The sequence below is a fragment of the Capricornis sumatraensis genome, unplaced genomic scaffold (assembly GCF_032405125.1).
Source record: "Capricornis sumatraensis isolate serow.1 unplaced genomic scaffold, serow.2 scaffold15, whole genome shotgun sequence".
Lineage (NCBI taxonomy): Eukaryota > Metazoa > Chordata > Mammalia > Artiodactyla > Bovidae > Capricornis > Capricornis sumatraensis.
The window spans coordinates 961,560-1,105,738 of record NW_027184626.1 but is presented as its reverse complement, the minus strand read 5'-3'; the positions used below and the strand labels follow the sequence as shown (position 1 = coordinate 1,105,738).

Here is a 144,179-nt window from a genome sequence, read left to right as displayed (position 1 = left end):
TAACCCATCAGCAGCTCCCTAAAACACGTAGCTAAATAATAAATAAGTATGGATTTGATCTTGGTGCTATCCATAGCATGGATAGCCTGTTGTAAACACTGACACTCATTTGTAGCAATGTTGAGCATAGGCATGGTGTCACTGCATTTGTGTGATTTAGAAAATATGGTGCAGCAGAGACTGACATGCTGGAGATGGGTCGGGAAAGGCTTTAGACAGGTAGCTAAGATGAAGACAGCATTCTCTCCTCCAGTGAATTCAGAAAGGAGCTAAAGGTAAGCTTCCATTGGGTGTAAGTGCCATAGCCTGAGGAGGTGAGAGCGTGCACTCGAGGAGTAGAGGTAGAAGGGAGCAGTGGGAGCTTAGCACCGTGCCAAGCCGAGAACAAGAGAGGAGCAGCGCTAGTCACTGGCAGTAAAGTTCAGGTCAGTAGTGTGACTGAAGTGAAAATCTGGTTGTGTTGGTGAGTTGGACTGAAATGCTTCTCCCTCATGAATATGTTTATCAAATGTATTGAGGTCACCTGGTGGTCAGGGAATCCGGCTGGCATGTATACTGCCTCCTATATTATGCAAATTTCAGAATAGCCAATAGGAGCTGCTTCAGACATTGTAAGAAAATTTGCCATCAAGATGAAGATGAGTTATTTTACCAGCTAGCTTGGATATGGCCATAGTGCTATCAAGCCTGAATAAGTGTGGGTGGCAGCATGGTCACAGTATAGCCCAATAGTTTTTGCATTGACATGTGAGGTCTGTACAATGGACTATAGTATCCCAGGTCCAAACTGTCACCTAAAGTGATAGCCAGGCTGTGAAAAGCCAAAAGACCAATCATTTATGCAGTGTGAGTGCTGTAGTTTGAGGAACCAAAGAGTTGCTGACAGATAGGGACATAACATGGAACACTTGGTGTTTCCATTCTGAATCCTGATGTGGAGAGGAAGCCTGAATCTCTCCAAAGTAGCTTTAGCAGAGACCAACTTTAGTATTTGGGCTTCCCAGGTGGCACAGTGTTAAGGAATCTGCCTGCCATTGTAGGAGATGAAAGAGACATAGGTTCTATCCCTGGGTTGGGAAGATCCCCTAGAGTAGAAAGTGGCAACCCACTCCAGTATTCTTGCCTGGAAAATCCCATGGACAGAGGAGCCTGGTGGACTATAGTCCATGGCGTTGCAGAGAGTCAGACATGACTGAGCAACTGAGCACACACATAACTTTAATTTTTCTTAGCCTCACTCAACAATACACATGGTAGTAGTTGTGGGTGATAAAGCTATAGTCTTTACTTCCAGAATAAGCTCCTCATTGGCATTAATTAAATCTTTTATTGCTTGGAAATTTTGTTGAAGCTTGTGACTTAGGCAAATTGTTAGTTCAGTGCAAACATAATTATGGTTTCGGACTGTGAATTTTAAATCATTGTAAGTAGTCTCACACACATCTTTATTAATCAAAATGGGAACCATTACAATCAATACATTTTTGCCAGTGAGAAATAAGTTTGTTTATTGCTATAGCATAAAAATTCACGCTTTGGGATTTGACAGACTCTTGGAAAGCATTTTCTGCCTCCTGCTGGTTGTGGAAGCATTTTCCCTGCAAAAAGTTGTCCCGATGCTTGAAGAAGTGGTAGTTGGTTGGTGAGAGGTTAGGTGAATGTGGTGGATGAGGAAAAACTTCATAGTCTAAACTGTTCAACTTTTGAAGTGTTGGTTGTGCAACATGCGACTGAATGTTGTCTTGGAGAAGAATTGGGCCCTTTCTGTTGATCAGCACTGGCTGTAGGCCTTGCAGTTTTCCATGCAGCTCATCGATTTGCTGAGCATATTTCTCGGATGTAATGGCTTCACTGGGACTAAGAAAGCTGTAGCAGATCAGGCCACCAAATGGTGACCGTGACCATTTTTTGGTGCAAGTTTTGCTTTGGGAATTGCTCTTGAGCTTATTCTCTGTTCAAACACTGAGCTGGTTGTTACTGGTTATCGTATAAAATCCACTTATCGTCGCACATTACAATCTAATTGAGAAATGGTTCATTGTTGCTGCATAAAATAAGAGAAGGTGACACTTCAAAATGATGATCTTTTCAATTTGCAGTCAGCTCATGAGGCACCCACTTATCAAGCTTTTTCACCTTTTCAGTTTGCTTCAAATGTCAAATGACTGTAGAATGGTTGATGTTGAGTTCTTGGGCAACTTCTTATAAGAGAATCAGCTTTGATGATCCTTTCAGTTGGTCATTGTTAATTTCTTTTTTTTCAGATTTTATTTTATTTTATTATTATTTTTTTACTTTACAATATTATATTGGTTCATTGTTAACTTCTGATGGCAAGCCACTTTGCTCCTCATCTTAAGACTGATCTCTTTTGCAGAACTTCTTGAACCACCACTGCACTGTCTGTTCATTAGCAGTTCCTGGGCCAAATGCATTGTTGATGCTGTGAGTTGTCTCTGCTGCTTTTTGACCCAGTTTGAACCCAAATAAGAAAGTCATTCAAATTTGCTTTTTGTCTAACATCATTTCCATGTGTTATTCGGTTGCCCAATAATGTTTGACTCTTTGCAAAGCCATGGACTGTAGCACACCAGGCTTCCCTGCCCCTCACCATCTCCCAAAGTTTGCTCAAGTTCATATCCATTGCATCGGTGATGCCATCCAGCCATCTCAGCCTCTGATGCCTTCTTCTCCTTCCGCCCTCAGTCTTTCCCAGCATGAGGGACTTTTCCAGTGAATCAGCCGTTTGCATCAGATGAACAAAATACTAGAGTTTCAGCTTCAGCATCAGTCCTTTCAATGAGCATTTAGGATTGATTTCTCTTAAGATTGACTGGTTTGATCTCCTTGCTGTCCAAGGGACTCTCAGGAGTTTTCTCCAGCACCACAGTTTGAAGGCATCAATTTTTCAGTGCTCTGCCTTATTTATGATGTAGTTCTCAGAACCATATGTGACCGCTGGGAAGACCATAGCCTTGAGTATATGGACATATGTCAGCTGAGTAATGTTTCTGCTTTTCAACATACTATCTAGGTTTGTTATTGCTTTCCTTCGAAGAAATGGTTGTCTTCTGATTTCATGGCCACAGTCACCATCCGCAGTGATTTTAGAGCCCAGGAAGAGGAAATCTGTCACTACTTCCACCTTTTCCCTTTCTATGTGCCATGCAGTATTGGGACTGGATACCATGATCTTAGGTTTTTTTTTTTTTTTTTTATTTAGTTTTAAGTTGGCTCTTTCACTCTTCTCCTTCACTGTCATCAAGAGGCTCTTTAGTTCCTCTTTGCTTTCTGCCATTAGAGTGGTATCATCTGCATATATGAAGTTGTTGATGTTTCTCCTGCCTATCTGGATTCCAACTTGTAACTTATCCAGCCTGGCATTTCTCATGATGTGCTCAGCATATTGGTTAAACAGACAGGGTGACAACAGACAGCTCTGTCATACTCCTTTGTCAATCTTGAACCAATCAGTTTTTCCATACAGGGTTCTACTGTAGCTTCTTAACCCACATATAGGTTTCTCAGGAGAGAGGTAAGATGATCTGGTATTCCCATCTCTTTCAGAGCTTTCCATAGTCTAAATTAAATATAAAATAAGTAGTATGTAGTAGTAAGTCATTAGCAAAAAAAATAGTGATAAATGCACATTAAAATGATGTATAACATAACCACATTTATTTAGAATGTATTCCAATACCAATGGCAAATTTCAACAATGCAAAACCATTTGCACAAACCTATCCCCTTATTGCCAAATTCAGACTTAAATTGAAGAAAGTAGGGAAACCCACAACCCCATTCAGGTATGACCTAAATCAAGTCCCTTATGATTATACAGTGGAAGTAAGAAATAGATTTAAGGGACTAGATCTGATAGATAGAGTGCCTGATGAACTATGGATGGAGGTTTGTGACCCTGTACCAGAGACAGGGATCAAGACTATCCCCATGGAAAAGAAATGCAAAAAAGCAAAATGGCTGTCTAAGGAGGCCTTGCAAATAGCTGTGAAAAGAAGAGAAGCAAAAAGCAAAGGAGAAAAGGAAAGATATAAACTTTTGAATGTAGAGTTCCAAAGAATAGGAAGGAGAGATAAGAAAGCCTTCCTCAGTGATGAATGCAAAAAAAGAGAGGAAAACAACAGAATGGGAAAGACTAGAGATCTCTTCAAGAAACTTGGAAATACCAAGGGAACATTTCATGCAAAGATGGGCTTGATAAAGGACAGAAATGGTATGGACTTAACAGAAGCAGAAGATATTAAGAAGAGGTGGAAGGAATAAACAGAACTGTACCAAAAAAGATCTTCATGACCCAGATAATCGCGATGGTGTGATCACTCACCTAGAGCCAGACATCCTGGAATGTGAAGTCAAGTGGACCTTAGAAAGCATCACTATGATCAAAGCTAGTGGAGGTGATGGAATTCCAGTTGAGCTATTTCAAATCCTGAAAGATGATGCTGTGGAAGTGCTTCACTCCATATGCCAGCAAATTTGGAAATCTCAGCAGTGGCCACAGGACTGGAAACGGTCAGTTTTCATTCCAATCCCAAAGAAAGGCAATGCCAAAGAATACTCAAACTACTGCACAATTGCACTCATCTCACACGCTAGTAAAGTAATGCTCAATTTTCTCCAAGCCAGGCTTCTGCAATACGTGAACTGTGTACTTCCAGATGTTCAAGCTGGTTTTAGAAAAGGCAGAGGAACCAGAGATCAAATGGCCACCATCTGCTGGCTCAGGGAAAAAGCAGGAGAGTTCCAGAAAAATAACTATTTCTGCTTTATTGACTATGCCAAAGCCTTGACTGTGTGGATCACAATAAACTGTGGAAAATTCTAAAAGAAATGGAAATAACAGACCACCTGACCTGCCTCGTGAGAAACCTATATGCAGGTCAGGAAGCAACAGTTAGAACTGGACATGGAACAACTGACTGGTTCCAAATAGGAAAAGGAGTACATCAAGGCTGTATATTGTCACCCTGCTTATTTAACTTCTATGCAGAGTACATCATGAGAAACACTGGGCTGGAAGAAGCACAAGCTGGAATCAAGATTGCCAGGAGAAATATCAACAATCTCAGACATGCAGATGACACCACTCTTATGGCAGAAAGTGAAGAGGAACTAAAAAGCCTCTTGATGAAAGTGAAGGAGGAGACTGAAAATGTTGGGTTAAAGCTCAACATGCAGAAAACGAAGATCATGGCATCTGGTCCATCACTTCATGGGAAATAGATGGGGCAACAGTGGAAACAGTGTCAGACCTCATTATTTTGGGCTCCAAAATCGCTGCAAATGGTGATTGCAGCCATGAAATTAAAAGATGCTTACTCCTTGGAAGGAGAGTTATAACCAACCTAGATAGCATATTAAAAAGCAGAGACATAACTTTGCCAACAAAGGTCCATCTAGTCAAGGTTATGGTTCTTGCAGTGGTCATTTATGGATGTGAGAGTTGGACTGTGAAGAAGGCTGAGCGCCGAAGAATTGATGCTTTTGAATTGTGGTGTTGGAGAAGACTCTTGAGAGTCCCTTGGTCTGCAAGGAGATCCAACCAGTCCATTCTAAAGGAAATCAGTCCTGGGTGTTCATCGGAAGGACTGATGCTAAAGCTGAAACTCCAACACTTTGGCTACCTCATGCGAAGAGTTGACTCACTGGAAAAGTCTCTGATACTGGGAGGGATTGGGGGCAAGAGGAGAAGGGGATGACAGAGGATGAGATGGCTGGATGGCATCACCGACTCAACGGACATGAGTTTGAGTGAACTCCGGGAGCTGGTAATGGACAGGGAGGCCTGGCATGCTGCAATTCATGGGGTCGCAGAGTCGGACATGACTGAGAGACTGAACTGAACTGAATATTAGTATCATCATCAAGGTACTATCAGAGACCTAGCAGATAGCCAAATAGACATTCATTGGTGAATGAATCACAATATAAACTTTGTATGGTGTCAGTTATGTTACGTTCACTGAGGTGTATTTTATGGTCTAGAATATGGTCTCTTGGTGAATGTCCACTGGAAAAGAATGTGTGTTATATACTATTGTTATGTGAAGTTTTGTATAAATGCATTTAAGCCAAATTGGTGATATATTATTCAGATCCTCTGCATCCTTGTTGATTTTCTGTGTATTTGTTTCATTGATTACTAAGAAGAGTGTTGAAGTCTTTAACAATAATTGTGGCTTTCTCTTCCCTTTTTATAATTTAGAAATTTTTTTTCTCTGCATTTTAAAGTTCTGGTATTAGGCGTTTATACATTTAGAACTGTGCACTTTCTTCTTGGTGAGTTGAACTTTTTACCATAATGTAATATTTCTTGTTCTTAAGTCTACTTTGTCTGATATTATAATGGGGCATGTGTGTGTGAGTGTTTGTACATTGGTAATTATTTTCCTTGGTGTTTTCTGAGATCTGGGAATTATGGTTATTATCTTGATAATTTTGGAAAATTCTCAATTATACTATTATCCCTTCAAGTCTTTCTTCTCCATTATCTCTGTTTTCTTTTACAATTTTGGTATTTCCCACAGCTCTTGGATGCTCTTTTTTTTTCTAATGTTTTATTCTTTGTTTCTGTGTGGATAATTTCTATTGATGTATCTTGGAGGTAATTATTTCCTTAGCTTTGTGAAACCTACTGATGAGTCTATTGATGTGATTCTTCATCTTTGTTAGTATATGTTTCTTTTGGATTATTTGTCTTTCATTCTCTCATATATTTCATCTTTCTGCTGAAATTCTCCACTTGTTCATGTATGTTGCCCATTTTTCAGCTAGATCTTTTAACATATTAATCATTGCTATTTTTAATTCTTTGTCTGATACTCAAATATTGGGATCATATCTCTGAGTCTAGTGTGTGTAATCCTTTATCACTTGACATGATGTTGTTTTTGATTGGTCTGACTTCTTTGCATATCTTATATTTGGTGAACATTTGTTGTAAGACAGTAGAGACTGAGGTAATTAGTATTACCTCATACTAATGGCATATCTTCTTTTTTTTTTTTTTTGGTCAGACCTTCATTATATACATTTAGTTAATCTTGTCAGGAGTTGAGTTAGTTTTGGATTTTGTTGTTATAGTTATCGTAGTACATCCTAGTTTTAAAATTACTGTAGTAAAGTGTTACATGTAAGATGTGGGCTGGTTTGTCAGAAGTTTTGTTTTCAATGTTTCCCCCTCAACTTTAGGTTTTCCCTTGTCTCTTAGAGAGGGTCTCTCTTCCTGCTCATTTCTCCTCTGGCAGTACCTCCTGTGGGATCCAATATCTGACATCCATCCCAGCCAAACAATTACCCACTTCTCATCTTACCATGCAGACTCCTGTCTTCCCTTGAGTTTCGCTTGTTTGGTTGCCTTACAAGCCCAGTTTTCTCATGGTTTCAGTAGGAGTTATAATTTTTCAGATTATTAAACTTTTTGTTCTAAGAGGGCAAATGTTTCTCTTTGACATTTTAAGAGGGAAGCAGAAATCAAAAATATTTTACAAATCAAATATATTTCCTAAATCTCTGGTTAAAAAATATGTATATCTGACATACAAAGAGAATAGTATCAAGACCCTCTAAATAATATGCCATGAATTTGGAATTTATATCATGACTCTAGGTAACACAACTCGATGAGAAAGTATTCTTAATGACTCTTTTTTTCTGAATTTCCTTGGTCCCTTGCTGAGAGAAGACCATGAATGTCTCACCAGAATTTCATTTCAGTTTAGCACATAGACTGTATTCTGTGAATGGCTCTGTCTAGTTGAGAGTTCTGGTAAGGAGCTCTGATATTTAACTATTTTCTAGCATAATAGAGACTTAAACTGTAAAGGTATTTATTTTCCTATCTACATAGATAAAGCTAGACCAGAAGAAGTGACTTGTCAAAGAATTTATGCTATCATGTAAATAATCTGGTTAGATGAACTTTAGTGAGAAGACTGGTATTTTCAAGTTGGAGTAAATACATGGGATCTCCCCCAACCATATCTTTTCATAACAACCCTTTCAGTGTCAAACTCACATGATACACAGTGGAGGGACCTTGACTCCATGTGCACGCTGGACAAAAGCATTCCTCTAGTCCAAGCTGGAACTGGCGCCTGGACCATTGTCTCAGTCCCTGAACTGGATTGCTTGGATTCGCCTCAGTTGATACTGTGGCTTTGGAAGTTGGAGCACATGTTTTATATTTCTTGGAAGAAATCAGTATGACAGGTTATTAACAGACAGTATTGTTTTCCTCAAGTTCATATAAAAGGAAATTTTCATATACTTTTAGAAACAAGAGAGGCTGTTTTACTATATTTGTTAACATCCTCAGTCGTAGCAGTCTGAGATTATGAATCAGTACTGGAACAATAAACTATGTGCCAATGTATGTGAAAAGAAAAATAAATGGATTTTAACTGATGAAATCCTAAGAGGTTATTAAAAATGAGAGAGATAAAAATGGGGGGAAATCCTTTAAAAGAAAATGTATGGAATTTAGAAAGATGGCAATGACGACCCTGTATGCAAGACAGGAAAAAAGACACAGCTGTGTATAACGGACTTTTGGACTCAGAGGGAGAGGGAGAGGGTGGGATGATTTTGGAGAATGGCATTCTATCATGTATCCTATCGTGTAAGAATTGAATCGCCAGTCCATGTCTGACGCAGGATACAGCTTGCTTGGGGTTGGTGCATGGGGTGACCCACTGAGATGTTATGGGGAGGGAGGGGAGGGGGGTTCATGTTTGGGAACACATGTAAGAATTGAAGATTTTAAAATTTAAAAAAAAATAAAAAATTTTTTTTTAAAATAAATAAAAGAAAATGTAATAGATAATACACAGAGCTATTATTGTCCCACTTCTATTTGTCTAGGCTTCCTAAACCTCTTGATGGTCTCTTCTACTCTTAAGACTCTCTGGGAAAAGCACTGAGATTTTTTCTGTTCTTACTCTATTCACCTCTTCACATTTTGAAGGCTGTAACAATTGGTCTTGATTGAAATCTTTCCAGACTACACGAACAATAACCAAATACAATAAGAGTGTACATAATGGGCATAAAAGAAACATCATTGTTAAGTTTTCATGTGATTTAAGTTGAGATGTTAGTACTAATCATCTGTTTTGATAAAAGGTTTGTTTGACTCTTTTCTGTTTTATTTCCAGTGAATGTTATTTTCTTTTCATTATTATGCATGTTTTATGAGTTAGGATTTATTTGTGTGTGTGTTGGATTTGATTTATTTCTGTGGGACTCTGCTGTTTCCACAGTAAACTGTGGAAAATTCTGAAAGAGATGGGCATGCCACACCTGACCTGCCTCTTGAGAAACCTATATGCAGGTCAGGAAGCAACAGTTAGAACTGGACATTGAACAACAGACTGGTTCCAAATAGGAAAAGGAGTCCGTCAAGGATGTATTTTGTCACCCTGCTTATTTAAGTTCTATGCAGAGTACATCATGAGAAACACTGGGCTGGAGGAAGTACAAGCTGGAATCAAGATTGCCGGAAGAAATATAAATAACCTCAGATATGCAGATGACACCACCCTTATGGCAGAAAGTGAAGAAGAACTAAAGAGCCTCTTGATGAAAGTGAAAGAGGAGAGTGAAAAAGCTGGCTTAAAGCTCAACATTCCGAAAACGAAGATCATGGCATTTGGTCCCATCACTTAATAGCAAATAGATGGGGAAACTGGAAACAGCGGCTGACTTTATTTTTCTGGGCTCCAAAATCACTGCAGATGGTGACTGCAGCCATGAAATTAAAAGACGTTTACTCCTTGGAAGGAAAGTTATGACCAACCTAGATAGCATATTAAAAAGCAGAGACATTACTTTCTCAACAATGGTCCATCTAGCAAGGCTATGGTTTTTCCAGTAGTCATGTATGGATGTGAGAGTTCTTTATAGTCATAAAGAAAGCTGAGCACAGAAGAATTGATGCTTTTGAACTGTGGTGTTGGAGAAGACTCTTGAGAGTCCCTTGGACTGCAAGGAGATCCAACCAGTCCATCCTAAAGGAGATCAGTCCTAGGTGTTCATTGGTAGGACTGATGGTGAAGCTGAAACTCCAATACTTTGGCCACCTAATGTGAAGACCTGACTCATTTGAAAAGACCCTGAAGCTGGGAATGATTGAGGGCAGGAGGACAAGGGGATGGTGAAGGATGAGATGGTTGGATGGCATCACTGACTCAATGGACACGGGTTTGGGTAGACTCTAGGAGTTGGTGATAGGCAGGGAAGTGTGCTGCAGTTCATAGGGTCACAAAGAGTCAGACACGACTCAGTGACTGAACCAGGCTGAATGAAAATATACTGTAGCAAAAGCTGTGGGCTGCACATAAAGCTGTGGTCACATAGATGCTTCAGCATTAGAATTATATATGTAATCATATATATATATATATGTATATATATATATATGTATGTGTGTATGTGTGTGTAAATGATAAAAGAATAAAGCTTCCAAAAGATACCCTATTACCTTGAGGTAGACAACTACTGAACGATACCTAATGGTGGAGGCAGGGCATACTTAAGAACTTCAGGAGACCAGCAGAAGGCATCATTTGGAAACATGAGTAGCTTCCAAATGAGGCTGTTTGAGAGCACAGTGAAGGCCAATGTCAGAAGCAGTCTTCGGGAAAGAGCATTTAATATATAAAGCGGTGGAGAAACTAAAATATATTTAAGATTTGACACTCTAATTCCTTTTAAGAATGATTTATGTTGCTAGGGAAAAAATAAGAAGTACTTGATGTAGAAGGCGAATAAGTTTATAATTTCCAGGAGAATCTTGGTACCAGGACTACAGAATGAAGAACTTGGGAGTCCCCTGGCTAATCTAGCAGAGAGAAAATGGAAACAGAGATGAGAGAGAGAAACAGAAGGAAATCTTTGTGCAATTTGGTGCTGCGTCACACCAACGCCTAGGTATGCCCTCCAAATCGTAAATAAATGCCACTATGTTCAGAGCTAACTCTGAGGCAGTGATTAATATCCAAGAGATTAACTAGGGACAACTCTTGGAATCAACAATGGATGGAAGAAAAAGGACATCAGATTGGGCAAAGGTAGAAGTAAAGCTGTGTTGCAGCCTCAAGAAACCTCAGGTGACCCTTTGGGGGAGAGTTCTTAAAATGAGATGACCCCTTCAGGAGGATGTCCCATGCAGGAGGATGTCCCCCTTCAGGAGGATGTCTTAACCTTTATATTCTTACATCTGTCATTGGATGCAGGGCGTTGTAGGAAAGGGTGATGCGACCCTGGGCTAAGTGGCTCCCTCTAGCTGAGACTGGCTGCCTGCAGCATTTCCAGGGCTGGGGTAAAAGCGTCAGAATTTGAAAATAGATCAAGTTTCCCTGTCTGGCGTGCCAAAGTACCAAATACAGGCAGGGTATATTACAAATATTTCTTTAGCCTAGAGAAGAGGTCTTGAAGCAGTGAGCCACTCACTGGGAACCAGCAGGACATGAAGGAGTCTTGAACAGGTCTGAAGCTACTGGAAGGCCTTTCAGGAGCTCAATCCCATAATAAACATTGTACCTTCAGTGTAACTTTGCCCTCTCTGCCAGTCTTCCTCAGTTCCCATGCGGGCCCTTTTGGACTTGGAGTTCCCAGAGATTGAGTTGGAGACTTCCATGAAGTTTGCTTTCCATCTACTGGCTTTGGTTTCTTGCTCTCTCTGCTCCAAGCTGGTCTCTTCAAACTGCCTTTTCCATTTCTGCCAATAATAGCCCTCTCAAGACCTAACTAACACTCTTCTGGGGCAAAAGGAAGAGAATTAGTAAGGATAACTTTTATTTCTAGGAGGGAAGTTACCATATTCCTTCATAGTGTTCATCTCTTTGATTATTTAACTTTTATTCTAGATTACTCATGGGTATTTCTGCTCCCCTACCTTCAACCCAAGGAGGTTTTAGAACATTGTCCTATCTCAGCATCAAGTCTCTCTCCAACCTCCCTGTCTCTCTTTCCTTACCCACCTTTATCCACAGACTCGCAGGCTTTCTGGACCTCTGAGGAGGATAAGCACTTCACAGAATCTCTGCTACACAACCAAACATATTGAAATAACTTTTGATGAAGATATTGAAGCAACAGAAAGGAATACATGAGGATTGTTTCTCCTGAGGGTTCAATTATTTAGAGGGCCTTTATCAAACTTTGATTGATAAATCTAACCTTTCCTTTCTTGACAACAGTTGATCACACTGTGATGAAAACAAGTTAGAAAATGGAAAAATAATATTTGGATTTCAATGAAATAATAAAAATGCAGGGACTATCTTTGACTTTTGCAAAGTGAGAAAAGAGTTCACATTTCGACTATGTGGTGGCAGGAGTCCCTTTTAAAACAGGACCAGTCTGCACGATGCATTTAAAAATCAACCTTTTCAAATATAGCCGTAACACCCACAAGATTTTTCATTTCTTGGGGTCAGATAAACCATACTTCAGAGTGGTGCCTTGTATATTAAACTGCTAAACATAATCTGGAAGCACAGCAATGGCTAAAAATATGGAGCTGGCAGCTTTTCATTAAAATTGAAATATTTTTCTGTTTTTAATTCACTGTATAAAATTTTAAATGTCCAAATTCAGTCAGGTAGGTCTTCCTAATGATCATGAGCTTCAATCCTGCTAACAACTAAGCCTGCACTATTAAACTCTACTTTATCTGTTCCAGAAACTTGCTGGGTTTCTTTAATGCCTCTGTTACTACTTCCTTTGTGTCATTCATTCTGTGTGTTTCTTTAAAAACATAGCTGTGTGACCTCTGGAAGTTTTATTACTTCCTTGAGACTTGGTTGCCTCCTCTGTGAATATCTGGGTATGTATTTAGTATTGCTCAACAGAATTTTCTACGATAATGAAAATGTTTTCTATCTGTATTATCCAATGCAGTATTCACTAGCCACATGTAGCTAAAAAACATCTTTGAAATATGGCAAATCCAACGGAGAAACTGCATTTTTAATTTTAAAATTTGTTTAAATATAAATAATCTCATGTGTTAGCCTCTACTGACAGTATAAATCGATGTAATATTTTAAGGATATTCTCCACTCTAAAACTCTACCACTCATTAGCTCAACCTAAATATTTTTGCCCTTTGACAAGCAGAAAATAATTTATGCTTCCCTTGAAATTATTTTTCAAGACCTTTGTCAGTTTGGGGACATTATATTCTTAAAATTGACTTTGCTTTATGAAACTTTAATAATGTTGAAGTTTCCTGCCCTTGGAAGCACCTTTGTTATTATGGGAAATACTGAGGATGAACAAGGACCATTTCAAGAGATCATGGAGAAAAAACTCCTTCTGGACTTAATTTCATTATGAGGATGCTCAAAATGTCAAAATGCTAAATTGCTTATAGTAAGAACCATGCCTTTTTTACACTATTTTCTGCATGGAGCTGGAAAATATATAAAATATTTTAAAATAACTGCATATCTATTTTTGAAGCTGATTTGGCTGTTCATAGCTTGCTAGCACTTTATCCATCTCACTATTTCACTCAGTAAACCAATGCAGTTGTTACATATGTGTCTGTGTTCCCTTCTAGATTATGTGTTTATGAAGTCAGAAACTGTATTTATGTCACAGCCCCTATGTATAGCACAATATTCATTGCTAATTCAGATCATGTTTTAAGATGAGACAAAATTTAACATTTTTATTGTAGTCATAAACATCTAGCAAACCAACCAGAAAATAAAAAGAATTTTGGTAACTGGCCAAGAACAAAAAAAAAAGAAATACTTACTGCAAAACCATATCTCTAATAACTACCACTGGAATTAGAACACACACAGCCTAAAATTATTTTAAAATATCTCATCAAAGACTTTGAGGTGGTACCTAAAAAGATTACATCAGAAGTGAACATAATCATGTTGTCTGACCAGCATGGATCACGCATTCAAAGTAAGTGTATATTATATATAAAATAAGCAATCAGAACCCACTGTATAGCACAAGAGAACTTACTCAATACCTTGTAATAAACTGTAATGGAAAAGAATACATACACACACACACATAACTGAATTACTTACCTGTACACCTGACACCCAACATTGTAAATGACTACACTTCAATTTTTTTTAAGTGTAAAAGGTAGTATAGCTTCATAAATTTACCTCTGATATCCAATGAACTAACTGAAACAACAGAAGCTACAACTTTCTTGAGACAGGAAATGGACAGCAAACTGGGCTGTCACATTCAGTAATAGTCATACCTGTCCAAAAATATACAGACTCACTAATACATAGGAATTTTTCATTTTTCTGGCATTATTAGGCAATGAGGTATGCATATTAGAATTTTTTAAAGTGACAAATTTAAGAAGAGTATTTTAACCTTTACTCATTATTTTTTTCTAAAATTAACAAATGTATTCATCAGTGTATTTAATGTTTTCTTGATAACTTGGGGTCATCAGTTTAATCAACGTTTCCATGAATAATACAAATGGAAGCAAGACAAGCACTCATACTGAAATTGAAGATGACATAATATTATATCAACTGGAATAACTGATGAAGGAGTAAGGAAAAAAAAAACAAAAACGAAAACAAACCGTGATCAAGAAACAGTCAAGTTCTGACTTCTATTTAGTTTCCAAAAGTGAATTGAAAGTGTTCAGTTGTGTCCAACTCTTTATGACACCATGGACTGTAGCCCACCAGGCTCCTCTGTTCATGGAATTCTCCAGGCCAGAATACTGGAGTGGGTACCTGTTCCCTTCTCCAGGGGATCTTTCCAACCCAGGGATAGAACCCAGGTCTTCCGCATTGCAGGTGGATTCTTTACTGCCTGAACCCCCAGGGAAGCCATTTCAAAAAGAGAAATCACAAATCCCAGTGGTATCTCCAACATTATTAGCTGTCTTTATCCTGTGTTTCCATTTTCCTTTCCTTTTTCTTCTACCCTAGAGGGGTTCCAGGAAATGTTTACAGCTGCTCTCAAGACAAATTCTAATTCTCAAAACTTCACAATATGTCCAGGAGATTAACAGTGTGGAGGTCAAATACAATTCATCACAGGGAGATGTGTTGTGAAAACAAAATCAGAAACTAGCTTCTAAACATGCAGAGAGAAGAGTATGGTGTCAGGCACTAATTTCCTTCCAAATTCCTCTCCATTTCTAAAAGATGTTTTTATTTACCATGATCCCTTTTTATTGGTTCCCTCTTCCAGACTGCTCCATTTCACCCATCCTCACACTAAAAAGACATTCACACTCTTTTTGATTCCAGTTATTTGCTCATTAAGTAATCATAGGACTGTCAGAATTAAATACAGAGTAAAATTAAAATACTGGAATCATTTGGAGGGTTTAAGCACCTCCACCAATAAATACTGGGTGTGGAATTCAAGAGGCTGCATTTGACTTGGCCTTGTCCAGTTCTTTCTCAAGAAGTATGAAAGATAAACCTAAACTCAGAGTTAATCAGATTGGCCTGCTTTCTCAGGTGGACTAGAATTCACTGCTTATTCCACCCACTCTGAGGTCAGTGGCTCTTTTCGGAGATGAGATGGACTCCTCTGCCCACTGCAGAGGCTCACTTCCCCCGGGCCCACTCTCTGTCTGAAATCCCACACTGAGGCCAGATGCCAGCCTTCCCAGGACATTAGTGGTCTTCTTTCGGTGTTTGAATTGCTCAGACTGAGTCCCCATAGACTCTTTCTCAGCTTGAAACCTGATCGTCAACCTCTTTACCTGACCTGGATGGTCACCTTCCTACTCTAGGCTTCAGCTGCTTTAGCTGGAAAATGATATATCTGTTCTTCATTTTAAAGTCTTCTTTCTAAAGCTCTAGAATGTGGTGACTCCATGAAAATGTTGCTCTCTGCTGGTTTCAACTTTGTAGAGAATTAAAACCACAATTACTCTAAGAGACAGTGAGTTACACTTGATAAGGAAAGTGTGATTTTATAGTTAGATTTACAGGGATGAAAGATGATTTACTATGTTTTAAGATACTCATGATCCATTCTCATGAGACTCAGGAAAGGAGAAGGGAGGGAGTAAAATAGTAAATGATTCTGACAAATTAAGTTAGCCAGGGTGTATCTAATTAGTTACAACTTGAATAAGTCACACATATCCAATTCAAGTTTTCTTTTAGTTTTCTAAGAAGGGATCCCAGTGAACAGAGTTCCATGTTCAGTAAACCCACATTCAGTGGTTTAGTCTTAAAAAATAGTTATGTTGCTGGAAGAAGAAATACTGCCCATCAGTCCTAATTGATGTTTAGCTATCAAATGCATTTGAAATAAATTTATTACTTTGGCTGATCTCTGTTTAACGCATTCCAAAAGGGGAAAAAAGCATACAGAAATTTATGGACTCTCTATCTTCTACACTAAAGTGTGTGATAAATTACATATTATTTGGCCATGAAATTAACAAGCCAGAGCAACCACACCATTAGCAAGGTATATAGTGGTGAGCAGCAGGCAATGATAATGATGTAAAACAAAATAGAGTGTGTATGTTAGCATAGCTGCCAATAAAGTAATCATTACATGCATGCATATGTATCTAAGACAGGTAAGCTCTTTGAGGGCATTTCCTATGAATTCTATATACCTATCAGGATATAGCCCAGTTTCTAGGGCTGAGAAAGCATTATTGTAATAAACTCAGACCTTTTCTCAATAGAGAATTTGGCCTACATGTATTCTGAACATCAACATTTCACACTGCTTTCAATATTCCTACACTAGCTGCCACCTCAACAAATGCAAGATAAAGTATAATGGATTATAAGAAGCTAGAAACAAAAAATGAAAGCAAGAGAGGTATAAAAAAAACATGGGTATAGAGTACTTCAACATTTATGTAGAGAGGACCCCAAACTAACCAGAGGTTACCTTAAACTCTTAGCATACACTCTAGAAACTTGAGTAAACTCTGGGAGTTGGTGATGGGCAGGGAGGCCAGGCACGCTGCTATCCATGGGGTCGCAAAGAGTCGGACACGACTGCGCAGCTGAACTGAACTGAATAGAAACTTGAATGAAAAACAATACAAGGGAAACTCAGAAAGACTGTTTTTTCACTTTACTGCATATGCCTGCCCATCTTAAATAATCTATATGTTTATATTCAACGAGAAAGCACTGTTTTGCAAAAAATATTTGGGTTCTATCAGAAAGCATGTAAAGGTTAGGCAACTCATAGCCTTCAGGTGAATAACTGTTTCTTTCAGGTTGTGAGCGTTTGAATTTTCCAGAAATATTTCCCCAAAGTTGAAAACTAAGAGAGTAGAAGGACAGTATACTTTAGAAGTTTTACACTGTCAAGATTTTTCTAGGAAGAATATCCTTATGGATTATCAACACAGTGATTCCAAGGAGATCAATTTATGCTGAGAAAATTACATAACAACATTCACTTCACCTCCATTCTATTGACAATAAGTTTCATTACTTCAACCTTGTGCTTCTTAGTAAAGTTTAAAAGATTGAGCCAAGAACAGACAGTGACAATGTCAGAGACTCAGGTGTACCTATAGGTGTCTTCACACAAAATCAGCCACCTAGGCTAAAGTCCTGATTTAAAACATTCCAGTATGAATGAATCTCCAAAACCATATGCTGAGCAAGTGAAGGTAGATCAAAAAGGTACCTTCTGTATTATTCAACTTACACAAATTTCTAAAATCAGCAAAATTAATCTCTAAAGATAGAAATTAGATCAGTGGTTACCTGAGGGTAGGAGATGGGGAGATTTTTGCAAAAGGTTAGGAGGAAACTTTCTAGAGTTTTAGAACTGTTGTCTACCTTTATGGGGGTGGTAGTTATACAAATGTATAAATTAATTAAAAGCCACTGAACTGTTGACTAAAAGAGGCAAGGCCTCTTCTCCAACTCAACTCCAGCTCCCATTTCACTCTGAAACCAAAGACTCACACCTTCCTGGTTCCTGGGCTTCCTTGGTGGCTCAGAAGGTAAAGAATCCGCCCGCAATGAGGGAGACCTAGGTTCAATCACTGGGTCTGGAAGACCCCCTGGGGAACAGAGCAGCCACCCACTCCAGTATTCTTTCCTGGAGAATTCCATGGACTGAAGAGTGTCGTGGGCTGCAGCCCATGGGGTCACAGGGAGTCGGATACGACTGAGCTACTAGCGCTTTCACTTTCAGGTCATTACCATATTGTGACAGCCCTGAAGAATAGTCCAACAATTGTTATGTCAGAGCCATTTGACAGTTTGTAGCTCTAAAAAAAAAAAAAAAAAAAAAACCAAGTCCAGCATTTGTCAAAATTTTCCTGGTTTAAGATTGTGGTAATACAGCAGCAGTAATTCCAAAGTCATTTATGACAACCTGTGTGGGAAGCACTTCCCTTCGGGAAAATTCTTGGCAATACAATACTCCTTCCCCGACAGGTAATAAGAAAGCATGGTCATGGAAAGTTATAATACCTTCAGCTTCAAGAAGGCCTGAGGTTCATGCATTTTTTTTTCTTGAATTAGATTCCCCCTTAATTACTTTATCTGCAAGAAACTAATTATCAGAATTATGTAAGCAATTAAAGAGAAGCTAATCCATGTTCTTTCAGCTTGTTGACCTTTCCCACTTCTACCTGAAACATCAGGAATTTACATGTCTTTCTTTTTTTTACTGATTTGTACGTATGTGTCCTCATAATGAAAAGATCATTAAAATAAAATATCCTGAGTGCAATCTTAAGAAGTCGAGTCTTTTTAAAGTCTTGGAAAATGTGAAATCACTGATATTCATGGACAATTTTACATTCTGAAATTTACCCCCAATTTTGTAAATCTCTATTCTGTCTAGCAGATTTTCAAAATTTCTACCATGGTCATTTGTTAATTTTATAATTACATAATAAATGCATTAAACATACAATTTTCTGTTATCAATTGCAGTTTTTAAACTATTTCTCTCCTTGTCTTCAGCAGATATGTCATAGACTTGTTTTAAGTAAAGACTCAACATACAGAACTTTATAGTGACAAGAACTCTACTGAGCCCTCTCCATCCTAAGACAGTGTACCATAAAACCACAATATATAACACTCCAAGTATTTCAAAATTATAAAACACTTATCTACTCAAAAAGAGAATACAAACTTGCACAGAAAATCAACATGTAAACGTTCATAAATAAACCACAATATAACTTGCTTCACAGAATATGCTGACTGTAACGTCCTGAGCCTCTCCCATCCTTAGGTAGCCGGAAATTACAACAAAATAATATTTCACCTTTGGAAGTCACACCATCTCTCATACCAACCACCCTATTGCTTCCTTGGAGAAAACAGGAAATTAACCTGAATATCATGCAAAAATATATATATAGCATTACTGATGTAAAATCTCTTTTTAAAGACAATAACTTCAATAGCAGAGGGAATTTTACCATTACAGGCTTCAGATAACCTCTATATTTCTCAGATTTCAGGCTAAATCATAAAATGCTATATTGTATCTAAAGCTATTTTTTCAATAGTCTATTTTATAAAATGCACTAGCAAAGCAATAAACACTGAGGAATATTCTGGCTCCCAAATCCTAAAGTCATTCTGATTATGTATGGGTGATCATGGGACATCACTGGACCCACCAGAAGACTGGCTGAAATGCCAGTGTTCTGACCAACTGATAAATTAGAAATTATTCAGAATCCAACTTTATTTTATTTCTTGTTAAGTAATTCCTATGAGGGATTTAGGATGTCAATGTAAAGTCCTATGATGTATAACCTTTACCCATGAGATGGGGAACAATGTCAATCCCCATCATAAATACTTTCAAAATGTGACACAGAAAATCCACTGTAGGGCATAGGACCAGCCAATCGGATATGAATCATACATGTCCGTTCATTTGGACAATCTTCAAATATTCATTTTTAAGTCTACTACATGCCAATCATGTACTGGGCTCTGAGATACTAAAACCATGCTAAATGCTAAAAACAGACAAACTCAGTTGTGGCCCTCCTGGAACTTATTACTCAGAGATGTGCCTTCACTGTAAATGGTTAGGTCTCAGCCAAAGCTGTTCTCATCAGCAAGTGACCAAGTGATACAGCTTGATTTCTAAACAGCCTGCACACTCTGTCACTTGCTTTCAATATTTTTGCTTTCCTGCAAGAAACATAACCCAGTGGTCCCTTTCTCCTCGTTAGTGAGGTTTAGGGAAAATTCACCCGCTGAACAATTCCTTGCAGCCTGTTTCGTCATCCTCTCCTTTGTGCTCTTGAACTAAAGAGACCTGGATTAAAGTCATTTGCCTTAATCCTATTATTTTAAAATATGGCTGCCCCTGCTTTGAGGATTTCTACTGGACCAAACTGGTGGCAAAGCAGCAATGAAGGACAGACAGGTACATTTCAAAAAGACAGCTCTAAAAATATCCATTCTCCTTCTGTTCTCCTCCCATCCCTCTGCTCTGAACACCTCTGCCCTGATGCACTGCCTTTATTCTCTGCTCCAAAAGGGTTTCTAAGAGCGGGGAGTATTTAGGGTTTCATTTGCTCCTGAGTCTTTGGTAGAAGAGAATGGTTCCTCATTCTTACTAATTCCACACTCCCATTGGTAACACAAAAATCATTGTTTTTAAAAAGTATTTCCTCAGCTTCCCATTTCTTCTGGGCCAACACTGAAAGAATCTTTTCAAAGAAACAATATTCTCTCCCCACTGCCCTTCTGGGCTTCAAGTTCCCACCTCTAATCTCATTTTCAACCCTTATTAAGGGATGCAACACAAAAATACAAGAACATTCTTTGTGCCTTCCTTGTACCAGCCAATTATTCTAATTTGTTCTGTCTCTAAAGAACAGAATGAGAAATCAACACAAAAGCTGATTATGTGATCTCTTCCAAGGGAAAGATCTGAAAGTTGTCTATTTACTAATGAAGCTCCATGTGTTTTAAGGGTTGACTGAAGCAACCATCAGGAATTTTCGTCCCTTAAATTAGTTTTTGCCACCAGATGCATGTCTTTCATTTTGGATAATGTATCTTTTCAGTTCAGGATACAACTGGGCAAAAGAAAAGAAAAAAAAAGATAATCAACACCATGTTTTTGAGTAATAACCCAGTAATATAGCTACCATCCTTCCCTGAGGAATTTCACCTACTTTATGAACACAATTGAGTATCAACTCATAAGAAAACTAACAAAGTCCAAAACCACTTCACAATAGCCTAGAGAGGTAAAGGTCGAAAATGATTATTGCCAGGCCCAGCAGACAATGGCACCTACTAGAAAGGGCACAGGACAGGAAAATCTCAGAAGCCTGGGTTCCATTTTCAGTTATTCCTGTAAGCACTAGTATGATCTGAGTGATCTCAGCCTGCTCCACTTTTTCCATTTATAAAAACTTGCATCATCCTCTCAACAGAATGAAATACAAGATCCAAAAAGCTATAAACCTTTTTAGGAAAGAAAGAAAATAAGCAAGCTTTCTAATGAAAAAGAATAATTCAGTCCATGGAGACTTAGTAAAAATCTGCCATAAAGCAATTGTTTTCATGAAATTTATCTTTTGTGGCATATTTATTGGGGTAAGCAATTGAAGGAAACCATACTTAGAGTTACCATTTGTTCCAGAAATCAAAGTCATTAAGTTCAGGTTCAAACTTTGAAATATAAGATGTCCCTACACCTCATATTCACCATACATGTGAGAAACAAGATATGCAGACACATCTTCATGTAAATATCCCATATGTAGTGGTTTTCATACAGGGCCCCAAAGTCATTGCCATTCTTTCCATCCACATGTGGGCATCTCTCCCCTTGAATTTGGGCAGACTTTCTAAAGCTTCAAAGAATGGAGCAGGAGTCAGTAAATCATGGCTGGTGGGCCAAATCTAGGCCTCTATTTTCTTTTATAAATAAAGCTTTATTGGAACACAGCCATATTCATTAGTATAGGTATTATCTGTAACTGTTTTCATATCACAGCAGTGGAACTGAGTATCTGCTATAGAGCCTGGATGGCTTGCAAGGCCTAAAGTACTGACTGCTGACACCTTATACAAAAAGACATTAAACTCCTGCAATAGACTATAACAAGGGTGATGCTATGTAATATCTAAGACTAGGTCATAACGGTCACGCAGCTTCTGCATGATTCTCTTGGAAAGCTTGAACTCTGGACACTCATTCTTGAGACACTCTACCTTGAATCCTAACTATCATGTTATAAGAAGTCCAAACCAGGCTGGCGGTCCTAAGATGGCCGAGGAATAGGATGGGAAGACCACTTTCTCCCTCACAAATTCCTCAAAAGAACATTTCAACGCTGAGCAAACTCCACAAAACAACTTCTGTAGGCTGGCAGAGGACATCAGGCAACCAGAAAAGCAGACCATTGTCTTCAAAAACAGGTAGGAAAAAATATAAAAGACGAAAAAGGAGACAAAGGAGGTGGGGAGGGAGCTCCGTCCCGGGAAGGGAATTTTAAGAAGAGAGGTTTCCAAACACCAGGAAACACTCTCCCTGCTGAGTCTGTGGCGAGCCTTGGAAACACAGAGGGCAACATAACCGGAAGGGAAAAATAAATAAATAATTTAAACCAAGAGATTACAAGCCCAACAGTAACTCCCCCAGCAGAAAAGCAGCACAGATGCCTGCATCCGCCACTGGGAAGTGGGGGCAGGGCAGGGACACGCGGGAGGCGTGGGCTGCAGTGCTTTGTAAGAATCGGGCAGGAACGCCCCACGCGCAACCAGAACAATCTAACTTGGGCTAGCAAACCAGACTGTGGGATAGCTACCACGCGAAAAGCTCGAACATAAGACACTGCCAGGACCGAGCACAGAACAAAGGACGGAACGGAAAAAGCCAGCTGCAGACCATCCCCCGCCGGGGATAGGCAGCCAGAGCCGTAAGGGCTGGAAAGGGGCAATTACAGACCCAGAGAGACTTTACTTACCAAACTGCAAACAGGCTTCTTTGCTAAGACTTCTGGGGGTGCTGGACGGTCACCATCTGCCTCACAAGGGGCACCAGCAGTCCACCCAGAAAACTGAGCAGCAGGGGCAGAAAAGGCGGCAAGGTGCAGTGATTGCGTTCGCCAAACTCCTGAGCTACTCAGACCCGGGAAGGGCACAAAATGCAGTCCCAACCGAATCTGAGCCTCTGAGGGCTACCTGAGCACCAAACCTGAGCGGCTTAGACCGGGGAAGTGCATGCAGCCTAGGGCCGGCCTCAGACGGTTCCCGGCTCAGCATCGTAGAGCCGGAGCGGTTTGTGCGCCGCGAGAAGGGACAGGTCCAGCGGGGCTGAGACACTGTGTGCACACGACAGCGCTATTTGTTTGCAGCATCTCCCCTCCCCACAGCACGAATGAACTAGCGAGCCTAAAAACCCAGCAAAAAGAAGAAGTTAAACAGAGGAAACCGCCTTGGAAATGACCCCACACTGCCCACAACATCAGAGAAGGGCCAGAAATATTTTTACTATTTCTAAAATCATTTCTTTTTTTTTTAACTTTTTTTTTAATAGTTAAGTCTTCTATTTCTCCTCTAATTTTTATTTCTATAACCTATTATTAATATTCAAAAAAAATGACTTTTTTTTTTTTAAGGCAAACACCATATATAGTCTTTGGTTGGTTATTGTTTTTTTTTTTTTTTTTTTTTTAATAATTCTTGTGGCTTTTTTTTTCTTTTCTTTTTTTTCCCTTTTTTCCTTTTTCCTTCTGCTTCTTTAATATTGTATTTTTGAAAATCCAACCTCTACTCTAGATTTTTAATCTTTGCTCTTTGGTTTTTGTTGTCAATTTTGTACATTTAAAAACCCAAACTTCACTACCCAATTTTACCTGAGAGCGAGATTACTGGCGTGACCACTCTCTCCTCCTTTGGACTCTCCTTTATCTCCACCAGGTGGCCTCTGTCTCTTTTCTCCCCCATCTCTTCTCTATCCAACTCTGTGAATCTCTGTGTGTTCCAGACGGTGGAGAACACGTAAGGAACTGGTTACTGGCAGGATTTGTCTCTCTCCTTCTCATTCCTCTCTCATCCTCCTGGCCACCTCTGTCTACTTCCTCCCTCTCCTCTTCCCTGTATAACTCTGTAAATACCTCTGAGCGGTCCAGACTATGGAACGCACATAAGGAAGTGACCACTGGCTAGCTTGCTCTCTCTTCTTTTGATCTCACCGCATCTCATTCCAGTCACCTCTAACTACCCCCTCCCTCTTCTCTTCTCCTTGTAACTCAGTGAACCTCTCTGAGTGTCCCTCAATGTGGAGAAACTTTTCATCTTTAACCTAGATGTTTTATCATCGGTGCTAAAAGAGGAAGAGGTAGGGAATCTACCTGAGAAAGAATTCCCAATATTGATAGTAAAAATGATCCAAATTCTTAATATCAAAATGGAATCACAGATAAATAGCCTAGAGACAAGGACTGAGAAGATGCAAGAAAGGTTTAACAAGGACCTAGAAGAAATAAAAAAGAGTCAATATATAATGAATAATGCAATAAATGAGATCAGAAACACTCTGGAGGCAACAAATAGTAGAATAATGGAGGCAGAAGATAGGATTAGTGAAATAGAAGATAGAATGGTAGAAATAAATGAATCAGAGAGGAAACAAGAAAAACGAATTAAAAGAAATGAGGACAATCTCAGAGACCTCCAGGACAATATGAAATGCTCCAACATTCGAATTATAGGAGTCCCAGAAGAACAAGATAAAAAGAAAGACCATGAGAAAATCCTTGAGGAGATAATAGTTGAAAACTTCCCTAAAATGGGGAAGGAAATAATCACCCAAGTTCAAGAAACACAGAGAGTTCCAAATAGGATAAACCCAAGGCGAAACACCCCAAGACACATATTAATCAAATTAACAAAGATCAAACACAAAGAACAGATATTAAAAGCAGCAAGGGAAAAACAACAAACAACACACAAGGGGATTCCCATAAGGATAACAGCTGATCTTTCAATAGAAACTCTTCAGGCCAGGAGGGAATGGCAAGACATACTTAAAGTGATGAAAGACAATAACCTACAGCCCAGATTACTGTGGCCAGCAAGGATCTCATTCAAATATGAAAGAGAAATCAAAAGCTTTACAGACAAGCAAAAGCTGAGAGAATTCAGCACCACCAAACCAGCTCTCCAACAAATTCTAAAGGATATTCTCTAGACAGGAAACACAAAAAGGGTGTATAAACCCGAACCCAAAACAATAAAGTAAATGGTAACGGGATCATACTCATCAATAATTACCTTAAACGTAAATGGGTTGAACGCCCCAACCAAAAGGCAAAGACTGGCCGAATGGATACAAAAACAAGACCCCTCTATATGCTGCTTACAAGAGACCCACCTCAGAAGAAGGGACACATACAGACTGAAAGTGAAGGGCTGAAAAAAGATATACCATGCAAATAGAGACCAAAAGAAAGCAGGAGTGGCAATACTCATATCCGATAAAATAGACTTTAAACCACAGGATGTCAAAAGACACAAAGAAGGCCACTACATAATGATCAAAGGATCAATCCAAGAAGATGTAACAATTATAAATATATATGCACCCAATATAGGAGCACAGCAATATGTAAGACAAATGCTAACAACTACGAAAGGGGAAATCAACAATAACACAATAATAGTGGGAGACTTTAATACCCACTCACACCTATGGACAGATCAACTAAACAGAAAATCAACAAAGAAATGCAAACTTTAAATGATACATTAGACCAGTTAGACCTAATTGATATCTAGAGGACATTTCACCCCAAAACAATGAATTTCACCTTTTTCTCAAGTGCTCATGGAACATTCTCCAGGACAGATCACATCCTGGGCCATAAATCTAAACATGATAAATTCAAAAAAATCGAAATCATTCCAACCATCTTTTCTGACCACAATGCATTAAGATTAGATCTCAATTACAGGAGAAAAACTATTAAAAATTCCAACATACGGAGGTTGAACAACACACTTCTGAATAACCAACAAATCACAGAAGAAATCAAAATATGCATAGAAACTAATGAAAATGAAAACACAACAACCCAAAACCTGTGGAACACTATAAAAGCAGTGCTAAGAGGAAAGTTCATAGCAATACAGGCATACCTCAAGAAACAAGAAAAAAGTCAAATAAATAACCTAACTCTACACCTAAAGCAACTCGAAAAGGAAGAAATGGAGAACCCCAGAGTTAGTAGAAGGAAAGAAATCTTTAAAATTAGGGCAGAAATAAATGCAAAAGAAACAAAAGAGACCATAGCAAAAATCAACAAAGCCAAAAGCTGGTTCTTTGACAGGATAAATAAAATTGACAAACCATTAGCCAGACTCATCAAGAAGCAAAGAGAGAAAAATCAAATCAATAACATTAGAAATGAAAATGGAGAGATCACAAAAGACAACACAGAAATACAAAGGATCATAAGAGACTACTATCAGCAGTTCTATGCCAATAAAATGGACAGCGTGGAAGAAATGGACAAATTCTTAGAAAAGTACAACTTTCCAAAACTGAACCAGGAAGAAATAGAAAATCTTAACAGACCCATCACAAGCACAGAAATTGAAACTGTAATCAGAAATCTTCCAGCAAACAAAAGCCCAGGTCCAGACGGCTTCACAGCTGAATTCTACCAAAAATTTAGAGAAGAGCTAACACCTATCCTCCTCAAACTCTTCCAGAAAATTGCAGAGGAAGGTAAACTTCCAAACTCATTCTATGAGGCCACCATCACCCTAATACCAAAACCTGACAAAGATACTACAAAAAAAGAAAACTACAGGCCAATATCACTGATGAACATAGATGCAAAAATCCTCAACAAAATTCTAGCAATCAGAATCCAACAACACATTAAAAAGATCATACACCATGACCAAGTGGGCTTTATCCCAGGGATGCAAGGATCCTTCAATATCCGCAAATCAATGTAATTCACCACATTAACAAATTGAAAAATAAAAGCCATATGATTATCTCAATAGATGCAGACAAGGCCTTTGACAAAATTCAAAATCCATTTATGATAAAAACTCTCCAGAAAGCAGGAATAGAAGGAACATACCTCAACATAATAAAAGCTATATATGACAAACCCACAGCAAACATTATCCTCAATGGTGAAAAATTGAAAGCATTTCCCCTAATGTCAGGAACAAGACAAGGGTGCCCACTTTCACCGCTACTATTCAACATAGTTTTGGAAGTTTTGGCCACAGCAATCAGAGCAGAAAAAGAAATAAAAGGAATCCAAATTGGAAAAGAAGAAGTAAAACTTTCACTGTTTGCAGATGACATGATCCTCTACATGGAAAACCCTAAAGACTCCACCAGAAAATTACTAGAGATCATCAATGAATATAGTAAAGTTGCAGGATATAAAATCAACACACAGAAATCCCTTGCATTCCTATACACTAATAATGAGAAAGTAGAAAGAGAAATTAAGGAAACAATTCCATTCACCATTGCAACGAAAAGAATAAAATACTTAGGAATATATCTACCTAAAGAAACTAAAGACCTATATACAGAAAACTATAAAACACTGATGAAAGAAATCAAAGAGGACACTAATAGATGGAGAAATATACCATGTTCATGGATCGGAAGAATCAATATAGTGAAAATGAGTATACTACCCAAAGCAATTTACAAATTCAACGCAATCCCTATCAAGCTACCAGCGATATTTTTCACAGAACTAGAATAAATAATTTCAAGATTTGTATGGAAATACAAAAAACCTCGAATAGCCAAAGCAATCTTGAGAAAGAAGATTGGAACTGGAGGAATCAACTTGCCTAACTTCAGGCTCTACTACAAAGCCATAGTCATCAAAACAGTATGGTACTGGCACAAAGACAGAAATATAGATCAATGGAACAAAACAGAAAGCCCAGAGATAAATCCACACACATATGGACACCTTATCTTTGACAAAGGAGGCAAGAATATACAATGGAATAAAGACAATCTCTTCAACAAGTGGTGCTGGGAAAACTGGTCAACCACTTGTAAAAGAATGAAAGCTCAATTCCAGAAAAATAAACGACCCAATCAAAAAATGGGCCAAAGAACTAAATAGACATTTCTCCAAAGAAGACATACAGATGGCTAACAAACACATGAAGAGATGCTCAACATCACTCATTATCAGAGAAATGCAAATCAAAACCACAATGAGGTACCACTTCACACCAGTCAGAATGGCTGCGATCCAAAAATCTGCAAGCAATAAATGCTGGAGAGGGTGTGGAGAAAAGGGAACCCTCCTACACTGTTGGTGGGAATGCAAACTAGTACAGCCACTTTGGAGAACAGTGTGGAGATTCCTTAAAAAATTGCAAATAGAGCTGCCTTATGACCCAGCAATCCCACTGCTGGGCATACACACCGAGGAAACCAGAATTGAAAGAGACACATGTACCCCAATGTTCATCGCAGCACTGTTTATAATAGCCAGGACATGGAAACAACCTAGATGTCCATCAACAGATGAATGGATAAGAAAGCAGTGGTACATATACACAATGGAGTATTACTCAGCCATTAAAAAGAATACATTTGAATCAGTTCTGATGAGATGGATGAAACTGGAGCCGATTATACAGAGTGAAGTACGTCAGAAAGAAAAACACCAATACAGTATACTAACACATATATACGGAATTTAGAAAGATGGCAATGACGACCCTGTATGCAAGACAGGAAAAAAGACACAGCGGTGTATAACGGACTTTTGGACTCAGAGGGAGAGGGAGAGGGTGGGATGATTTGGGAGAATGGCATTGTAACATATATACTATCATGTAAGAATCGAATCGCCAGTCTATGTCCGACGCAGGATACAGCATGCTTGGGGCTGGTGCACGGTGATGACCCAGAGAGATGTTATGGGGAGGGACGTGGGAGGGGGGTTCATGTTTGGGAACGCCTGTACACCCGTGGTGGATTCATGTCAATGTATGGCAAAACCAATACAGTATTGTAGAGTAAAATAAAGTAAAAATAAAATTTTTTTTTAAAAAAAAAGAAGTCCAAACCACATAGGCAGCCTTCTGCAGGCACACCAGTCAACAGTCCTTGTCAGCCCCAGTCTTCAAGTCATCCCATCTCAGGTGCCAGACATGAAATTAAGATGATCTAGATGATTCCAGCCCTAGCCACTCAAATCCTCATGAGCTGAGGTTTCAGACATCAGTTATGGAGTAGAGACAAGCCATCTCCTCTGGGCACTGTTTGAATTGCTGATCCATAGAATCTGTGCATATGTTAACATTTCTCTTCACACACTACTAGGTTTAGACTTTTTATCATGTAAGCGATTGATAACTGTAGCACTGTGTCTGTACACAGGAGATCTACATTTCACAGCACACGTACAAGAACTGATAAATCCCTGCATTGTATAAATTTTCTCTTTTAACCTCATAGACACTCCCTGAGAGAAGCAATATTGTCTCTATTTTATAGATGAGAAAACGGAGGCACGAACAGGTAACATACTTGAGTACTCAACAAGCAAATTTTAGTCAGGGTTTGAATCCAAGCAGTCAAGTTTCAGATCCCTTTCTCTTAGTCATCAAGCAATATGCTGAGAAAGGGGATGCAAGCTGAAAGCCATTACTTCATGTTCAAGAAGACAGAAAATCAGCAGGCATGGTTGAAAGAATGCAGGACGTGGGAGTTGTAAGACCAGAACTCAAGTTATGCAACGAATTCTCCTCTCATCTAGATATAGGTTTGTGTTAGAAAATGAAGAAGAGTACTACATATTTTGATTGTTAATGTCTGTACTTAAGAAAATTACCAAAGATGAGCATTTCACCAAGGAGTTATTTTGCAATGACAGAAATTACTGATTCAAAATTAAATCTTTATTAAGTATCCATTGCATCAGAAGTCTTTCCCATTCTGCATTTTAAAAATTCCTTTTCTGTCTATTCTTGGCTAAAGCCTTGAAGCCTAACATTTGGAAAGACAATAATTTAGGGGAGACTCCTATTTGCTAAGGTTAGAACCAAAAGAGCATGGTGGGTAAAAAGCTGCCCAAGGATATAAGTTCCTGCAGCTGGGAGGAGACAGAATGGATATCTGAAGATGTGTACTGAGCCAACACTAATTCTACAGCATCAAGTTAGAATTCAGGGAGCCAAACTGCTGGCAATTTTTCCTTATTCCACCCCCCGCCCCCGGCCCCCACCAAAAGCAGCAAAACAAGCACATTGGCAAATGAAGAGCATTAGCCATCACAAATTCCTTTTTAGAGGTGACATAGCAAATGATTTGATGCAATGTAGACTATGATTTGGCTCCAAAAACCATAAGTCAGGCCTTTTATAAGAGGTCTGTCCTCAAATATCCATGATAGAATCTCCCCAGCTGATTATATTAATAAAATGCAAATAGGGTTAAGAGCCACCAACATAGCCAGTTCTAGACACATAATATTGGAGAGAACATTTAAACTGAAATTTAGTTTAACAGTAAAACAAACTGTGACTTTACTGGCTGGAACTAGCTAAGGGCTGTGGATTTAGCAGGATGAGAGAAAAAGATGACTAGGGAGTAAATCAAATGCTTTACACCTGTGCTTAGCTAATTGCTACTCATAATTCAGACAGTCTCATAGTACCTGCAGAGAAGGCAATAGCAACCCATTCCAGTACTCTTGCCTGGAAAATCCCATGGACCGAGGAGCCTGGTAGGCTGCAGTCCATGGGGGTCGCTAAGAGTTGGACATGACTGCAGCAACTTGGCAGCAGCAGCATAGTACCTGAACCTTAAAATCCCTTAGTTCTGGTAAAAAAAAAAAAAAAAAAAAAAAAAACAAAACTCTTCAAGTAAATAAATTCTGAGAATTATATAAATCATAAAGAAAAAGAAGAAACCTTACTTTCTGAGTTAGTTGCTTTCATATTTACTAGTTCACTTTCATGACATAAACTAGATTATTTTTCTCTCCAGTTTATATTTGAGGAAAATACGGCTTTAAAAATGGTACTGAAACAATTGAACATCCCTCCAAATAAAAATAATGATAATAACCTCAACCTAAACCTCCACACCTTATATAAAAAATAAATCAAAGTGGATCATAACCTTAAAAAGTAGAGGGAAAAAAATAGAAAATCTTTGGCATCTAGAGCTAGGTGAGGAATTCTTAGACTTGACAACAAAAGTATGATCAATAAAAGCAAAAACAAGAAATTGGATCTCATCAAAATGAATTAAGAGTGCTTCATAGAATATCCTTTTTAAGTGGATGAAAACTCAAATTACACACTGAGAAAACACATTTGAAATCCCATATGAGAAAAATGACTTGTATCTATAATATACAAAGTATTCTCAAAACTAAACTTCAAAAAATGTAATTAGAAAATAGGCAGATGCAGGCAGAATACAGGGAAAGACATTTCCATGGAATAGAATATACACATGGCAAACAAGCACACAAAAAGATGTTCAACATCATTAGCCATTAGAAAAACACAAACTAAGACCATAATAAGATATCACAGAATAACTAAAATTAAAATACAGTGACAACATCAAGTGCTGGTGAGTATGAGGAAAAATTGTATCACATTGCTGGTAGGAATAGAAAATGGTTTAGCCACTCTGAGAAACAGCTTGACAGTTTTATTTTTTTAATCCTAAAACTAGATTTACCCTACAAACCAGTAATTGTATCACTGAGCATTTATCCCAAAGCAAAACTTAAGTCCCTGCAGAAACTTAAACATAAATATTCAACTAACCACATTTTTTTCGATGGGTAAATGTTTAAACAAGTTGTGATCAAATATTGTGATAGAATACTACTTAGCAACAAAAAGGAATAAATAATATATGCCAAAAATTGAAATAAACTTCAAGGGAATGATACTGAGTCAAAAACTTTAAAAAGCCAATCTCTGAAGATTAATTCATGATCGTGTTCATATATCATTCTTAAAATAACAAAACTGTGGAGACAGGGAAAATTTAGAAGCTGCCAAGGGTTAGAAACGGGGGTAGAAGGTGCAGGAGGGAACTTTGTGAGTTGTTTTTTTTTTTTTTTTTTTGGTCCCAGTACAAATAACATAGCAATCTTCGTTTTAATCCCTAAAGATATTTAAAAGCAATTCCTAATATGAGGTGTCCAGATATTTAGCAATGGGAGCAGATCAGAGGTGACAACTTCAAAAGAGACTGTACTAATTCAAACTATGTGTCAGTTTTTACAACACCAGTGACACTACTTAAATGATACAAATTTTTTTAATGGAACATACTTTAACTATTCTGGATATCCAGTATACCAGATGGACCAGCAGCATTTTCTCTACATTTAATCTTATTTAAGAAAATAACTTTCATAATAAGACAGTAAGAGAAGAGAAGCCACAAACCTCAAGTACAGTTCTCACAGGAAGACGAGGTTAAAATAAGTGGTAGCAGTTCAAAAGCTTAAGCCATAGTACCTAAATTTGGCTGTGCCTTAGGATTATCTGAGAAACTTTTAAAAAACCCTCACACTCAGGATGCACCCTAGATCAATAAACTCATTTTAAAGCTCCTCATGACACCAACATCTAGCCAGAACCAGCAGACTAAACAGAAGGGGATGTTTCTACAAAAATCTTTTAAAAGTAAGTCCTTTCACCCAATCAGATTTACCTCCCCCAAAGACCTCCCTACTCAGCAAGTAAAGAATCTCCCTGCAATGCAGGTGTCACAGGAGACAAGGGTTTGATCCCTGGGTCAGGAAGATACCCTGAAGGAAATGGCAACCCACTCCAGTATTCTTGCCTGGAAAATCCCATGGACAGAGGAGCCTGGCAGGCTATAGTCCCAAGGGTAGCAAAAAATCTGGCATAACTGAGTGACTAAGCGCACACGCACACACACACACACACGCACACACACACGCACGCACACACACACATGTAAAAAAAGGCTAGATGTTGTCCATACTGAACTTTAATTAATACTTAGGACTTGCCAAAAACTTGAATCATGTTCACCCAAATTACATATCATTCTCTAAGTTTTTCAAACCCAGAGCTAAGGGGAAAAGTTTCCCAAAATGAGATTTTAAGTGCTCACAGAGGACTAGTCCCTGGAAAACCAGAAGAGCCATCACTCTGCGTTGAAACGTAAAGCGTTCTTGATAACCTTACCACTGCCAACAGATACTAGTCTCTGCCAACCAATGGAGAAAAGATATTTCCCATTCCTACCAGGGCAAATTCGGCTGTACTTCTCTTAGCTAGACCCCTTCTTTTCCAGGCACCACTGCCCTTCACCTGGTGGTGGACACTTTGGTTCTCTGACAGTGCAGCTATTTTGAAACTCTCAGGTGAATGAAAATCATCTGGAGGACCTATTATAACAAAGATCACTGAGCCCCTCTAGAGTTGCTGAGCCCATAAGTCTGGGACAGGGCCTTAAAACTTGAATATCTAACACAATACCAGGGGACACTCTCAGGCTGTCACCGAATGCCAAGTTCCTGTGCCTGAAGCACAGTGAGGCCAAACAAACCTAAACCCTGGAGTGTGGAGCAGAGAAAGGTTTACAGTAGGGCTGAGCAAGGAGAGGGGTGGTTTATGCTCCCAAAATCCCAAACTCCCTGAAGGGTTTCAGCAAAGCATTTTTTACAGGCCTGTCATAGGCAAGGGGCATCCCCAGGAATGTGATAACCTCACGTCCAATTTTGATTGGCTGATGTAGAGGTAATAGGGCAGTTAACATTATCAATCCTCAGGAGCCACAGGCCTGGGGGCTACAAGCTCCAGATCATCAAGTGGTTAATTTCTTCCATTTGGTGCTGGGTTTTAGCATCTGAAAACTCAGGAAATATGCATGAGATACTAGAGGGCAGCTACAGCTGAGGATACCAGGGACGGAATCTGCTCGAAGAAGGCCTGGTCGATTACTGCTTGGTTAATAGATGACCATACTTTGAGACCCACTCGAGGAAGGGCTGGTAGGTTACTGCTTGGTTACTAGATGACCATACTTTGAGAGCCACTCTTCTAGTGACTTGGAATGTTAAGTAATCGAATTCCTTTCCTTGTAGAGCCAACTATGGGGGGCAGGGAGTAAGTTTCGTCTTTGGTTGTGTTTCTTGTTCATTTAAATCAAAGCCTATTTGAGGGACTTCCCTGGTGCCCGAGTAGTTAAGAATCTGCCAGCCAATGCAGGGTACAAGGGTTCAATGTCTGGTCTGAGAAAATCCCACATGTCTTAGAGAAACTCAACCTGGCCGCCACAACTACTGAGCTAGCGCTTTAAAGCCTGAGACTTACAACTACTGAAATTACTGAGGTGCGCATCCCACCCCACAACTACTGAAGCCTGAGTGGCCTAGAGCCTGTGCTTCACAACAAGATAAACCACTGCAACACCTCAATGAGAAGCCCACCCAACACAATGAAGAGAAGCCTACTGCCCCCACCCATCCCCCGCCCTTGCTGCAACTAGGGAAAGCCACCGTGCAGCAAGCAAGACCCAGCACAGACAAAAATATACCTAAAAAAGAAAAAGCCTATTTGAGACAGTGCTGCACTCAAGCAGGCCGGCAGACCTGTCTCTTGCTTCAACAGAGTTTGCACAGAACCGACCCACGTATTCCCCGTCCTCTAGCCTCCACCACCCTCCAACCTCTTTTCCAGGTGCAACCTTTGGAATCCACCACTCAGCTCTCCTCGGCCTTTGGGACTAGCCAACATCAGTTTTGAGCTTACTTTACTCCTGTTCCACCAGGAACTCCCTGATTTGTCAGAATTATTCCACCGTGGTGGAGACTGCCGTTCACCGCCTGTTCATCACGCATCTGCGGGCACTTACCTCTTTCTGCGCTTCCACTGCAACCACAACAATGCGGCTCTGCACAAGCTAGGTCCACTTTTTTTTCCCCCATTGGCCCAGGAGAAGCCAAGAACGCCTAGAGTCTTCGGAAAACGCAAAACCAGTGTTGCGACTGCGCCCTCTTCTAGGATATGCAGAAGCTTCTCAAGAGAGTGGGGTAAAACCCAGGACGCTGTGAAGCCACCACTGTCATGGAGAAAAACCTGAACTGGGCCCTTCTGGATCTGTCTGCCCTGGTTCTCGCGAGCAGACTTGCGCCTCCGTGATTTCCTGGGGAGACCCGTCCTGGAGGAGCAGGTGAAACTCATATCAAGGCCTGTCTCCTCAGGCTCGCGGCCCCCCAGGCTGGGCTAGGTGAGTCTCTCTCTCAAAGGCTCACCCTCAAGCTCTACCAGGAGCCTCCAAAGCCCAGAGGCCTCTGAGGAGCCCCTCTGGCGTCAGGGCTTCTCCCTGAAGCCCCTTTTCGGAGCCACAAGGCAGCTGTTTAACCACTCTGGAGCCCTCTTTTCACGCCTTGAACCAAATGGAAACAGCAAAGCTTTTTGCAGTGGGGGGTGGGGCGGGGGGAAGCATGTTTGAAACTCAAACAGTATAATGAGATATAAAGAATAGATATATGAATTAATGTCCTTTTTACATATTTATTGCTCTCACTGTATCTGCATGAAATAAGTTTGTCCCCCTATTGGACTGGTTCTCAAACTTTGCTGCTTTTGTTTGAATTACCTAAAGAGCTTAAAAACAAAACAAAACAAAACTAGTGTCTGCGTCCCAGCCCCAGAGATTTTGATTTAATAGGTCTAGGAGGAGCTTGGGCACAGAGAGCTAAGTAGAGTTCCCCAGGTGATTCTAATGTGCAGCAAATTTGTGAACTGCCTCTTGGCTTCAGTCCAGCTAGTGATCAGCTATTAAATCTAAGACACATGGGCTATTGCGTGAGCTCTGTTGCTCTGTGTATTCCATTTTCTTCCTCCTGGAATATCTGTACCAGGGAAAAGGATGGACAGTTGTGTAACTTTGATGAAATGGACTGACATTTTCAATTAGCTTGAAGGCAGGGCGGGGGTAAATGCAATAATGCATATAGCCCTAGGTGAGTGGCTAGAAGCTTTTTCAATTGAGTCCACTCTACTGTTCATGCTAATGGTAATACTTCTCCTCTTAATGCAGCTGTAAACTTTATAAGCCCACAGGTAGAGCGCATCACAAAATATTCACCCCTCCCCATTGGCCCACTCTCAAGCTCCATTCCCTTCCCCAATACACCAAGGTACATCAGTGTGCTTGAGAGCAAAATAAACATATTGATCTTCAATTCCTCTCCTTTGCAGCTTCTCTCTTATCAGGAGATGTCAGCATTTAGTGCAAGGACAAATGCTTGCCTCTTGGGAAGTAATGCAGACCAAGCCTCCAAGAGACAAATGGCCTTTAGGGAGTGGGGGGAAATAGTCTTTCAAAAAGGTTGATGGCCTTTTCCAGTCATCTCATCTTAGAGATCAAATATCCAAGATAAAAATGGTTAAAAAGAAAAAGAAGAAGAAAGGAAAGAAAGAAAATATAACTTTCTTATTACATTATAATAAGGCAATTTTCCTTTAAATAAAACACCTTAAATTCTCTTTCCAAAATAAAATTTGCTATCCCATCTTTAGACTATCCCTCTTACTTCCTATATTATTCATGATGCTTAATTCCCCAAATAGCACATGGCTGAAAACAGAAGCTAACCTCTTGTTAAGCATGAACTAAATCTTTTCCTAGAGCCCATATTCAAGGTACAAATTGGGGTTGGCCAATACAAATATTTTATCTGAAATAAGTTGCAGTATTATGCCTCTTCAATATATTGTTAACACAATATAATTAATATAGTTACTATAATCAATATAGTTAATATAAGTGCAAGAGATGGTATGATGCCACTTTGGTGATTTCCTTCATCCATGTAATTTTGAAATTTGACTGTATATATATTTTTGTATTCTAATGAGCTTAATAATACCTTTCCAGGGATACAAAAATAAAATAAATCTGTAATATTCATGTGTGGTTTGCCCCTGGGGTGGATTATCATAATGGCGGGTGAGATATTTGAGCCTTTTCCCAAGTCATTAAAAAACCTCTGGCAAGCAGCCCCTGGTCCTCTCCAGGGGGTGGGAGGAAAGGATCTTTAATCATAATAATCCTGGGGGGGGAAAATCTCGGAAATAAGACATCTGCTTCTGTGCCTGTTGTTTTGTAGAATAGCAACGATTGCTTTAGCAGCTTCCATTGCCATATGTGTACAATAAGTAAATGAACATAAAATTGAACGAACACATAGAAGAAGGATAAACCCACCCAGCTTAACAAATCCAGTCTCTCACCTGCTGTGCCCTGAAACATGAAAAAAAGAATCCCTGGATCATAAGGATTAATAAAATAACAGTCTCTGTTAACAATACTGACAGGCGGTACAGGATCATTTGTCTGATGTGGGGACTGACAGCTTAGCTGCTTAATTCTTAAGCCTGCCCTCTTTTATCACTTTTCTCCTAATTAGGCAATAAACATCACCTATACATTTGCCTTAGAAAAAATTAAAAGTTTGTAGTCCAGACATTCCATTTTGTTTTCTGTCCAGCTGGAAATGAAATGCATGACTGAGTTTTCTCCATCATTCAGACAGTCAGTGTGGAAAACATCAGGGCTGTGACTCTCAGCGCAGTAAGATCAGAAATTTTTATATTGGTCTTTCCAAACCACCAATAATTAACCAGTACTTTGTATAATGCTAAAATCTTAGACTTTATCTGATATTTTACAAGTTCTGAAAACATTAGCAATTTTTCATAATCACATTTCTCATGCCTCAAACCTAGGTATTATTGAAAGTCCTTAATAATTCTTGATGAATAAATGTTTGTGAATTCTCACTGCTGCAGCAAAGTCATACTACTGAGAAAAGAAATTTTATTTTAGATTTAGTAGAACAGGACAGAAGTAGGAGATTTTTGTGTGCTAACAATGGTAATAATTAAATGTGTAAAAGAAGTTTCATATATTGTTGTTGGTCATTCTAAAATGTAATTAATACCCTCAGTTTCACAAGCATTTATCACAAAGAAAGCATATCATGTGTTTCCATTCAAAGTGCTACAAGCTCAGGCAATAAATTCAAGAAGACCCAGGTTCAAGTTAATGGTTACCACTTACTGTCTATGTGACCTTGGGCAAGTTATTTAACCAAGCTAGGCCTTTATTTCCTCCTTTATAAGATAATGCTCGCTTCCCTGGTGGTGCAGAGGTTAAAGCGTCTGCCTGCAATGTGGGAGACCTGGGTTCGATCCCTGGGTTGGGAAGATCCCCTGGAGGAGGAAATGGCAACCCACTCCAGTATTCTAGCCTGGAGAATCCCATAGATAGAGGAGCCTGGCAGGCTACAGTCCATGGGGCCGCAAGAGTCGGACACGATTCAGCGACTAAACCACCACCACCACCACAGTTGCTGAGGAGAAGCTTCAGGGTTCTTGAGCCACCAGGAAGATAGTTGCGGTAAAGTGAAGTGAAGTCGCTCAGTCGTGTCCGACTCTTTGCGACTCCATGGACCGTAGCCTACCAGGCTCCTCAGTCCACAGAATTTCCCAAGCAAGAGTACTGGAGTGGGTTGTCATTTCTCCAGGGGATCTTCCCAACCCAGGGATCAAACCCAGGTCTCCTGCATTGCCAGCAGGCGCTTTACCGTCTGAGCCACCAGGGAAGCCTCAGTTGCCGTACAAGGGAGTCTAAAATGATGTTGTACCTGGAGGGCTATTTGCAAGATGAAAGGTTACCAGGGCAGTTCTTACAGTAAAGGGGATGATCCAGCAGAGGGAGAAACTCAGGATCGGGAAACCCTCAGCCTAAACTGGAGTAGGGAGAGGGCTGTGATGAAGACTGCATGTGGAGACACTGCCATCGGCAGGAGCAAGGCCCTTCATCCCGGTGATAACGGGGAAGGAAGGGAGGGTGAGCCCACGGAAAGACATGAGCTCTGTTATGGTGGCCAAGAGGGGAGGGTTTTATATGAGTTGCTTCTGTTCTGTCAGTGTAATGTGAGGCTGGGTGGTCTACCACGGGCAGAGTGTGGAAGGCCAGTGGTTGGCGTGTGCGCCAGGACTTTGAAATGAGAGAAGAAGTAAATAGTAACAGTCATTTTGAGGAATTGGGACACCAACACAGGATTTCAGAGAAGTGACTAAGATGACCAGGCTGATTAGAGGGCCCATTTGAGATTTGTGTTTATGAATTTAGTGTGCGGGAAATACCCTGGAGGTCCAGTGGTTAGGGCTCCAAGCTTTCACTGTGGAGGATGCAGGTTCAATCCCTGGTCAGAGCACTAAGATCCCACAAACCTAGTAGCACTGCTAAAAAAATTTAAAAATAGAGATCTGTCAGCATGCTTATGTATTTTTCTTCAGCAATATTTACCTATTTTTGGATTTTGTAAGAACTTTCTTTTTAAGATGATATATACCCTATCTCTTTATGATTAAATCCATTGAGGAAAAAATGTTACTTAATGTCAATGTGCATTCTATGATTAAAGAGAATATACACACAGAAAAAAATCTAGCTGTTTCGGTACAGGTAAGGATGTAGGAAATACTAAGTGTCAGATAATCTTTTTCTCAAATATATATGTATGTATTTTTTCAGAGACACTAAATGACTTAACAAAGAAAGACGAAGTATAAATTGCAAAGCTTTTACTGAAAATGTACTTTTTATAGCATTCATGATTTCACACCTGTGATTAACTAGCAATGATTTCAATACTTACAAACTCTTCTGCCTCTGAATTTGTGATAATGCATGAAACTAAGCTTATAACATTAAGAAAAAACAACAGCTCATCTAATCCATCTTTATATCCTTCATGACAGCAAGATGCACAATTGAGTTCTTTAAAAGGGCTAAAAGTGATTGACATAAATTCTGAGCTTATTTTTAAAGCTGTGTAAATGCAACATTTTTAAGACAACATTTAAAACAAAGGTCACACTTTATGAAAACAAAATTCTTAATTCAGGCTTTCTTCATTCTTAGTCATTTGGCATTCTGCTCCATTTAACATTTTATATTGCCCAACAAAGAGTGATTATCTTTCACTGTTTTTGGAGATGACTGAACAGATGACGGTGTTACGTGCCTACTACACAGGTGGGATCTTGCCTAAGATCAGTTTGCTTAAAGATATTATTTTGCTATATTTTTGTTGAATATTGGGGAGTACTTGTATGATTCAAGATGAAGTCTGTGCTATTTCTTTAAGAACTGAATGCTCTGGATATATATTTGATAATTAAGATTTTAGACAAATATTCACCAGCATTAGGTCTATTAAACTGAAATACACTGTGGGCCTCATATCAAATAATAAATACATGAAGTAAACATTAAGTATCTTAAAAGAAAGACCACATGATCCTTCTTCTGTAAAAAAAACATTATTTGTTTGAAAGTATGACCTTTCCCTCAACTATTACTTCCTGAATATGAAAAAGAGATAAAATGGGTTGAAGTAAAAACTCCAGCGTTACACTCCACAACCCTGAATGTAACTGGTGAGATCTTGGTTTTGACAATGACTTCTCCATGCCACCCTGTAGAGAAAGATGAAACAAATGGTAATAAGGTTGAAACATAGCTTCACTGTATTACATATATTTCAAGTCCTTTGGGAAAACAACATAGTTTATCAATACATGAAATAAAAGCTACAGACAGATCCAAGTATTGCTATTTATTACCTGGAGATATGTATACCAAGGACTTCACATCTCCCCCAAACCTTCGCTGGGGCACAGAACATCTGAGTACAAATGTTGAGTCCTGTGTAGTTCACAGCACAAATGCAAAGTGCATTCCATATTTACTTAATGACAAAAATAATGTCAAGATATGACAAGGAATTAGTATAAGGTGGAGAATCTTAAAACCTCTAGAAATTCCCAAAAATAAATTGAGGAGTAAAAGAATAAGATTTTGAATCCGTTAAAGTAGATTGTTTCTATGTTATACACCATTTAGCATGAATCCAAAGCTGCAATTTTCAGTTCTCAGTACCATACTTTGCTCTTTGGAAATATTCTCTCACCTCTTTCATAACAATAGGATAAAACAGCTCTCTCCTTTAATACTTAACACATACCACACTCTGTAATGGGAACTAACATAGTGTTGTACATCCATTATATTTCAAACACAAACAAACAAAGCAATAAAGTCCTAGAAAAAGAGGTCAAATTTGTGGTTAGGTAGAGTGAGGGAAGGGGAATTGGATGAAGGCAGTCAAAGGTACTACAAACTTCCAGTTATAAGATAAATAAATACTAGGGATATAATGTGCAGCATGGGGCTTCCCTGGTGGCTCAGCAGTAAAGAATTTGCCTGCAATGCAGGAGATACAAATTCAGTCCCTGGGTTAGGAAGATCTCCTGGAGGAGGGAAGGGCAACCTGCCTCAGTATTCTTGCCTGGAATCATCCCATGGACAGGGGAACCTGGCAGGAAACAGTTTATTGATCACAAAAGTCAGACAGGACTTAGTGACTAAAGAGCAAAAACAAATATAAAGCATGATAAATATAATTAACACTGCTATATTTTATATATGAAAAGTGTTAAAAAGAGAGTAAATCCTAAGAATTTTCACCACACACAAAATTTTTTTTATTTCTTTAATGTTGTATCCATGTGAGATAATGGATGTTCACTAAATTTATTGTGATACTGTTTCCTGATGTAAGTCAAATCATTATGCTATACACCTTGAACTTACATAGTGCTTTATGTCAATTACATCTCAATAAACTGAAAGGGGAAAAAAAACCACATACCATGCTCTAATGCCTTGTGGATCACTGACAACCCTCTTGGCACATGCTACAGCTTGAGTGATGTCATCTTGCAGCAAAGCTGAAAAAGAGGTGGTGAGAAGTGAAAATACCATTCATAGAAATGTTAAGTTTAGGCTCAGTCAGCTTTATTCTGTTAGGCTGAGGAAAGAACAACTAAAATAATTTTTAAGGGTCTGCTTATCTGTTGATGTTGGGGGAAACTCTTCATTCCATCCCATTTGGCATCTGTTTCTCATTTACCAAAGTCATTGGAAGCTCTGGAATTATTAATTAGCATGATAGAAGGTTTTCTTTTTACTGGGAACTATTGGAAAAAAAAAAAAAAGACAAACAAGCAGAAACTGGTCTAGCAGGTTTTTGCTCAGCAATTCAACGCTGGAAATTGATTCTAAAGAAATAATAAGAGATGTACTGAAAGACATGTATACAAACTGTTTCATAGCAATTAATAGAGGGCATAAATGGAACTAGCCTAAATGTTTAACAGTAAGAGTTAGGTTGATACATTATAGAGCATTTATATTGTGAAAATCTATTCATTTTTAAAAAACAATAAGGATTGGTATTTGTTGACAAAAAATAATTTTGTGTAATAAAGACAAAATTGTAAAGCAGTGACTATAGTACAATTTCACTTTTGTTATGTGGGTACAAATGTGTATAATATAGCTTTACATTCATGTCCGGGATTGTTGTGTATTCCAAAAGAACATGTGGATACCAAAATTTCTCTATGGTCATACATGTCTGGGTAGTAAGAATTTTTATTCAATGACAACAGGTTATTCCATAATACAAAATTTTTTAAATAAATTAACTGGATACAAAAGTATATTCTTAGACTCATCTTCACTATTAGGATTTGTAATATTTAAAAATTTAGCAGTATCAATTTTGCTATATTTCTCCAATATTTCAGGCACTAAAGATTCTACATGCTTTGGGAGGTTCAAAAAAAATGTAGGGGATATATGTGTACCAATGGCTGATTCACACTGAGGTTTGACAAAAAAGAACAAAATTCTGTAAAGCAATTATCCTTCAATTAAAAAATAAATAAATTAAAAAAAATTTTTTTTTAAAGATTCCACATGCTTTCTCTATTTTAAAAGGAAATCAATAGAATACTTGTTTCACCTCAATTAAGCAAATTTAGAAATTAACTTGTTAGAATGACAATTTTTATATAGGAGCTGTGTTTTTGGAGATTCGTTCTAAAGAATTTATAAATGAAATGTCATAATGTTTCTAATTCACCTTAAAATCACTCAGCAAAAAGAAGTTTATATACATATATATATATATATATACACATAAGTAAATATGCCAAAATGTTAACAACTGTTAAAGTACGTGATGAGCATATTGATGCTTATTATAGTAATGTTTCTAATTGTCCATATATTTAAAATATTTTATCATAAAAAGTAAAAACAATTTTTTAAAAATACCACGTATATTCCTCCACTTTGATTAACTAGTAATTCTTTTGTTTTCCAATAAAGGAGGGTAGATTTTTAAAAACAGACCACCCAACAAAATTATCGCTAATCCTCCCCAAACAAGGAAAGTAGAAGGAATGGCATTGTTTTCCAAAGTATCAATATGTCCAGTTATGATAAAGTGATAGGTCATTCCAGCAACTCCTGTATGTTAGCAAACAGCAAACTTTTATGATTAGAAACTGAAGAAATTAGGAGGAGGAGAATAGAGTTTCTAGATATTAAAATGGAGTTTTTATAGGTCCCTGATGAACCCTTCAAGATTTTTTTATTTCTATTGAATCTTGACCTATAGGATTGTTCCAATTTCCCCATAAGATGTTTATGGAAAAACCTGAACGAACTTTTTGGATAACTCAATAGGCATAACCAGGTGAGTCCTGTGCCATCACTCCACATTATCTTGTCTTACCGCTGCAGGGTATATGACAGGCATTAACTGCTCCTGGGGTTTTGCCATCATTACACCACCAGTGGCTATTGATTTGAAATATCCCATAATCAGTGCTTCTGTCTCCACTCTTGTAGTTTGTAGCTTGTGTGTTATAACTGCTTTCCCATCTGGCCAAACACATCCCTGAAAAAAACATATTTTGAGTAATAAAGAGTGAATCATGTGACTTACAGTTCATAGCATAATCAGTTCTACTTAACTAGTTCTATTTTACTAACGACTTACTTTACACGTATAAAGATGCATTTTACTTGTAAAGTGTTTTAACACTTTGGTGTTAAAGGTCCCTTCAGAAAATTCTTTTATTAGCAAATGATTTGGTAATACGAATGAAAAAGATAACATATTTTTAAAAATATCTTCCATTGCTATTACACTTTCCTTACTACTAACACCCAGGTAGGATTAAGCCTAGAACAGAAAAATCAACAGAGTTGTTGACTGGGTTTGGTCATTAGCAGCAGATGCATATGTTAATGGAAAAATGCTTTTTATCAGAAAAAAATAAGGATTTTCTGGGAGAAAGAAAATTTATGATACCGAAGGCGAATTTGGGTATCAAATTATAATGCAGGCAAGAATCATAGAATAGGAAAGGCTGGGTCATCCATCCATCCATCTAGCAATTGGCTAACTCATTCAAAAATATTTATGGAGGAGAAATGTCTGAATTCAGTACGAAAACTACAGTGATGACATTGACAAATATGGACTAAAATACAAAGGAAATTTTCCTTATGGCACATCTTAAATTCTGTGGAAGAAAATGAAAAATAATTAATGAACTAGAGTCAGAATAATAAAATGTCATTTCATGCTGCATTTCAGGGATCCTTATATAGATATTGATTGAGGGGAGATAGTTCTACTGTCCCTGTTTTAAGAGTTCAATGGAATTTTTAAAAAACCTTGATGTTAAAAGTGCAACATCATGTTAGGGGGATTAAAAATGAGAAAAATACTGCCTTATTCAGAACCCAAGATCCAAATTAGAAATGGCTAGAGTCAAACAACAAGGGCTTGACAGACATGTTCCAGGTGCTAAAATGTATCTTATAGTCAGTCTACATGCGCCAGTTGTCAAATTTAGTAGCACTAGAGGAGTACATGGGAACCTTGCATGCTTAGAATGATGTAGAATTTGACCCACCATGCCTCATTCCTTCACCTGGTACATCTGATTCTAAAAGAACAAGTGGATACTTTTAACCATTGTAAGTGTATAAGCTTTTGAACTGTGGTGTTGGAGAAGACTCTTGAGAGTCCCTTGGAGTGCAAGGAGATCCAACCAGTCCATCCTAAAGGAGATCAGTCCTGGGTGTTCTTTGGAAGGACTGATGCTGAAGCTGAAACTCCAATCTTTTGGCCACCTGATGTGAAGAGTTGGCTCATTGGAAAAGACCCTGATGCTGGGAAAGATTGAAGGCAGGAGGAGAAGGGGACGACAGAGGATGAGATGCTTGGATGGCATCACCAACTCAGTGGACATGGGTTTGGGTGGACTCCGGAAGTTGGTGATGGACAGGGAGGCCTGGTGTGCTGTGGTTCATGAGGTCGCAGAGTCGGACACGACTGAGCGACTGAACTGAACTGAACTGAAGTGTGTAAACCCTCCAAGAAAGAAAAAAACATTCACTCAAAGACCCTTTCTTTCGGTTCATCCTCTATTAGTATCTGTTCTACACCTAGCTAACTATTTGAAAGGATGAAAAAGAGTTAACTTACAGTTTGCCAGGCTGATTCCCCTAAAGCCATCCATTCCAAATCTTTTCAGAGTTCTGGCAAGCTCACATCTCTCAAAGACCTTGCCTTGGACAGCGACCGAAAGGAGGAGAAGCCCCAGAATAAGCAGAGCCTTCATGTTGACTGAGAAGCCAGACCTCCAGGCTGACCAGGGGAGCTGGCCCTGCTTTTTAACATCTTTTCACTTCCTTCTTATGCGACTGGTTTGGGAGCTCCACCCTCTGAGACGTGGAAAACAGGAAATGTTGATTGGTTCACTAACTTTAAATTTTTCTTTCTTATGTTTGAAGAGGGACATTCTGACGTCCTAAGAATTAATCTGCAAGAAAATAGTGAAATGACATTACTTAAAGACATTGCTCAGGACTAATTGGGATTAGCACTATTGCCAAAAGCGGAACTTTTTCCTATTTTATTATGAATTTGAGCAAGTATAAAAAAAACCTGAATGAACATTTGACTCAACTGAAAATGAATTCCAATCTTTCATTACATTTTTCTTCATTAAGTTGCTTTATGTGCCTTCTGTATGTTGCCTTCATCTTTTTCCTTTAAGATTATTTTATATACACTTTCCACAAAAGAACATTGCCTGTTGTTCAGATAGGTATATAGTACAACACTATGTTGTTCGGCCAAATTCCATTCCTAACTTCTTGGTTACTCTTGTAAATTCTTAATTTATAAATCAATGTTTCGCTATTAGAAGTAAGCCTCGTGCAAATAACATTCTTAACTCCATGAACTGTGAACTTCCAGATGTTCAAGCTGGTTTTAGAAAAGGCAGAGGAACCAGAGATCAAATTGCCAACATCCACTGGATCATGGAAAAAGCAAGAGAGTTCCAGAAAAACATCTAGTTCTGCTTTATTGACTATGCCAAAGCCTTTGACTGTGTGGATCACAACAAACTGTGGAGAATTCTTCAAGAGATGGGCATACCAGACCACCTAACCTGCCTCTTGAGTAACCTGTGTGCAGGTCAGGAAGCAACAGTTAGAACTGGACAGGGAACAACAGACTGGCTCCAAATAGGAAAAGGAGTACGTCAAGGCTGTATATTGTCACCCTGCTTATTTAACTTATATGCAGAACACATCATGAGAAATGCTGGGCTGGAGGAAGCACAAGCTGGAATCAAGATTGCCGGGAGAAATATCAATAACCTCAGATATGCAGATAACACCACCCTTATGGCAGAAAGTGAAGAGGAACGAAAAAGCCTCTTGATGTAAGTAAAAGAGGAGAGTGAAAAAGTTGGCTTAAAGTTCAACATTCAGAAAATGAAGATCATGGCATCCAGTCCCATCACTTCATGGCAAATGGGTGGGGAAACAGTGGAAACAGTGTCAGAATTTATTTTTGGGGCTCCAAAATCACTGCAGATGGTGACTGCAGCCATGAAATTAAAAGACGCTTACTCCTTGGAAGAAAAGTTATGACCAACCAACATAGCGTATTCAAAAGCAGAGACATTACTTTGCCAACAAAAGTCCAGCTAGTCAAGGCTATGGTTTTTCCAGTGGTCATGTATGGATGTGAGAGTTGGACTGTGAAGAAAGCTGAGCACTGAAGAATTGATGCTTTTGAACTGTGGTGTTGGAGAAGACTTTTGAGAGTCCCTTGGACTGCAAGGAGATCCAACCAGTTCACTCTAAAGGAGATCAGCCCTGGGTGTTCTTTGGAAGGAATGATGCTAAAGCTGAAACTCCAGTACTTTGGCCACCTCATGAGAAGAGTTGACTCACTGGAAAAGACTCTGATGCTGGGAGGGATTGGGAGCAGGAGGAGAAGGGGACGACCGAGGATGAGATGGCTGGATGGCATCACTGACTCGATGGACATGAGTTTGAGTGAACTCTGGGAGTTGGTGATGGACAAGGAGCCCTGGAGTGCGATTCATGGTGTCGCGAAGAGTCGGACATGACTGAGCAACTGAATTGAACTGAACTGAATTCCTTTCTGACAAAGCCTTACTTCACGTTTTCATGTTAGAGCATAAAGAGTCATTGTAAAGCAAGGGAATTTTACAGCAAAAAAAACCCAAAAAAACAGAATATGCCACCCCAAGAATCTTCCCCTTTGACACAAGAAAAATTTTGAGCTGAAGGCAATGCAGAAGAAGAAGATCCAAGAAAAGTTCTCTGTTCTCCCCCTATTTTCCTGAAAGCAGCACATAAATTTGTGCAAGAATTAATCATCAACATCCCTAGACACATATTAGGCCCAAGTCAGGACTAGAGAACTCTGGAAAACAACCTATACTGACTAGCTATTATTTTCCATTAGTTTCTGATGTATTTATTGTACCACTATTTGCTGCCCTTGGAAGCCCAGTACTCTTTGCCTCTGTCTTGTAGTTCCCCTAAAAATATATTGTTCTTTGGTTAAGATGATCTGTAAGTCCAAGTCCTAGACACCTCTTTGAGTTACTCACCGCTTTCATTTCTCATAAGTATATATGAGATGTACATGTTAATATACTCATTTCCTTTTCTCTTGTTAAGCTGTCTTTTTGTTACAGAGTCCCAGCCAAAAACCTAAAATAGTGAAAGGAAACAAACATTTCCCCCTGTACAGTTTCTGGTGAGGAGGATGGGACCGTGAAAGGCTAGAACACTCCATTCTCCCTGGCGACTGCAATTGAAATATGGGATAACAGACAGCAGACCAGCAGAAGGTACAGATTCTTACCATGTCAGTCTCCCAGCTCTTTCTCTGTAGTGCACAGACAAGAGAGGAGGATAAAACTTTCTCCTTTTCCCTTCCTTTCCAAATTCACAGTGGCAGAAGAAAAACACTTGTGAAAACAGACCTTGAATTGTGATTCTCGTGAATCTGTTTTTGTTAATCAGCCCCTATGGTTACTGACTCTTAGCCTCGCAGGAAGAGTTACGTTTTCCTTTGTCGTCTGTCATAAGGACGAAAAACCATAAGATGAGAATCTCCATTTGTTTTGTTTTCTCTTCTGAGAACTTGGCTTTGTCACCAGTGAGAATACTCCCTTTGTGGGGTTGGCGGGGTGCAGGTTGTCAGGCTTGCATCAGCAGTTAGCCAGCCAGCCAGCTAGCAGCCGAAGACATGAAGGGACAGGCAATATTCTCTTTGTCCAACCATGCTGGCTGTCAGGGAAATTTGTCTTAATGAAGTGTCTCAGGTCATAAGAGGCCTTTAGGGCCTCTACCTTTGCTGCCTGGTTTGTGAAGGAAAAATTCTCCTCTCAGTATCACCTTTCTGGTAGCATAGGTTAGGAGGTCAGTTATGTAAGGTGTCCCACTTTGCAGGACATAGAGCTTTCTTTGTCACCTGAGACAAGGAAGGTCTTTGTTTCTTAGGCTTTCTCTGGAGTGGCTCTGCATCTTGAGAGGCCTACATTTCTTAAGGGACAGCTCTTGCGTCCTAATAGTATAAGCTCTAATATTGGTTTTAAGCTCTTGTAAGCCCTAATATTGGTTTTAAGCCATGAAAAAGGCTCACTGGCTCAGACTCACAGTTGGAATAGATCTATTGAAGACTTGAACTTTTACACCTAAAAGGACTTTTAAGATAGCTCTCATCTTAAACAAGTGTCCTACAGGTACCAATGGGAAGATCAAATTGAGAAAAAAAAAAAAAAAAAAAGGAAAGAAAGAGAGAAAATATAGGAATAGATACAGAAGGTACAGGGTTTTCCTGATGGCTCAATGGTAAAAAATCTGCCTGCCAATGAGGGGGACCCTGGGTCAGGAAGATCCCTTAGAGAAGGAAATGGCTACTCACTCCAGTATTTATGCCTGGAAAATCCCATGGACACAAGAGGAGCCTCGTGGGTTACAGTCCACAGGATTGCAAAGTCAGACATGACTGAGCGACTGTGTGAAAGAAAAACAAAACACTTCCTTAACTTTCTCAACAAGGTTAGGAGGGGAACATCAGAGGACTGTCAAGAGCTACAGCTGGCACTCAAGCAGGTATAAAACTTACAGAAATATTGATAGCCAGGAAATAGCTTTGACAAAGGTCCAGAAAAGGCACATGAAGGTTTGATTTATTGTCCTTTACTTTGTAAAGCCAACCCCACCAGGTCCAGACATCCCATATTTTGGGCCTGCACTACCAAAAAAATGTCAACATTGTTGAGTTCTCCTATCCTCCTGTTAAACAAAGGGAAAATGTAATAATGATGATCTTAGGTTTCTGATAAGGGCAAATATACCCTTGAGTTCCATCTCATATAAGACCCACAGTCCCTTCTCTGACCCTTGGAAATATTGATCTTACTGTATCTTTGAAATGTAAGCACCCAAAGAGATCCTTGTTGCTAAAGCAATTCAGTTCAATTCAGTCACTCAGTTGTGTCTGACTCTGCCGCCCCATGAACCACAGCACTCCAGGCCTCCCTGTCCATCACCAACTCCCAGAGTCCACCCAAACCCATGCCCATTGAGTTGGTGATGCCATCCAACCATCTCATCCTCTGTCGTCCCCTTCTCCTCCTGCCCCCAATCCCTCCCAGCATCAGGGTCTTTTCAAATGAGTCAGCTCTTCGCATCAGGTGGCCAAAGTATTGGAGTTTCAGCCTCAACATCACTCTTTCCAATGAACACTCAGGACTGACCTCCTTTAGGATGGACTGCTTGGATCTCCTTGCAGTCCAAGGGACTCTCAAGAGTCTTCTCCAGCACCACAGTTCAAAAGCATCAATTCTTCAGCACTCAGCCTTCTTCACAGTCCAACAATCACATCCATACATGACCACTGAAAAACCATAGCCTTGACTAGACAGATCTTTGTTGGCAAAGTAATGTCTCTGCTTTTGAATATGCTGTCTAGGTTGGTCATAACTTTCTTTCCAAGGAGTAAGCATCTTTTAATTTCATGGCTGCAGTCACCATCTGCAGTGATTTTGGAGCCCAGAAAAATAAAATCAGCCACGGTTTCCACTGTTTCCCCATCTATTTGCCATGAAGCGATGGGACCAGATGCCATGATCTTCGTTTTCTGAATGTTGAGCTTTAAGAAAACTTTTTCACTCTCCTCTTTCACTTTCATCAAGAGACTCTTTAGTTCTTCACTTTCTGCCATAAGGGTGGTTTCTTCTGCATATCTGATGTTATTGATATTTCTCCCGGCAATCTTGATTCCAGCTTGTGCTTCCTCCAGCCCAGCGTTTCTCAAGATGTGCTCTGCATATAAGTTAAATAAGCAGGGTGACAATATACAGCCTTGATGTACTTCTTTTTCCTATTTAGAACCAGTCTGTTGTTCCTTGTCCAGTTCTAACTGTTGCTTCCTGACCTGCACACAGGTTTCTCAAGAGGCAGGTTAGGTGGTCTGGTATGCCCATCTCTTGAAGAATTCTCCACAGTTTATTGTGATCCACACAGTCAAAGGCTTTGGCATAGTCAATAAAGAACAAATAGATGTTTTTCTGGAACTCTCTTGCTTTTTCCATGATCCAGCAGATGTTGGCAATTTGATTTCTGGTTCCTCTGCCTTTTCTAAAACCAGCTTGAACATCTGGAAGTTCATGGTTCACATATTGCTGAAGTAATTACAGGACCGGAAACAAACAAATATGAGAGATAGTTTTTTAAGAAAACAAACCGTTTGATATTTTCATAAGCTCCCTTGCCCCAAATTTTGTCCATAGCCTCCACAAGATTATTCATTCAAGACAAGTAAAATTCTTAATAGTCTTTTCCACAAATATTGGCAAAAGGCTTTAGCCACCTGAGTGGGTAAATTTAACTTGTTCTATCTGCCAAAAATCCCATTTAGGTCTTCTATAAGCTAGAAAGTTTTTGTACTACTGTACTGGATATGTGGCTAAAATTTTTAAATGAAAGCTATGAGATCACAGTTTGCATCAGTCTCTATCTATATATCCATGTATATCTATGTATGTATGTTATGTATGTGTGATATTTTTATTCCTCTGGATAGTATTTGTAAAAACTTGTGAAAGACCTCTATTTAACTGGCTTAAAGAGAATACAAGCACTTATTTAAACTAAGACTAGTCAAATAAGTTTATGTTGTCTCTACTTTATGCTTGAAATTATAAAATTATAAATTCTACTCAAGAACTAAATTTACAATAGAAATTATTTCCTTAATGTATGTCAATATGGTAGAGAAAAAAGTCATCTTTAAATTATTAGATTCTTTACTTCTGTAAGTTTTGCTACTTGCCTAGTTTGTCAACAAGAAAAATAACATAAAATGATGGTTAATTTTTAATATCATTAAATTTTCATGGCGACTCAAGCATAATTGTTAAGTACACATGAATTAAATAGATATAAGTGGTAGAAATGTTCGTAAATGAATTTTGCAGGTATCATTAATAAAATGTGTCTGCTTAAAAATAGTTTTCAAAATCTTTTTGTAACATTAACTTTAAATGATATTCATTGATATCTAGTTCATTTCCAAATAAAATAGTGAAATATTAATTGCCAAACACATGTTTAAGTTTATATGCTTTTCACCTCTTATTACAGAGAAACTAAAGGTATTTGGGTTTGTTAATAACATGTTGTTTTTACCACTTAAAAAAAATTGTACTATGAAAAGGCATATGTCTTTAAAAATCACGAAGTGATATATTCCTGGAAATTCCCTGGTAGTCCTATGGATAGGACTTGGCGCTTTCACTGTTGTGGTCTGGGTTCAATTCCTGGTTGGAGAACTAAGATCCTGTGGCGTCCACACAGCACAGCCAATAAATAAAGATATAAAAATTTAAAAGAGCAAATAAGATAAAAGATAAGGGTTCTAGTAAACAGGATTTTAATACAGGAGAAAGGAGAAGGGAAATTATTGAGATGAAGGGAACAGTAACCCTAAGGACTCCCTGGGGGAAAGCCAAGTTAAAGAAGTCCTGGAAGGCTTCCCTAGGGGTGCAGGGGATAACAATCCTCCTGCCAACAGCGGGCATGCGGGTTCCATCTCCACTACTCCTGAGCCTGCCAGCGGCAACTACCGAAGCCCAGGTACCTAGAGCCTGTACTCTGCAACAGAAGCCAGCACAGTGAGAAGCCCAGGCACCACAATAAAGAGTAGCTCCCCACCCACTGCAACTAGAGGAAGTCCACGTGCAGCAGCAAAGACCCAGCACAACAAAAAATAAACGTTAGTTGACTAATTTTTAAAAACCCTACTACAAATGTGTGTAATAGACAAGCTTAAAAAAAAAAAATGTCCTGGAATGTTTGAAACTATTGAAAGGAGTTTGACAACTCTGACTGAGATCTAGGGCGATGAATTAATACATGAATAAGTAAATGGAAGACTATGCAAACAAAAAGTAAGGCAATTGTCAATTCCAAGAAAACTAAAACACAAGAAAAGAAGATATACAACCAAATTATACGATCATAGTATACTCATCTGTGAGAGTTTGTACATGCTTGTAAAGGGGAACAAGACATGGGGAGTCCAGAGAGCTAAATCTTCATCTTCCTTGGCGGAAATCAGTAGAAAATACCCATGATTGAAAATAAAAAATGAATAGAATAATCATACTCTTGACATATATGGCCATAATAATAAAATAGAACTAAAGAAGCTAAAAATACCTAAGAAGTTGAAAGACATTGCCTCTAGTGTTGGGAATTGGATAAGAAAGTTTAGGGCTATCTTTCAGCATTTAACTTATAACACCTCATTTGACTTTAAAAAATGTGCGTATGTATTTTATGATTAAAAAAACTTTAAAACGTCTTATGTAAGAAAAAGGACTAAAAGATACACACCAGAATGTTTATACTGACACTCTTCAGAATTTTATTCAACTTGTATATTTTGGCATTTTCCAAGTTTTGTTCTTTCAGCATATATTACTTTTATAATTAGCAAAATAATAAATAATTACACATACAGAGAGGAGTGTGCAGAATCACTAAAAAAAGAATGATTTTTTTGAAGTCCTCAACATTCCTCTGTGTATATGAACTCACCCATATTGGTAGAAATAGTCTGCCAATTAACTTTAAATTTATCCTTCTTTCATGCAGCTCATCTGTACCCAGATCAGTGGTCTCTTAAGCTTCAATAGAAAGGAGTTAAATATTAATTTTCAATGAACTTCATGAGATGCATTAAAATGGCATATAAGCTATAGAAAAAGAAACATGAGAGAATATGTCAGAACAATCCTGTTTTGTTTAGGATCATTTTTATTGTATCATTAACTTTCTTAAAAGACTGAAAAATACTCTTATAAGAATAGAATTTATATGTGTTGGAATAAGAGATAAGTTGCCAAGCTCCTGGAACACTGTCCCATCCAGGCCTTCATTTGGGAGATTATATTATTGAAGGAGGATAAAGCAGGAAGAAACATTTCCTGAGGCCTGGGTACTTGAGGAGGCAAATTTGGCCAGATCTGAGATGACAGTGGTAACAGGCTTGAGAAGTGGCAGGGCCCTGCATCCCACTCCGTGGGGGTCCCAGAGCAGTGGTAAGAGGTCTCTTGGATGGCATGCAGCTGCTGGGAAAGTGAACATGAATTGCTCTCCCTTGGGAATCAATAAAGCTTTTTAAAAAAATATTTATTTATTTGGTTGTGCTGGGTCTCAGCTGCAGCAATGTGAACTCTTAGTTGCAGCATGTAGGATCTAGTTCATTGACCAGGGATTGAACCCAGGCCCCCTGCATTGGGAGCACAGAGTCTTAGCCACTGGACCACCAGACAAGTCCCTCAACGAAGCTTCGAGAAAGAGCTTCTGCCTTCGAGTGAACCATGTCAGCCTGGCTAATTACCATCATATGAACATCTCAGTGATGGACTGAAACTCTAAGGTCTTCCTCAAGTTTTCTGGGCTTTGTCCTTTCTTGAGATGCTTGTAAGCTCCTGGGCAGGGGATAAGCTAAAGAAGTTTTACAACACCATCTTTTGGGGAAATGGGGCTTAGAGACAAATTTTGTTAGATTTAGAAAAATAAAGCAAAGTGATGGTTCTTGCACCCATTTATAGTATAGCAAATTTAGACCCTCTGCACTATTTGACCTAGACTTACCTTCTCTGAATGTGACTGCAGAGTGGGAAGTGAGATGGTTCTTGAGAGCCCTAGAGATGAAACTACTTTCCTGAAAATGGCTCTTCGATTTAATGATTTTGGTCACCACTGACCCTGGAGGTAAGCCACGGTGTTTTTAATTTTCAGTGACTCAGACCTCTCTGTCTTGATAATCTTGTTTCACTATAATCTATCCCATCACTTTTTTGCTGTTGTTGTTCCTGCAATCTGGTTTTTATTTTCTTGTCATTCAGTCACTCAGTAGTGTCTGACTCTTTGCAACCCCATGGACTGCAGCATGCCAGGCTTCCCTGTCCTTCATTATCTCCTGGAGCTTGCTCAAACTCATGTCCATTGAGTGGATGATGCCATTCAACCATCTCATCCTCTATTGGCCCCTTCTCCTCCTACCCTCAATCTTTCCCAGCATCAGGGTCTTTTTCAATGAATCAGCTTTTTGCATCAGGTGGCCAAAGTATTGGAGCGTCAGCTTCAGCATCAGTCCTTCCAATGAATATTCAGCACTGATTTCCTTGAGGACTGACTGGTTTGATCTCCTTGCAGTCCAAGGGACTCTCAAGAGTCTTCTTCAATACCACTATTCGAAAGCATCAGTTCTTAGGCACTCAGCTTTCTTTATGGTCCAGCTCTCACATCCATACATAACTACTGGAAAAACCACAGCTTTGACTACATAAAACTTTGTTGGCAAAATGATGTCTCTCCCTTTTCTAAATTAAAATCTATTTGTGTCAATATATGAAGGACATGAAAAACTATATGAAAATAGCATAACCTCAGGAAGTATTAATAACTGACACTGGTAAAAAAAAAAAAAAAAAGACCGTATTAATGAAAAGAGGCATTGGAATGAGTTTTGTCAAAGATTGTAAGTAGTCACTTGCTATGAAGCAGTGCCATTCCGTGGTCAGGGCAGCTCCTCTCATTAGCCAGCTGACACTGTCCTTGTGTAGTTTGGCTCAGGGGTGCAGAGGACCTAGTCTCATCTCTGCTGTGGCAGCATGGCTGCTAGGAGAATTTGGAAGAGGCAGGGGAGATGGGAGGGCTGGCATGTGGGGTAAGGGACACAGCTGGACTCTCCCAGGGAGCCCAGATGCTGAAAGCTGAAGATGGAGTAATTTCTAATGGAGCTGTGTAATAGCCCTGTGAAACAGGACCAGCATCCAGCTGCTCCCAGCAAGTCCAGCATCCTAGCCACAGGTCAGAGTGGCTCTCTGTGGGGACATTCCCTGACTCAGGGCAGTGCTTCACCCTAATCCAAAGCTGGCATTTTGTTGGCCAGGTTCTTGGGTCATTGAAAAATGGTAAATGATTTGGGTTTGCCTAATCCAAACCAGTGTGTCTTTTTTGAGGATTAGTGATCACTTTCTGTTCTTTTAGCTCTCAATGTCTCTGTAATTTCAGTTCCCGCTCTTTGCAAAATAGATCGAACAAGCAAGATGCTTTCCTGCATCTCATAACACCACCCAAACTCCAGAAATCATCTAACTTTTGTACTTAATTTACTATGTAGTCTTGGTGTTTTTGTGTTTTGAGTCAGATACTCAGTTCATGGGCTTTCCAGGTGGCTCAGAGATAAAGAATCTGCCTGCCAAGCAGGAGACGTGAGTTTGATCCCTGGGTCAGGAAAATCTCCTGGAGAAGGAAATTGCAACCTACTCCAGTATTCTGGCTTGGGAAATCCCATGGACAGAGATGCCTTGCAGGCTACAGTCCTTAGGGTCGCAAAGGAATCAGACACAACATAGCGACTAAAAAACAACAATCTGTTCATACTGAGAAAAAATACTACTACTTAATATACACAAGAGAAATTATTTCTACTGTGGTGTCAATACTGTGCTATAAAAGTTATTGTGGTCTCGCACAGAGCCACAACTTACTGACCCATGAATTGATCTTTAAGCCTAAAACAGTACCAGCCTAGTCATCTGCCAGGTGCTTTACTGCTAATCACAGAGGAGACTCTACCATTCTTCATCCTTGCCATGCATCACTCTTTCATCTTTGTTCCTGCTGTCTCCTCAATGTGCTGTGCGGACAATGGAAGAAATAATAGGTGCTGGTGTCAAAGACAACGCTGGGGGGTGAGCAGAACCAGACCTAAAAGCTTAATCCCCGAAACAGTAAAGTTCAGCAATTAATCCCAAAGACAATGGAAAGTATTCATGAGTATTAAACTGGAAGGTAACTGGATCAAAATCTTAAAACAAAGTAAATTAACACTCTCGATTGCATTCAGGGACTGCTGCTAGAAAACTATACGAGTAATTCAGATGGCAGATGAAGTGGGAAGTGGATAATAGAACTAGGAGAATTCAAGAGATATTTAGGAGGTTTGAATAGTCAAGATTGGAGACTATTTTGAGACACAGGGATAAAAGGAAAGGTATATAATGCTAGCTTTTTTTTTACTCAAATGCTTGCAATGTGTTAGCCACTTAATAAACATTATTTATAATTCTTTCAGGGGTCTTAAAGATAGGTATTATGTCCATTTTACAAATGAAAAACTATGTCTCCCAGAGGAGAAAAGTCCTGCCCCAAGACATACAGATAGTGAGTGGGGGAGCTGGGAGTTAGATTCAGGTCAGGTCCATGGTCTTTTCAGTTTACCTCGTTACCTTGAAGTTCAAGTGAAAGGGAAGAAATTCTCTCACAACACACTATAACTTCTTTGTCTACCTCTTGCTGATTTTAGTTCCCAATATAATTATACAAATCCATTTTATGTGTTTTAAGTGTGATTTTCATCTAAGAGGTTAATCTAACTCCAGGCAATGCCGTTAAACAATCAGAGACTATTTCAAAATCAGTATTCTTTTTTTGTTAAACAGAGATGTTACTTATTTATTTTTGGCTGCATGGGTCTTAATTGCCACAGGTGGGCTTTCTCTAGCTGCGACGAGTGGGGGCTGCTCTCTAGTGCTTGGGCCTCTCATTCCCGTGGCTTCCCTTGTTGCACAGCACTGCTCTAGGCACTCTGGCTCCAACAGCTGCGGCTCCCAGGCTCTAGAACACGATCTCAGCGGTGTGGCACTGGGGTTATCTGCCAGGTGGCACATGGGATCTTCCTGGACCAGGGATCAAACCCATGTGCCCTGCATTGGCAGGTAGATTTTTAACCACTGGACCACCAGAGAAGCCCCTAAAAATCAATTTTCTTAATGTGAGTACAACTGATAATTGTGGAAAGTTTTTTATTTCTTTGTGCATACTTTCTTTGTACTATTTACAAAGTACATTTAAACTTTCAGATTCAATGAAATTATAACTTTAGAGTTCACTTCCCTTTTTCACATTATGAACAGATATTTCCCTTCCCACATGGGTCAGGTTACAAAAATCCTTCCTCAATTTACACAAAAATTGGGCATTCATCATTGAGAAATTGTAATGAAATAAGTAACTGATTTTTCAAACATGTGATAAAACATAATCTTGTTGACAAAGAGATGGGAATGTTCCTATTTTCGTTTGCTCTTTCTAGAAGAGTATTCTGATTTCATTTCTCTGTTAAGTATGACTTTTGAGTTTAAGGTTTGATCTTTTTAGTTGTGCCAAATCAACTGCATATCATTAAAGTTCTTTCACTGAACTAAAACGCAGTGATTTCAATCTGTAAATTAGCTCTGGTAACATTACAAAATGCTGAGAAGAGAAGAAATAGTTGGAAATATGGGAATAAGGTAATGTACCTGGATCGTATTTTTTTTCCCTTTCTTGACAAACAAATATTTTATTTCTCCTCTTAAGAAGCAAATAAGATAATATGCTCAACTTCATATTAACAACAATTTATCTGTACACACTGAATTGAAGATGCTTCTGTTCTCTCTTTGACATCACTCTAAATGAAGATGCAGCCACAAATTATTTCACCCCAACACCTCACCTCAAGTCAATATCATACCTCTGTAAGGTGGCTGGTTGCTGGCATGTGAGTGGTCTATTTCCAACTCTGTTAAATAGGAAGTGAACTCACAAACACAGCATCATTTTTCACACTGTCTCACATGAGCTGAACCAGAGATTATGAGGGCTAGTATCAGTGCTTTATACATTTATTTTGGAAAATAATTTCCTTGACTGCTGATTCAAAAGGATTTTCAATTAAAGAGTCACTTATTAATAGTAAATGAGAAATACTGTAAGAATATGGAATGATAAACTCTGCATACAGAATCTATGTGTTATCTTAGTAATTTTTATGTAAATCTCAAACTATTCTAAAATTAAAAGTTTCAGTTCAGTTCAGTTTAGTTCAGTCGCTCAGTCATGTCCGACTCTTTGCGACCCCATGAATTGCAGCACGCCAGGCCTCCCTGTCCATCACCAACTCCCGGAGTTCACTCAAACTCACATCCATCAAATCGGTGATGCCATCCAGCCATCTCATCCTCTGTCATCCCCTTCTCCTCCTGTCCCCAATCCCTCCCAGCATCAGAGTCTTTTACAATGAGTCAACTCTTCGCATGAGGTGGCTAAAGTACTGGCATTTCAGCTTCAGCATCATTCCTTCCAAAGAACACCCAGGACTGATCTCCTTTAGAATGGACTGGTTGGATCTCCTTGCAGTCCAAGGGACTCTCAAGAGTCTTCTCCAACACCACAGTTCAAAAGCATCAATTCTTCGGCGCTCAGCTTTCTTCACAGTCCAACTCTCACATCCATACATGACCACAGGAAAAACCATAGATTTTTTTAAAAAAAAGTATAAGAGAGAACATAGTATGTTCTGGAAATCTCCTTTGAAGTGGGGAGTGGAAGTGAAGAATTTGGCTAGGTAGGCAAAAGACCTTTTATGCTATTCAAAGGAGATTCAATACATAAATTGTATAGGCTGGATGAGGATTCCTAGATCTGTGGATGGGCTTCAGGGGTGTTGCAAAACCTCCTGAGTTGTATAAGATTATATTGTCTGAATGTGTATAGTATGTTTTTCTCTGAAGAAAGTTAAAAACTTTAATTATTATTCAATTATTCTTAAAGGGAAAAGCACATAAAATTGTTAATAATCACTGCTGAAGGTAATGTTGAAATTGAAATATTTCGAGCAAGAGATATGAAACAATTCTATTTTTGTGTGCAAAAAAGATCCCTTCTTGGTAGTCCAGACTATAGTGATAATGTGTATGTATTTGGAGAAGGAAGGCAGGAGTTAAAGCCAAGATGGTGATAAAGACCATGATCTTCAGACTTTTTTGAATTGTGGTCTACTTTGCAGGGGAAAGGAATGACCCCATAAGATACCCTACCCTACTGTTGCCACTTTCCTGAGAAAAAAATTACTCAGTCTTTGGGATGAAATGTCATTTTTGTAAACCAAAGTTTGATGGGATTATATATACATCAACTTTATCATTGTAGATAAATGCACTGTACAAAAAAGGTCTCAATGACCCATATAACCACAATGGTGTGATCACTCACCCAGAGCCAGACATGCTGGAGTGTGAAGTCAAGTGGGTCTTAGGAAGCATTACTACAAATAAAGCTAGTGGCAGTGATGGAATTCCATCTGAGCTATCTAAAGTCCTAAAAGATGATGCTTTAAAGTTCTGCTCTCAATATGGCAGCAAATTTGGAAAACACAGCAGTGGCCACAGGACTGGAAAAGGTCAGTTTTCATCCCAATTTCAAAGAAGGGCAGTGCTAAAGAATGTTCAAACTACAGTACAACTGTACTCATTTCACATGCTGGCAAGGTAATGCTCAAAATCATTTAAGCTAGGCTTCGACAAGATGTGAGTCGAGCGATTTCAGATGTACAAACTAGATGTAGAAAAAGCAGAGGAACCAGAGATCAAGTTGGTAACATCCGTAGGATCATAGAAAAAGCAAGGAAATTCCAGAACATCTACTTCTGCTTCATTGAGCACGCTAAAGCCTTTGATTGTGTGGATCACAACAAACTGTGGAAAATTCTTAAAGAGATGGGTATACTAGACCACCTTACCTATCTCCTGAGAAACCCATATACAGGTCGAGAAGCAACAGTCAGAACTGGACATGGAACAATGGACTGGTTCAAAAATGGGAAAGGAGTATGTCAAGGCTGTATATTGTCATCCTGCTTATTTAACTTATATGCGGAGTACATCATGTGAAATGCTGGGCTGGATGCAGCTCAAGCTGGAATCAAGATTGCCAGAAGAAATATTAATAACCTCAGATATGCAGATGACACCACCCTAATGCCAGAAAGCAAAGAGGAACTAAAGAGCCTCTTAATGAAGTTGAAAAAGGAGAGAGAAAAAGTTGCTTAAAAGTCAACATTCAAACAACTAAGATCATAGCATCCAGTCCCATCATTTCATGGCAAATAGATGGGGACGGGGGCGGGGGGGGGGGGGGGCGGAGCATGGAAACACTGACAGATTTTATTTTCTTGGGCTCCAAAATCACTGCAGATGGTGACTGCAGCCATGAAATTAAAAGATGTTTGTTTCTTGGAAGAAAAGTTATGACAAACCTAGGCAGTGTTTTAAAAAGCAGAGACATCATTTTGCCAACAAAGGTCTGTCTAATCAAAGCTAAGGTTTTTCCAGCAGTCATGTATGGAAGTGAGAGTTGGACCATAAAGAAGGCTGAGCAATGAAGAATTGATGCATTTGAACTGTTATGCTGGAGAAGACTCTTCAGAGTCCTTCGGTCTGCAAGGAGATCAAATCAGTCCATCCTAAAGGAAATCAGTCCTGAATAGTCACTGGAAGGACTGATGCTGAAGCTGACGCTCCAATATTTTGGCCATGTAATGCAAAGAACTGACTTATTGAAAAAGACCCTGATGTTGGAAAACACTGAGGGCAGGCGGAGAAGGGAATGACAGAGGATTCGATGGTTGGATGACATGAGTTTGAACAAACTCCGGGAGATAGTGAAGGACAGAGAAGTCTGGCATGCTGCAGTCCAGGGGGTCACAAAGGGTCAGACATGACTGAGAGTCTGAACAACAACATGGGTCACTATGCACCAGCATCCTGGCAACAGAGAAGAAAAACTCTTCCCCCGGAACAGGGATTCCCACATGCTGCAGCAGCAACTATCTCCAGGCTGGTGAAAGGTAAAGCCCACTAACTTCTTCTGGAGAAGGACTGAGGCTTAGCAATAGTAACAGCAGCTTTACGATCAACAGGTCATTTTCTTGAGCTGTCTGGGATGTCCAGTTTCAGGATGAAGTTAGAGTAACTATAGATACCGTGGACTGAGTAAGTATCCTTGGATTCTTTGAACTTCAAAGGAAGAATTGTTTAATAAAGAAGACAGAACACAATTTCCTGTTAATGTGGCCAAGTGGGATCTTAATTAGGAAAACATCTCAGAATGGTGAAGCCCAACACTAAGGCAGGCCACCTTTCAGGATATAGAAGTAGCTATAATTCTATTGAGTTATCTACCTGTAACTCAGGTACTGGATAAATATCCTTTCTTTTCAACCTCACCTTACCATGAAGAGGTTATCTACGGTTGAATTAGCACTATCAGAGCCCACATTTCCTATAAGTGATATAAACTTGGCTCCAAGTGCTTTATACATATTTGCCCAAGTAACCTATCTTAAAAAAAAAAAAAAAGGGAGGAAAGATTACAAAGCTGCACTAATCTCTATGATCCTGCCAAGATCATTCTCATGAAGTTATACTTTATAAAGTATGTGCTTATGCTCATAATTTGTACTCTATGAAGCTCAATCTTTTCTTCTATAAAATGAGAGTACTAATGTTCATCCTGTAGCTTTGTTGAAATCACACCATGAAGATTACAGCAAAATTTAAACAACCAAATGACAGCTCCTTTTCTACCCTCTTAGTTCTTTCTCCTCTCTAAACAAGAAAAACAAATTATTATTTTAATATATCACATGCCATAGCATTTACATAGACCACTCTTGACGATCTCAACAAACCACAAACCCAGAGGTAAGAAGATTTTATCATAGTTGATGAATCTTATACTACAATAAGAGTGAGAGAAAACAGAAAATTTGTTACCTTCGTGGCATCTATTTATTAGTTGATTTTAGAAGTGTTTGAGGAAAAATAAATAATAAGAAATACCACCTGGAAAGACCACTATTAAAAACTTAGCACAGTAATCAAGATAGCATAATACTGAAGGGAAAATAAGACACGTAGGTCAATGGAACAGAATAGAAAGCCCAGAAACAGACTCTTACAGATATGCCCAGTTAATTTTTGACTAAAGAGCAAAAGTGACTAAATGGAGGATGGGCAGCCTTTTCAATAAATGGAACTAGAGAAATTGAAATTCATCAGCAAAAAAAAAAAAAAACTTGACCTAAAAACTCACACTTTATGCAAAATTGTACTGAAAACAAAATTTTAATTTAAACTATAAAACTTATAGAAAATAACATAGGAGAAAATCTTTCAGACCTAGAATTAGGTAAAGAATTCTTAGGCTTGACACCAAAAGCATAATTCATAAAAGGAAAAAACAGATAAATTGGCCCTCATCAAAATAAACTTTTGCTCTGCAAAAAGACCCTATACAAGGATAAAAAGACAAATTAGAGACCAGGGGAAGATTCTGAAAATCACTTATCAAAATTCTTTTGTCTAAAACACATAAAGATCCTTCAAATCTCAACATTTAAAAAATAATAATCTAATTAGAAAACTGGGCATGGACAAAAATTCACAGACATTCCTCCAAAAAGGACAGGTATACAGCTGGCAAATAAACAACTGAAAAGACTTTAACATTATCATCCATTAGACGGATGCTAATTAAAACTACAGTATCCTGTCAAAATTAACAATGGACTTATTATACAACCTAGCAATCTACTTTTGGGTATTTATCCTAGAGAAATGTCTTCTTTCCACATAAGAACTTGTATATGAATATTCATAGCAACTTTATTCTTAAATAGCCAATAACTGTAAACTATCCAAATTTCCTTGAGGTTCCTTAAGATGTTGTTTGTATCAATAGTTTGCATCTTTTTCTAAATCACTGAGTAGTATTCCATGGTGTGGACACACCAGTTTGTTTAATCATTCACCCACTCAATGAAATCTTACTAGTTTATGGTTTTTGGCTATTAAGAATAAAGTTGCTATGAATATGCATATACTTCTAAATATCACTTGGGTCAAAGAAGAAATCTCAAGAGAAATGAAAGAATTGTTTAAACTAAATGAAAATAAAAATACAGCTTATGAAAATGTATGAAATACACTGAAAATAGTGCTTACAGAGAAATTTACAGCATTAAATACATATATTAGTAGAGAAGAAGACATAAAATTAAAAAAAGAAAAACACTAAAAAAAAAACCCCTAATATTCTACCTTAGGAAACTAGAAAAAGAAGAACAATTCAAGCCAAACCAAATGCACAAGAAAAGAAATGATACAAATTAGAGCAGCAATGAAATTGAAAATAGGAAAACAATAGAGAAAATCAACAAAACCAAAATCTGGCTCTTTGAAAAGATCAATAAAATTGATAAACTTCTAGTAGGCTAAGAGTACAAGAGAAGACACAAATTACTAAATTCTGATACAGGTCCTGATCAGTCCAAGAAGAACTTTGAAAAATTATGCTAAGTGAAAGAAGCCAGTCACCAAGGACTACCTATGATTCCATGCACATAAAATGCTCATCCCAGGGAAGTACACAGAGACAGAAAGCAGATTGGTGACTGCCAAGTGCTGGGGTTAGGGGTCAGTAGGTGATAGCTGAAGGACACTTCCTTTCTTTTTGAGGTGATGAAAATGTTCTGAAATCAACTTTGGTGACAGGTATATGTATCTGTGAATACATTAAAAACCACTAAAGTGTACACTTTAAATGAGTGAATTGATGGTATGTGAACCATCTCAATAAAGGCATCTAAGAGAAACAACAGAGTGCAAAAAATTGTATACAACAGGCTAAATTTTCTAAGAAAAGAATGAGGGGGGGGTGACAAAATGTTTCAGAACAAAAAGCTTATCTATGCATAATATTTCAGGGAGGACCCAGGAAACAGAATATATCTATTGCCTCCAAGGAAGAGAACTGGTGACGGAAGGACATGCTTGGAGGAAACTTTACATTGTATTATCTTTTTGCATTTTCATGTGCCATATTATTAGGCAGATTTACCATGAAACTAATGAAGCTTAAACTTTGGGCCCCTCACTTGCACAGGCTCTTCATAAGGCCCCAAGAGGGCCCTAAAACATACTTACCTGTTTGTAAAATTGATGCTCATGTTTGTAAAATTTCCAAAAATGAGATGTGTTAACTTCCAACAACTCACCTTGCTATTTCTTTCCACTCCAAATTCCCCTTCTTTTACTTCTCCTTTTGTGATGTGTGAGGAAAGGAGAAGAAAGAATCTGGCTGCAAACATTTTTGGGAGCCCATGCTCTGCAACAAGAGAAGCCACCTTAGTGAGAAGCCTGAGCTCGGCAACTACGGAGTAGCCGGTGCTCGCTACAACCAGAGACAGCCCAAGCGTAGCAAGACCCGGTTCAGCCAATAAACAAATAAATGACATTTTTAAAAAAGAAATGTTTGACCAGTTTTATTGAGGTATAAATAACATACAAAAACCGCACTTTAAAGTATACAATTTGATATGTTTTTATATATGCATACACCCATGAGGCCATCACCACAGTCAAAAAAGATCATATTCTTCACCTTCAAAAGATTCCTCTCGTTCCTTCATCAGATATGTGCTTTGCAAAGATTTTATTCCAATATTTTCATTATCTTAGCAGCATCTTTTTAAAAGCAAAAGTTTTATAAATTACACTGAAGTTCAATTTATTTATTTGTCCTTTTCTTGAGTATGCTTTTGCTGTTGTATCTAACAAACAAGTCACACGATTTTTGCTTATTTTTCTTGGAGGAGTTCTATTGTTTTAGGTGTTTCATTTAGGTCTACAATCCATCTTGAGTTATTTTCCGTATGTAGTGTGCAGTGTGGATTCAAGTTCATTTTTTTGCATACCGACATCTAGTTGTCCCAGCACCACTTGTTAAAAGGCCCATCCCTTCTCCACTACATTGCCTTTGTGCCTTTAAAGCATTTTTCTATATTTACAGAAACGTTGCAAAGGTAGTACTGACAATTCTGTCACTGAGTTTTCCCAATGTCAGTGTTCTAGTTTTGGCAAATGTAGTTTTCTCTTAGTTTTGTCTACGTAAGATGTAGACATTAGTAGATTACTATTAACTAAGTTCTAGGCTTTATTTGATCCCACTAGTTTTCCCACTAACGTTCTTTTTCTGTTCCAGGATCCAACAGGGAATACCACATTTTATTTGTTTTCATGTCTTCTTAGGTTTTTTGGTTTACACATAAATAAAAATGCGCTTAGACCAAAGTTTTCAACAGGAACAAGAAAGAACATTAAATATTACTCTGAAGTGCTAATCGTTGTGGCTATTAAGATTTTAAAGCAAAAGTGACTTCCCTGGTGGTGCAGTGGTTAAGACTCCATGCTCCAATGCAGGAGGCCCAGGTCTGACCCCTAGTCAAGGAACTAGAGCCTGCATGTTGCAGCTAACAGCATGCGTGCCACAATTAAAGATCCTGGATGCAGCAACTAAGACACATCACAGCCAAATAAATTTTAAAAGGAAGTTCAACTGGATTAAAAAAAACGATTTTAAAGCAAAAGAATTTTCTTTCAGAGTTCATAATGAACAGCAGCATTATTAAATAGCAAATATTTCATAGGAATCATCAAAATAGCTGCTGTTTTCATCCAGGAACATTCGGAAAAATACTAAAATGAGAAAAGCTAATTAATATTTATCCAAAACACTTTATTAAAACTTAAAATGGAAAAATATGTATAAAATTAACTGGTAAAGAAACAAATCAGATAGCAAGTAATAGTCCATTACTGGAGATTTTATTTCAGATAGAACAGCCCTGATCAATTGTTGACTGTTGTGTAATATGGTTAATATAGAAAACCTTATGAGTGATTTTTAACTTTCTTATCAACTGAAAACTAGCTATGGCTTTATTCAACAAAGTGGAGCAACTTCTGGATGACTTGAACCTGTTGTTGAATGGTATTTGTAGTCAGCTGTATGATAAGAAAGCTATAATGAAAGATGTGAATAAAGCATTTTTTAAAAACATGAACAAGTACAGAATATGTGCTCTGTCTAGTTTCTTTAAATTCACTGGAGAAAATGTCACATCTTTGATATTAGGATTTGTTGAGTTGGATTCAACATTTTGCAACGATTATTTGTGTTCTTTTCAGGTATAATTCTCCACTTTTACAAAAGAATTCTGTTACTAGAATTGCCTACATGATTTTCCAAAAAGATTCTAATTCCATATGCTAACTCACAAATTATCCTAAATAAATATATAAGGAGTATACATGCACGCATGCTCAGTCCCTCAGTTGTGTCCAACTCTGAGACCCCCTGGACTGTAGCCCACCACACTCCTCTGTCCAAGGATTTTTCAGTCAAGAATACTGGAGTAGGTTGCCATTTCCTAGTCCAGGGGATCTTCCCAACCCATGTACCTGGAGGCAAATGAACTTCTCCAGTGTGACGGCAATATGTGAGGCTAGCTAGAGTTATGGTGAGAGTTCGTGTCCTTGCCAAGTGCTTGGATTGTTAGAAACAGAGGCTCTTTTTAAGTAGATATACACCAAATTCTGGTAAAAGTTCATTATGCCCTCCAAGTCCCCTATGAGGACACTGGCTTACTATATGAGAATAAAATGAAGGTCCATCATTAGGACTGTGGACCCTTAATGAGGTCACTATTCCAGAACTTAATAAACACACTCACTACTCTCTGACCAGCTCACTGGGAGGTGGCTATCTTGTAAAAATGTGGGCTCCTTGGGAGCTTCAGCTTTATACAAGGCAACACATGGAAGATGACCTCTCAAATGTGGCTTGGCCATTCCTGAACACAACATGACACTCAGATTGTGAAAGACCCCAGACATCCACTGATTAACAACATTCCCTTCCAGTTACTTTCCCATACAATGTTTTCTCCCATCATCCCCTCCTGAATTCAGTTCAATCATCCTTTTATACTTACCACTCCATTAATATCATTCCACTCAAAGTCACCATGAGTTCCAGATGTCACAGCCAAAGGTCAACTCAGTCTTCATTTTATCAAAACCATCAATAGTATGTGACACACCTCACTCCGTTTTGAGAAACTAGGCTTCCAAGACACCCTCCTTTTCTTTCCCTCTCTCCCTCCTTTCCTCTCCTTTCCTTCCCTCTCTATCCCACACTCCCTCCTTGTCTCCCCACACTTCCATCTCTCTTCTTTCTCTCCTCTATTCCTTTCTTCCTTGGTTCTCTTACCTCACGAGCTGCTGCCTATCTTTTTGGTTGCATCATTCTATCTTCCCTATTTCTAGGTATAAGAGCCCCCTTTTTCAGACTGTTGACCTTTCCTCTTTATCCATCATTGTTCTCCTGGTGATCTCACCTGGTCCCACTGCTTCAAATATTATTAGATACTGATACCTCACACAGTTGTACCTCTAGTCATGAAATTGTCCCAAATTCCAGATATGTACATCCAAATGAGTACCTAGCTCCCCCTTGGTAGCCTAATCATTGTCTCAAACTCAACATGCCCAATATGAAACTTTTTATTTCTGCTCCCACCAAAAAATTAAAAAAAAAAAAAATCCCACCCAACCCTCCAGTTTTATCTCAGTAGAAAACAATTCTATTTTTTTATTTCTTAGGTCAAAGACTATAGAGATATCCTTGATTTCTTTCTCTCTCATTCAGCTTTTGTCCATCAACAAATGAAGTCAGCTCTACCTTTAAAATATACTGTCTTACTGCTTCTTCACAACTATTGCCTCAATCAAACCACTTCCATTTCTCACCACACTAATGCAAAATTGCCAGTTGGTCTGCCTGCTCCCACAACTGTTCCCTAACCATTTCTTCTCCAGATAGTGACCAGTGATAAAAGGGGGATTGCGACACTCCTCTACTCATACCCTTCCATGCTTCCTGTCACACTGTGAGTAAAAACTAAAATCTTCACCATTCCCTATAAAGCCCTACCCAGCCATGCCCCCAAACATCTTCCTAAATCCATTTCCAACCATTCTCCTCTTCCCTCATTCTCCTAGCCTTTGCTGCTTCACTTATACGTAAAGTTCCTGTACACACACAGCTCTGCAGCTGAATTATCTGTTTTAATTCACCTAGTTGTTCCTTTGCTAGTCCATACTCTTGTTATAATATTTTCATCGGATCCCTTAATATCTGGTGTAGTCATCCCCCCTTTAATTTTCTTCATCGACACAGATTTGGCAACTCTGAACTCCATTCTTTTATCTGAATTTTAGAATTTGTTATTTTGGATACCCTAAGTATCTTAACAGTAATTTGATTTGCAAAGCATTGAGTTTGCAATTTGGTTGATCTTTAACTTTGAACGTGAAGTCTTCCCATCTTTAAATATGGTATATTTGCCCAATTATTAAAACCTGTTTTATCTGCTTTGTTAGAGATTAAAATATTTCCCCATAAAATCTTGAATATTCTTAATTAGTTTGATTCCTTTTCTCTTTTGGCCTCATCCTTCTCCAGCCTTTCCCCACCTTAAGCCCCATACATATATACGTGATTCAACATTACTCTCTCAGTGGCCTCTCATGAGTTTTGCATTAGTTCTTCAGGTCTTCCTAGATTTTCTTTTTTATCCTGCGGCATCTCTGGAGCTAGGACGGCAAAGGCAACATGCAGCCTATGCTGGTTTGCCCCCATGGTCCCACTGATTGTCTATGATGGTTTGAGCTGAATTATTTTACTATTGGCAAGTGAATCTCCTAATTAAAACATGTCAGTAAGTGGCACATATAACAAAATGACAAATAGGGTTGTTTATGGGCATTATAGGAGAAAGCAATGGCACCCCACTCCAGTACTCTTGCCTGGAAAATTCCATGGACAGAGAGGCTTGGTGGGCTGCAGTCCATGGGGTCGCTAAGAGTCGGGCACATGACTGAGCGACTTCATTTTCATTTTTTACTTGCATGCATCGGAGAAGGAAATGGCAACCCACTCAGTGTTCTTGCTTGGAGAATCCCAGGGATGGGGGGAGCCTGGTGGGCTGCCGTCTGTGGGGCTGCACAGAGTCGGACACGACTGAAGTGACTTAGCAGCAGCAGCAGCATGGGCATTATTTTATACTTGTCATATGCTCTCTATCTCACACCATCCAGTCCTTCTTAATCTTCCAGGCTCCCTCTGAGTCCTCCAGCAGCCCAGGTCATCACATGGCTGCTAAGTCCTACTCCTCTTTCTGTTCCTTCCACCTGCTCTGCACAACAAAGCTCTTCAGCATCCAGAAAGGCTGGATCTTCCCTCTACCATCAGATCGGGATTTCTTCTTTTTGAAAAGTGATCTAACTTTAAAATTTAGAAGCGATCATTTGTTTGTACCAAGAGATTTTTCATCCTAACAGAGATAGTTTCAATCCAAATTAATTTATAATTGGTGCAAAATTTCACAGTATAACCAATGAAAGCAATTCAATAAGTATGGTAGAGAATGGTCCTGGGTTGTAGCATTATCAGGTAAGTAAACAAGTTCTAAGAGACTTCCACAGATGGTTTATTCTTTACAGTATTTTCTCCATTTTTATAACTTCTTCCTTTGTTTTCACTTTGCTTAGCACCTAGGTTTTATAATGTAAAAGTGAAAGTCACTCAGTTGTGTCCAGTTCTTTGAGACCCCATGAACTATATAGTCCATGAACTTTTCCAGGCCAGAATACTTGAGTGGGTAGCCATTTCCTTCTCCAGGAGATCTTCCCAACCCAGGTCTCCCACATTGGAGGTGGATTTTTTACCAGCTGAGGTTTTATAAAAATTCTACAGTTTTTTCTTTCTTTTTTCCTTATGCAACACTGTGACATTGTAATGTGGGCCTGTAGTTCTCTGACGGAGACAGGGTTTTATTCATCATGCTGTTTAAGTGCAGGTCAGTCTTAAGGCTAAGACACACGATATGAAAAAATTATGAAATCTGAGTCTCTTAAGCCTAGACATTAACCCAGCAAACCTCTAAATTCTGATTAGCTTTCTCTTTACCCTCATTTTACTTTCTCTTCCCATCTTCACTGTGTGAAATTTTAAGTTCGTAATAGGGTAAAATTGCTTCTACCTTTGTTTGTAAGATATGTCATTTCAAAATTTAATATCTGAAAAATATCCAGAGGGGAATTTCATCAGATACACTCCACTCATTAGTACAAAGGCTACTGAGGTTCTCTATAGAGTCTATGTAGAATATAAGGATCACTCTTTTGTGTGTCTTGCTTGTTTTATTTTTTCTTATTCTTGTCTCCTAAACTATCTGTAGTTACAAATATCTAAACAGGTATATTTGGTACATGCAGAAGTCTGTCAGCATAATAAGCAAATGTTTTAAGTTAAAGTCTCTGGTAAATTACACTTGTGTTCTTGTACTGTTTAGTATGATTTTAGTAAATCATAAAAAAATTGATGGCTGCACTAATTAACTTTTTTCAGTAATTTTTAAACTTTCAGATTTATAAAATGTAATCATTGTTGCAATTCTTAGTGTTTTATATTTCTAAAATATGGTTGTTTCATGATAATCAAATATAAGTTATATTGGAAATATACTCGTTAAAAAATACTCCATATTTTTTTTATATTTTCACTAGCTATACCTAGACAACATAAAGGCAGCTATTATTTTTTAATCAACAGTGGTTGTAAATATTCTATTTTACTTTCTTAGTACTAGACTATAGCACCAAGTGATACACTTACTGTTCTATTTCTGATATTACGATTTCAAGGCAGTTGTAGAAAATGCTTTAGTAGATGTAATAGTCAAAGAAGAGTCGCTAGAATTTGGAAAGTCATTTTGTAGTTTAAGGGGAAAATTAATTTTGTTTTGTTGTTTTAACTTTTGTTTGCTTTTCTCAAAAGTCCCTTCTTAACTAGTGAGCCCAAAATGTCAGGCCTGTAATCCCAGCTAGAGCTTTACCAGGTGTGTGTACTTCCCGGATCACACAGTTCAGTGAGCTGTATTATCTGTCTCTGCACAATCTCTTCTGAAGTCAGTTGCTGATGCTGTAATCATAACCCTTGAAATGTATGGGTAAATAAAAGCTCCTTTATCAGAAATGTATGACTACTCACTTTCTCAAGAGACTCTTAATGGCAAAATTGTGGCAAAATGAGAAATGTCTTCCCTCCTATTTATTTGAAAACAACAAATTATAGTCATGATTTCAAGATTTCCTTCCAGGGCCTCATTAAATTGCCTCCCATGTCATAAAAAACCTCTTGTGAAAGATGCTTCCGGAGGAAACTTGTCACATTAAACTGTCAGTCAAGTCCTCTTCTCAAGTTTTGCTACTGTCTTTTGATCCAAGAGGAGCCACGGAGATGAACCATCTCTTCCTTAAGATTATTTAATAAATAATTTTCCATCCATTACTCTTATGCATAATAATCAGCAGCACTCTACACTATACAGTCTTGTATGTAGAGCCTACTTTAGATTGGGATGTGGAATAGACATTTTAGAATACTAAAATCATTTCCATACAAAAAGCCAAATTGTTAACCTAGCAGGAGATTTTGTTGTGTTTGGTTTGTTTTCTAAAGACGGAGACACACTAGATAAAGCGTTGTTCATCTCTTCCATGAACCATAAAATTAAAGGAGATAACTGGGTTTTCCACACTTGATTCTTTGTCTCTGCAATAGAATAGGTTTTTAGCATTTGAGCAGCTTAAAGCCATTTGGTTAGTTTTTCCATATACTTTCTTTAAAAATCACTCTTCAAAAGTGCCAAGTTCCTGATTTTAAAACTCTAATCATTTGGTTTTGACCAATTGTGTGGGAAGAAATATAAAATAGTTTTTCTTCTGTTCAGCCATATTTTCTTTGGTCAATGCCATTTCTGTTTTCTTGGTTTATTCTTTCTGGATTTTTCTAAATCATTACCCTTCATACTGAATATTATGGGGGAAATATGAGCTTAATATTTTTTTTTTTTTCCAAAACCAGTCTTTTGATAAAGGGCAAAGTTGAAGGCCAAAATAGACAGATAGCTCAATCAACAGATTGATTTGTACCTCCACTAGTTTGTTCCTCCACCAACATAAGCTACATTATATTTTCAGTAAAAACAGAATTTAAGACATTAGTAATAGAAGTGAACAATTCATTAAGTGTTTGATAGGTTCTCATTCTAGTTTATATATTAATCTTTAAAAATATTAACTACTGAGTAGCTCACACAAAATGGAACTTTTTAGAGGGAATTTAAGCTGATTTTTCTGTTCAGAAATTTTATAGTTAGTTTTCAGATCAGATTCATGATTTTCTCTCCTATGTTCTTTGTCTTACACTGTTTTATCTCAGGGTACAACAAAGAACAAAATTAACAGTGCCTTAAATGTGAGAAAATACAGTGGGTCCTCATCATTTAATTCTTACAAGAATATTTTGAACTGAGTGTTTTTACTTTCATTTGCAGATAAGAAGGTTGCAACTTGAATGGCCTATGTAACTTGCTCAAAGTCATAGTGCAGAGCCCTGAGGTTCAAACTCAAACTTCTTTTATTCCAGAACCTAAATTCATAACTAAAATACTAACTCCTAAAAGCTATGTGGACATCCTAGTGGGCATTAGAAAGGTGTCAAAGAATGTTAGAATCAGACGAAATATTAGTGAACATGTCATTTTAATATGGATAAACAGAAGTTTATAAAGGCAATGACCTTAATGTCATATTTTTGTTTAACGGCAGAAGTCAAATATCTTCCTATTTAAGTGCTCACTGAAAATAATCTCAAAATCATTATTTATAATTTTATTTAAAATCCTTTTTGACAGTATTACTTCTATAACGTAGAAAAATCTTATGGTTGTTATGTATGTATTTTCTTTTTGCTGCTCTAGTCTTGCATGTATGCTAAGTTGCTTCAGTCATGTCTGACTCTTGGTGACCCTATGGACCAGAGGCTCCTCTGTCGAAGGGATATATCTCCTGCATCGGTAGGCAGGTTCTTTACCACTAGTGTACCTTGGGAAGCCTACTGGGTTAATCAACTTAAAAATAAGTCTTTTGTCACAGAAGAAATTTCTAATTCCCAAAAAAGTTGATTTCCAACATGACAATTTGGAACCTCATGGGAAAGACTTGAAAGCCTGGCTTGTGATAATTGATTTGATTCACAAAAATTACTTATCATCTTTTTTTCAATAATTGTTGCTTAAACATTAGGTAAAACAGACAAATTTGCTTAAGTAAATGTTATATCTCAAAATTTTCAGCACTATACTGATTTACAATAATTTTTCTGAGTTTAACCTCTGTTAAAAGGCAGCCATTCATTAAAAATCATTGCTCCCTCCATAACAATAAAGCAAATAATGAGTGTGTGTGTGCACCCACCTGTTTGTGTGTATATGTTTATATACACATAGATATTTGAAGATATTCAATAGTTGCAGATGTAAAGAATTCTAAAAGTAAGATATAGAGAGGAATGAGATCTTGAGTAAATAAAGGAAGATTGTTGGCAATTCCCTGGTGACACTTGCTGAATACAAGCATAGAGGAGAAAGATCAGACCTAGCATAGTGAGAGGTAATCTGTTGGAGTAAACAGCATCCAGTAGAGTTTTCCACAGCTGTGTAGGTGACATGAATGATTGGAATCTGGCGGAGCTAGTTTTTTCTTCCTGTAAGACTTCACTCACCCAGTAAACATTTACTAAGAGTGTGGCATTATAGAATGCTGGGGGACAGACTGAGGAAGAAGAGGAATCTTCATAAGTCTTGCACTTTAGTTCCAAAGTCCTGCTAGAAGGATGTGCCTATAATAATATCTTATGGATATCAATCTTTAGACATTTGAAAGCTGACATGAATTAAACAAAAGTGGCGAGACTGGGCACATTCAGGGCGGTGAGGAAATGTAGATCAATGGAACAGAAGAGAAAGCCCAGAAATAAACCCATGCATCCAGGGTCAATTAATCTACAAGAAAGGAAGCAAGACTCTACAACAGAGAACAGAGAGTCTCTTCAATAAATGGTGCTAGGACAACTAGACTGTAAAAGAATTAAATTAGAACATTCTCTAATATCACACACAAAAATAAACTAAAAATGGATTCAATAGCTAAATGTAAATGTAAGACCAGACACTATAAGACTCCTTAGGAAAACATAGGCAGAACACTCTGACATAAATGGCAGCATAACTTTTTGGATCTGTCTCCCAGAGTAATGGAAATAGAGGAAAAACAAACATATGGGACTTAATTAAACTTAAAAGCTTTTGCATAGCAAAGGAACCCATTAACAAAACAAAAAGACAACCCATAAAATGGAGAAAATATTAGCAAGCAATGTGATCTACAAGAGATTAATCTCTAAACTATACAAACAGCTTATATAGCTCAGTATATTTTTAAAAAGCCAAGCAAAATATGAGGTCCAAATAGACATTTCTCCAAAGAAGCCACACAGATGGCCAAAAGGCACATGGAAACATGTTTACCATTGAGAACTATTAAAGAAATGCAAATTAAAAGTATAATCAGGTATTATATCATCTCAAGTCAGAATGGCCATCATCAAAACATCTACAAACCTATTTATGAAACAGAAATAGTCACAGATGTAGAAAACAAACTTTCAGTCACCAAGCAGTGAAGGAGAGAGAGGGATAAATTGGAAGATGGGGACTGACATGTATACAACACTATATATAAAACAGGTGAGTAATTAGAATTTACTGTATAGCATGGGAGCTCTACTCAGTACTCTGTAATGACCTCGAAGGGAAGATAATCTACAAAAAGAGTGTTTATATGTATATGTATAACTGAATAACTTTGCTATACAGCAGAAACTAATACAATATTGTCAATCAACAATACTCTAATAAAATTAATTTTTAAAAACACACAAATAAGAAATGCTGGAGAGGCTGCTTAGCAAAGGGAGCCCTGCCACACTGTAGGTGGAAATGTAAATTGGTGCTGTCATTATGGAGAATAGCATGCTATGTGCTAAGCTGCTTCAGTCAAGTCTGACTTTTTGAGACCCCATGGACTGTAGTCCCCCAGGTGCCTCTGTCCACAGATTCTACAGGCAAGAATACTGGAGTTGGTGCCCTCCTTCAGGGGACCTTCCTGACTCAGGGACGGAACCCATGCTTCTTATGTCTCCTGCACTGGCTGCTGCTGCTGCTAAGTCGTGTCAGTCGTGTCCGAATCTGGGCAACCCCATAGATGGCAGTCCACCAGGCTTCTCTGTCCCTGGGATTCTCCAGGCAAGAACACTGGAGTGGGTTGCCATTTCCTTCTCCAATGTATGCAAGTGAAAAGTCAAAGTGAAGTTGCTCAGTCATGTCCGACTCCTAGCGACCCCATGGACTGCAGCCTACCAGGCTCCTCCATCCATGGGATTTTCCAGGCAAGAGTACTGGAGTGGGGTGCCATTGCCTGCATTGCCAGCCCGGTTCTTTACCACTAGCACCACCTGGGAAACCTGGAAAACAATACTGATGTTCCTTAAAAAACTAAAAGTAGCATTACAGTGTGAAGCTACAATCGCAGCCTGGGTGCATATCCAGAGAAAATCATAATTTGAAATGCACCCTCAGTGTTAACTATAGCACTGTCTACAAAAGCTAACATATGAAAGCAATCTAAATGTCCACTGACAGATTAATGGATTAAAAAGATGTGATATATTTGTACAATGGATTGTTGTGTGTGTGTGTGAAGTCACTCAGTCGTGTCTGACTCTTTGCGACTCCATGGACTGTAGCTTACCAGGCTCCTCTGTCCATGGGATTTTCCAGGCAATGGTACTGGAGTGGATTGCCATTTCCTTCTCCAGGGGATATTCCCAACCCAGGGATCGAACCCAGGTCTCCTGCATTGTAGACAGATGCTTTACCCCCTGAGCCACTGGCTGACATAATGCAATTTACAGCCACATGGAAGCACCTAGAGATTACCACACTGAGTGAAATAAGTCAAAGAATAACAAATATTGCATAATATTGCTTATAAGTGGAATTAAAAATAAACCATGGTACAAATAAATGAACTTATATACAAAACAGAAACAGACCCATAGACAAAAAAACAAACAAACAAACAAACTTACAGTTACCAAAGCAGAAAGGAGGGGAAGATAAATTAGGAGTTTGGGATTAACATAGGCAATGGCACCCCACTCCAGTACTCTTGCCTGGAAAATCCCATGGATGGAGGAGCCTGGTAGGCTGCAATCCATGGGGTCGCTAAGAGTCGGACATGACTGAGCGACTTCACTTTCACTTTTCACTTTCATCCATTGGAGAAGGAAATGGCAACCCACTCCAGTATTCTTGCCTAGAGAATCCCAGGGACAGGGGAGCCTGGTGGGCTGCCATCTATGGGGTTGCACAGAGCTGGACACGACTGAAGCGATTTAGCAGCAGCATGTATAAAATAGATAGCCAGGAAGGACCTACTGCACAGCACAGGGAACTATATTAAATATCTTGTAATAACTTATAACGGAAAAGAACCGGAAATTCTTTTTCAGAGTCACATATATAAATATTTACATGCATATATATGACAATTCAATCATTTTGCTGTATACCTGAAACTAACAAAACACAGTAAATCAACTGTATTTCAATTAAAAAGGAACACAATATTCACAGAAGAATTAAAAAGTTCTAGCGAACTGAAGAAAAAAAAAAAAGGAAGTTAAATTGCAACCCACTGCTGCCATGGCTCATCTCCTGAATCAATCGATACATAATCAGTTTCTTATCCTAACTGCCAGAGAGAATGCTCTCTTGCTGGGATGGGGGACAGATATTTCTTTGTCTGTTTGTTTGTTTGTTTTTTAATGTATAATACCTGACATACAACCACAAATTTCAAAACACGTAAAGAAACAGAAAAATGTCAACCAAAATTAAGAGCAAAAATAAAAAATAGAAGCAGACACATAGCATCGCAGATTAGAACTTCTGAAAAGGAATTTTAAATGTCATTATACGTATGTTAAAGAAATATAGGCAATAAAGACAATAACTGAAAAAATAATCATTTAACAAAGAAATGGAGACACAGAAGAGAAAATAAATTGAATACTGTACAACTGAAAAATAAGGTGTTTGGAATTAAAAATTTTTGAACAGATTTAACAGAAGATGGGCAGCAGACTGAAGCTTCAGTGAATTTGAATTAGGTCAAGATAACTTATAAAGACAAAAGCACAGAGATAAAAAGAATGGGAAATAAAGAACATAGCATCAAATAACTTCTTCCACCAACATATAAGTTGTAATATCAGTAGAACCCATACTTTTCCTTTCAAAACTGATGCATACAATAATATGTCAGGGGAGAATAGTCTTTAACAGTCTTTTTCTTCTCTCTCGTCCTCAAGGAGAGGGATGTGACATCATTTTTTTTTCTCTCAAATATAAATTTCTTGAGTATATTCATTAAACTAACATTTAGGAAATTTCTACTGTGGCATCGGTTCTGGAGATATATAAGTCAGTAACTACTATATGGTAGAATGGTGGAGTATGTAGATAAAGCAGCGAGCAAAATAAAGATACTCTCCACGTGCATGCACTTTACTTTTAAGCAAAATGAGACAGAAAATGAAATTGTGTGTATGTGTGTGTGATCATAAGGGTTTAAAAACAGTCAAGTAGTAAAAGGAGATATCATATGCACAGGGGATGGAGGAGTGTGTAATATTTGAGATAGTTCATCTGGATATGCCTCCCTGGTGACTTCACATGTGAGTAGACACTTCAATAAAGTTAGCTGACATTCAGACCATGAAGATACGTTGGAAGTGTTTTCAACAGAAGGGATGATGAGTGTCAAGACAGTGAACCAGAGGCATTTACGCTGTGTTGGAAGGACAGAGTGTACAGCCTGGTTAGTGGAGAGATCAGGGTGCAGCACAGTAGGAAAAAAAAGGAAAAAAAGGTTAGCTGGAGATAGATCATCAAAGGAAGCTGAACCAGATAAGACCTTGACCTGTACTCTAAAGGATGTGTGGGGGGTAATCTATCTGGCATATTTGAAAACAAAACTTTCTCCTCTTTCGTAGAAAGACAAAATGAAACAGGTAGAAATAAGAACAAAGAGTAATAGTCCGGTTAAAACATGTTCATGGCTGGGCTAGGATGGTGATAATGGAAGTGGAGAGATGCAATCAGAATTTAAATATAATTTTTAGATAGTATTAAAAGCATTTAAGTATGGATTCAATGTGAGATAAGAGCAAAAAAAGGAATACATGAGTTACCCAATGGCTGTTTAAAATGTTAGTGGGTACAAAATTTTCATCTTGTTTGTGAATTGCCAATAGTTTCATAGAAATGCTTTTGAAAGGAAAATTTTGAGTCAGTGTAAAAAGAAAAAAAAAAACGGTTGACATAATTACTGATGTTGATCATGTGTCAAGTTGAAGAAAATACTGGGATATACACCATGTATTTGTAATCCTTCAATTCAGTTCAGTCGCTCAGTCATGTGTGACTCTTTGCGACCCCATGAACTGCAGCACGCTAGGCCTCCCTGTCCATTTCAACTCCCAGAGTCCACCCAAACCCATGTCCATCGTGTCGGTGATGCCATCCAACCGTCTCATGCTCTGTCGTCCCTTTCTCCTCCTTCCCTCAATCCCTCCCAGCATCAGGGTCTCTTCAAATGAGTCACCTCTTCACATCAGGTGGCCAAAGTATTGGACTTTCAGCTTCAACATCAGTTCTTCCAGTGAACACCCAGGACTGATCTCCTATAGGATGGACTGCTTGGATCTCCTTGCAGTCCAAAGGACTCTCAAGAGTCTTTGCCAACACCACAGTTCAAAAGCATCAGTACTTCAGTGCTCAGCTTTCTTTATAGTCCAACTCTCACATCCATACATGACCACTGGAAAAACCATAGCCTTGACTAGACGGACCTTTGTTGGCAAAGTAATGTCTCTGCTTTTGAATATACTGTCTAGGTTGGTCATAACTTTCCTTCCAAGGAGTAAGCATCTTTTAATTTCATGGCTGCAGTCACCATCTGCAGTGATTTTGGAGCCCAGAAAAATAAAGTCAGCCACTGTTTCCCCTGTTTCCCCAACTATTTGCCGTGAAGTGATGGGACCGGATGCCATTTTAGTTTTCTGAATGTTGAGCTTTAAGCCAACATGTTCACTCTCCTCTTTCACTTTCATCAAGAGGCTCTTTAGTTCTTCTTCACTTTCTGCCATAAACGTGGTGTCATCTGCATATCTGAGGTTATTGATATTTCTCCCAGAAGTCTTGATTCCAGCTTGTGCTTCCTCCAGCCCAGCATTTCTCTTGATGTACTCTGCATATAAGTTAAATAAGCAGGGTGACAACGTACAGCCTTGACGCACTTCTTTTCCTATTTGGAACCAGTCTGTTGTTCCATGTCCAGTTCTAACTATTGCTTCCTGACCTGCATACACGTTTCTCAAGAAGCAGGTCAGGTGGTCTGGTATTCCCATCTCTTTCAGAATTCTCTTGAAGAATTTTCCACAGTTTCTTGTGATCCACACAGTCAAAGGCTTTGGCATAGTCAATAAAGCAGAACTAGATGTTTTTCTGGAACTCTCTTGCTTTTTCCATGATCCAGTGGATGTTGGAAATTTGATCTCTGATTCCTCTGCCTTCCCTAAATCCAGCTTGAACAGCTGGAAGTTCATGGTTCACGTGTTGCTGAAGCCTGGCTTGGAGAATTTTGAGCATTACTTTACTAGTGTGTGAGATGAGTGCAATTGTGTGGTTTTTTGAGCATTCTTTGGCATTGCCTTTGTTTGGGATTGGAAAGAAAACTGTCTTTTTCCAGTTCTGTGGCCACTGCTGAGTTTTCCAAATTTGTTGGCATATTGAGTGCAGCACTTTCACAGCATCAATTTCCAGGATTTGAAATAGCTCCACTGGAATGCCATCACCTCTACTAGGTTTGTTTGTAGTGATGCTTCCTAAGGCCCACTTGAATTCACATTCCAGGATATCTGGCTCTAGGTGAGTGATCACACCATCATGATTATCTGGGTCTTAAAGATCTTTTTTGTACAGTTCTTCTGTATATTCTTGCCACCTCTTCTTAATGTCTTCTGCTTCTGTTAAGTCCGTACCATCTGCCCTTTATTGAGCCCATCTTTGCATGAAAAGTTCCCTTGGTATCTCTAATTTTCTTGAAGATTCTCTAGGGCATCAGTGACCCTACTTTGCTTTCATTTATCTACAAAACTGTCAAATATTTAGTTTATTTCTTCCACATATTCTTCATTGGTTTATTGAGATAAAATCTACATAAACTGAAATATGCAGACTTTAACTTGGTGATTTTTCTCAAATACACACACACACACATATACACACACACACATGCAACCGCACTAAAAGATACAAGAAAATTTTTAAGAAAGATATTGTTTCTTCTATCTCTGGCTAGTCTTAACTTCCCCTTTGTATTTACTATTTAGATTTTTACTATTCTAGATTAACTTGGCCTGGATTCAGTTGATTGGTCTGATTTTTTTCACTCTACGTTTTGAGGTTTATCAATTTTGTTTTGAGGATCAGTTAGCTTAAGTTTTTAAATTAATGTTAAGTAGTGTTCTCTCTCAAAAAAAAAAAAAAAAAAAAAAAACCCAGTATGTTTACCTGTTCTCTTGTGGATTGGTATTTGAGTTGTTCCAGTTTGGGGATATTTAAAATAAAACTGCAATATATATTTCTCTACAAATAAGATTCTTCATTTTAATTTATGATGTTTTCTTAGCAGGATATAAAAATTAGGTCTCATAAAAAATAAATTCATAATTGTACTGTGCTCAGCTGTGTCCAACTCTTTGTGAGCCTTTGGAGTGTAGCCAACCAGGATCCTCTTGTCCATGAGATTCTCTAGACAAGAATACTGGAGTAAGTTGCTGTTTCCTCCTCTAGGGGATCTTTCTGACCCAGGAATCAAACTCACTTCTCCGGTATCCCCTCCACTGAAGGATGATTCTTTACCTGGTGAGCCATCAGGGAACCCCAGATAAAGCCAGAATCTTTAAAAGGAGACCCCTCTTTCTACACTAAAATAAAAATTATCTTAAAAAGGAGAAACATGGAAGAAAAAAATAACTTTCAGGTGGCTTCCTAGAAACAATCTTTTTTAAAGAAATGAAAAAATCGTCTCTGAGTGTTTGCAGCCATATTTAGCTCTTGCACAGGTTTCACGTTACAACTGATGCCATTGGGGTGTTCTGAATATATTCAAACTGGTTTTTAATTTTAAAGTTTTGGATTGCTTGTTTATTCAGGCACACAACTGAAGCAACACCAAATCTTTTCTGGAAATGGATTAATGTTTAAAATCACCCCCCATAGTTTACCATACATGCTAAAGAAAATATCGCCCACCTTCTACTACACACACATACACAAAGAACATACTCGGGGAAAAAAGGTACCATGAGTGAGAGTTGATAGAAGCAATAAACTGAAGAATTAGACTCACAAAGTTTGAAGATACTGTAATTATCAGATAGAGATCATGAAAATGTTGTTTATTGTTGTTGAGGAAATAAAAGAAGGAACTGAATAAATGACTGAAAAAACAAAAGACAGAAAAAATGACCAGACAAATTGAAAATATAATATCTAAAAGAGAAAATAGAACAGGTAAAAGAGAAAAACTATAATTGTTAAAAGGTAAATCTCAGTACATAGACTAGCAAGAAAAAAGACATACTTAAAAAGTAAAATTTGTAAGCTGGAAATTCGTTTTTCTAAGGCTACCTAGAATGCAGCAGAGAAGGATAAAGAAAAGGAAAATGTGAAAGAAATGTTAAGAGACCTGGATAATACCATGACACTTTCTAATATACAGTTTCAGAGGGATAGAATAGGGAGCACATAAAAAGGAAATAGATGTATATCATCTCTCAAAATTACAGGCTGGCTTGCTTTCCCTTACTCACAATTTTTGAAATTGAGACATCATTCACATCACTTAAAATTTACCCTTTATGAGTATCTAACTCAGTGGTCTTTATTTATAAAGTTGAACAGTTAGCACCATCTAGTTCCAGCACATTTTCATCGTCTCCCAACAAATGGGGCTTTCTTGGGTGACTCAGTAGCAAATAACATGTCTGCCAATGTAAGAGTCATGGTTGGGAAGATCCCCTAGAGAAGGAAATGGAAACCCACACCAGTATTTTTACCTGGGAAATCCCATATACAGAGGACCCTGAGGGCTACATACAGTCCATGGGATCATGAAAGAGTCGACACAACTTAGGGACTAAAAAAGAGATACTATTCCCATCGAGAGTCACTCTTCATTCCATTTTCTGTCTATGTGGAATTATCTATTTTGCACATCTCAAATATATGAAATCTTCACATATGTGATCTTTTATTTCCTGTTTCTTTCACTTAGCTCAGGTCACGAGCTCCTTATTGCAAAAATCATGCTTAAATTGAAGAAAGTACAAGAAACCACTAGGTCACTCATGTATGACCTAATCTAATCATTTATGATTATACAGTGAAGGTGATGAATAGATTCAAGGGATTATATCTGGTAGACAGAGTGCCTGAAGAACTATGGACGGAGGTTCATAACACTGTACAGGAGGTGGTGAGCAAAACCATCCCAAAGAAAAAGAATTACAAGAAGGTAAAGTGGTTGTCTGAGGAGCCTTTACAAATGGCTGAGAAAAGAAGAGAAGTGAAAGGCAAAGGAGAAAGGGAAAAAATATACCCAACTGAATACAGTTCCAGAGAAAAGCAAGGAGAAATAAAAAGCCCTTCTTAAATGAACAATGCAAAGAAGTAGAAGAAAACAAAAATAACAGAATGGGAAAGACTAGAGATCTTTTCAAGAAAACTGGAGCTATCAAGGGAACATTTCATGCAAGGACGGGCACAGTAAAGAACAGGAACAATAAGGACCTAAGAGAAGCAGAAGAGAATATTAAGAGGTTGCAAGAAAGCTGAGCCCCAAAGAACTTATGCTTTTGAACTATGTTGCTGGAGAAGACTCTTGAGAGTCCCTTGGACTGCAAGGAGATCCAACCAGTTCTTCCTAAAGGAAATCAGTCCTGAACATTCATTGAAAAGACTGATGCTGAAGCTGAAACTCCCGTACTTTGGCCACCTGATGGGAAGAACTGACTCATTGGAGAAGACTCTGATGCTGGGAAAGATTGAGGACAAGGGGACGATAGAAGATGACATGGCTGGGAGGACAAGGGGACGATAGAAGATGAGATGGCTGGGAGGACAAGGGGACGACAGAAGATGAGATGGCTGGATGGTATCACCGACTCAATGGACCTGAGTTTGAGTAAGCTCTGGGACTTGGTGATGGACAGGGAGGCCTGGTGTTCTGCAGTCTATGGGTTCGCAAAGAGTCAGACACAACTGAGCAACTGAACTGAAGAATACATAGAAGAAGTATACAAAAAGGTCTTAATGACCCAGATAACCACAATGGTGTGATCACTCACCTAGAGTCAGAAATTTTGGAGTGTGAATTCAAGTGGGCCCCAGGAGGCATTACTATGAACACAGAGGAGGTGATGGAATTTCAGCCGAACTATTTAAATTCTAAAGGATGATTCTGTTAAAGTGCTATACTCCATATGTCAGCAAATTTGGAAAACTCATCAGTGGCCACAAGACTAGACAAGGTCAGTTTTCATTCCAATTTCAAAGAAGGGTAGTGCCAAACAATGTTCAAACTACTGTACAATTGCACTCATTTCACCTGCTAACAAGGTTATGCTCAAAATCCTTCAAGCTAGGCGTCAGCAGTATGTGAACCTAGAAGTTTCAGATGTACAAACTGGGTTTATAACAGGCAGAGGAAGCAGAGATCAAATTGCCAACTTTCACTAATCTTAGAAAAAGCAAGAGAATTCCAGAAAAAACATCTACTTCTGTTTCACCAACTATGCTAAATCTTTTGACTGTGTGGATCACAAAAAACTGTGGAAAACTCTTACAGAGATGTGAATACCAGACCATCTTACCTGTCCCTTGAGAAACCTGTATATAGGTCAAGCAGCAACAGTTAGAACTGTACACGGAACAACAGACTGGGTTGTTGCCACCCTGGTTATTTAACTTCTACGCAGAGTACATCATGTAAAATGCTGGGCTGGGTGAATCACAAGCTGGAATCAAGACTGCTGGAAGAAATATGAACAACATCAGATATGCAGATAATACCACTCTAATGGCAGGAGGTGAAGATAAACTAGAGAACCTTTTCTTGAGGGTGAAAGAGGTGAGTGATAAAACTTGCTTAAAAGTCAACATTCAAAAAACTAAGATCATGGCTTCCAGTCCTATCAATTCTTGGCAAATAGAAGAGGGAAAAGTGGAAACAGTGACAGATTTTATTTTCTTGGGCTTGAAAACCACTGCAGATGGTGACTGTGGCCATGAAATTAAGACAATTGATCCTTTGAAGGAAAACTACGACAAATCTAGACAGCATATTAAAAAGCAGAGATATCACATGGCCGACATTGTTTGCATAGTCAGAAAAATGGTTTTTCAAGTAGTGATGTTCAGATGTGAGAGTCAGACCATAAAGAAGGCTGAGCAAGGAAGAACTGATGCTTTTGGATAGTGGTGCCAGAGAAGACTCCCGAGAGTCCCTTGGACAGCAAGCAAGGCTTCCCTGGTGGTTCAGTAGGTAAAGAATCCACCTGCAATGTGGGAGATCTCAGTTCGATCCCAGGGTTGGGAAGATCCCTTGGAGAAGGGAATGGCTACCCACTCCAGTATTCTGTGACCAGAGAATCCCATGGACTATAAAGTCAGATACAACTGAATGACTTTCACTTTTACTTCGGACAGCAAGGAGATCAAACCAGTTAATCCTAAAGGAAATCACCCTTGAATACATACTCACTAGAAGGACTGATGCTGAAGCTGAAGCTCCAATACCTTGGCCACCTGATGCCAAGCGTTGACTCATTGGAAAAAACCCTGATTCTCCAAAAGACGGAAGGAAAAAATAGGGGACAGCAGAGAATGAGAGGGTTAGATAGTATCACCAACTCAATGGACATGAGTTTGAGCAAACTCTGAAAGATAGTGAAAGACAGGGAAGCCTGGCATTCTGCAGTTTGTTAGGTAGGACATAGCGACTGAACAACAACAACAACAATTTGTAAAATTCATCCACACTGTAGCAAGTATCACTTCATTCCCTTTAGTGGCTGAATACTTTCCCATTGTATGGATATACCACTGTTTACTTCTCCATTAATCAGTGAGGTTCATCATTTGGGTCATTTCCACTTTTTGGTTACTGTCAATAGGGCTATTGTTTTGTTTGGTCTGATGGACATTCTACTCCAAAGCTTTAACTAACACTCTCTCAATACTAGTTTTTAACAACTATGCCTGGCCCTAAACCTTAAACGTATGTTATGATACTGGGAGCCACGCCCTAGGCAGTATGTGTTTAGATGTAATGAAATACATACATTCCATTATGTATGTATTTGTGGAATAATGTATGTAATAGTGGAAGAAATGTATGTAAAAGTGGAAGAAAGTATTTAAAAGTGGAAGAATACGTACTTCCACTTTTATAAATTCATGGGGTCACAAAGAGTCGGACACGACTGAGTGACTGAACTGAACTGAACTGAAGGGGCATCTCTGTGTTGGCATTTAGGCTGGATGTAAATATACTTAAAATATCCCATGCTTTCACTAACCTCATGGTCTTTCAAAGCAAAAAATTTAAAAACCTAAATAATTTTAACTCCTACTGAAATGTGTCCTGAAATAGATTTCTTACTGCTCTCTAAGGAAATCACAATACATTATCAATATTTTATTGTTTTTATTTTCTTCCTTGGAAGTCTGTGAAGAAGTCTGTACAAAAAATCAAACAGTTTTTAAAATCTTTATCAAACAAAACTATTTTAATGAATCTTTATTCTTTGTTAGAGATACTCTATCTGCTCTATGCAGCATCTGATTGAGAGAGATTTTTAATTATCCTAAGACTCATTGGAAAAGACTCTGATGCTGGGAGGGATTGGAGGCAGGAGGAGAAGGGGACGGCAGAGGATGATGAGATGGCTGGATGGCACCACTGACTTGATGGACGTGAGTCTGAGTGAACTCCGGGAGTTGGTGATGGACAGGGAGGCCTGGCATGCTGCGATTCATGGGGTCGCAAAGAGATGGACACGACTGAGCGACTGAACTGAACTGAAGGTACAACTGAGAGTCCCTTGGATTGCAAGGAGAACCAACCAGTCCATCCTAAAGGAGATCAGCCCTGGGTGTTCATTGGAAGGACTGATGCTAAAGCTGAAACTCCAATACTTTGGCCACCTCATGCTAAGAACTGACTCTGATACTGGGAGGGATTGGAGGCAGGAGGAGAAGGGGACAACAGTGGATAAGATGGCTGGATGGCATCACCGACTGGATGGACAAGAGTTTGGGTGAACTCTGGGAGATGGTGATGGACAGGGAGGCCTGGCGTGCTGCAATTCACGGGGTTGCAAAGAGTCAGACACGACTGAGCGACTGAACTGAACTGAACTGAAGGTACAACTGAACCTAACATGAAGCATGAAAGACATGCTTCGCTTTCAACTGCAGTCTTATTTCTGTCCTAGCTCACAAACTTTCAAGCCTAAGTCAGAATATGCTGTCTTTTCTCCTTCACTTAACATCTGATGTGTACAACTGAAGCATGAACAGCTGGTACTGATCAGAACAGGCCAAGCACTCAAAAACTTACATCAGTGGAGCAATGCCGGGGGTCAGACGTCCTTGGCAAAACTCACTAAACATTTTTGTAAAATTACTTACAGATTCATCAAGTTACCAGTAATATTTCTACATGGATGAGATCCAAAACACATTTATGTGCCTGTTGATGTGCTTTTCAAACTCAAGCAAAAAGTAAATAGTTGCCCAATCAGCATTACTGAAAATATGGGACCTGAGAGAAAGCTGCATAAGAGGCAAATTAAGTGAGAGGGGGAAAATAAAAAGGTATTCCCAGAGAGAGCTATTCTAGATGTTACTAGGATAACTTTTAAAAAGAAAATGACCTTGAAGGTTGGAAGTTCATTTGAGAGGGGGTAAAAGAAACAGTCAGGTCTGTGATCCAGAATAAAAAGGAAATGGAAGTGCTTTTATTTTGCCCCTAGAGCAATGGAAATTTATTGTGTGTATTTGGATATAGATTTTATTTTATTTTTTACTACCCTGGTGGGTGAGCTGAGCAAAAAAAAAAAAACAAAAAAAAAATCCATTTTATGACATTATGGACCTTTTAGACAGAGATTTAGGCCACTGGCAAGAAACATTAGTTTATTTGGGCAAAAGGTTAGTTCAAAGATAAGGCATCTTTCTCACTGGGCTGGCTTACCAAAGGGACTCTTCTTTTCCATACACCTTGAAACAAAGGGAAGGGTAAAAATTCTTAGGAAAATAAAATCTATGTTAGTTCTGTGAGACAGTGTGTTGTCACTGAGTACACAAATCTTGTTGGCTTACTTATAAAATAAGCAAATCAGATAGGGAAAGCTGTGAAATTAAAGCTTAAAGTCAGGATGCGTTTTGTTTGTATTTCTTCAACAGGCTTCTGGGAAAGTAAACTCGTCTTTGATTTTCTCTTTGCTCCTCTCTTTGCTTGCTTTTCCTGTTGTTGTTCAGTTGCTTGGTTGTCTCTGTCTCTTTGAGATCCCGTGGACTGCAGCACGCCTGGCTGGCTTTACCCTCAAATTATGGCAATTGTTTACTGTTTGAACACATTTCTCTTTGAGAGACAGGATTATGTCTTTTTTAAAAATTATTCCCAGTGTCTGGCATATAGTAGCTGCTCAATAAATATACAGACTAAATCATTCATTTGCAGCAATCGAGATTATGAAAAGGCTGTCCTACAAACCATACTAGTTGAGATTAAGATCATTATTCCTTATTTAGAATCTTTTCTCTGAGAGCATGTAAATCCCTTGGGTTTGGGAGAAAAGAAAAAAAAAAAAAACTGGAAGAGTTCAGTGGATTGGCTTTCCTTGAAAGACAGCCAACACTTTTTTCTCCTGATCCATAATTAGAATAAAGTAAGGACAGCCATTTAGATGTTCTTTCAGCAGTTCCTAAATTAACCCAGACTCACAAGAGAAGGGGGAGGAAGAGACTGGGAGGGAAAAGAAGGAGAAGATAGAAGCAAAAAGAAAGGGAAGCAGAGGAGGACAGAGGAGGATTGGCTAAGAAATCTACTGCTGTGTTTGTCTGAAGACATTAGCACTTTTTATTTAATTGTACTTTTGGTCCCAAAATTTATTTTTACCACATGTGCCTTGTTTTAAACTAACTCCCAGAACTGTGCCACAAAATATTCCTGCTTCAACATCACACCTGGGTCCAGTTCAAGAACCTAACTACTTCTAGTCCACATGCTAAAGCCTTGCTCTCATATGCCAGGAAAAATAGCCAGTGCCATTTAACATCTGGACCCAATGTACTCTCTTTACTAATTTATATTTGTGTAATATTTTATTTACCAAAAGATAAAATCAGTAAAAGTAGATAGTGAAAATCATTTAGAAATTTTAATGAAAATCTGAATATAGTAAATGCAGATTTATAATTTATACTTTCATGATTTTAATGTTATATATGCCTAAAATGGAAAATATCTTTTAAATGCAACTAACTGCCCATCAGCAGTCAGGCATGAACCTGGGATGTATCCATTCTGTAGTACATATTCTGTATTTCAAACACATATTGAATAGGTTCTAGCTTATCATTAATCCTGGTTCTTACTGAATTTGCATCATCAAAATGCAACACTTAAAAGCAATTTTTCAGTCTCTTGGATGATATAATTTTGGTTGTATCTTCTTTGCTCTATACTTAAGACCATTTTCAGTTTTACATCTATAAACACAATTTAGAATGATCAATGAGTTTTTAAATTTCCTCATGACTTTCTCCCCCAATCACCTTTTCTTACACATCTGTCTTCAGCATTTGCTGATTACAAACTGTATCAGGTAAGTTTGGTGCAGAGATATCATAACAGGTGAAAGAAGGGTGTCACACATCTTTTAAATAAAATGGAATGGTCTTGTTTTTCTCACAAATATAGATGGTAATGTGCTTTCTGTGTTAACAGTTAACTATGAGGAAACCAAATATCTTTTTCATCCTTAAAATTTTATTTTGGATCATTATTGATTTTTGAATTTGAGAAAATTTATCCAGGACATCATAATCTGAATGTCTGAAATTTTTGCTTATGAAATGAATTTCACTGTCAGATTATAGAATGTTCCTAATCTGTCTGCATTAGGATTCTGAATCATCTCGCAGTTGTGAAATATCTTCCTCTTTCAGTTTTCTTCAATTTGCCATTATGGACAGAGTATGAGAAATTATGAGTCCAAAGTTACATTCCACAAAAGAGTGGAGTACAAAGATGATGTCTCCAGTCCCCTTTTATATCTTCTCAAAAAGAGAACCTGAAGCATGAAACAGTAGTGATAGTTTATTTTAATAATTTACTATCCTTCTAGGTTCCTTAATTACTCTTGTGTTTGTTTATAATTTTTTTAAAGTATATCTGGGAATAATTGATAAGTAAGTTGACTCATTGGAAAAGACTCTGATGCTGGGAGAGACTGGGGGCAGGAGAAGAAGGGGACGACTGAGGACGAGATGGCTGGATGGCATCACGGACTCGATGGACGTGAGTCTGAGTGAACTCCGGGAGTTGGTGATGGACAGGGAGGCCTGGCGTGCTGCGATTCATGGGGTCGCAAAGAGTCGGACACGACTGAGCGACTGAACTGAACTGAACTGAATGAGAAAATAATTCCTAGGATGATTAAATAGCAAATGTTTCAAGAAACAGAGAAAGATGAAATTACTAAGAACTCGTATCTCAAATATGTTAAAGGTTCCAATGGATTCAAATGATTATTACAAAACAGAGCTTTATTCTAGTTTCATAAAAATAGGTGTATCTTTCTCTTTATTTTTTGGAATAAAGAGAAAGAAAGAATAAAAGTCAAGAAATATTAATACTTGCAAATAGAGTTATTCCAAAATAATTAATAAACTAAAACTGGGTCATATGAACCTTAATGGTATATTGAGTTAATCAGATATTATAGCAAATACTTTAGAACAACAGAAATCAGCAGTATATATTTGTGAGTATGTTGAAACATACCACCCATTCTTACAATTCTGTACAATATTGGGACTAATACTCTGGTGTTCCATTTCCATTTTATTCACTGCAACATTCCTCATAAATCCAATTCAGCATCAGTTTTACTCTGGATCAGTCCTGAGGACTTTGATCTAGCTCACTGCCCTCACAGGTGGAAGCGTGTGAAAATCTTGATTTGGTAAACAACTTGAGCTTTTGATCTGAAAATAAATAGCTTCCATGGAAATAGGACCAAAATATATTTTATTTCTCTGGCTGTCTCTCTCGTTTTCACTCAGAAACTCCAACTGCATACAGATGACCTCTCTCCACATTTTATCTAGGAGCACCTAGTGGGTATCTCACACGTGCTGAAGAAAATATCAAGTCTCTTTCAGGCATAGTGCTTCTTGGTACTTCTCTATTAGGAATAGCCATGGTCCTGGCAGGAATTGCTGGTCCAAGTGCACAGTTCTCTCATTGATAAAAGCAGCCCACAATTTCTTTATCAGTAGATGGTACAAGTCTAGAGGAATGAATGATGTCTATTTATTCTCTTTAATAATTGACTGGAAGGGTCCCGAAGGATTACTGCTTGGGCCCTAATGTGTTACAGAGTTCAGGGAAGCAATGTGTCCAGATTTTTCCTACAACTCTCTCTTGATTTCCTTTTGCCTTAGATAGGATTCCAAAACATTTGGCAGGGCTGGCTTTGAGTAGAGGCCACCTGCAAATACTTTTTTTTTTCCTGAGGATGACTAAAAACATCTAATTACTGCGTCTTCACTTACTTTTGTTATGTCCTGGTAGGTTTTCTGCAATCTCCTTGAAAATGGATGCCCATTAAATTCCCTTAACTAACTGGTTAGATATGCAAATTTCATTACAACATTCTCTTTCCTTTTGGATAATTCAGACAATGTACAAAGCTAATGCATGTGGTGCGCTCATCCAAACATTTGCCAAAAAGGGCCCACATTTTATAAAGGCAGTGGTGCAAAAGAAAAGGCAATGTCTTAAACTGCAGTCCCTCTGTAGTTAAATCTAAAGGAAACATATGATTTTTTTGTCAATAAATGTTATATATTCTTATGTCAGAATTTGGAGGAAAACAAAACATGAACGAAAATATGGCCTGTGTCATACTATGCTCATGATTATTAACCCGAGCTGAAGACAGATATAGAGAAAAGAGATGGAATGGTATTTTAAATTTGAAATTCATTTGTCTTAACTGTTTATGCTGTGACAATATTTTGGTTGATTCCTTTTAAGTTGAATAAAAATAATTATGTTAAATATTCAATTTTACAAAATTGGCATCACATTGTAAATTTAGCTTTATATTCTCCTTTTTCACTTAAATTTATATTTGAGCATTTTCTATGTCATCAAACATTACTTGAAAATACATTTTAATGGCTTCATAATAGATTATTTTAAAGAAAAAATACCACATATTTAACTAATCTCCTATTGTTAGACACTTAAATTGCATCCAATTTTTCATTATTATTAAAAAAAATTATAAACAGTATTATATGTAAGTTTTTGACTGAGTATCACTGATTGTTGGTTTCTCTGGGATGGATTTCTTGGAATAGACTTACTACTCAAAGTTTATGGTATTTCTAAGGCTTCTGAAGATACGACCAGCTTGCCCTCCCAAAAGGGGTTTATGTATTTACAGTTGGTTAAGTGCCTTTCAAAGCATTGATTCTAAGTCCAAAAAACTTTTTAAACTCTCTTCTGCCCCATTTCAGAGCTGAAGTGTCAAATCAGATGGTTCATTTATTTATCTGACTTACTTTCCCAGAAGCATGCAAAAATGTGTTTGTTCCGACAAATTCTAGTCTTTTAACATTTCCCATAGGTTATTAAGATAACATGACCTAATAAGAAAATTCATTTAAAGGTGACAAATTTTGCCTCTGGTTGGGTGACCCAACTTACTTAGAAATATTTTCTTTCATTTTTGAGTGCCTATTTTGAGCAAACTTGCCAAGGTCCACACAATTTTGGAAGGGAAGGATTATTGATCCTGTTGTTTGTATGGACGTTGAAGATGACACTGAGAAAGCTTTGTCCCATATGACATATATAATACGTGGCAGAGTCATGATTCAAAACTCAGGTCTAATCCTATAGACTGGTAGAAAACATTTGCAAATGATACAACCAACAAGGGCTTAGCTTCCAAAATAAACAGATTGCTTCTACAATTCAGTAACAAATAAACAACCAATCCAATTGAAAAGTGGGCAGAAGACCTTAATAGACATTTTTCCAGAGAAGACAAACATATGGCTAACAGACACATGAAAAGATGCTCATCAGCGCTAATTATTACAGAGATGCAAATCAAAACTAAAACAAGGTATCACCTCATACTAGTCAGAATGACCATCATACAAAAGTCCACAAACAATAAATGCTGGAGAGCATGTGAAAAAAAGGGAACTCGCTTACATTGTTGGTGGAAATATACATTTGTGCAGTCACTATGGAAAACAGTATAGAAGTTCCACAAAAAAACTAAAAATAGAGTTACCGTATGATCCAGCAATCCCACTCCTGGGAATAAACCCAGACACAACTATAATTCAAGAAGATGCCTGCACCTCTGTGTTCACAGCATCTTTATTCACAACAGCAAAGACATGGAGACAGCCTGAACATCCACGGATAGCTCTGTTTACAGGAGCCAAAACATGGAAACTACCTAAAGGTCCATTGACAGATAAATGGATAAAGATGTGGTGTGTATACAACGGAAGACTACTCAGCCATAAAAAAGAATGCAATAATGCCATCTGCAGCAACATGGATGGACCTAGATTATAAGTGAAGTCAGAAAGAGAAAGACAAATATCATATACTCTCACTTATACGTGGAATCTAAAATATGACACAGATTCACATATCTAATAACCAAAATCAACTTAGATACAGAGTACAGACTTGTGGTTGTCAACGGAGAGGAGAGGTAGGGGAGGGAAGGACTGGGAATTTGGGTTAACAGATGAAAAGTATATATAAATAAATGGATAAACAATACGGTCCTATAGGATAGCACAGGGAACTATTCTCAGTATCTGAGATAAATCAAATGGGAAAGAATATTAAGATGAACATATATATATGCATATATATATATATATATCTGAGTCAGTTTGCTATATAACAGAAATTAAACACAACATTTTAAATAAACTGCACTTCCTTAACTTTCTCGACAAGGTTAGGAGGGGAACATCAGAGGACTGTCAAGAGCTACAGCTGGGGCCGGCCCTAGGCTGCGTGTACTTCCCCGGTCCAAGCCGCTCAGGTTCGGCGCTCAGGCAGCCCTCAGAGGCACAGATTCGGCTGGGACTGCGCTTTGTGCCCTTCCCAGGTCCGAGTAGCTCAGGAGTTTGGCGAGCGCGATCGCCGCGGTTTGTCACCTTTTCTGCCGCTGCTGCTCAGCTTTCTGGGTGGACCGCTGGCGGCCCCCGTGAGGCAGATGGTGACTGTCCAGCACCCCCAGAAGTCTTAGCAAAGAAGCCTGCTTGCAGTTAGGTAGGTAAAGTCTCTCCGGGTCTGCAATTGCCCCTTTCCAGTCCTTACGGCTCTGGCTGCCTATCCCCGGCGGGGGATGGTCTGCAGCCGGCTTTTCCGTTCCGTCCTTCGTTCTGTGCTCGGTCCTGGCGGTGTCTTATGTTAGAGCTTTTCGTGCGGTAGCTATCCCACAGGCTGGTTTGCTAGCCCAAGTTAGATCGTTCTGGTTGCGCGTGGGGCGTTCCTGCCCGATTCTTACAAAGCACTGCAGCCCGCGCCTCCCGCGCGTCCCTGCCCTGCCCCCACTTCCCAATGGCGGATGCAGGCGTCTGTGCTGCTTTTCCGCTGGGGGAGTTACTGTTGGGCTTGTAATCTCTTGGTTTTAATTATTTCTTTATTTTTCCTTCCTGTTATGTTGCCCTCTGTGTTTCCAAGACTCGCCACAGACTCGGCAGGGAGAGTGTTTCCTGGTGTTTGGAAACCTCTCTTCTTAAAATTCCCTTCCCGGGACGGAGCTCCCTCCCCACCTCCTTTGTCTCCTTTTTCGTCTTTTATATTTTTTCCTACCTGTTTTTGAAGACAATGGTCTGCTTTTCTGGTTGCCTGATGTCCTCTGCCAGCCTACAGAAGTTGTTTTGTGGAGTTTGCTCAGCGTTGAAATGTTCTCTTGAGGAATTTGTGAGGGAGAAAGTGGTCTTCCCGTCCTATTCCTCCGCCATCTTTATACCACTTCACACCAGTCAGAATGGCTGCGATCCAAAAATCTGCAAGCAATAAATGCTGGAGAGGGTGTGGAGAAAAGGGAACCCTCCTACACTGTTGGTGGGAATGCAAACTAGTACAGCCACTATGGAGAACAGTGTGGAGATTCCTTAAAAAATTGCAAATAGAACTACCTTATGACCCAGCAATCCCACTGCTGGGCATACACACCGAGGAAACCAGAATTGAAAGAGACACATGTACCCCAATGTTCATCGCAGCACTGTTTATAATAGCCAGGACATGGAAACGACCTAGATGTCCATCAGCAGATGAATGGATAAGAAAGCAGTGGTACATATACACAATGCAGTATTACTCAGCCATTAAAAAGAATTCATTTGAATCAGTTCTGATGAGATGGATGAAACTGGAGCCGATTATACAGAGTGAAGTAAGCCAGAAAGAAAAACACCAATACAGTATACTAACACATATATCATATGGAATTTAGAAAGATGGCAATGACGACCCTGTATGCAAGACAGGAAAAAAGACACAGCTGTGTATAACGGACTTTTGGACTCAGAGGGAGAGGGAGAGGGTGGGATGATTTTGGAGAATGGCATTCTACCATGTATACTATCATGTAAAAATTGAATCGCCAGTCTATGTCTGATGCAGGATACAGCATGCTTGGGGTTGGTGCATGGGGATGACCCACTGAGATGTTATGGGGAGGGAGGTGGGAGGGGGGTTCATGTTTGGGAACACATGTAAGAATTAAAGATTTTAAAATTTAAAAAAAATAAAAAATAAAAAAAAAAATAAAACGTTTTTGAGACACAGTCTGAAGAAGCAACTTTTTGTTTCAAAAGTGGTTGAGAATGAACAGGCCTCCACTTCCTTACACTACCTGTAAGGTTTCCCTGGTGGCTCAGACAGTAAAGCATCTGCCTGCAATGCAGAAGACCCAGGTTCAATTCCTAGGTTGGGAAGATCCCCTGGAGAAGGAAATGGCAATCCACTCCAGCACTCTCGCCTGGAATATCCCATGGACAGAGGAGCCCGATAGGCTACAGTCCTTGGGGTCACAAAGAGTCAGACACGACTGAGCAACTTCACTTTCACTTTCCTTACACTCCTAGTCAGCAGTATATACTGAGCTTACCCATAGCCCACTCAGGTTCTGGTCCCGTTCTGTTCTGGTTCTATGGGCCATTATATGTAGTTGTGAGCAGCTAAAGTAAATAATAAAAAGATTAACAAGGTGTTTTATGACAGTGAAAAGTATACTTCTTTTTCTAATATTTACTTTATCTCCACCTTTTATACCTGGGTAAAATTAATAATCTCTAACTAGAAACTCCCTCCAAAAAGCATTAATTAAACTCTGTCTTATAGAGAATACAGTAAATGATGCTTCTTTGAAAAGTCATCTCCAAACAACAGATGCGAAGCTTAGCTTCAAAAGTATGATCGGTGGGACTTTTTGGTTACCATCTGCATGTGTGTATAAACAGTGGGGGCTTCCCTTGTGGCTCAGATGGTAAAGAAACTGCCTGCAATGTGGCAGACTCAGGGTCAGTTCTTGGGTTGGGAAGATCCCCTGGAGAAGGAAATGGCAATTCACTCCAGTACTCTTGCCTAGAGAATTCCATGGACAGAGGGGCCTGGCAGGCTACAGTCCATGGGGTGGCAAAGAGTCAGATAAGACTGAGCGACTACATTTGATCCTTGGTTCTATGAACAGTGGGACTCCATTGTTCAGCTCGTAGAAGCTGCCATTGAAAGTAGGCCTTGTGAAGTGGGAGGAAAGAGCACTGCAATGAGAGGTAGATTCAAGCCTTAGATCTTCCACCAGGACAAGCTGAGCTTTGAGTCAAGGCCCCTAATGCAACTCAATATGCTCTCCTTTAAGAATTACCTATGTTAAGAATTCTTCATGAAATTCTTGAGATGAAATAATGCAATGTGTGAGAGAGATAACATGCTATACTACACATGTGGAGGAGTAATGAATACTATCCTGGTTCTGTGCCAAAGAACCCAGATGAACCCACCTGTTCCAGAGGGTGTGGATTCTGGATTGGTTTCTCAGTCTCCCCAAACTTGAGTTTCTGATTCCAGAAAACAGAAATAAGAATTATTTTCTTATTACACAAAGAATTACTCAAAGGGCTGTTGTGAGGTTGGAGATAACATACGCCAAGCATCTGGTCTAGTTGTTGACACACAAAAGGGGCTGAACAAATGATAAGTGGGATAAAAACAAGTTGATAAGAAGGGTTAGAGATAGTTCATGACAAGTATCTAGTCTAGGTCTGGTCATGCAGCAGGTGCATACTAAACACTAAGTGGGATTATAACCACAGTGATAACAGTCACAATAAAACGGTTGCTACTGATGGTGATGAAGACAATGGCAATGACAAGGATTATGATGATGAAAGAAAAGAAATGCTATACAAGATAACTGGAAAATTTTATCTGGAAGCAACATGGTGTAGTCAAAAAGTGAAATGAATTTTGAGTTTGGAAACTGATTTGACCTCTTAGTCATATTTTGAACTTGTAAAAGTTATTAACTTCTCTGAGCCTAGATTTTCTCATCTGTATGAAGTCTGGTATTTCTTAGAAAGGAGATGTAATTAAAGCATGTAATCCAACTGCTGCCATCTAATATATTCTGGATACACATTAGCCCCTTTCCCTCCTTCTGCCATCGACATACATATAGAGACCAGCTTTTTTTTTTTTTTTTTTTCATTTTCTTTCAAGTTTTGGACACTGGTATACTCTCCACACTTAAGAGTTTGTTTTTTTTCCCATTCTTTTATAATACAAGTCTATATCTCATAAATGAGAACAAAACTTTATACAATAAAAGACTCCCGCTTTTTCTGCCCCTTCAAAAAAAGGAAAGTGGGTATCTCAATATCTAACACTATCAGACACAAACTGAGATGATCATATATTAATATTATCATACATAAATTAAGATGATCTATATAAAGGTAAATATGCCTACTGTAATAAGTAAACTTCCACATTACACTAATTTATCATAAAACATGTTGATTCTTCAAAGGCATAAAGTCTAACTGTAATAGGTTGCCATGGAGGACTCTGTTTCTTACAGGTTAAAACTATCTTCAACAAGAGGCTTGCAAGGGCATGTCAGGCACTGGTATCCAGCCGGCAAACGAGGGGAGAGAGAAGATCATGTGGGGGAGGATTTGCACAGGCCAAGCCTGGAAGAACACAATTCACTCATATTCCACTGTCGAGTGCCAGTCACATGGCACCAGTTATATGCAGAGAGAGTAGTGAGAGCAAGACTATCTAGCTGAGAAGTCACTTTCCAGCAACAAACTTTATGGAAGAGGAGTCTTATGGTGGAGAGTTTGTCATATTTGCCAGTTAGCTTTTCTTGCCCTCAACTATCCATATCCTTCCTGCCAAACACTGTACACACTCTCCATTTGCCCAAGGCAGGCAACCCAATATCCACTTCATACTCTCCATTCAACTCAAAGCCCCGGATCTCCAGAAGATTCACAGTCCTCTTATTCATGTCCATTCCTGGCTTCTCAGGTCCAGTGGCCTAAGGCCTGAAAGAACAATCTATCTGCAGTTTTCTACAGATTAACCGCTAAATAAGAGTGAAGCAGCTGCCCACACGGATACTCACCATGGAAACCAGTTTCAAATGGAAGATGTCAGCACAGCAACTGTGGAGACCTCCTACTTTGAGGGCAAGAAAGTTTCTTAAATAGCCCAAGATTCATGGATATACCCCCTCTTTCCTTGTTCTCCATGATCCGAGGCTCAGAACTATCTGAGGTTCTTCCTTGTCCATATTTAAAAAGGAAATTGGGACAAATGGACAACTTGGAGACTGAATAACTTCTGTGGACTACTTCTTATGCAAATGTGGTGTATCATGAATTGTTTTCAAGCTTGACAAATTAAAGGGGATTTTTAAAAGGTTAGTCACATCGTCTCTTGGCAAGATCATTTCTTCCACATATTATTAGAACACTGACCCATTTCCTTATAGATTATTTCAAATTCCAGTAACATTTGACAAAGTTGAACTTCACCTGAGACATGAGCTCATGAAAAAGAGTGACAATAAAGAAATCCCTCACCATTTTGTGTTCTGGGAAACAGCTTACTACCAAGGATCACTCTTCCCCATATGCCGTAGATAAGGGTGGTCCTTGCTAAAGAAAGCAAGTATATTCCTAAACCCACTGTGAACCAGTATGACACATTAAAGCATTTTATATTTAAGTGCATTTTATTTATTTATGAAAGATTATGTAACCAAAATGGTTTTATTTAAAGGAAATGTTCTAATCTTACCCATAAATGATAAAATTCACACAATCATAAAATACACAAATAAGTAGCCTTTCAAAATTATTTCTATTGATAAAAATACATGAAATCAACAACAAAAAGATTCATAAGGCAAATGAGAGCTGAAAAAAATAATACAATGGATTTTCTGGTAAAAAACAAAAACCTAAAGTCAATAAGGAGATGAAGAATGGCTTCATAAACTTTGACCATAGCCCTAAACTGAAGAAGATGTTTATGTATAAACCATTCAGAAAGATTTCATTTGGTCGTCTTCATCATAGCTCATGAAGCCCTGCTTCAGAAAGGCAATAGTGCACACTATTTGAAACATGTAAAATTAATGATTATGAGGCCTGTGATTTCTGCAGTTCCAAGTTAGCATCATTATTCCAGTTTTTAATACTCACATTCTTTATAACGAGCTTTGCATTTTCTTTGGGTGGATATATTGCAATTCCACATAGCTTAATGGGGAAATTGTGTTAGGATAATACAGGAATAAAAGGTGCCCCTTAATTTTCCTTTTTTTTTTTTTTTTTGTTAAGACTCGAGAGTCCCTTGGACTGCAAGGAGATCCAACCAGTCCATTCTAAAGGAGATCAGCCCTGGGTGTCCTTTGGAAAGAATTATGCTAAAGCTGAAACTCCAGTACTTTGGCCACCTCATGTGAAGAGTTGACTCATTGGACAAGACTCTGATGCTGGGAGGGATTGGGGGCAGGAGGAGAAGGGGACGACAGAGGATGAGATGGCTGGATAGCATCACTGACTTGATGGACGTGAGTCTGAGTGAACTCCGGGAGTTGGTGATGGACAGGGAGGCCTGGTGCGCTGCGATTCATGGGGTCGCAAAGAGTCGGACACGACTGAGCGACTGAACTGAACTGAACTGAAGGGAAAAATAAAGTATTGTATAATGTGAAAGTGAAAGTCGCTCAATTGTGTCCGACTCTTTGTGACCTCATCGACTGTATAGTCCATGAAATTCTCCAGGCCAGAATACTGGAGTGGGTAGCCTTTCCCTTCTCCAGGGGATCTTCCCTGCCCAGGGATCGAACCCAGGTCTCCTGCACAGCAGGCAGATTCTTCACCAGCTGAGCCACAAGGGAAACCCAAGAATACTGGAGTGGGTAGCCTATCCCTTCTCCAGGGGATCTTCCCGGCCCAGGAATTGAACTAGACTCTCCTGCATTGCAGGAGGATTCTTTACCAACTGAGCTATTGTATAATAGTCAAATAAAACTTCACCAAAAAGTATAGTGCAGTTTTTATGTTGCTATTGGTGTATGCATGCTAAGTCACTTCAGCCGTGTCCGACTCTCTGCAATCCCATGGACTCTAGCCCACCAGGGTCCTCTGTCCATGGGATTATCCAGGCAAGAATACTGGAGTGGGTTGCCATGGACAGGCCAAAATCAACCATATAGATAGAGTTCTCTCTGTCACTCAAAAATGCTGGAATTTTAGGGAGCACACTACAAAGTTTCCTTTATTCTCCCAAGGTTTTTTGCCTTAATTACCATATCAGTTATCAGATATGTGGGAGCTCAGGGATGACAGATGAACTTACTTTAAGGATGGACACTATATACGGTCTTTCCAGGTAGTGCTAGTGCTAAAGAATCCGCCTGCCAATGTAGGATTTACAAGAGACTCAGGTTCAAACCCTGGGTTGGGAAGATCCCTGGAGTAAGGAATGGCAACCCACTCCAGTTATTTTTGCCTGGAAAATTCCATGGAAAGAGGAACCTGGCAGGCTACAGTCCATGGGGCTACAAAGAGTCAGACACAACTGAGTGAATAAGCACACACATACAGACACTATATATACACATACACAATATAATCTCAAACACTCTTGTTCCACAAACCAACAAAATATTAAAAATATTGCACATTTCATGTTTCTAACCTTATTAGCCAGTTCTAGACTGTCTTTTAACCTTGAAATTGACACAAACATCCATTAATGGGCCATGTGCTCCTGCTATGTGCTTCTGAAAATATAATCATTATATTTTCAGTATTTGGCAGCTACAAAAAAAAATTGTGCCTCTGCTCACACTTATCATAACCCAGAAGTAAGGAAATAAAAACATCCTTTAGGCAATGAAACAGTAAAATCAAAAAAGTTCCATTCAGATTGCATGAAAATGCACAGCCACTTTCATGCAGCAGCCTATTCAGTGCACAAGAGCACAGGCAGCAGTACCAGGCAGCCTAAGTGTGACTTCAGGCCCCACCTCTTCTCTCTATATGCACTGACCAACTTATTTAATCAGTCTGTGCCTCTGTTCTTACCTGTAAACTGGAGATGAAAATGGTGGTGGCTTAGTCACTAAGTCATGCCCAACTCTTGCTGTGCCCTCCAGGCTCCTCTGTCCATGGGATTCTCCAGGCAGGAATACTGGAGTGGGTTGTCATTTCCTTCTCTAGAGGATCTTCCCGACCCAGGAATCAAACCCGATTTCCTGCATCGCAGGCAGATGATTTACCAACTAAGCTATGAAGGAAGCCTGGAGATGAACATAATGGTACCTATATCTAGTATATCTAGCCTATCCCTTCTCCCTGGGTTGGGAAGATCTGCTGGAGAAGGGATAGGCTACCCACCCCAATGTTCTTGAGCTTCCCTTGTGGCTCAGCTGGTAAAGAATCCACCTTTAATGTGGGAGACCTGGGTTCGACCCCTGGCTTGGGAATATCCCCTGGAGAAGGGAAAGGCTACCCAACCCATTCCAGTATTCTGGCCTAGGGAATTATTCCATGGACTGTATAGTTCATGGGGTCGCAAAGAGTCAGACACGACTAAGTGACTTTCACTCACATATCATGGCATTTTTTGAGGCCACAATGGTTAATACATTCAAAGTGCTTCAGGAGTGCCTGGCACAAAGGAAGTGCATTTTAAAATGTCTAAGATTTTAAAATTAAAAAAATAAAAAACTAATAAAAAAATAAAAAAAATAAATAAATAAAAGTAGCTTAAACCAGTGGAAAAAATAAAATAAAATAAAATAAAATGTCTTTTCTCCTCAATGTGTTGTTATTATCATCATCACTATCACCATCACCATCATCATTCCTGGCCAGAAAGACTAGCTTATAACTAGAGTAGATGAAGCAATATAATTAAAGATATAGATGAAAGTAGTTGATTACAGTAAGTCCCCAGGAGAAGGATGTATTCTAACAATAAGAAAAAAAATCTAGAAAAACTACAAAGAAGGCTGGAGGATGACAAGTACACTAATTTATAGCCACTCCATGAGGTATCTTAGAAACAAACCTGTAGACATTCCCCTGTGACCCAACATCCCAAAATCCATTGAATATTTTTCACATCTTGGGACTCCTTTCAGAATGGACAACCAAGAAAAACAGGTTGATCCATTTATTATTATTCCTAGTTTATTTTTATAAATGGAAACATATTTGATCTTAAAAAACAAAAAAAAATACAAATTTTATTTTCTTATGAAACAGTGCAGGGTTTAAAGAAACAAAATTCTTACAGTTGTATAAAGCGTCTGCCTGCAATGCAGGAGACTCAGGTTCGATTCCTGGGTCAGGAAGATCCCCTGGAGAAGGAAATGGCAATCCACTCCAGCACTCTTGCCTGGAAAATCCCATGGACGGAGGAGCCTGATAGGCTACAGTCCATGGGGTCGCAAGGAGTCGGACACGACTGAGCGACTTCACTTCACTTCTTTTAAAGACAGAGTCATTGTTGTCCCACTTAGTACTGCTACCAGACCTTTGTTATTAGTTTTAATAATCCCAGTCTGGTTTGGCTTATTCCAGGTGTTAAGGCAGAGGTGCTAAATATATTATCAATACCTTCTTATTACATTAGAAAAACTTAGCATAGAAAGAAGGGTGGATGGAGATGCTGGGCAGATTTGAAGTGGAAATCTGCTCTTCTGTTTCTGATAGACTTTGAACAAGGTATTTAACATCTTTCATCATTTGTTTTCTTGACTATAAATTGGGAGAATGATATAATTTATAAAATTAAAAGAGAATAAATAAAATACTGTAAGTAAAATCATTGGCACATTGCCAAATCTCAATCAATATTAGCTCCAATCTACCGCCCCCGCTGGCTTTTCTGAAAATCAACCACCACCAAAGATACTTGTACATTTCCCTAGTAGGACCAGGTTAATTACATTTCTCTTCATTCTCCTGATTCTATGCCTTTTTAGCTATTACTTTTAATTATGAATAAACCCTTAAACAAAAATGCAATTCAAATCAAGGAAATCAAACCAATATTTATGGAGCAATTCCCTCATGTTAAGTATGGTGTTTAATTATCTAGTCAATTTTATGAGATTTGTATTATTATCCCAAAGAACTGATAAGATCAAGGCTTAAAGTAATTCATCGGACATAGTTAATAAGTCTTAGAATAGAGTTTTACACTCCTAGCCAACTTCAAAGTTGTCTAGGCTTTTCTAGCTTTCTCCAGGAGTTCTGAACCCTTAAAAGTAAAGGGCATTTTTTCTATTTAACTTAAATTGAGTGATGTCTTGCTTGCAATGAGATAGATGTTCATCTAACTTTCTGGAATACAGTAGTAAACCAAAGAGAGAGGCCTTGCTGAAATGGGGCTTACAAACATTGGGAGGAAAGGGAGATCAGACAGTTTATAACATCTATTTTCTATTATATAAAGTATACAAAGACTCTCCATTGAGGTGCCTTTCTAGCAGAGATGCAAATAACATAAGGAGCAGACATGACAATATCCAGTAGAGGAGCCTTCCATGCAGAGCATGAGCTAAAGGTTGAGTGGTGCAAGTCGGGCCGTCATGTTTGTGGAACTGAGATGAGGCCAGTGGAGTGAAGCAGATGGTCAAAAGTGGTGAGTGGTAGGTCATGAAGTAAGCAAGAGTGCTGCCTGACATTTTTATTAGACTATACAGGTCATGTGAAGGACTTCTGCTTTATTTCAATAAGATGAGAAATATCCCAGTAATGGAGAATTGATGAGAGGAGTTCTATGATAGGAAGAGAACAGACTGTGAAGGGAACAAGAACAAAAACATAGAGACTAGGAAATTGTTGCCATACTAGGAAATGCTATTGGGAGGAATTATTACAATACAAGCAAATCTCCAGGTCAGATTATTTTCTTCCATTTATCTCCAAATCATTATTCTTTCTTCTTTTACCACTTAATTTAACCAAACTTCACACTTCTCATTTCCTGTGATACTTTCAACCTCTACACATCAAAATGCCTTACAAGATACCACGATTTACTATAATGTCTAGAAATTAAGAGAGTGAAGTATGATGTAAAGTTTTCTTTCTGTGCAAGGCCAATTGCTCCAGCCACACTGGTCTCCTTGCTGATTCAGAGGAACATCCACATAAAATCAATATGTCACAGAAGAAACATCACAAATGAGTGGGAGAATGACAGTAAGTAATTCCAGGACAACTGTTTATATGTGTGGGGGAAAATTTTTGATCCCTACTGAACATCATTTACAAAAATTAATACCAAGAAGTTGAACAACATAAATGAGTGAAAAATTTCCAACAAATATGGAATCTTATTTTAAAAATATGAGAGTGGGAGGCTAGTGTTAAGATTTCAAGGTAGGAAAACTCTGACTAAATAAGATGCTCAAATATATAAACCATGAATAAAAAAAATCGACTCCCCTCCTATCAACTTTATTCTTTCTGACCTTATATTGCAGGTTGGCAAAAACAGGTTCCTGTCCTGCTGGACCATGACAGATTTATTCGCTGTGCAGAGAAATTATAACAGTGAAATATCTAGTTATAGGGCTTTATGCTCGTTGGCAATACATACAACAGTTTAGACTGTTTTTTGTTAAATGAAAGGAAATTTTTCTCAATGATCCATTAATCATAAATACAGTTTCTATACGTGACATCTAAACACTTTCAATTTATCTATAAAATACATAGACAATAATACATTTTCTTACTTTATAAAAATTAAAGTCTGGTAAGATTGTATAAGTTTAAATGCTTTGGGATGTTTTAAGCATGCTAAAAATAACAACTATTATTAAAACTAAGTCAAATATAGGTTAAAAGTAGAGATCTAAGGCATGCATTATGAAAACTGTTAAATTTTGAAAGTCACTTCTCTTTAGGTTTTCTGGTTAGCTGAGACAAAACTGGGAAGTCCTGATTTATCAAATAAATTGTTTTTTCCCTCTGTTTCATTCTACTAGAGTAGATTTGGCCAGTTACTATTTTGACAGATATGTAATCTCTCTGGATCAAATGTAACCACAGTGATTATTCACATTAAGCCCTCGATTTTGCCAAAAAACGGAAAACATGAGAGATTTCTAAAACGTTAGACACATGGGAGCCTCAATTTTTCTCAATTGAACTTTCTTTTTTTTTTTTTCTAAAGTATTCAAACTGCTTTGGATGGGATATTGTTTTGTGCGTTTGAATGAGATAAATCACTCATATAAGGAGATGATCCCAGAATGTAGTTTGATGAGCAACCACAAAGCACCAGGGAAAATTCACACACACACACACACACACACTGTGGCTATTATCTCAATAAACAAGCCAAAACAACAAAGAATTGAGATATTAGGTAGCAAAACACAGTCCACTTTTGTTGATATAACTGATACAGGTTAGACAGAATTGTTATGTGTACTTAGATGACAATGTGGAGATGTGAGACAGCCAGAAAAAGAAGACAAGGTAGGGGCTATTGAACTACTATGGGAAGCAATAAACCTAGGTATAATATTAATAGATCAAGGGCATATGAATTGCAGGTTTCCTCCTAGCTTACACTGCCATCTAGATAGGCCCATGGTAGCTAGCAGCAGAAATATAGTGTCACATGACATCAAGTTGTACATCCTATAATCCTTGGTAGTAACTGAAAGAAATCTCTCTCAAGAGCAAGATGTATTAAGGATGATAATTTATGATTCCAAGGACGAAAGCTTGGTATGGTTGGTATCAGGCATTGCTTGATTCCCTTCTCCTTTTTTGCTTTTGTCCAGACAGCAAATGCCCAGGAAAAACACTTAACTGCCCAGAATTCCTTGCAGGTAAGAGGAGGCATGTGATTCATTCTGACCAATGAGATAGAAATGGAAGTCTGTCTGCCTGAAGAATAAACTCCGTATTTTTTTTCATGATAAAAATGAAAACTTGGCTGGCCACCCTTTGCCTTTTGCCTGTTATTCTTCTTTCTCTGTGGAGTCTGGATTCAAGGTTAAGACTGGTGGGGCAGAGGGTTGGAAGGAGGCAAACCCCTCTCTGCCTCCAGATTTTGATTAATGTAAGAGCAAATAAAAACCTCTATTTGATTCAGCCACAAGAGTTGGATTTTGGTTACATGCCACTGAACAAAATCCTATGTGACACAGCAACCAGAGGTTCACTACGAATGAGTGTTTCTCATTATCTTATAGTGTGATATTCTTAGCAATGGAGACAATTTGGAATAATATTAAATTACATGGTTAGAAGAGTAGCTTTCAGTTATCAATCAGTCTTGATTACTTCAAGGAGGAAAGTCTCAGTTTAGTGCTTGTATGCCTTAAACAGCTCTCTGAAACTTGTTTTTCTCCCTTGCAACAAACTGAGATACACTTCAGACTAAGGACCTTTGTTAAGCATAATTATCTAGCTAAAATTTAATAGCACTGTTTTGTTCCATTAAGTCTGGTTTATAGTTACCTTCTCATTTTTGACAGTGTTACTGCATTTCCATTCATGACAATGATATAAAGTTTCTTTATAAAATATATTCATATAAAAATATGAATTGATTTGAAGAAAAATACTAATACAAACAAAAGTGATACACAGAGAATTTTTTTTTTTTTTAAGAAAGACAGTGGTATACAAATGACTACGGTTGAGCCCTAGATAAACAATCTTGCCTATAAGAGTAATGGCCGACTCACTAACACTTTTGGGTTATATCATATTTAACAATTTAAAACAGCCTTGACAGAACTCACCCTGTTGGTCAAATATCCTCAGTACTGAAAATAAACCAACATCGGAAAAGTTTTACGCAAAATTTCTTGACCTTCCCATAAACTTGTGAAGATAAACAGGATGCTTCAGGCCTACTATGTCCTCATCTAGACTGTTACTAAATCTCAGTCCAAATTTCATCCTCTTTAATCCTAAAAAATTATTCCACAGTGTTTCCTGTATGGATGATCAATCAATATTTGTACAGTTTCAGTTATTGCAAAGGAGGATTGCCACAGGAATATTCTATTGGGCTAAAATTGCAGATTCATCACCTAGGATCATCTATTCAATAACTTGAAACTTATTAAAATTTGAGAGTGAATGTTGTATGTCAACACTCTGGTCATCTCTCTGTTCATCTGTTTGAAGTAGCAAGTTTGGCTGCTAATACAAATATTATTTGCTGTTGCAAGCTCCCTTATTTGAGAAATCTGAGGTTTTAGTTCTTAGGCATAATCTTATAAGAAAAACAAATCAAAGCAAAGGTCAAATTGTGAATGAAAATTCAAAACCAAAGCTCTGCAACTATGGAAAAGGAAAGCTTACAATTAAGAATCACAGATTCTCTGATTTCAAAGTTTGCCAAATGTCTTCTGTATTCACTGCAGTGCTCAAATAATTATCACATCGAATTTCATAACAAAGGCCTTGGAAAGACTGAAAAATTGTCTAGTACTTATACACACTCCTGATAATTTTATTATGACAGTAATTTGTTCAAATATAAGCTATGTGCTTCTTCCTCTTGTTGATTCTCATCATTCCACCTTAAAAATGGACATCTACAGTGAAGTTACAGGCACAGAAGGATGATGGGTTACTGTATAAGGAAAGGACATAGAAAATAATTCAAATGATAAAAGAGCAAGGCTGGAACTGTGGCTTGGATCTGAAGCATGCAGGACAGTGCAGAGGATCAATGGCAAAGAATTATCACCTTTGGGGCTAATGCAGGAGCCAAGGGCATAGTCAGGGCTGGGGAAGAGTTCTCTAGCTTCAGAGCTGATGCTAAAAGGCAAAGTGGGAACTAGATGAATTCTCCAAGAAAAGCTGTCTTACAGATTACATCTTAATTCTAAAATACTGGCCTTGAGATATCCAGTTAGGTGCTGCTACTGCTAAGTCGCTTCAGTCGTGTCCGACTCTGTGCGACCCCACAGACGACAGCCTACCAGGCTCCGCCGTCCCTGGGATTCTCCAGGCAAGAACACTGGAGTGGGTTGCCATTTCCTTCTCCAATGCATGAAAATGAAAAGTGAAAGTGAGGTCGCTCAGTCGGGTCCGACCCTTCGTGACCTCAAGGACTGTAGCCTACCAGGCTTTTCTGTCCATGGGATTTTCCAGGCAAGAGTACTGGAGTGGGATGCCATCGCCTTCTGCAGTTAGGTGAGGATTATATAATAGCAAGGAACTGTGGGTTGACCAGAGGTTAAGAGGTACTGTGATTCTGACCTTCTGTTGTGCAGAGCACCCACTACATTATGTTAACTCTTAGACTTCAATACCACTTGGGGAAAAGAGCTGTTGGGCTCCAAACTGAACCCTATCATTTCTGGCTGGGCTAATCTGCAGTCTAGAGAGTGAATGGTGAATGAATGGTAAAAGTCGCTCAGTCATGTCCGACTCTTTGCGACCCCATGGACTTGTCCATGGAATTCTCCAGGCCAGAATACTGGAGTAGGTAGCCTTTCCCTTCTCCAGGGGATCTTCCCAACCCAGGGATCAAACCCAGGTCCCCCACATTGCAGGCGGATTCTTTACCAGCTGAGCCACAAGGGAAGCCCAATCTAGAGAGTATTCCTGGACTACTGTGAATCAGTCTGAGAAACTGAATACAACCTCATCTTTGCTCTACCATCTTTAGAGTCAAGTCAAGTGGCTGGTTCTACAGAAACTGGAAGTTTTGGCACATGTATCTGAGAGACAAGTTGCTGGTAAACAGTAATCACTGTCCTGGGAGAAAACACAGCTTAGGACAAAAGATAATTAAAAACCAGGAAGGAAGTGATTTGAGTAAGCATGGGCAAAGCAGAGATCACAAAAAGCAGCAGTAAATCCTAGTGGGTCTCTGTTCTTGGAGCTAGCTTGATCATATTTCAGCCAAACTAGGAGTGTCTCCTAGTCTAAGGTACCTTGAAAATAAGATACAGTTGGTAGCACTGTCTCTTCTGTACAATAATGGTCATTATCTATTCAGAAATAATATTGTCCTGATATATCTAAAACTGTCATAAAGTAACAAGATCATTCAAGCTTAGTTGGGTGTACTTGTGTGAGCATGAATGTGAGCTTTACAAGAGACATAATACATATGAATAGATGAGAACAGCAGGTTTTTTTTAAACCTCAGGTTACATAAAAGAGTGACTGCTGAGTAAATGTGCGGCTGCAGACTATTGGGATGCTGAGCCAGTTTTGAATATTTAAGCAATAATTGATACTGTCTTCAAAGAGATGAATGGCTCCCATGTTGAGACCACATATTGTTATGTTTACTTAGAGGCTGAGTTGATGATAGGCTTTATATTACACGCAGGAGAGAAATGAGAGTCTCTGAAAGATGTTTCATACTAATATTACTGTCAACACACAAGAGAGACAGACTGGCTTCTGACATGAACTTTACAGATTTCACTCTTCATGAGGAATTAGAATTAAGTTTTAATTGAATCCTTAATTAGCATTATCCAAATATATTTGGGAACTGATTCATGGTATAGAAACTTGTTCAGATTAATGTTAGAGGGAAGGAGGAAGTGATTTTCTTTAATATTCAGAAGAGAATATCATGACATTCAGATAGGCTCCTTTTGAATTATACCCTACAATTTGTAAACATCTATAAAATAACCAGATATTTTGAGTCTAATATATATAGGGAAATATGACTAGATTAATTCTTTCTGTCACTAAAGTATTCATTTTGTTTTTGTTTTTGATCACACAGCATGGCATGTGGGGTTTCAGTTTCCCAGTCGGGGATCAAACTCACACCCCCTGCACTGAAGTGCAAAGTCTTAACCAAAGGGCCACCAGGAAAGTCCCATCTATCACCTAAGTGCTTCACTTTGGTTCAGAAGCATGGTCCAAGAGGTGAGGTAAACGTGGCGGTAAGAGATATCTAGGAAACTTCTGACTGAGTGAAGTAAACAAACAGGGTTCCTAAGGAAAAAGACCAACATTCTAACCTATCTTCTAGACAGCTCTCCAGCTGCAACTCAGTTTATTTACTGTTTTTGTTTTATATTCACTCTATGCAGCAGAATGACTACTCTTACATACTGAATTCACTAATTCAAGAATGTTAGAGTCAATGTTTAGACAATCTAGATGTTCCCCCGCAATGTGTAATAGCCAGTTAGTAAGTGTAAATTAACAATATAAATTGAGTATGCTAAAGTAAGGGAAAGAAAGTGATCCACACACACTCTAAGGTTAAAAGGTGACCTCAGAGGCCAGCTGCTTTCTATATTTCATAGGTGTGAATTACCAAAAAATAATGGAGCAGAACTGAAGTTTCAACTTTAGATATATCTTTAGATGTAACCATGGTAAGAATATTAGTATGAACATCTATGCTTGGAATATTCTTAGAGAGCTCACTAACCCTTGCTCTTCTCTTGAAAATGTAATTTATTGGGTGTTGTGAATTTAATCCACCTAAAGCTCCCAAGTGTATCACCTATCTTTCATGCAACTCAGTTTGGCCAGCTCTCTCTCTCTGCTGAGGCCATGAAGATCCTTTTTAAGCCTCTGTCATTCTTAGAACATGAAGGTATTTCATATCTTCTTTAAAACGACCATATCTATTTTAGGCATAGCTCTATCTTGATATGGAGAGCTTCTTATAGGCAAATAGAAGTTAAGTGGGATTCTTTAGGACTGATTCATTTTTTAAAAGATTTTATAACCATGACATTAACATGAAAATATAATCTCTTTAAAATACCCTACTAGTCATTCTCAGATAAGATGGGAGAACATAGTTTTACATATGTATTCAAAGGCAGTCAAATATCAAGCTAGTGAAAAATAATAGGTTAGGACTGCTATACAAACATTGATAATTAAATTTTAAAAATATCTTAACAGAGAAATATATAGTCATAAGATTTTAAAGAACAGCCCATATATTATGATTTAATCAAAAATTTCCAGGAGGCTGTGGTTTTTTATCACAACAGTTGTTTTTCTCCACCACTTACTTGTTCTCCTATTTTCTCATGTTGAATAATCCTTATAAATAATCATTTTATTTTCCCAGTAATTTAGAAATGGTGCTGTCTACACACAAATAGGAAAAGGAGTATGTCAAGGCTGTATATTGTCACCCTGCTTATTTAACTTATATGCAGAGTACATCATGAGAAACGCTGGGCTGGAAGAAGCACAAGCTGGAATCAAGACTGCTGGGAGAAATATCAATAACCTCAGATATGCAGATGACACCACCCTTATGGCAGAAAATGAAGAGGAATTAAAAAGCCTCTTGATGAAAGTGAAACAGGAGAGTAAAAAAGTTGGCTTAAAGCTCAACATTCAGAAAATGAAGATCAAGGCATCCAGTCCCATCACTTCATGGCAAATAGATGGGGAAAAAGTAGAAATAGTGTCAGACTTTATTTTTGGGGGCTCCAAAATCACTGCAGATGGTAACCGCAGCCATGAAATTAAAAGATACTGACTCCTTGGAAGGAAGGTTATGACCAGATAGCATATTCAAAAGCAGAGACATTACTTTGCCAACAAAGGTCCATCTAGTCAAGGCTATGGTTTTTCCAGTGATCATGTATGGATGTGAGAGTTAGACTGTGAAGAAAGCTGCGTGCAAAAGAATTGGTGCTTTTGAACTGTGGTGCTGGAGAAGACTCTTGAGAGTCCCTTGCACTGCAGGGAGATCCAACCAGTCCATCCTAAAGGAGACCAGTTCTGGGTGTTCATTGGAAGGACTGATGCCGAGGCTGAAACTCCAGTACTTTGGCCACATCATGTGAAAAGTTGACTCATTGGAAAAGAACCTGATGCTGGGAGGGATTGGATGCAGGAGCTAAAGGGGACGACAGAGGATGAGATGGCTGGAGGGCATCACCGACTCAATGCACATGAGTTTGGGTGAACTCTGGGAGCTGGTGATGGACAGGGAGGCCTGGCGTGCTGTGATTCCTGGGGTCGCAAAGAGTCAGACAGGACTGAGCAATTGAACTGAACTGAACACATGTCCATATCTATCACACTTGTATTTCTACTTCCTTGTCTCTGATTTGTATTATTATTCTGCTGTATTCAAGTTTCAAACTATCTTAACATGAGAGAAAAAATTAAGTAAAGCCTTCCTCTGAATTTCCTCAAAAAGCTAATGACTAAAGGGCTAACAACACATGGCTCCACAGATAAGCTTCTTTTGCCTCCTTCACAGGGTGTGCACATCTTCCTAAGATTGTCTTCCACTTACTATTTTACAGGCACAGAAGCCCCTCCTGAGGATAACAACATTCACAGAGAAAGCCTGGTCACAAGGTCCTTGATTTGGGAAAGCACTACATTTTCCCCTCAGATTTTCTGCTCTTCCAGGGATCAACACCTGCAAATCATTTTTTCCAAGTGTCAGTGATGCAAATGGCATCTATTCTTTCATGTATTCATTCCCCAATGGGAATTTTGAAAAAGGGGGATCGCCTATTTTATTTGCTTCTAGAAAGAAGTTTTTTTAAAAATAATAAGAGAATGAAATCCCTAGGAATACATCTACCTAAAGAGGTAAATGACGTGTACTCAGAAAATTATACATAAGATGCTGATGAAAGAAACGGAAGACAACAAAAACAGAAGGAAAGATAACAATATTATTGGATTAGAAGAATTAATGTTAAAATAACCATACTACTCAAGGCAATCTACAGACTCAAGGCAATCCCTATCAAAATACCAACTGCATTATTCACAGAACTAGAACAATTTCAAAATGTGTATGGAAACTCCTGCATAACCAAAACAATCTTGAGAAAGAACAACAGAGCTATAGGAATCATGTGCCCTGATTTCAGACTATAGTGCAAAGCTACAGTTAATCAAAACAGTATGGTACTGGTGTAAAAACAGACACAGAGATTAACAGAACATAATAGAGAGGCCAGAAATAAGCCCACACACTGATGGGTAATTAATCTATGACAGAGGAGGCAAAAATATACAACAGAGAAAAGACAAATCTCTTGAATAAGTGGTGTATATGTAAAAGAATGAAATTAGAACATTCTCTAAAACCATACACAAATATAAACTCAAATGGATTAAAGACCAGAATGTAAGACCAGATACCATAAAACTCCTAGAGGAAAACATATGCAGAACACTCTTTGACATAAATCATGGCAACATTTTTTTGTATCCATCTCCTAAGGTGAAAAAGATAAAAGCAAAAACACATAAATGGGACCTAATTAAACTTAAAAGCTTTTTCATAACAAAGGAAACTATCAGAAAACCAAAAGAGTCTACTGAATGGGAGAAAATATTTGTAAATGATATGATTCATAAGGTGTAAGTATCTAAAATAAACATACAGCTCATACAACTCAACATCCAAAAAAAAGAAAAAAAAAAAACACAGTAAAAAATGCACAGAAGAACAGGAGAGAATTTTTTCCATAGAATACATATAGATGTCCAACAGACACATGAAAAGATACTCAACACTGCTAACCATCAGTTCAGTTCAGTCGCTCAGTTGTGTCCGACTCTGCGACCCCATGAATCGCAGCACACCAGGGCTCCCTGCCCATCACCAACTCCCGGAGTTCACTCAGACTCATGTCCATTGAGTCAGTGATGCCATCCAGCCATCTCATCCTCGGTTGTCCCCTTCTCCTCCTGCCCACAATCCCTCCCAGCATCAGAGTCTTTTCCAATGAGTCAACTCTTCGCATGAAGTGGCCAAAGTACTTGAGTTTCAGCTTTAGCATCATTCCTTCCAAAGAAATCCCAGGGCTGATCTCCTTCAGAATGGACTGGTTGGATCTCCTTGCAGTCCAAGGGACTGTCAAGAATCTTCTTCAACACCACAGTTCAAAAGCATCAATCCTTTGGCGCTCAGCTTTCTTCACAGTCCAACTCTCACATCCATACATGACCATATGGAAAAACCATAGCCTTGACTAGATGGACCTTTGTTAGCAAAGTAATGTCTGCTTTTGAATATGCTACCTAGGCTGGTCATAACTTTCCTTCCAAGGAGTAAGCGTCTTTTAATTTCATGGCCTGCAGTCACCATCTGCAGTGATTTTGGAGCCCAAAAAAATAAAGTCTGCCACTGTTTCCACTGTTTCCCCATCTATTTGCCATGAAGTAATGAGACTGGATGCCATGATCTTCGTTTTCTGAATGTTGAGCTTTAGGCCAACTTTTCACTCTCCACTTTCACTTTTATCAAGAGGCTTTTTAGTTCCTCTTCACTTTCTGCCATCAGAGAAATGCAAATAAAAACTATAATGAAGTATCACTTACTCCTGTCAGGATGGCTATTATCAAAATGACCACAAATAACAAATGCTGGCAAAGATGTGGAGAAAAGGGAATTCTATACACTGTTGGTGGGACTGTAAATTGGTGCAGCCACTCTGCAAAACTAAAAACTATGGAGGTTTTTTAAAAAACTAAAAATAGAACTACCGTATGAATCAACATTTCTACACCTAGGTATATATCTAAAAAGAGAAGAAAAAAAACAAAAAAAAACACCACAAATTGAAAATGATATGCATCCCAGTGTTCACATCAGTATTATTTCCCATTGCCCAGAAATGGAAACAACCTAAGTGTCCATCAACAGATGAATTCATAAGGAACTCTGGTGTGTTTGTGTATATATTTAAACACACACACACAATAGAGTAATACTCAACAATAAAAGGGGTTCCCTGGTAGCTCAGATGGTAAAGAATCTGCCTGCAATGCAGGAGACTTGAGTTTGATCCTGGGTTAGGAAGACACCATGGAGAAGGAAATGGCAACCCAATCCAGTATTCTTGCCTAGAGAATTCCATGGACAGAGGAGCCTGGTGGGCCACAGTCCATGGGGTTGCAAAGAGTTGGCACGACTGAACAACTAACACACAACCATAAAAAATAAGGATATTTTGACATCTGCAGTAACATGGATGGACTTGGCGAAGTAAAAGAAGTCAGACAGAGAAAAACAAATATGCATGATATCACTTTTAGTGGGTTCTAAAAATATAAGAAACTACCGAGTATAACAAAAAAGAAACAGAATCACAGATGTAGAGAATGAACTAGTAGTTACTAGAGAGGAAAGGGAAGGAAGAAGGGGCAATATAAGGGTAGGAGATAAAGAGATACAACCTAGTAAGCATAAAATTAACCTTAAGAATATTTAAGAATATACTCTACACCATGGAAAATATAGCTAAATTTTACTATGAACAAAGATATTGGAGGTGATGGAATTCCAGCTGAGCTATTACAAATCCTAAAAGATGATGCTGTTAAAGTGCTGCACTTAATATGCCAGCAAATTGGGAAAACTCAGCAGTGCCCACAGGACTGGAAAAGGTCAGTTTTCATTCCAATAACAAAGAAAGGCAATGCCAAAGGATGTTCAAACTACCACACAACTGTACTCATCTCACATGCTAGCAAAGCAATGCTCAAAATTCTCCAAGCTAGGCTTCAACAGTACATGAACAAAGAACTTCCAGATTCTCAAGCCGAATTTAGAAAAGACAGAGGAACCAGAGATTAAACTGCTAACATCCGCTGGATCATATGAAAAAAGCAAGAGAATTCCAGAAAAAAAAACAGCTACTTTTACTTCATTGACTACTAAAGCCTTTGACTTTATGGATTACAGTAAAGTGTGGAAAGTTCTTAAAGAGCTGGGAATACCAGACCACCATACCTGCTTCCTGAGAAATCTATATGCAGGTCAAGATGCTACAGTTAGAACTGGACATGGAACAATAGTCTGGTTCCAAATTGGGAAAGGAGTACGTCAAGGCTGTATATTGTCACACTGCTTATTTAACTTATATGAAGAGTATATCATGCGAAATGCCAGGTTGGATATAGCACAAGCTGGAATCAAGACTGCCAGGAGAGATATCAATCACCTCAGGTGTGCAGATGGCACCGCCTTTATGGCACAAAGCGAAGAGTAACTAAAGAGCCTTTTGATGAAAGTGAAAGAGGAGAGTGAAAAAGCTAGCTTCAAACTCAACATTCAAAAAAAGATGATCATGGCATCTGGTCCCATCACTTCATGGCAAATAGATGAGGAAACAATGGAAACAGTGACAGTGAGAGACTTTACTTTCTTGGGCTCCAAAATCACTGCAGATGGTGACTGTAACCATGAAATTAACAAAGGCTTAACTCCTTAGAAGAAAATCTATGACAAACCTAGACAGCATATTCAAAAGCAGAGACATTACTTTGCCAACAAAGGTCCATCTAGTCAAAGCTATGGTTTTTCCAGTAGTCATGTATGGATGTGAGAGTTGGACCATAAAGAAAGCTGAGCGCAGAAGAATTGATGCTTTTGAACTGTGGTGTTGGAGAAGACTGTTGAGAGTCCCTTGGACTGCAAAGAGATCCAACCAGTCATTCCTGAAGGAAATCAGTCCTGAATATTCACTGGCAGAACTGATGCTGAAGCTGAAACTCCAATACTTTGGCCACCTGATGTCAAGAGCAGACTCATGAGAAAAGACCCTGATGGTAGGAAAGATTGAAGGCAGGAGTAAAAGGGGACATCAGAGGATAAGATGGTTGGATAGCATCACCAACTCGATGGACATGAGTTTGTTTGAGCAAGCTCTGGGAGATGGTGATGGACAGGGAAGCTTGGCATGCTGCAGTCCATGGGGTTGTGAAGAGTTGGACATGACTGAGTGACTGAACTGAGTTGAACTGATAACTGGAGTACAACCTTTAAAAATTGTGAATCACTTTATTATGCACCTGTAACTATATAATGTTATACATCAACTGCAAATAAAAAATAAACCAAAAAGAATTTTCTGGTTATTGGAAGTTATATAAAAGCTACTCTAATTTGGTGATTTCCAAGTGAAGCCGTTAATCAACTAACCTATGCCACTAGGGCACTTCCTGGCCCCCCTCAGCAATAATACCAATAATGCCTTTTCACTAGAGAGCAGTCCTGTGCAGTTCCCTCACTGGTCTTGACCTGTGAGGACACTTATTAAAACCATTAGGGAGCATTAAAACCTCATTAAAACCTGGTATTGAGTGAAGCTTGTAATCAACATTGTCTGCTCCAGAGATCTGACAATGGGACTGCCTGGAGAAAGCTCTGCACCCTGGGGCTGGCTGAGCCATGCACACTCAGACTGATCTTGTCCACATTAGACTGTGGCCTTGAAAGTCCCTTATGTCTCTACATCTTTGGACTTTGATCTCTAAAACCTACATAACATCTCTTAGGTCCTAAAACTAGATTATTTCTTATTTACATATTAACACTTATGAAATGGAGAGCAATCATAGAGCCAAATATTTTTAAAGTAGTATCTCTCCATTTTCCCAATGCCAAAAACTATCATTAAGTCAATAGTGGGTTCTATCTGCAGTAGAATCTTTGAGATGAGAAAATATCACAATAAAGTATTTGGGAGACAAGGGTGTCCAAAGTAGGCTAATAATTTCAAACTCCTTCAAATATACACTATTTAAACATTCTTTATTTAGGCATTTATTTTGTGAAGCTAAGGGAATAAATGAATTTCTTAGGGCTAGTGGCATGAGCTTCAAGGACTTTTCAACTTGCATATGTCCATCCCATCACTTCATGGAAAACACAGGGGGAAAAGTGGAAACAGTGACAACTTTTATTTTCTTGAGCTCTAAAATCACTGTGAACAGCGACTGCAGCTATAAAATTAAAAGACGCTTGCTCCTAAAGACGCCTGGCATGCTGCAGTCCATGGGATTGCAAAGAGTCAGACACAACTGAGTGACTGAACTGAACTGAAATCAAGATTGCCAGTAGAAATATCAACAACCTCAGATATGCAGATACCTCTCTAATAGCCGAAAGTGAAGAGGAACTAAAGTGTCCTGATGAGGGTGAAAGAAGAGAGTGAAAAAATTAACTTAAAACTCAACATTCAAAAAGGATAGATGTCATCATGGTCTCTATTTATAAATGGAGAAATAAACGGGTAAACAGATTCTATAAACTGCTCAGCATCTCCCAACCCATAAAAGGAAGGACCAGAATTCAAATTCAGGGCTCTCTGACTTCAAGTGAAGTGAAATGACGTGAAAGTTGTTCAGCCATGTCCGATTCTTTGTGACCCGATAGAATATACAGTCCGTGGAATTCTCCAGGCCGAAATACTGGAGTGGGTAGCCTTTCCCTTCTCCAGTGGATCTTCCCCACCCTGGGATTCAATCCAGGTCTCCTGCACTGCAGGTGAGTTCTTTACCAGCTGAGCCACCAGCGAGGCCAAGAATACTCAAGTGGGTAGTCTATCCCTTCTCCAGAGGATCTTCCTGGCCCAGGAATCGAACCAGGTTCTCCTGCATTGCAGGTGGATTCTTTAACAGCTGAGCCACCAGAGAAGCCCATTTCTGAATTCAAGGTACAGATATTTTCACTGCATCTATGATGGCTTCATAAAATTTGCAGAACAGATTCAAAACACAGTATTTTGAAAAAGCTGTTCCCTGTCTCTTAGGGGAAACTATTCCAAATTCACTTGATTTTGTCACGGTCTGTAAAACATATGCAGCAAATGAGATAAAAGAACAAGCAAATCCCAGAAATAATTTTCAATCATTTTATTTTTTCATTGTAAATTCATTCCTAAGTATCTTTTTCTTTGTTGGTTCTTAGAAGTAATACTATCAAAATCTCTGGGTACACATAAAACCACTTATTGTTATTAATGGTTTTAAAAATATTTTCATGTTTGAAATAGTATCTTTTTCAGAAAAAGTGAACATTTCTTATTATTTTCATGGGGTTATTAGTATGATATTGGGGGTTTTATCAAGAAGTTAATTTTCTGGTTATTCTTTTTTTATTGTAAAGTGAAGAAACAGGGTCTAGAGAATAATTTTCAACATTGATAAAAACAAGGAAGGCGATGAGTTGTGAATGCAGATGCTGAGTAAAGGTAGAAAGCAGTAACTCATATAAACATCTATTTTTTCTGGTCTTGAAACTGATGTACTACAATGATAATCTGAGGTGTGCTATAATGTAGGATTTAAAGGAAGTGATAGCTTTACAGATATGCATTATCCTCTGAATTTATAAACATTTAAATAATACAAGCATCACAGTGATAGAAAACAGGTGCACTGGCACAAAAATGAAATTGTAATGTAGTGTTCTGTCAGATATTCATTTTCAGACTTCAAATTTCTTTCAGAATAAGTTGTGTCCCTGCTAAGTCACTTCAGTTGTATCTTACTCTTCGTGACACCATGGGCTGCATCCTGCCAGGCTTCTCTGTCCATTACGTTCTGAAGGCAAGAATACTGGAGTGGTTTGCCATGTTCTCGCCCGGGGGATCTTCCCAACCCACGAATAGAATCCATGTCTCTTAAGTCTCCTTCATTGGCAGGTGGGTTCTTTACCACTAGTACCATATGGGAAGCCCAGCATAAGTTAGGTAAACATTAAAGTTACAAAATAACTGTCATTTGTCAAAAACAGAAATGTAAAATATTCAGGGGCGTTTTTTTTTTTTTTTTTTTTTTTGAGGATCCGCATCAGCACCATGATCTGAAAACTACAATGTTTATGACCAAACCAAATATTTGTTCCATTCCTTTGAGACACTATTGGCTGGCAGCCTTTTCTTTGGAGAATGGATAGATTGGTGTTAGCTCTACTCTGGTGGTTAGGCCACTTAGCTACACTGATGTATTTAATTACATGGTTTTAAAATTCTGTTTATGCCTTCAGAGGAAATTAATGTAATTATAATATAAAGTTAGTTTCCTCTTTTTTGTTGCTAGGGACACAAATCTACACAAGAAGAGGCTTTCCTGGTTCTTTGTCTTTTGTTTGAACACGTATCCTTGAATTTTTTAGCTCCAGACAGAGTTTGATAGCAGCAATTCGGGTTGGCAGAAAAACCAATCTGGGGTCTGGGAGTCAGACAGAGTTTGAAGCAGAGCTTGTTCACCTATGGGTTGAGAGACTAAAGAAACAGCTGGGCCTACTGTGCTCAGTTTGTCATCTGTTTACTGTATATATTAATACCTTCTTGACAGGACTGAGATAAATTTTAAATGATTTGGATGTGACCATTCCTCTTATGTGGGCTTCCATGGTGACTCAGTGGTAAAGAATCTGCCTACCAATGCAGGAGACACAGGTTGGAAGATCCAGGGTATCTTCCCAGCCTAGGGATCAAACCCAGGTCTTGATCAGGTCTCTCAGGAAGATCTCCTGGAGAATAAAATGGTAACCCACTCCAGTATTCTTGCCTGGGAAATCCCAAGGACAGAAGACCCAGTGGGCTATAGTTCATAGGGTCACAAAAGAGTTGGACACAACTTATTGACTTAAACAACAACAATTCCTCTTATGCAGGAAACGACTCAGGAATTTTGCTTTTGTTTTCTTTTTATGTTGGAGAGTGGCATTATTTTGTATTTCATTTTCTCCTATTTGTCTGTGAATATGTGTTTGAATGCCTGCCTCATCATTATTGTTCAACACTACAGAGAAGATTAACACATCATGTATTTCCTGCATGTAAGGTATGGACTCCTGTTCTATCAACATTCTTTATATCTGAAACCATCCAGGAACTGTGATGTAGCTATTCTGCAAGGGAGAGGACTTTTCCCTCACTGCCACCATCATAGGAGATGTGGTTCTGCTTCTGCAATTTCTCTTCTGAAATAATAAAAAACCAGCCTTTAATGCATTGGTCTGCAAAAATTAAGTACCATTTACAATAGCACTCTCATGGAAAACTGTGTTCTAAGTTTACTGACACAAGACAAACTTATGAAACCATCCACACATAAGAATCTTAATTTTGCATAATGAATACATATATTTCTGTCTACTTACAGGCCAGGAAGCAACAGGTAGAACTGGACATAGAACAACAGACTGGCTCCAAATAGGAAAAGGGGTACACCAAAGCTGTATATTGTCACCCTGCTTATTTAACTTATATGCAGAGTACACCATGAGAAACGCTGGGCTGGAGGAAGCACAAGCTGGAATCAAGATTGCTAGGAGAAATATCAATAACCTCAGATATGCAAATAACACCACCCTTATGGCAGAAAGTGAAGAAGAACTAAAGAGCCTCTTGATGAAGGTGAAAGAGGAGACTGAAAAAATTGGCTTAAATCTCAACATTCAGAAAACGAAGATCATGGCATCTGGTCCCATCACTTCATGGCAAACAGATGGGGAACCAGTGGAAACAGTGCTTGACTTTATTTTTCTGGGCTCTGAAATCACTGTGGATGGTGACTGCAGCCATGAAATTAAAAGACGCTTACTCCTTGGAAGGGAAGTCATGACCAACCTAGACAGTGTATTAAAAAGCAGAGACATTACAAAGGTCCATCTAGTCAAGGCTATGGTTTTTCCAGTATCATGTATGGATGTGAGAGTTGGACTATAAAGAAAGCTGAATGCAGAAGAATTGATGCTTTTGAACTGTGGTGTTGGAGAAGACTCTTGAGAGTCCCTTGGACTGCAAGGAGATCCAACCAGTCCATTCTAAAGGAGATCAGTCCTGGGTGTTCATTGGAGGGACTGATGTTGAAGCTGAAACTCCAATACTTTGGCCATCTGATGTGGAGAGCTGACTCATTTGAAAAGACCCTGATGCTGGGAAAGACTGAGGGCAGGAGGAGAAGGGGAAGACAGAGGATGACACTGTTAGATGGCATCACCGACTCAATGGACGTGAGTTTGGGTAAACTCCGGGAGTTGGTGATGGACAGGGAGGCCTGGTGTGCTGCAGTTCATGGAGTCGCAGAGTCGGACATGACTGAGCAACTGAACTGAACTGAATATATATCCAGTGCATCAATGCTATTAAAAATAATAGAAAAGGCCTGAAGATTATCAAAAGAAAATTTAAGCTATATACTTAACAAGATCCAGAAAAAAAGTAAGTCATCTTTTTATTACAAATGCTATGCTTTTTTGTTTTCTTAAATATGCACCATATTTCATGTTAAATATTGCTTTAGATTAGAAGCTTTTTCTCATTTAATTAAAACATGGAGCCTAGCTCTTACCATTACAGAAACTTCCTACTGTAATATGTTTATAAATACTGACTTTTAAAAACCTTTGTTTTCTTTTTTTTTTTTTTCTTTGCTTTTCAAATGTACTTCATCAACATTTGATTTAACTCAAAGTTGCTATATGGGTTGAAGCAGTTTCTGAAAGTCTCAAAACTGAAAGTGTTAGTCATGTCTGACTCTTTGCAACCCCATGGACTGTAGGCCACCAAGCTCCTCTGTCTATGGGATTCTCCAGGCAAGAATACTGGAGTAGGAAGCCATTCCTCTCTCCAGGGGATCCTCCCAACCCAGCGATGGAAAGTGGGTCTTCCGCATTGGTAGATGGGTTTGTTACCATCTAAGCCATAAAGGAAGCCCCAAAAGCCTAGTTACTACATGATAATGAGTATGAGAAAGAGTGGCAAAAGGAGAGAATGCACAGTTAGACTTGAAAAGTATAATGTTGAATTCAGGCAAGGAGTATGATTCAGTGGGAGACAACTGGGACTGGAGGGCAAAGAGTCAGTAAAGCAAGCTCAGTTAACAACTTGTGCTGCTGCTGCTAAGTCGCTTCAGTCATGTCCAACTCTGTGCGACCCCATAGACAGCAGCCCACCAGGTTCTGCTGTCCCTGGGATTCTCCAGGCAAGAACACTGGAGTGGGTTGCCATCTCCTTCTCCAATGCATGAGTGTGAAAAGTGAAAGTGAAGTCACTCAGTCGTGTCTGACCTTCACGACCCCATGGACTGCAGCCTGTGCATCCCTGGTCGAAAGTTGCTCAGGTCTCCATCTATGCTTGCTACTGCTACTGCTAAGTCGCTTCAGTCGTGTCCGACTCTGTGCGACTCCATAGACGGCAGTCCACCAGGCTTCACTGTCAATGGGACTCTCCAGGCAAGAATGCTGGAGTGGGTTGCCATTTCCTTCTCCAATGCATAGAAGTGAAAAGTGAAAGTCAAGTTGCTCAGTCGTGTCCGACTCTTCGCGGCCCCATGGGCTGCAGCCTACCAGGCTCCTCCACCCATGGGATTTTCCAGGCAAGAGTACTGGAGTGGGGTGCCATTGCCTTCTCTGCCATCTATGCTTAGAGAGATGAATTAGGCAGCCCTGAGAGTCCGCCATCTCTGCAAACTAGTTGGTGTTGTTGCTGTGGTTTAGTCACTAAGTCATGTTGTGAAGTCAATTTGCTTCTGGCTTTAAGTAAAACAGACTTTGAAACTCCATGTATTGTAGCTCACCAGGCTCCTCTGTCCATGGGATTTCCCAGGCAAGAACACTGGATTGGGTTGTCGTTTCCTTCTCCAGTGGATTTTCCCAACCCAGAGATCGAACCTGCATCTGCTGCTTGGCAGGCAGATTCTTTACCACTGATCCATCTGTGAATCCCCTCTACAAACTAAAGGAACAGATAATCTATATAAAAATTATATCAAATAGAGACCATTGGGGTCTCTCCAGCCATTCTGGCAGGAGACCCCGGTTCAATTCCTGGGTCTGAAAGATCCACTGGGGAAGGGATAGGCTACCCACTCCAGTATTCTTGGGCTTCCCTGATGGCTCAGCTGGTAAGGAATCTGCCTGCAATAGGGGAGACATGGATTCAATCCCTGGGCTGGGAAGATCCCCTGGAGAAGGGAAAGGCTACCCACGCCAGTATTCTGGCCTGGAGAATTCCACAGACTGTATAGTCCATGGAGTCCCAAAGAGTCAGACACGACCGAGCGACCTTCACTTTCACTTCACAGTCATTCTGGCATGAGTTGTCTGTGTCATGTGATGTTAGAGAGACATGTTAGAATGAACTGCAGCATATGATCTCATTTGTGCTTATTCAGCAATAGCATTCACTCTTGAACTTAAGTCTCTGGGAAACAAAGTGATTTTAACTGCTTGTAATCTTGGTACAGAATAGAGAAAAGTAAGTGAGGAGTTAGGTTAATTTTCTTTACTATAATAAAAGAGGAATTAGGCTTAGATGAACATTTTTAAAAAAGCTTTCTCTGTTTTTAGGCATGTATTTTGCTAAAAGATGATTAGATGACTTCATGCTTAAGAAGTTAAAAGTGAAAAAGGCAAGCCTCGTGGATTGTATCATTAGCTGATTAAAGAAAATGTTACTAAACGACCCTGTATGCAAGACAGGAAAAAAGACACAGCTGTGTATAACGGTCTTTTGGACTCAGAGGGAGAGGGAGAGGGTGGGATGATTTGGGAGAATGGGATTCTATCATGTATACTATCATGTAAGAATTGAATCGCCAGTCTATGTCTGACGCAGGATACAGCATGCTCGGGGCTGGTGCATCGGGATGACCCACAGAGATGTTATGGGGAGGGAGGTGGGAGGGGGGTTCATGTTTGGGAACACATGTAAGAATTAAAGATTTTAAAATTAAAAAAAAAAAACGAAAGAAAAAAATAAAATAAAGCAATACAAAATAAAATAAAATAAAACATCACCATCAAGCATATGACCTGATCTAATTAGTTGATTACTAATTCAGATTTAGTGTTGAGTACCTTTACTTTGAACATCAATTTCAGCTTAACAGAAGTTCTTCCTGCTTCTCTGTCATCATAGAAAACAAGGTTTGGCAATTGAGCAATTAAAGAACTGAATGAATAAATATTAGATTAAGGCTTTTCCTGACATCCATTTCACACCCATGTTCACAGCATGTCATTACAGAATAGAAAGCCACGTCTCCTTTCCAAACAAAATGGCATCTTTCAACTTGATCAAAATCTCTCTCCATCCAAAACTATATTATCATTTTTTTTAGCACTAGTAAGTTCCTGACCCTGTGCTCTATTATGTGAATCTCAGGACAAATGAGATAGAGAATCTATATATAAGTACCACAGTGTACTGGATTAGAAAGTCACATTAACAATCTCCTGTGATTAATGATGGAAGGAGAAAGTGGGCATTGGTGATTACAGTGGAGAAAAGAAGAAATAGCTGTAACCCCTGTGGGCTAGGTAGACAGAATTAGAGAAGGCAGTTCTGTATTAGAACAAGGGGAGATGAAAGGAACTCCCTCTGCCTTTCTAACTTATTCCCTTTATCGGATTTTTAAAAGCTGGATGTCATTACCCGGCTCCATTTCTAGTCTCTCTCCCATTTTATCAAGGTTTCTTTCTCTTCCTCCTAATCTCTCATATTCCTTTCCTGCTAGAGACCAATAGTCTTATCTGTGCAGTGGCAATGATCTGGAGGTCTACTGACTAATAATTTCATTAACTCTCATGATACTTGTCATAAAAAATAATATACAAATGGCAATCATTACTACAATTCTACATATTTAAAATTTAAGTCACAAAGAATGAGACAGATTTTACTAGGGTTACATAGAAAACAGAGGAGTCAAGATGGGAATGCATGAAACCCCAGAATTGCATCTTTAGATGAGCATTTCATATCATATATAGTCACCCTGAACTTCATTAATAGACATTATCAAAACAAAAAATGTCAAATTTCATCTAGAAATATCATAACCATACTCATGTTATAGCATATTGCATTATAAATTTTAAAATAATTCTAAAGATTGGAACATATAATATTTTACATTTTCAGTTTTTATAATATCATTATCATTCACTAAATTTGTAATAGTGTGAAACAAAAAAAAATGTCTTAGGTTGAGCCTGTGAGTTTGTTTGTTTGTTCATATGCACGTGTGTGCAATGTTTAGTCTGATTATAATGGCAGTTTGAATGCTTGGTTACTCTATAGAGATTGGCAGTAATTAGCATGACAGACAAAAGGAGGAAATGTAGTCCACTTATGCCTCAGGCTGAACTAATTTTAGTGTTAAGTATGAATCTAATATCCATAAGTAGGGAATAGTTATTAAAATGTATTGACTCAGAATCGTATTTGTAGTTTTATAACAAAGGTAAGAACTGCCTAGCTTCAGTAAGACCACACACAGGTTTTGTTAAAGATAAAATTATGAAAATATTGTCTGGATATAACTCTACTAGGAAAATTAGTGTCTAACAATCCATGGACATAAAACTTGAGCTTATCATTTCTGTTAAATGTTAATGTTTTTGGTATAACATGTACTCAATTAGGAAGTAAATTTTACAGATCAGTTGAAAATAGGATCTTTATGCAACATGCGTGTATGTTTACAGACTATATCTCCCAACCTCCAAGATGAAATTAATTTGCTTCTGGCTTTAAATAAATTAGATAGTACCTCAGTGTAGATAAAGCTGAAGACTCCAGTTTTGATAGTATCAGGTGAATTGGAGATTTGGGAATTTGATTCCAGTGATTTTTTATGATCTCTCAGTCACTGTCATGTTATTAGAGTATCATAAGAAAAATTCCATCATGTCGCTTCTAGATTTTCAGAGAACTATGGAAACAGCAGTAAATCTGACTCTCCTTCAACATATCCTAGTGCTATACCCTTTCCACAACTGTACTGTTGGAGCCTGACACATGTAAAGAGATAAGTGAAAGGACATGTAGCTACAAGAGAGCCACACGCGCACTGTCACCTTGGGATCAGCAAATTATACATGAGACCTTAAGGAAGTAATCTAACCTCTCAGAATTTAGTCATTGTAACTGTAGAGATAATACAGACCTGACCACATCATGAGACTATTTAAGTATCTCATTGATTGCTGACTATTAAAATAGGTCAATAATACTGTCTGAAATACAGTGTTAAAAATACTATTAACAATGAGCATGTGCTATAAAAACTAATTAGGGCTAATAAACAATTTCAGCAATATTGCAGGATATAAGATCAAACATAAAATCAATCATATAGCTATGTACTAGTAATGTAAAAGTGTAATTAAGCAAATAAGTCTATGTATCATAGCAACAAAAGGAATAACATATTTAAGAATAGGTTAAATGAAAAATCTATACATTGAAAATGATAGAACATTGAGGAGGACATAAATAAATCAAAAGGTATGCTATGCTCATAGACTGGAAAGCTTAATATTCTTAAGACGGTAATACTCCTCCAAATGAGGTATAGGTTCAACACAGTCTGTATCAAAGTCAAAGCAGGATATTTTTTTAATTGACAAACTGATTCTAAAATTCATATGAAAATTAAAGGTTTTCAAAATAACCAGAACCGTCTTTCAGAAGAATAATAAAGTAAAATGACTCACATTTTCTAAGTTCAAAGCTTCATATCTAGCTACAGTAGTCAAAGCAATGCAGTATGGCAGAAGGGCAGATATATAGATTAATTAAACAGAATCAAGAGCTCAGAAATAAACCCTTACACTTACAGTTAATTAATTTTTTGACAAGAGAGCCAAGGCAATTCAAAGGAGAAAGAAAAGAATTTCTATAAATGGTGCTAGGAAAACTTGACATCCACATATGAAAGAATGAAGGTGAACCTCTAATTCACCCTACATAGAAAAATTTATTCAAAATGAATCAAACACCTAAATGTAAGAGCCAAAGTTATAAAAAAGCACAATAGAAAACCTAGGCATGTATCGTCATTAACTGGGATTTGGTCGTGGTTGTTTAGACACAAGTACAAACAGGAGACAAAAGAAAAAATGAACTGGACTCCATCAAAATTTAACACTTTTGTGTTTCAAAGGTTACCATCAAGAAAGTGAAAAGATAATCTGCAGAATGGGAACAAAATGTTTGCAAATCAGGCATCTGATGGACTCTACTGACTAGAATATCGAAGAACAATCAAAACTTAAACATAAAAATATAACCCAATTAAAAAATGGCCATAGGGCTTGAATAGGGGTTTCTACAAAGAAGATACACAAATGGTCAATAAACACATGAAAAGGTGCTCAATATCATTCAGTTCAGTTCAGTTCAGTAGCTCAGTCGTGTCCGACTCTTTGCGACCCCATGAATCGCAGCACGCCAGGCCTCCCTGTCCATCACCAACTCCCGGAGTTCACTCAAACTCCCGTCCATCGAGTCGGTGATGCCATCCAGCCATCTCATCCTCTGTCATCCCCTTCTCCTCCTGCCCCCAATCCCTCCTAGCATCAGGGTCTTTTCCAATGAGTCAACTCTTCGCATGCGGTGGCCAAAGTACTAGTTAATGCAAATCAGAATCACAGTGGGGTACTATTTCATACCCAGTATTGCAATTAAAATAAAAAAATAAACAAAAAGGAAAATAAGATGTGTTGATGAGAATATGGATAAATCAGACCCATCATAATCTTTGGAAAACACTTGGGCAGTTCCTCAAAGAGTAAAACAGAGTGTTACTATATTGCCCAAGACTTTCACTCCTAGATTGGTACTCTCCAAAACTGAAAACTGTATTTACAAAATAGCTGTAAGTGAATGTCCATTGTAGCATTATCTATAATAGCTAAAAAAGGACAAGCAATCCAAATGATGAACCCAACTGATAAACTGAAAACAAATGTAATAAACCTGCACAGTAGAATATTATTTAATAATAAAATGAATGAAGTACAGATATATGCTACCACAAGGATAAATCTTGAAAAGGTTATGATTTTTAAAGGAAAAAAAGTCAGAAACAAAAGGTCACAGAGTGCATGATTCTATTGCTAAGAAATATCCAGGATAGGTAAATTCATTGAGATGTTCTTTCACTGAAAGTAAATTTACTGGTTGTTAAGGAATGAAGTGGGGGAATGGAGACAGAATGCTAATGGGTATGGAGTTTCTTTTCAGAATGATGAAAAAAGTTCCAAAATTAGACAGTGATGACAGTTTTAAATCTCTATAAATATACCAACAATCACAGAAGTTTACGCTGTAAAAGATGTATTTATGGAATGTGAATTACATATCAATAAAACAATAATAATAAGTAGGCATTCCAGTAATGCATTCAAGGTAAGAAAGACACAGTTTGCTACAACACATGAAATTCTTTTTGTTAACTGAAGTTGAAGACAAAGGTTAACATTGAAATCTTTTCTGGGATGAGCAAATATTTCTTTAAACAATAAGTTTGTTCAGACAGGTAAACATTTTGGGAGACCAGGGAAGCCTGAAGACTGAGTGTCCATTAAAGTAGGGTCCAGAAATAAAAAGCTCTGGGTCACCTACGGGCAGCCTAAGACACTTGCCATCTTGTGCAGAGGTAGACAGATTGATTAAAGGAAATAAGAAGATTCAGAAAACATATAAAAAGAAAGAATGAAAAAAACAGATTAGAAAGTAGAATTCACCTTCATCAAATTTTGCCCAGATCTAACACTGCTCAGAAATATAATCCTAAAAAATCACTCCCTATGCTTTAAGAAGCAGTGGTTTTTAAAATATTATCTTTTTCTTCATATGTCTTCCTTTGCATATTACAAACATCACACAACACATTTATTGGATTCTTTTAAGTTTATGTCTTCTAAACTTGTATCAAACTCTGCAAACAGATCCTTAATCTCACATGTATTAAAATTGTGGAATAATTACATAGGCATAAAAGCTCAGGTAAAGAAAATTTACCATAATGTCCAGTTCATGAAAAATTATTTGTTCTATAATTATGAGGCTCAGAGTGTACTTTATCAGAGAAAGTAAAAATTTCCTTAGATCATTAATTCATCATAAGTTACACAAAATCATGTCATACTCCTACGTCTAATTTGAAGTAGTAGTATTAATTTAGACCTATACTCTTACAGAGAAATGTCCACTTAGAGAAATGAACTTTTAATCATGTCTATATGACCATAAAAAGTGTAAAAAAAATTTACTGTATCCGTGGGCTATCTTAATTAACATTCTGCAGGTGGTAATACCAGGTCACTGCCCTTGGCATAGTCATAAAAATGTAACCTAGGCAGAAGAACTAACCATTATTATTTCTTATTTTCCCCCAATAAGATTATGCTATGGTTACATAGTTCTAGCCTAACAAGCCAATTCAGTAGCACAATTAGTTAAGCTATCCCAAAGGAGGCTGTTGAATGTTAGTGAAAGGAGTATTTCACTTGAATTCAAACAAGCTTAGTCCCAGCATTTGCCATTAAAATTTAATATGGTAGTATATGTAAGAAAGGCACAGGAAGTTTCTCTTCTTCCCTCTACCCTTCCCTCCCTTCATTCCCTACTTCTTCCTTCCTTCCCTCCACTTTTCTTTTCTTTCTCCCTCCCTCCTGCCTTCATCTTTCTTTTATCCAATAACTTTCAAAACACCCTTTTCATATTACTATTTAGAATACTTCCTTAGAAGTATCATCGTTGTTATCTGACTATCTCTTAAAGGAGGCATGGACTATAAAATATTCAGTCATTCTTCAGAGTACAGTTTCAAGAGCTAACAGAACTCCATGTAATGACAGAAATGTTCTAAATATGCAGTCTGTGAGTTGTCACTACTGAGAATTTGAAGTGAGATTAGTGCAATCTGTGTGTGTGCACACTTAGTCAAGTCCGACTCTTTGCAGCCCCATGGACTGTATAGCCCATCAGGCTCCTCTGCCCATGAGATTTACCAGGCACGCATACTGGAGTGGGTTGCTATTTCCTTCTCCAGTGGATCTTCCTGACCAGGGATCAAGCCCGAGTCTCCTGTGCTGCTTGCACTGGCAGGCGGATTCTTTACCACTGAGCCAGGTGCCTGAGGTTTTGAATTCTGAATTTAATTATTTAAATATGGCAAGTTGCTATATTAATGCCCACTTGGAATTAATTTAAATATTTAAGTACATATCAATTGCCAATAAATAATTAATAACATTTATAACATTCTATTACATTAATAAATATTGATATATATTAATATAGGTATAAATATATGTATAAATTTAACTATATATTTTATTAAACTAAAGATATACAATATTAGTTTCAGGTGTACAGCATAGAGATTCAATATTTTTATAGATAATATTCCATTTAAAGTTATTACAAAATAATGCCTATATTTCCCTGGGCTGCACAATATATCTTTGGTGCTCATTTATTTTATGGTTAGCAGTCTGTGTCACTTAATCTCATACTTCTATTTTGCCCCTCCCCCATTCCACTCCATACTGGTAATCACTAATTCTTTGTACTTATGAGTCTGTTCCTTTTTTGTTATACTCATTTGTTTTACTTCTTAGATTTTGTGTATAAATGATAACAGAGTATTTGGTTTCTCTGAATTATGTCACTAAGCATAATACCTTAGGTTCACCATGTTGATAGAAATGGCAGAATTTCTTTTTTATGGCTGAGAAAGATTGTGTCTGTGTGTGTGTGTATTTTCTAGAGGTGATTTGAAAAGCACAGGTTATTTATTATCATACAAAATTGACCCCATGTGGAAGAAAAGCAAGGGCTTCCCAGGTGGCTCACTGGTAAAGAATCTCCCTGAAATGCAGGTTCTATCCCTGAACTGGGAAAATCTGCTGGAGAAGGAAATGGCAACCCATTCCAGTATTCTTGCCTGGAGTGTGAAGTCAAGTGGGCCTTTAGGGGAAGCATTACTACAACCAACTATAGAGGAGGTAATGGAATTCCAGCTGAGCTATTTCAAATTCTAAAAGATGATGCTGTGAAAGTGCTGCAGTCAATATGCCAGCAAATTTGGAACACTCAGGAGTGGTTACAGGACTGGAAAAGGTCAGTTTTCATTCCAATCTCAAAGGAGGGCAATGCCAAAGAATGTTCAAACTATGACATAATTGTGCTCATTTCACATGCTAACAAGAGAATGCTCAAAATTCTCCAAGCTAAGCTTCAACAGAACATGAATTGAGAACTTCCAGATGTGTGTGCCTGTGTGCTTAGTTGCTCAACAGTGTCTGACTCTTTGCCACCCCACAGACTACTGCCTACCAGGCTCCTCCGTCCATGGGATTCTCTAGGCAAGAATACTGAAGTGGGTTGCCATGCCCTCCTCCAGAGGATCTTTCCCACCCAGGGATCAGACCCAGGTCTCCCGCACTACAGGCACATTATTTTCCATCTGAGCTAGCAGGGAAGCCCAAGAATACTGGAGTGCGTAGCCTATCCCTTCTCTAGGAGATCTTCCTGATCCACGAATCACACCAGGGTCCCTTGCATTGCTGGCAGATTCTTTACCAGCTGTGCTACCAGATGTTGTACAAGCTGGATTTACAAAACACAGAGGAATGAGAGATCAAATGGCCAGTATTTGTCGAATCTTAGAGAAAGCAAAGGAATTCCAGAAAAACATCTACTTCTGCTTCACTGACTACACTAAAACCTTGGACTGTATGGATCACAACCAATTGGAAAATTCTTAAAGAAATGAGAATACCAGATCACCTTACTTACTCCTGAGAAACCTGTATGCAGGTCAAGAAGCAACAGTTAGAACTGACATGAAAAAACAGAGTGGTTCAAAACTGGGAAAGGAGTATGTCAAGGCTGTATATTGTCACCTGGTTATTTAACTTCTATGCAGAGTACATCATGTGAAATGCCAGTCTGGATGAAGCACAAGGTGGAATCAAGATTGCTGAGAGAAATATTAACAACCTTAGATATGCAGATGATACCACCCTAATGGCAGAAAGCAAACAAGAACTAAATAGCCTCTTGATGAAAGTGAAAGAGGAGAGTGAAAAAGCTGGCTTAAAACTCAACATTCAAATAACTAAGATCATGGCATCCAGTTCCATCGCTTATGGCAAATAGATGGGGAAAAAATGGAAACAGTGGCCGATTTTATCTTTTTGGGCTCCCAAATCACTATGGACAATGACTACAGCAATGAGATTAAAAGACACTTGCTCCTTGGAAGAAAAGCTATGACAAACCTAGACGGCATATTAAAAAGTAGAGATATCACTTTGCAGACAAAGGTCCATATAATCAAAGCTATGGTTTTTCCAGTAGTTATGTACGAGTGTTAAGAGTTGGACTATAAAGAAGGCCTGAGTACCAAAGAATTGATGCTTTTGAACTGTGGTGTTGGAGAAGATACTTATCAAACCAGTCAATCTTAAGGGAAATAAACTCTGAATATTCATTCAGAGGACGGATTCTGAAGCCGAAGCTCCAATACTTTGGCCATCTGATGTGAAGAGCCGATTCACTGGAAAAAAACCCTGATGCTGGGAAAGACTGAAGGCAGTAGAAGAGGATGACAGAGAATGAGATGTCTGGATAGCATCACCGACTCAGTGCACATGAGTTTAAGCAAACTCTGGGAGATGGTGAAGGACAGGGAAGCCTGGCATGCTGAAGTCCATGGGGTCACAAAAAGTCAGATACAACTTAGTGACTGATCAACAACAAAACTTTTAATTCCCCTTTGGCTTGGCAGTTTAAAAATGTTCAATTGCAGATTTATATAATGTATGAAGTTTTTACGCTCTTAGATATGTTATAGCTGAAAGTTGAACAAAGCTGGGGTAAAACCTCAGAAAGTTTGGATAATACCATTAAACACAGCAGAATCCATACAGAACCAATTCCAATGTGAAGAGGAACCACCAGGGCCAGCCCCAGATTAGGTAGATTTCTCACCTCAGCCTGGCCAAACCTAAATTCTTTGGGGCCTGCCTTTGAACTGAAATGCTTACTCTGGGAACCTTGCAAATACAGAGTTTGAGAAAGTACAGGTTGATGAACAGAGCCTGTTTCACTTTCAACCTATTCAGAAGTATATACATTTTTATAATGCGTGCTGCAAGACAAAGGTGAGAACAAATTTAGAGAGATTCTTAGAAAAAGTAAAGCCAGCAGGTAAATGTCTCATCTCCACAGCAGGCTAATACATTTAATTATAAAATCCCCAAATCCTTATAGTAGACTACATCTGCCAGGGATGTGGTAGATTTCAGTCCAGCTCTGTCCCCCTCTCCCTCTCTGCCCACCTTTAATCAAACCACTCTTTCAAAATAGGAGATAGTATCATTAGTGATTATCTTCATTTTTTTTTTTTTGGTGATATTCCTCCAAACATTTTTAGCTATATTGAGAAAATTCTGCTTTAAATATGTTGCATATTTAATTTTTTCAAACTGTTAGGTGGATTTTTAAAAACTTATTTATTTATTTTGGCTGTGCTGGGTCTTGTTGCTGCAAGGGCTTTTTTCTAGTTGTGGTGAGTGGGGCTATTCTCTAATTGTGGTGCACAGGCTTCTCATTGTAGTGGTTTTCTCTTGTGGAGCACAGGCTTTAGAGAACCTGGGCTCAGTAGCTGCAGGGACAATAGTTGTGGCTCACAGGCTTAGCTCCTCGGCATGTGGGATCTTCCAGGACCAGGGATCGAACCAGCATCACCTGCACTGGCAGGTGGATTCTTTATCACTGAGCCACCACAGAAGTCCCAGGTAGATATTCTTAACCCACTTTATAGATATTTACATGTCAAAATAGTTAATAAATGTACTCTAAATCAAGCAGCCAGTTATTGCCAGAGTTACAAGAACAATGGGAGCTTAGCTTTAGGAGTTTAGAGTAATTTTCAATCCGAAGCAAGTGAGTTCAGTTGCCAATGAATGTGTCTATGACCAAGTATTTCCAAACCTACTCAACTTACTAAGCTCTTTACCTTCTCTCATTTCTCTTGCCACAGTCCCATAATGGTCTCTGGGTCATTTTCTGAACCCAAGCTGAGCTACACTGTCAATCATTGTTCATTGATAAATAATACCAACAAAAAACTAGGATATCATTCACTGTAATCAAAAAGGAAGTTTTCTTCAAACAAAAATGTCAGTTGAATATAGTAAAATTAAACAGTGTCAATTACTGGAAGAAAACAATTAATATAACATTTTACTTAAGTGTTCACCTAGTTTTCTAAAACTGCATTGAAGAAAAGGTCACATGAAAAAGGAAAGAAAAATTAATTTTAAGATGTAAACTGCCACTCAGATTTTTTACGTTTCTCATTTCATTTTAAAATAACCATGCATGATATTTAATGGTTGCTAAATGCTGAAATAAAATTTATGTTATTTAACTTGTCTTACATCTTTATGTACTGTCAGCTATTAGAATGTGAGCCCCTAGAAGGCATGAAGCATAAGGTAAATACGTTGCAGCCTCGCAATACTTTGATATGTACTTATATATTATACAAATTCAATAATGTAATTGTTTAAAATTTATATTTTCATTTCAAACAAGTATTTTATGAGTCTCAGGTAATTGTTTTCTTTTCCATTTAAAAACTTAAAAAATTTTTCCACTTTACTTGTTTTTTTTTTTAATGTTCCATGACTGTTTATTACCATCTTTAGCTCTCTTTTTACTTTTTTAATTTTTATTTTTACTTTATTTTACTTTACAATACTGTATTTGTTTTAAATTGAAGGATAATAAAAATATTTTCATTTTACATTGCCATGTTAGTCAAGTACATAGCAAAGCAACTCAGCCATACGTAACATGTATCTACTTTTTTTCTAATTCTTTTCCCATTCAAGTTATTACAGAGTATTATTAGGTAGAAGTTCCCTGTGCTGCACAGTAGGTCCTTGGTTATCTATTTTAAACATGCCGATTGTTTAAGATCATGGTAGACGTGCTGAGCATGAATGACTGGCCCATGTATTAACTGAGCCCGGGGAAATGGTTTGTGAACCGCCATGAAGCAGCCTGCACATTTTAGAGAACGGATGTGCAGCTGCTTTGGACCACCCACTGCTGTGGATCTCTTGGTCTGGCATCAAAATTTTAGGAGAGACGAAGCACAGAGGGAGAATGTAAAATCTGCTTTACAAACGGGGAGAGAGGTGGAAGGAGCCTATGTAGTTTACTTTTTTAATAACAAAAGGAAGGATCGAATATGAGAAATCAGGTTGCTCCACTCTCAAAATGAACTGATTTGTGTTCCTGCTTAGAGGGACAGAAAAAAATTAAAGACTAATTGCTATAATAATGATGAATTATTTGCTCTGAATTGTATTTAACCGAACTACTGGTTTTTCTTTTCTTCTCATCCTATATCACATGTAGTTCAAACCATTGTGAGGAGAGGCTACAGAGTTAAATCAAGATATAATAACATATCACATACAGACACATGTATATATGTGTATATTTATATTATAATGTACATGTGTGTACCTCACTATCTTCTTTGGATGAATCCAAATATCTTTTTTAATGCAGCCTTTCTTTTCTAGACATTTAAATATTTTTCTGCTGAAATAGGGCACTTATTTAAATTGATCAGAAATGCTCAGTGATATGTCAAACAGTTCGGTGGCCACTGGTAATAGTCTGAGGGCTTGTGGATATTTTTCTTCCACTAGCTACCATTCTAGGTTTTAATAGAATAGATTAAGCCATGCAATTAAATCATTAAAAAAAAAGAAACATAATTACATTACCAGCTTAGTCACTTGAAATACTGATATTTGAAGGACAAATTGTACAGTATCTCTTAGGTGCACAGATGATTGATATTTTACTTTTTAAGGGTGAATATATTCATTATTTATTGCTATGTAAGAGAGCACCATTAAAATACAGTGATTCAAAGTAACAACATCAATTTATAATCTCTCACAGTCCTGTGGATCATGAATTAAGTCATGGCTTAATTAGTGGTTGTGTCTGAGTCTAGAATGAGACTTACAGCTAGATATTGAGTGGGACTGCAGTTATCAGACAGCTTGGAGGATCCATATGGCTTGTTCAGGGGCCTGGAAAATTGGTGTTGGCCATTGACTGGGACCATAGCTCCTCTCCACATGAGCCTCTCTACAGGGCTACTTGGATAATCTCACAGCACAGTGGCTAGCTTCGAAAGTAAGTGATCCAAAAGAAGAAGGCAGAATCTGCAAGGCCTTTTAGACTCCAAAAATCACGCATCACCACTTGCATTGTATTCTACTGGTCACTCAGAGCAAGCCCTGATATAATGAGGGAGGGCAAGAATACTAGGACAGTAGGATCATTGGGAGACATACTCAGTTCAGTTCAGTTCAGTCGCTCACTCATGTCCAGCTCTTTGCGACCCCATGAACCACAGCATGCCAGGCCTCCCTGTCCATCACCAACTCCCAGAGTTCAGCCAAACTCATGTCAATTGAGTCAGTGATGCCATCCAGCCATCTCATCCTCTGTCGTCCCTTTCTCCTCCTGCCCTCAATCCTTTCCAGCATCAGGGTCTTTTCAAATGAGTCAGCTCTTTGCATCAGGTGGCCAAAGTATTGGAGTTTCAACTTCAACATCACTCCTTCCAATGAACATCCAGGACTGATCTCCTTTAGGATGGACTACAGTCCAAGGGACTCTCAAGAGTCTTCTCCAACACCACAGTTCAAAAGAATCAGTTCTTCTTCATTCAGCTTTGTTTATATTCCAACTCTCACATCCATACATGACTACTGGAAAAACCATAGCCTTGACGAGACGGACCTTTATTGGCAAAGTAATGTCTCTGCTTTTTAATATGCTGTCTAGGTTGGTAATAGGAGAAGGCAATGGCACCCCACTCCAGTACTCTTGCCTGGAAAATCCCATGGACAGAGAAGCCTGGTAGGCTGCAGTCCATGGGGTTGCTAAGAGTCGGACATGACTGAGCGACTTCACTTTCACTTTTCACTTTCATGCACTGGAGAAGGAAATGGAAAACCCACTCCAGTGTTCTTGCCTGGAGAATCCCAGGGACGGGGGAGCCTGGTGGGATGCCGTCTATGGGGCTGCACAGAGTTGGACACGACTGAAGTGACTTAGCAGCTAGGTTGGTCATAACTTTCCTTCCAAGGAGTAAGTGTCTTAATTTCATGGCGGCAATCACCATCTGCAATGATTTTGGAGCACCCTAAAATAAAATCAGCCACTGTTTCCACTGGTTCCCCATCTATTTGCCATGAAGTGATGGGACCAGATGCCATGATCTTTGTTTTCTGAATGTTGAGCTTTAAGCCAACTTTTTCACTCTCCTCTTTCACTTTCATCAAGAGGCTCTTTAGTTCTTCTTCACTTTCTGCCATAAGGGTGGTGTCATCTGCATATCTGAGGTTATTGATATTTCTCCCAGAAATCTTGATTCCAGCTTGTGCTTCTTCCAGCTCAGCATTTCTCATGATGTACTCTGCATAGAAGTTAAATCAGCAGGGTGACAATATACAGCCCAGACGTACTTCTCTTCCTATTTGGAACCAGTCTGTTGTTCCACGTCCAGTTCTAACTGTTGCTTCCTGACCTGCATACAGATTTCTCAAGAGGCAGGTTAGGTGCTCTGGTATTCCCATCTCTTGAAGAATTTTCCACAGTTTATTGTGATCCACACAGTCAAAGGCTTTAGCATAGTCAATAAAGCAGAAATAGATCCTTTTCTGGAACTCTCTTGCTTTTTCAATGATCCAGAGATGTTGGCAATTTGATCTCTGGTTCCTCTGCCTTTCCTAAAACCAGCCTGAATATCTGGAAGTTCACGGTTCATGCATTGCTGAAGCCTGGCTTGGAGAATTTTGAAGATTACTTTACTAGCATGTGAGATGAATACAATTGTGCAGTAGTTTGAGCATTCTTTGGCATTGCCTTTCTTTGGGATTGGAATGAAAACTGACCTTTTCCAGTCCTGTGGCCACTGCTGAGTTTTCCAAATTTGCTGGCATATTGAGTGCAGCACTTTCACAGCATCATCTTTCAGGATTTGAAATAGCTCCACTGGAATTCCATCACCTCCCCTAGCTTTGTTCATAGTGATGCTTCCTAAGGCCCAGTTGACTTCACATTCCAGGAAGTCTGGCTCTAGGTGAGTGATCACATCATCATGATTATCTGGGTTTTGAAGATCTTTTTTTTAATAGTTCTTCTGTGTATTCTTGCCATCTCTTCTTAATAGCTTCTGCTTCTGTTAGGTCCATACCATTTCTGTCCTTTATTGAACCCATATTTGCATGAAATGATCCCTTGGTATCTGCAATTTTCTAGAAGAGATCTCTAGTCTTTCCCATTCTATTTTTTCCCTCTATTTCTTTGCATTAATCGCTGAGGAAGGCTTTCTTATTCTCCTTGCTATTCTTTGCAACTCTGCATTCAAAAGGGGTTACCTTTCCTTTTCTCCTTTGCTTTTTGGCTTCTCTTCTTTTCACTGCTATTTGCAAGGCCTCCTCAGACAGCCATTTTGCTTTTTTGCATTTAGTTTTCTTGGGGATGGTTCTGATCCCTGTCTCCTGTACAATGTCATGAACTTCTGTCCATAGTTCATCAGGCACTCTATCTATCAAATCTAGTCCCTGAAATCTATTTCTCACTTCAACTGTATAATCATAAGGGATTTGATTTAGATCACACCTGAATGGTCTAGTGGTTTTCCCCACTAGATATGTTGGAGTTTGGTAATTACTACGGTGAAACAGCTTTTCTATTTGAAAAAAAAAATTATATTAATCTTTGTAAAATGTGTTGTTCATGTTCCTGCCGTAGAAAATGGTGTACTTTGAAAAGAGAAACCTTTCTTTTTTACGCGGTCAAGACGTAATGAACATTAGCGTAGTATTGTGTTGTAGATCAACAAAGACTTCAGAGGTAACTGAGGTATTGAGAGAGAAGTAGTCCTTCGTGGACTAGTCAGAAGAGGTATGCTATTTTACGGACATGCCGTCGCTGTGTGACCTTAATACCAGGAGGATGTTTAAGTGTGCCCTTTCATTAAATATACCCAAACTATAATTCTGCTTTTATTAATACATTTTCTTTACTTTTCCCCAGTGGCAATTTCTGGGCTTCACTGTCATTTTATACGGCTATCAGTGGTTCCAAGTCTTGCCACTTCAATTGTTTTTATTTTTGCTTGTACTGAAACTGTCAACAATTACTTATCTACAAAGTGTCCAGATTCACTTTTTTTTTTGTCTTTGCTTGCCTTTAAAGCTTTTCTTAGACTTCAAAAATTCAGGAATTAAAATTTACAATGCTGGTTCAGGATAATGCCTTTTAACAGTCCAAGCACAAGTTAACCTTTTTCATCTTTTGGTTGTTAGGTTTTTATGGGTATAAGACAAAATCAGGATTATTGTATATAACTATCATTGCTATATACTATATATACAACCATTCAACCAACCTTGATCAAATATAACCTTCAAAAGTTCAGTATGGAAACACCTTAATTCTGCCATCTTCTCCATTGGCACTGCTTATTTAACAGAAGAGAAAAAGGAAATAACTCACTTCTTTCCTATTTTCCCAGACTGTACTTCTCCTCTCCTCCCTAGCTTGCCAAGAGAAGTTTCTTATCTTTAGGGTCATGGAAAAAGATGTAAGGAGCAGCAAGAAACAATAAAAATTCTTGATTTTTACTCTTCGAGCTACTGCCAGGCTTCTCTTAGCCCAGCCTTGTTTAAAGTTGATTCTTCCTTTCTTGATACTTCAGTGGGTTCCTAGGCTACCTTCCTTCACTGGTGTAGTAGAAAGAAGACGAGCCTCCCAAAGATATCCATGTCCTAATCCCTAGAACCTGTGGATATGCTACCTAACATGGCAAAGTGAAAGGCACTCAGTCGAGTCTGACTCTTTGCGACCCCATGGACTATACAGTCTATGGAATTCTCCGGACCAGAATACTGGAGTGGGTAGCCTTTCCCTTCCCCAGGGAACATGGCAAAAGGACTTTAAAAAGTGATTAATTAAGGATCTCAAGAGGAGAGATTATCCTGTATTGTCTGGTTGGGTTTAATGTCAATCATAAGGGTCCTTCTAAGCAGAGGAGTCAGTACAGTCCAAGACATGGAAGGTGAAGTGATGATGGAAGAAAAGCTAGAGAGAAGGATCTGAGGATTCTCAGTCATTGGCTTTGGAGACAGAGGAAGAAGCCACAGATAAGGAACACAGGTGGCTTCTAGGAGAGAGAAAAGGCAAAGAAACAGATTATTCCCTAAAAGGCTCCAGGAGGAATGCAGCTTGACCTCACTTGGACTTCAGACTTTTGACCTCTAGAACTGGAAGAGAATAAATCTGCATTCTTTTCAGCCACTAAATTTGTGGTGATTTGTTTCAGCAGCAATATGAAAATAACCAACACTCCCTGAACTGAATTTCTCTGATGAAGATGAATGAAGCTTTTACAGAAAATTGCTTAGGATTCCTGCCTCAGTCCTTGAGTAGCCATTAATATACCATCAGGCTATGTTGGTTGAGGCCTCCTCACCTCTCTAGTTAGACATTTTGCGCAAGATTTAGGACCATCTCATCATACCCACCTGAAACATATATTTTGATCCAACGTAGTGACTTCTTAACTGCAATTTTCTACTTTATCTGTACAGCCTGGTTCAGACACCTTCTGGCCCTTTACCTTTTTCCAGTGGCAGTAACTCACTGTGTCCCCCAAGCTCTATGGAACTGTTATCTAAACAACTCTAACCGATCTACAGGAAAGATTAAGCAATTCTCTCCCCTCCCTAACAACTTCCACTAAAGAAAATTCTCTCTTGAGACTGTAACTTCTCTTTTAGTCTCTTCAATCTCAGCTTAAAAGAAAACATGTACAAATCCTGATTTTACCAAATGTAACCTAGCCCCTTACTTTGTAATATTAAAGTCCCTGCTAACTATGTTCTTGGTGATATAACTAAAATCACGATATATAGAGTTCCGTTTTAACATCTTGTTATAATGATTAAGTCACAATCTGGGATACACATATGAGAAAACCAAAGAAAGCAGTGCAGCTTCTTAAAAGAAATAACCGAACAGCAAAAAAAAAAAAAAAAAAAAAAAAAAAAACCTCTAAATTTAAAAAGTTGTCCTTGATCTCTATTTCCACACAAAGATTCTTATTTTTTCTTATTACAAAATTCTAAAACAAGTCAGTGATCTGATTTTCTATAACATATTATTTGAAATGGCAAGCTAAAAAGAGTGCATTGGACAATTGGAGAGTAAAAAAAGACAACCCTGGGAAGTAATGGCTGACAGTACAATTGCAGAGGGGAAGGTACTTTTATTCTTCCAGCTTTACTGAGATATGATTGACACATAAAATTGTGAATATAAGATCTACAAGGTAATGATTTCACATATGTATATATTGCAGCATGATTACAACAAGGTTCATTAAACACAACCATCACTTCATATAATTAAATCTTTTGTTTCACAAGTCTGGGGAGCATTTTAAAAATATACTGTTTCATTTACTTTATTATTTTGCGTTCAGGTTTATACACCCTTTTTGTGTTTCCTGTCTAGAGAATAACCTTTAGCATTTGTTGGAGGCTTGGGGCTGGTGCACTGGGATGACCCAGAGAGATGGTATGGGGAGGGAGGTGGGAGGAGGGTTCAGGATTGGGAACATGTGCACACCCATGGCAGATTCATGTTGATGTATGGCAAAACCAATACAGTATTGTAAAGTAAAATAAAATAAAACATGAAAAAAATATATATATACTCTTTCAGCAACTTTTAAATATATAATGCAGTACTGTTAACAACAGACACCAAGCTATATATTGTATCTCCAGAATGTCTTCATCTTATAATTAATTAGAAGTTACCCCACCCTCACTCCTGCCCTTCAGTTCAGTTCAGTTCAATCGCTCAGTCATGTCCGACTCTTTGCGACACCACGAACTGCAGCACGCCAGGCCTCCCTGTGCATCACCAACTCCCAGAGTTCACTCAAACTCACATCCATTGAGTCAGTGATGCCATCCAGCCATCTCACCCTCTGTCATCCCCCTTTTCTCCTGCCTCCAATCCCTCCCAGCATCAGAGTCTTTTCCAATGAGTCAACTCTTCACATGAGGTGGCCAAAGTACTGGAGCTTCAGCTTTAGCATTCCAAAGAACACCCAGGACTGATCTCCTTTAGAATAGACTAGTTGGACCTCCTTGCAGTCCATGGGACTCTCAAGAGTCTTCTCCAACACCACAGTTCAAAAGCATCAATTCTTCGGCGCTCAGCTTTCCTCACAGTCCAACTCTCACATCCATACATGACTACTGGAAAAACCATAGCCTTGACTAGACGGACCTTCGAAAACATCAATATGTTCTTGTTTCTATGAGTTTGGACTTAGATTCCGCATGTAATGAACTCATCCAACATTTATCTTCTCTCTCTGACTTATTTCACTTAGTATAATGCCCTAAAGGTTCATTTATGCTGTCGCAAATGACGATTTCTTTTTTTATGGCTGTATGTCTATATATACGTGTGTGTGTGTGTATATTATTCATTCATCCTCAATAAGAGCCTATTATGAATTAGACAACATAGAAGAAATAGATAAATTCCTAGAAACAGAAAATCTACCAAGACTGACTTATGAAGAAACAGAAAATCTGCATAAACCAATAACAAATAGGATATTGATTCTGTAATCAAAAACTTCCCAACAAACAAACAAAATCCAGGACCAGATGGTTTCACTGGCTAATTTTACCAAACATTTAAAGAATTACTCCAATCCTTCTCAAACTCTTTCAAAGAACTGAAGAGGAGGGGATTTTCCAAAACTAGACCAGCATTATCCTGATAGCAAAGTCAGAGAAGACACCACAAGGGAAGAAAATTAAAAACTACAAAAAACTCCCATATCCCTGATGGACACAGACACAAAAATTCTCAATAAAATACTAGCAAACTGAATTTAACAGCACATTAAAAAG

General features: G+C 38.5%; 1 protein-coding gene across 3 annotated transcripts; it reads right to left on the bottom strand.

The window, feature by feature from the left end:
- Nucleotides 1–39,610: 39,610 nt before the first annotated feature.
- On the bottom strand, nucleotides 39,611–95,022 carry LOC138072393 (lysozyme C, kidney isozyme-like). 3 transcript variants are annotated; one of them, XM_068963495.1, is made up of 6 exons: nucleotides 94,875–95,022; nucleotides 64,769–64,878; nucleotides 45,449–45,785; nucleotides 43,682–43,846; nucleotides 41,747–41,825; nucleotides 39,611–40,511 (listed from the first exon to the last, which is right to left on the bottom strand). In XM_068963495.1, the coding sequence occupies exons 3-6, from the start codon at nucleotides 45,582–45,584 to the stop codon at nucleotides 40,445–40,447; spliced, it is 447 nt and encodes a 148-aa protein (XP_068819596.1). In that variant the 5' UTR covers nucleotides 45,585–45,785; nucleotides 64,769–64,878; nucleotides 94,875–95,022; the 3' UTR covers nucleotides 39,611–40,444. The 3 variants fall into 3 exon arrangements, with proteins under 3 accessions (XP_068819596.1, XP_068819597.1, XP_068819598.1); XM_068963496.1 differs by lacking the exon at nucleotides 64,769–64,878; XM_068963497.1 differs by lacking the exons at nucleotides 64,769–64,878; nucleotides 94,875–95,022 and adding an exon at nucleotides 53,410–53,532.
- Between the last annotated feature and the right edge of the window lie 49,157 nt (nucleotides 95,023–144,179).

What these genes read in the sequence shown, in the direction of transcription:
- LOC138072393 (XM_068963495.1), bottom strand. Translation starts at nt 45,584, where the DNA reads ATGAAGGCTCTGCTTATTCTGGGGCTTCTCCTCCTTTCGGTCGCTGTC. An exon ending in CTGTCATATACCCTGCAGCG is followed by an intron (nt 41,826 to 43,681) that starts GTAAGACAAGAT and finishes CCTCTTTTTCAG; the next exon opens with CTTTGCTGCAAGATGACATC. An exon ending in CCACAAGGCATTAGAGCATG is followed by an intron (nt 40,512 to 41,746) that starts GTATGTGGTTTT and finishes CTTTCTCTACAG; the next exon opens with GGTGGCATGGAGAAGTCATT.